The sequence below is a fragment of the Carassius auratus genome, chromosome 44, assembly GCF_003368295.1.
Source record: "Carassius auratus strain Wakin chromosome 44, ASM336829v1, whole genome shotgun sequence".
Classification (NCBI taxonomy): Eukaryota; Metazoa; Chordata; class Actinopteri; order Cypriniformes; family Cyprinidae; genus Carassius; species Carassius auratus.
The window spans coordinates 5,000,557-5,144,735 of NC_039286.1; the positions used below are offsets into that span (position 1 = coordinate 5,000,557).

The window sequence follows — 144,179 nt, forward strand, 5'->3', positions numbered from 1 at the left end:
ACATGACAATGATTTCACTGTATTAAAATGGCCCCCACAGTCACCAGATCTCAACCCAATAGAGCATCTTTGGGATGTGGTGGAACGGGAGCTTCATGCCCTGGATTTGCATCCCACAAATCTCCATCAACTGCAAGATGCGATCGTATCAATATGGGGCAACATTTCTAAAGAATGCTTTCAGCACCTTGTTGAATCAATGCCACGTAGAATTAAGGCAGTTCTGAAGGAGGAAGGGGGTTAAATACAGTATTAGTATGGTGCTCCTAATAATCCTTTAGGCGAGTGTATATTTGTTGAACAAGTGGTAATCGTTTTCATATCATCTGACTAAACAGTAATCAATTAAATCCATGATTTATCTTTCCGTCTGATTGATGGCCGTCAGCCGTTAGGTAGAAGTCAACAAATCCCATCATTCCACGCTCCTCCTTAGCGTCATCAAACCACGCAATTGTTATTGTTTTGGTAGTGTGCCCTCTAGTGGCAGGTCCTACAACCTGTACCTGTAAACTAAAATGAAAACGGAAAATTAATAAAAGCTCATTCAAAATATTAAAAAGAACTATTGTATAAATAATACTAAAATTACAATGATCTATATGTTCATTCAAATGGAGTTTATATGTTTGGGTTGATGTATATGATACAACTTCACTTATTTGCTTGATGAAATATTGGATCATTATATGTTGGAACATATTAGAAATATTTCAATATAATTATTTATGAGAACATATTAGAAATACTACTACAGTCTATCATGGCAGCTTAAGAGAGCATAAGTCATTCGTTTTCTTTGAGGAGAAGAGGATGTTGTGAAATTTGAAAGTCTGTGACTAAAAGAGATGCAACTTGCATGTCTTTTGCATGATGTAAAAGCATATGAATCAAAATAAAGCAATTATTTAAAAAAATAAAAAAACTGTCCAGCAAACGGTAACTCTTCTGGCTAGTGCTAAACATGAAAGTAGCTGGCATGGATTATCAGAGTTGCAAAGAAAACAAAAGAATAGCCAAAAGAAAATATTGTGCAATGCTGTACACTGGCACAAAACTGGCCTTGCGCTCTGTGTTATTGGATAGTTCACCCACAAAATGCCAAATGAAAGATGAAAGACAGTGCCAGGAGAACCTGTCTAGGCACTCACAGGTTCAGCCTAATGTGGGCGAAACCTGTCTATTTGTTTTTTATTTTCTCTGCAACTGTTCTGAAAAAAGGTCAAGCTTTAGCAGTCTCTTCCCATTTTTGTGGGGGAGAGAAAAATGTGCTTACTTTAATAACAAAAAAGAATGTATATTTTTTTGTCAGATTTTGTTTAAAGAAACTTTTAAACAGGCACTTCTATACAAGTAATTTGTTAGTCATCTTGGGAAAAGATACAGTACATTCTGACAACTAGAACTAAAAGTTTTCCATTCACAGATTAAACTTCGCCCAGGGCTAAAGGTCACTGCTGACATTCATTATGATCTGAATACCTTTTATATTCCAGGACTCTCTTTCTTTAAGTAAGGTTTATAACATTTCTCCCTTCCTTTCTATATATGTCAGAATATTACATTATTATATGTAAACATGTATGGAGTATTCATATCATCTTTATTGAATTATGTAAATATGCAATATAGATTATTATGTCATCCATGCTAAAATTTGGTGCCACTTATGCCAACGTCTAACTATATAATTTGTGGTAAACCCTTTGCCTGTCTGTGATAAACGTAAGTGGTGTTCAAAAAAAAAAAATTGAGGAAGAAGAAAAGAAATGGAAAATCAGTTCCCTGTAACATTTTCAGAAATGTTCAACTTTACGATGCCAAGACCAGGACAAGACCCAAGAAATAAACACGTTACAGCAAGCTTACAGTGGCTCCCTTCCAAAACCTAGTTAAATGCCTATTCAGCCAGCATCCTAACCTCATAAATGGCCGATTTGGAATGCCTTACAGGACAAAGAGCAGGACAAATGTCTCACGAAAAGCACTCCTTCAGCAGAGTACACAGAATCTATTGTTTTTGATAACTGCCTTTATCATGTTGATATGCTAACAGCCATTTTTGGGTAAAATATTAAATGTGTGTGTCTGTCTTTGTGTATTAATGCTACTGTTTTTCATTTATACTTTTTAGTATTTAATGAATTACATATTTTTCCCATTTTGTGCAATATATATAATTATTATTATTTTTTAACTCAGTTCATTCTGGGATTTGAATTTGACCAAATCAATATAGTTTTGAAGACTGCATAATGTTGGAACATCCTATGTGTCAAAATAGGACCTGTTCAGCTTTAAAATACATCCTACACATGCTGCTCTCTAGGCTTTGATATAGAGCAAATACATGCCCTGGTCGATTCCCATAAACACTGACTAATTATATGAGGTTGACATCAGGAACCTGATTCATTTGCTTTATGTTGTGCAATATCGAATGCTCATGAGGAAGTCGCTGTCTGTTTTTTTAAGATATATTGCTTGCTTACCTGTCCTGTCTGGCTTACCTGTTAGGACATACAGCTGTTGCAGACATCACATTCCTCACTGGATTGAACTGGAAGGCTAAAGGTGGTACGAAAATCCAACGAGATCCTGGTGGATATGCATCATGCAGCTGTTTCAGAGTGGTGAGGAAAGCTGGAGTGTGTTTATGCAAAACACAAATTAGAGAATAATAGTGGGAATTTTTCATTATATTCTGCCATTTTGATGGTAAAGTAAAACAAATCTCAAAGTAGAATGTAAGATTCCACTGAAAATGAAATATGACCGCTTATTTCTTGCTTGTTTGGTTTAACTTTTTTTTAAAAAAATAATAAATCATACAGACATACGACACTTTCAAATCAAGTCCAATTAGAGGCAAAGTTTTATAAAACTAAAGAGGAGGCTTGAAAAGGAGCTGACAGACCATAAAACATGATTTAAGGATAAACATCACTAAGGAAAGAAAGAAACGGCGCTGAAATAAATGACAACACGTGAATGAAGGGGTTTACGCAAGTGAATTGGTTAGGTTATGTACGGTAAGAGCAAGATGTAAATATAGCAAATGTTAACTATAGTTTTGACATATGCCTATTGACAAACTATAACAAATAGAATCTGAAAAAAGGTGGCCTAGGAAATGCTTACCAGTATCGAAATTAAAAACTTAAAAGATCTTTCCTAAGTTTACATATATTTCTATTTTTTTGGTGGGTTGAGTAGATGTTGGGTTTGTCTCATTATTGAAAGGAGAGATAGAGGAGACTTGAGGCCCGTGATTTGCTCCATGAGAGGTGCTTGAATTATACATTAGCATTCAGCAGAAGTAACTGCTGTTTTGACAAGAGTGCTAAAATGCCTGCTGGCTGTTCTTGAATCTGTTAGCAGACAGTGTGTATTGTGCAAGACACCTCAAAAAAGTGATAGTGATCAAGTGGGACTAGATTGAAAATGTGAGATGCACACATTTTCTAGAATAAAAATGATTTCCTAAATAAGCACGTTTTTTTTTTTTTGGGGGGGGGGGGGTACATTACATTATATCTTTGTCCAAAATCTGAATATGCATATGCATTATTATGCAAAAATCATCATTTTTTTTAGGTCGTTCAAATACACTTTTTTTCTCAAAACAACACCAAGATGTAGGCTACCCTTAACAAAAATATATTGCAGTATATTGGAAAATGTCATGTAATATATTAGGAATATATTCTTATATATATTTGGTTTCTCCAATATATTGCAATAAATTGAAAGCGGCAATCATTTGTATATTTTGCAATATATTATATAATATATGTATCATCAATATGTTATTAAATGTATTCAAATATATAAAATTTTAGAAAATAAAAAGGGAAAATAATATATTACAATATATCACAATATATTTTAAGAAATATATTGGTACATATATTTTCCTTTCGTAAGGGTATGTAAAAATGTGTTATGTTTAAGAAGAAATTCATCAAATTCATTTTTTGAAAACATGCTAACCACAATATATGCTTTTATATTAGGAGCAAGTTATTTTTTTTTTGACTCTTCTCTGTGGGAGGTTAATCAACTGTATTTCCCTTACAAAAATTAACTATGGTTTTACTACAAATAAAACCAAAAAACCATGGTTACTGTAGTTAAACCATGGTAACCACAAATTAACCATGGTTTTGCTATATTAACCATAGTTTAACCATGGTATTTGTAGTAAATCTGTGGTTTTACAAATGGCAGTCAATACGCCAAAAAACCATGGGTTACTACAGTTTTACTGTAATAAAACCATGGTTATTTTTCGTAAGGATTAGCTGATTAATCAAATATCAATTGTATGATCTAGAAAGAACAAATGAAGGCAGACCAAATTGGATTGACCAAAGACTAGTCTAATTTAAATTTCGAGTCTGTGTGAAAGTGTCAATGGCTTGTTATTTATAAAAACTTTTGTTGATTGGAGAAGATGAAAGCATTTATACCCTAAGTGTTAAAAGGGGGGCTTTAAGAAACCTTTAACACTTCAGTTCACTCGAATAATCCAATCAGACTGGCCTGTAGGAACTTTTATTTTTAATCTCATGGTGTTGCATAACCATGTCGGATTTCTAAGAATAATTCATAAAAGCAGTACATAGGAAAATATGTTAATCAATCAATTCCCCAACCTCAGTTTGAGCTACAATGCATCTGTAGAGGGCGATCGACTACTACTCCGTTGTGTGGAACGACGCATGTGTGCTGATTGGCTGCTTTAGCTTTGGGGGCGTGGTTTGAACGAAGGTCTTTCCACAAAACCAAAATGCGACGCGAAGAAAGTTTCATTCAGTACCTACTAGAAAGATAATAGATACGGATTTCTTGATTTATGGGCAATCTTTGCTGCGCTTAGTTCAAATACGCCAGTAACCAGCTCAAGAGCGGTTTATAGCTGTATGGAAACAGGGCTTTTGAAGAAACGTTACCTATAGCTGCTTAATTTCTTCATTTGGATTGAATCACAGACTCTGTAATGGATCAGATGTGGCTTTTATACATCGCAGCGAGTCTCTGCGCTTTGCTCGCCTCTGCTGAGAGACACACTGTTTTCTGGAATAGTACCAACTCTAAGTAAGTAAATAAATAATGTATTTATTTATTTTTTACCACTCTTTTCTTTTCCTTTAAATGTAATATTTTGATAATGATTATAACAATTTATGCTGAAACGCTGCTAGTTATAGTAGCTTTTTGCAAACTTCAGCATCATATAGCTTTTTTCAGAGTTGAAGTAAATTATATTACGGTGTGTGTGTGTGTGTGTTAATAGGCATTTTATGGTCAGTGCATTTGAAGGTCTAGCGGAGTTGGAGACTCGTGTTTGTTTACATTGTAGGTGTTGTTGTTTTTTGACATTATGATTTTGTTACATCTTTACCAGTAACAGATTGCATAATTCAGGTAGCCTACTCTTATTGCGTCATAATCTGCCTGCTACCCATCACCGAAATGTTTGTTTACCTGTATTTGTAGGCTACATGTGATGCGCAAATCTGCCTCTTTCTAGGAAGAAGTGATGCATGCTGAGTGTGTGCTGACTATGCTCTTCTCGTACATATCTTCACAGCAATAGTAGTAGCCTATTAAATGACCATATTCATGTAATATAAACTCAGCAGCGGTCTTGCCATGGTGATGTTAATTCATGGTGGGAAAACCCAAAAGATTAAACAGAAAAATAGGAAGAAATTGATCGTTTTTGCTCTTTTGACGTGTAGACTATGAGTCAGTGAAACGTTGAAATAGGTGTTGAATGTCGAGTGACTTTTCCGACTGATACGTGCAGAGCAGATGACTGGATTGCAAAACTGGTTCGAGGCAGACGAGCTTTTTGGATCGTTATATAGATTCAATTGAACCGATTCACCGAGCGTTTGGGGTTGACCGAAGGTAAGAACTTTGTTTCAGAGGTGATCTCATTTTTTTCGCGCATGTAGGAAATGTTATATGGCAAAACATAAACTGTAGTGTATTTCACTACATTCAGCAACTATAAAAAAAAAATTGTAATTTTTACCAAAAAAAAATTGAGTGGACTTCTGACAATCGTTTTGAGTGTTAATACTAAAAGTAACTGAATGAAATAATAACATAATAAAAATATATTGAATAAACAATAAAATAAAGTACTATTTTGAACCGGTTTACGGAAATTAACTAATTTGTGCAAATTAATCCTATTTCTCAAAACTTGACAGATAAGGGGTGGGATCATACATATGGAGTTACAGTAATGATTTTGTCATCTCTGAATATTTATGTTAATATACCACAAAAGACAACAAAGGCAGTGAGACTGAATAAGTGTAAACAGAGAAACATTGATAACATACTGAAAACTGATGAATTACACACACACACTTAACCCATCGACTTACACACACACTTTAACCCATCAAGTGTTTCCTCCAGCAGATGTAATGATTATTTCAATGTCCAAACAGTGGTCATTTTAGCACCTATGTAATCCACATTTCATTTCATATAATCTTACTGTCTCTCTCGCTCTCTCTTTCTTTCTCTCTCTATCTCTCTCTCTCTCTCACACACACACACACACTCTCTCTCTCTCTCTCCCTCGCTCTGTCATCTAATCCTGTTTTCATAGAAATACTAGAGGGGCTGAGGAGATGCTTTTTTTCTTGCATGTCTTTCTTTCTGCCTTAATTCCTGCACTTTCTTTCTTTCTTTCTTTCTTTCTTTCTTTCTTTCTTTCTTTCTTTCTTTCTTTTCTTCCACATTACTTTTTGCACTTCTTTCTTTCTGCCGTTCTGTCTGTATTTCTTTCTTTTAATTCCACAAATGAAATATAGTCTATGAAGTGTAATAATGTGGTTGCATTTAATGCATTGATGTCTCCAACACACAGTGTGTGTATGTGTGTGTATATAAATCTTGGGGGAAGGTTGATTTCAGGGTCGATAGATCATTGCAGCTGAGTTTTTTTCAGCATGAGAGGTGATTCTGAGTCAGGTCGTGTAAGTGTGCATGTTTGAATGTGTTGGTGCGTGTTCTTGGTGTGCTTGCTGAAACACGTGTTGTAGTGTCACTCACAGTCGATAGTTGATCAACCGGAAGGTGTGAGCTGATTAAGGAGTGTCCTGGTGAGCAGTTGTAATCAAGCCCTTGTTTATGATTCACTGACTCACACATATATTTATTAACTAAACTTTCTCTATTAAATTCTCTGAGTGCTCCTGAAGAGTGTTTTTCTCCAAGTTTAACCATTTGAAAGTACCACTAGTAATAGTTCACCAATAATTACAAATTTTATGTTATGTTTATTTTTCTTGTTGTTGAAACCAGAAAGTGAAAGAAAGCAGTGCACCATTAACATATTATTTATCTTAAAAGAGCTCCATACTATATTCCAAGATATCTTAACTCGCATGATAGTTTTATGTGAGGAACAGACCGCGTCATCATTCACTGAAAACGGTGACACCCATCCTAGCTTTCTTTGGCATTTTCACGAAAGTTCATGAGATGAAGACAAAGTCCCATTCATGAACGAATCATTCTTTTAAGTGGAATTTTTTCAATGTATTGTTTAGGACAGTAAAGAAAACTGGTCTGACTGATTCGGTCATAAATCTTATACTTACCATCTCAATGATCTTGTCCCAAATACATATTGTTTTTTTAATAACAACTTAAAATCCCTTTGTTTGCCACTCAAGCCACTGCAGGACTTCAGGAAAATTGGAATTGACACATATGAATCAGTTTTATTATCTTTTATTTATGCTTTTTGATGCTCGAAAGCCCTCATTAATTGTAATTGTACAGCAAAGAACAGGTAGTCCACTATTCACAGTTTCTCCTTTTATGTTCCACACAAAGAAAAAAAAAATTGGGTGGTTTTGGAACAACATGAGAGTGAGTAAATGATGACTAGGGTGAACTAATCTTTTGATATCACTTATGGATGCTAAATCTTTTCTGGAACGGTTGCTGTTAATATTTTTTTAGCACTCAAAGGCTTATAGAGATTTCTTCTCTTTCTGTATCTTTCTTGTCTTTTGTTGGCCTTTCTCTCCTACCTGTTCTTCCCAAACCTCCTCCCTTTCCTCTGGCTGTGTGCCCCGTACCGCATGGTTAACTGGCACAAAGTTCAACCTCTCCTCCGCTTCTTTTCCTTTAACTCTTTCCCTCGATCGTTTTGCCCTGCCCTATCCCATCAGTACCCCAAAACTCTCCGACCTCCGCACATTTAAGTTTCTTCTCTACTTGTCCGCGATCACCCCATTGAGTTACTGTTTCACCCTGTAAAAAGGCCTTTTACATGGTTTAATTTAGCCAGAAACGGGGCTTTCTTGTTTTTCTACCCAAAATGTCCCATTCACTTGTGGGGGTTTTTTCTTCCAGGGAACAGGGCTTTTTTTTTTTTTTTTTTTTGCTTGTGGGGTTTTGCCAACTAAGTGCTTTTTTGTTATAGTTCCAGCCAAATTAGCACACTCCCATCACCGAGCTGCAGTGGAACAAAACCAGGGGCTAGTGTGACCAATTGCAGGCCATGAGTTCACAGCGAAAAAGAAGTGGCATTCATGCAGTGTGTCTGTCACTGTGCGTGTCTGTAAATGTGTGCGGAGAGGAGAAGGGGAGATAGAAACCGGTGATAAAGTGCCATTTTGCTTTTGTCTGCATGTCACTTAGCATTAAACTCATCAGATCTGTGTGTGTGCGTGTTCGACTGACAGTGAGAGAGTGCGTGATGAAGTGTCATTCACTCTCTGTAGTCTGTCACTTTCTCTGGTGGTCTTCAAATAGGGAGGCCACCACTCGAGCCCACCTCTCTCCCGATCTCCCGTCTGGCTTCTCCTTCATTCCCTCTACCTTTTATCTCAGCCATACACGCCAACGCTTTTCATCCTTTTATTCAGTTCCTGTCCTTATTTCCTTTCCCTCTGTGAAAGAAGAAAGAACGAGAGGTGTTGAATTTTGTTTCCTTGGCTTTCTTTATCCGGTTTGGCAGCCATAACCACAAGAGCCTGTCTCGCTCCCCTTTTCTCCTCCCTATCACCTTCTCCATGCCCATACCATCCATTCCCTGAGACTGTATTCTGCCGATATCTTCAGAATTCAAATCATTCACAAAGCTCTACAGATTCCGGCCCATTGAGTGTTTGTTTTTCAGCTGGTTTAGTATACATTTCCATTTAAACGATAAGCTCTCCCAAAAATGAAAATTGCCATAATTTACTCACCCTCATGTCGTTCCAAATGCATAAGATTTCCGTTCATCTTTGAAACAGAAATGAAGATCAATGAGCTCTTTGATGTTCGTCACTCAATGTTTATATGAATAAAAGACTAAATGAAGTCTGTTCATCATATAAAGTGCTCAAAACAAACAGCTTGATCAATATGGAATGTTTACTTTTTATGAACTTTTTGAAGAGTCAAAGGGTTGTGTAAATCGACTTTAAATGGAGGGACATAAATCTCTCATATTTCATTAAAAAGATCTTCATTCGTGTTTTGAATATGAACCAAGTCTTATGGATTTGGAACGACTTTAACAACATTCTGGGTGGACTATCTCTTTTACACATTTTTAAGATGTATAAAGCCATTCTGCAGAATTGACTTCTTCATTGCAGCCATCCCTTCTCCAGATTGTAATCAGATCTTAATTTTTCATCTTGTGAATTTAATCTGGCTCTTTTTTTTTTTTTTTGCTGATTGCTGACCCATGATAATCTTCACCAGCAGACCTTATTCATTGAAGCTCCTACAGGCAGTCCCTGTCGGCAGAAGTGTTTTCTTTATATAATGTGCAAAATATGTGACATTTGTCAAGTCCTGAGAGATTTACTAAATTGTGATTTTCAAGTAAACTCTGGCCAAAGGTTGAGGAGACGGCCTTTTCCCTCGTCAGGAGTGAGTTTCCTGGCCAAGTGTTTTCCCGGGAAAACAGCACATCCTGCGTGTACAATTAACAATACCTTTCTCACACACTTGCGCACGCAAGCGGCCCACATGTTACACAAGTCTCAGATACACACTTCCTCATATGCAGCATACTCTGAAATATTATTCACACAAGTTAAAGGGCTTGTGAAAGCGATCGTTTTATCTACAGCCCGTCTCGCACTCATTGCTTTCTCACGCACTTTGATTCAAAGATGATTAGTTCATTACACCTTCAATAATACGGTTATCTTTCTGTTTAATCGTACAGCTGCTGTCACAGTCTTTAACTCCTTCAGAATTCCCAGAATTGTTCCTTCTTCATTTTTGAACATCTTTTATTTATCTTTAATGTTTAATCCGTTCCTCTCATATTTAAGACCACAGATACATTTAACAGCGCTTTACAATCACAAGCTAAGTATTTGTCAGGTTAAGTTTGTGTCAGTGTGTTTAATGTCTTAGGATCTTGTTGTCACAATCTCAACCCCATGTGGTCTTGTCTCCACACTCTTGTTGTTTGTACTGTTCTTGAATGGACTGGTGTTTCAGATGAAGGTCCGTTCCCACGGTGCATTGCACACATTTTATTATGGCACGGTGCGAGAGGCCAGTCCCCCTTCAGGACGGCTAATTCCTAAAGAATGCAAGGAACTACTGAGGTAATTTTTATAGCGATATGAGTCGCCTTGTGTACTTCTCATTTCCCTTCATACTGAGTGCTCACATTTTTCTAATTATTTATGTGATCCATTTATCTATGAGAGGACATCAGGGCTGAGCAGAGCCAGTTGGTACAGTTGACTGGTTAGGTCTGTAATTAGTGTGACAGATTGGACAAATAAGGAATTAGATTTTAAGACTCTTTATACACAAGATAGATTGAAAAAGCCCTAGTGTGGAATATTATCTCGAATGGGGGAACCGGTTGGATTTGGTTGCCATGGCGATCGCAAAGGGCCAGAGTTAGTGTCCACAAACGTAGGTCACTAACCAACATAACTCGAATTCCAGGGAGCCGCTCTCTGATTGGTTGAGAATGCCTGGGGGCGGAGTCACTAGGAGAATGAATGGGGGATCAAACAGGCTTATTGAGCGCTGAGAGACGAACCGAAAGAGTGGACAGAGATGGATGGATTGAAGAAAAGATGAAAGAGTGGGTCTGGACTGAGTCAGGGTGAGGACAAGCACAAGAGCGGCCCGTTCTGGTTAATCAAAGGATTCCTTCTTCACATTCTTTTTCTCTCTTACACCTGCACAGTACAAAGCAGTTTTTTACAAAATCTGCCTTTCTAAACCGAACCATCTCACCCATTCCTTTCCCTTTTTCATTCTATCGCTCTCTCTGTCTCCTACCAGCCTTTGTTGCATTTCCAACTGAACCACTCCACTGATACGCTCCAACTGTGTTTCAGAACAATAAAAGCGCTCGCTATGGGCCCCTCATCTCTCTCTCTCTCTTTCTGCTTGCATTAAAGTAAATGAGGCCCCTGGCCCCTCGGCAACCTATGTCGGGTAATCCCGGAGCACAGAGCACCCAATGATCCTGCCACACTGCATTCCGAACCAGTCACCCGGAACAACGCCGGCTGCATTAGCGCTGAATTAAAATGATAGAAGTTTCATGGGCTAATGGCAAACTTGATTTAGCCAGCGAACGCAGGTGTGCAGGTGAGAGTGAAGGATGGATATTTGAACAGACCCGGGGTCAGAATTTTGTCAATTACCATTTAGACTGTAGTATCAGGTGGTGAAAGCTACAAAAGATCACAGATTGAATGACAGGGATGTTGGCGGACCTATTGTTGGAGCAAGTGACTGTGTGAGTGTGTGTGTGTGTGTGTGTGTATGGGTGGGTGGGTGTTTAAATACCTCAGACCTTCCCTTTTAAACGGGTGAATGTGGAAAGAATGTTAAATCGTGTACTTTCTGGAGTATTACCAGCTTCCCTGCATCTGTGTGTGTAAGTGTGTGTTAAGGTCTGCGCTGCTGTCTTCCGAGTATTTCCCCTTATTTCACCCTATTCCCGAGTATTTGACCCTCCCACCCCCCACTGATCATCCCCCCTTTCTCTAACCTCTAACATTCCAGCGAGTGATAGAGTGTTGAAATGAGAAAGGGAGAGGGAGGTGAGACCAATTGATAGACAGGCTTAGAAGGACTAAAAAAGAACAACAAAACCAAAACTTTGAACTAAAGATTAGGAGACCAGAGATTAAGCCTACAGTCACCCATTTGGAATCATTTGGCATTCTTTCTACTGAGCATTGCACTGATATTTACAAGAAGATGAGTTCAGGATGAATAAACTTCAGCTATTCATGTTTTACGGTAAGCACGGACGTGACTCACAAGCAACCGTATTCACCCGTATTCTTCTGCCAGGTTTTAGGGTTTTTAAATCATGCACAGAATTCAGTCATTCTCATATTTTATTTAATTAAATTATATATATATATATATATATATATATATATATATATATATATATATATATATATATATATATATATATATATATATATATATATATATATTAGATTTGTCAAAATGTTTTTGCTTAGTTTTGATCATCTTATTTGTTTTCCCTAGTTTTGATTCTTACTTTATTGTATTGATTTGTATATTTTATTCAAATATATATATATATATACAGTATATAAAAATACAAATTTCATTTTTACTGTTTTTATTTTATATTGGGGGTTGATTTTATTCTGTTTGTTAATTCTACTACAGGTACTTGTTAATTACATTTTCAGTATTATCTTTTTTTTATCAGTTATCAGTCAATATAGAAATGCTCATAAAAATGTTTAATACTAATACAAAAAATAATGCTAAAATATAATATAATATAATATAAGAAAGCAGATAATGCTAATAAAGCATTTGCAAGATTAAAGCTGAGACAAAGAGAATGGTTTTAATATGTCAGCTGTCCCCTTGTTAAACTTAAACACCATTATTGAGCCTCTTTTGAAGCCTGGAAAAAAAAAAAAAATCTGAGGCAGAATACGAAGCATAAATGATTTAAGTTCATTGATGCTCAAGATGAAGTTTAGCCCAGTATGTAAGATGAATGGCATCACTGTACTATGAATAAAGGCATTGATAAAGTAACTGTAGCATTTGAAAGGACACTAGCACAGGGAGTACACGCTGACCCCTGTATTGAGATGGGGTCCATCCCCCAATGCTTTCTCCCACCCTCCCTTCTGACTCCCAGCCCCCGGGGGTTGAGGGGGGAGCAGCATAATTGCCCCCCTCTGGGACCACTTTAATTTAAGTCTTTGTGTTTTAATTGCCCCCCCTCCTGAACCTCTTTTGATGAACACATTGGTGCCATACCCCAAACAGATTTTAATCAGGGCTTTAACGGGGTGTGTGTGTTCTGGTGCACCAGATGACTGCTCCCAAGCATCTGGTGACAGCACTTAAAGAATGTGAGACATGTAAATTATTATTGGCTATGAGGTATATTTGCTTCATTCATCAAACAAAGATGCATCAGTGTGTGACTCCCGTACACGGCCACCAGAGAATTGAAGTGTGTGACTGGGAGTACTAGGTTTGGCTTTATGTGGAGCTCTATGTGTGTATGTGTGTGTGTTTGGATCAGCAGTGAGTGAAAGCAGCAGGCCAATTAGAAGGGTTGTGTGTGTGTGTGTAAGACTAGAAGAGGTCTGGAGCCAGATCGTCTGTCCTAAGACCAAGGGGTCCCCCCCATCAACAAACAAGAAAAAGAGAGAGCGAGAAAGACTTTGGAGACTTTGATCATCGAGCAGAAGTGTGGATGTTGTCACACACGACAGAAACACCCACTCTGGGAAATAACGTTGCTGCTGTTTCCGGCAGACAGGGAGGAAAGCTGAAATTTTCCAGAAAGTTAGGAGGATCCCAGTTAGTGTCTATGACGCTCACTCAGGCCCTTGAGAGGTTTGTGCTGCAATGTTTCAGTGTCAACTGATACTTTACTCAGTTTGCTAGAGTATTAAACATTCTAAAGAAATGATGAGTGGTGAATGCTTGTGCGAGATCCACCACCATAATGATAAGGTGTTTTAGGTGGTTGCTAGGGTGTTGCTATGAGGTTTCTAGGATCTTCTAGGCAGGGCATTTGTTGTTGTTTACTTAGTAGCCCAAGTGAAAAGAGTCCATTTCCAAATCTCCATTTCTCCAAGTCCCTAGATATGGCTCCTTGGGTCACTCCTTTATTAAAAGTAATTGCAACTTTTCCAGGTAGAAATTGTAAGTCTAGATGTTTTATATTTCGAAGCCACTCAATTTGAGGTATCAATCACATCCTTGGCATAAACAACGCTAGACAAATTACACACTATAGAATAATACTTTGCAGTCAGCATCAAATGAAATTTCACCCTACCTATTTTTGTAAATACATGTTATTGATCTCACGATTAAACAATGCATATTTCAATCTTGAATCGAAATGTCAAAAACCAATCTCCCAATGACTTTTCTCTGGTGACGTATGCTGGAATTCTCTAACCATTTAGTCCACTTAAACCCTTTAATCAATCGAATACAAGCTTGAGACAACAACCATTGAATTTAGCCAAATACCCTTTTGGATGTACTTCACGGTATGAAAGAAATGATTACTCTCTTCATCTGTTTCATTGCAACTTTAAGGGCTAGTAAGCATTAACAAGGTTTGCTAATACAGCTTGTCATTAAAAGTACAGTACAAAAACTTTGACTCCACAAAAGATAGACACATTTTCGGAGGACAAGAAGTAAACCTAATCACCATATAGCTGATTTTAGGCCTGGCTGATACTGAGCTCATAATGAAAAAGCCTGAACCTGAGCTGAGCTTAGAAATGAATGTATGGAAGCTAAAGTGGCATCCGATGATGGATGGATGAATAAATAAACAAAGGCATTCTTTCTACCTCTGGCATTCTTCTATCAGTGGGCAGCACATAAACAGAGATATCATACTGCCAGAAGAGCTACAGGAGCAGAACCAAGAATGAAGCAAATGCCGGAGAGAGGGAGGGAATGGAGAGGAGCAGACAGGCAGACTGTCTCTGTCACCTCCCTCCATGTGTCAAATGAAAGGGAGAAGTGTGGCGTAGACGGGGTGTGTATGACTCCGTCAACCAGTGTGTGTGTGTTTATCTGTAATGAGTAAGGGCGTGTTGATGAAACTCCAATTTATTTCTCCATTTGTGTTTGTGAGAATGAGTGTGTGTCTCTGCATACTGTGTAGTCAGTAATCATCAACTGGTGATGCAGCCTGACACATTGCTAATGCCTTTGCGTAAATAAGACTCTGCTCTCACAAGGCGAGCGAGATCAATATGATGCACAAATTCACGCCAAACACGTCCATGTTCCTGCCATTCTCATAGACTCTGACCTGTTCTCTGACTATGGCCAGCAGGCCGTTCGATCAGTGAACTGATGTTCAGAATAATCTATATACATGCTTCTGTCCCGGCTCTTCTTCTACTAAGAAATCAACATACTCATCTGTTTTCCATTGTTCACATTTTTTGTCTTTTCTTCCCCGGCGCCATCCCTTTGTGATTTGTCTTTGAGATGGTATTTTAGATCAATGCGAGGGCAATTGAAAATGTGATTGCGTCAGGCTTGGCATTCAAGTCAGACTCTCCGTTCTCTAAATGAAGAATTATTGTCGCCGATGGGACAGACATTGCTAGATCTCAAATCTTAGATGATCTTGTCTCAAAAAAAAATTTGTTTTATAGGCTTTTAATATTTGCATTAGCTATATTTTTATACAAAATGTTTACGGAATCACTCATTCTCTTTTAGGTTCCGATGGAACAACTATGCAGTTGAGGTACACCTGAACGACTACCTGGACATCGTTTGCCCTCACTACCCACTGGGCGAAGTGCCGTCACAGGACGCAGAGCGCTACGTTCTCTACATGGTGGAACTCGAAGACTATGACACCTGCCGTCCACAATCCTACGATCAGATGCGTTGGGAATGCGGCCACCCTTTCGCCCCACACGCACCCGAGAAGTTCTCAGAGAAGTTCCAGCGCTTCACGCCATTCACTCTGGGAAAAGAGTTCCGGCAGGGCGAGAGCTACTACTACATCTGTGAGTTCAGGCCTTACAAAAGTCAGCTTGCACTTAAACTATGAATGTAACATTCATGGTGGATCGTTTTAAAGAATGGTTAGTGGTGGAAATGCTATTGAACATCCAAAAACCCGTTATAGATTTATTGCCCCACAAAGCATGCGCTGAATGCTTAGTCTGTGAGTCATATTCAAGCCCTCCTTCAGCACCACAGTAATGAATACATTTCAATTCATGTTGTGAACTGCTAAACTGGCAGCAAAACTACTACGTGTCTTTCTGGCATCCCCATAGGCTATCCTTGGGGATTTTGGGCAGTCGGAAACACAAGGAGCACAATTCAGCCAGCATGTAGACTGGAATATGGAGGTCTAGAATTAAGAATGGCGAAATTCAACCAACCCAATTTAGACCGTTTTAGGAAAGCATACTGCTAAAAAAAGTTAATTGTGCAAACATTGTGCAGTCAAAGGTGGAGCGTTTCATGGATAAAAATGCAATAGGTCTGTTTTGATGGAGTGGAAAGATCAATGTCAGTTAGTCAAATACAAATACAGCTAAAGCACAGCTAAACCCAATTTTCCCTGTCGCAATTTAAATCAATGGATTAGCAGCTCTGATACAGTGTAAACAAGGCACTTTAGAGCACAGTTGCACCACTGTAATAAAAGAGATCAGACACAGGTCACAGGTCCAGATGGCTGCTAAAGAGAAATGGATCAGGCACTACACATCTAACACCAAATCTCCTTTCTGCTACTCATTTACTCTTATACCTCTCTTCGTTATCCTTTTATCTCCCTCAATCCTGACAATCTTCTTTTTTTTCGCCTTGCAGCCAAACGACTGCACCACCATGGACAGGAGTGTCTGAGACTCCGGGTGGATGTAGTTGCCAATGATGGTGAGTATCTGAATCTAAAAAAATCAGAAAACTCCACATATTTTGAATTTCAGTTGATCTGTGTATTCACTGGTGTTTGTTTCCATTCAGGTTCTCAAGAAGCCAGGGTTGGCACAGGAGGCGGAGCCAAGGTGGGCACAGCAGGAGGAGCTCACACACCGTCTAATCGGTTACCAGCAGGTAACAGTCACACTAACTGAGTAAAAAGAAAAAAAAAGGATTTTACTCATGTCATGAATACAGTTGCAGAGTATGCTGTCCAAATATAAGTACACAGATGTTTCTACACAACCTCATTTTAACACACTTTTGCCTTTCCACAAAATATTAAGCAGCCCAAATGTTTTAACATTGATAAAAATAAGAAATGTTTCTTGAGCACCAAATCGGCATATTATAATAATTTCTGAAGGATCATGTGATACTGAAGAGTGGTGTAATAATGCTGAAAATTAAGCTTTGTCATCACAGAAATTAATTACATTTTAAAATATTTAAAAACAGAAAACACTTGCTTTAAATTTGTAACAGAATTTCACAATTATACAGTTTTTTTAAAGCCTGGTCAGCATAATAGGCTTCATTAAAATCTTATATATCAGTAAAAAACTGCCACTATGCATGTTGAATAGTCAATATGGTTTCAGGCCTTATCTTTGTAAACCATCTACAACCACTAAAAAATTAAATATTTATTACTTCCTTGTTACAGATGATCCTGTTGTGGCTCTTCCTGATGTACAGAAAAGCAAGCGGACAAACTCTGCCATTTCAATAGCGTCCTGGACTGTCCTCACAACCTTACTCCCCATTTTATTATTACTGGTCTTACAGTGAGATGGACATTGGACTAAACTACACTTACAAAAGACTATAATGACAGCGGCCTGTGTTGATGGACGCACACAGGGGTAGCTCTTTACATCCCAGTGCTGGCCATTGGGAGACGCGAACCGAAAGTGGAGCTCTCTCACACCGCTGGTGCAGGTGGAGAAGCCGAACTGGAATAAAGAGATCTTTGAACATTCTGGCACTTCTAAAGAAACAAAACGAGACGTCAGTATACTCCTGGAAATATTGTTCATGCAAAGGGAATTTTTCTCATATAAATGCCAGACTTCACAATACCTGGATAAGAACAAAGTGAAACAGTAATGCAGATTTTGAAATAGCACATACTTTAAGTGTGGACAGTCCACATCCACAGAGTTGAGTTTCATAATGAGGGGACGCAAGCCAAGATTGAGCCAAAGACCACAGAGCTTCTCACGAAGGAGCAGAGCGATCAAACCTTTCATTGTTTTCTCATGTTTTGTTGATCCAGAGAAATTCATGTAGCATTAACTCAGTGGGTTTTATTCTCACCATTTTCTCATGGTTTTATAAGACTATGTGCTGTACCTTTATTTAAACCTGGAAATGCAGCACAGAACACACACAACCCCCTTTTCCCACTGAGATGGTGCTGGTACCTGTGACGGGACGTCTGTGGAAAGGATGTCAGATTGGGCGCCCTCACCCTGTCAGCGGAAAACGGGGGCATCAATACTGTTTACAAAACCCACTGACACACGTCCATTCACACATGCTGTGTTGTTTTTGTACGTTCGTCGTTTAAAGAGTTAGTAAATTATGAGGTTTGCTGCAGAACAAATGACTGTATATACTGAGCACAAATGTTTACTCCGTGATAGAGAAAGAGGAAATGAGACGCAAGAGAGGAGACACTTGTTGGATTCATGTGTATGTAGATGTGTAGATGGAAGACAGAAAGAAAAGCAGGAAATGTTGATGTGTCCAGAAACACACGATCCCTCTCATGTGTGTGTGTGTGTATGTTAGCAGAGGAGATGTGTTGATCTGTCCCAGAACAGTGGCATTTAGACGGCATACAATCACTTACACACCACAAATGGACAACTGGAAGCCAAAGGAAGAAAACAACCCAACTGATTTGTGTTGGTAGTTGGACTATATATTGGTTATAGAGTATTTGGGGTTGCCCATGTCAAATATAAATATAAAATAAAATTTCTATTAATGATAGAAAATGATATTTAAAATCATTAAGTTGCATTATATATATATATATATACACTAAATAAATACTGTTTAAATAATTAAAAATGATTTATTTATAACATATATTTTTACTTAGTATTTAATTAATATTCACCAAAAAAAAGCCACAGTTATTGACTGATGAATCTCAAAATGGCCAAATATCTGCTGATTAATTGACCTGCCTGATACATCAATCTGTTACTACAATATAAGCCTGCTATGTTTGATTTAATCTACATACACAGGCCACACATTTATGACACGAATCAGCTAAAGCACTATGAACAAAACACCACTGACTCTGACATGATGTAGCTGTTTAAGCTCTATTCCGGGCAGCTGTTCGTACGACTGACGCAGCTGTATACGACTAACGTTAGATCACTCTGATTCATTTTGTTTTCCTTTTTTCGTTCTCGTATTCTTATTTTGTATATGTATTGTGTAAAATGTATATTATGTATATAAAGAGGAATTATATGAAAAAGAAAGACATTTGAAAAGAAAAAAAACAGTTAATGTGAAGATTCTTACGTGAAAATAAATGATATTTTTGGAAAATGCGATTGTCGCCGTCCTTGTGTTTTTTGCACAGATGTGTGATGTCATTTCCTGTGACATTCACACAGTTGTCCTGATTGTATTTATTTAGTGCATGCAAAATAATATGACATTGATATCGGTTTCTTTTTCTAACTGTTTCTTCATTCAGTATCGTCAAATTTTTGCGAAAGCACATGTTGTCCTGTGCGTGTATCAATAGGATGAAGCATTTTGTCTCGACAGGGTTTATGTTTCACTGGTGACAGGAAACACATGACAATGATCGGAGGTCAGAGACATCAGTTTGACCGTGTGTGTGTGTGTGTGTGTGTGTTTCAGGAGGATAACACTAAAGTATGGCTCTTCCCTTTGTATTCTTGCTAAACTTGGGTCTTTGCCAGACGGCTTAGTAAACATATGCACATTTCTTCTGTTATTGTTTTCATTATATAAGGTCTCATTTGTTTCATTCCTGTTTTAAAAAAATAAAAATTGTATCAGCTCAAACCAGTATTATTTTAGTATTGCTGAGATTCTATTTACATTTAAATTTGAATCTGTTTTTATTTTTATATTTTCCATTTACAATGTTTAGTAGTTAATTTTTTTTTAGGTATGTCTATATAGTTTTTATCATTTTAGTACATTAAGTTAAACTTAATTAAAATGAGAAATGTTGCCTTCATAATATATATATATATTATTTGGTTTATTTTTTCACGTTTTATTTAGTTCAAGTTTTTTATTATTTTAATTTTAGTTTTAGATCTAGTTATGATAATGCTGTCTCTAAAGTAAACATTTAAATATTTCTTAAATTTGTGTAAAAAACAATTTTATTTGCTAGCTGCGCTCTACTAAATGACAGTATGAACGATTAATTTAATACTTTTTGCCACTTTGTTACCCATTTCTACATTATATTCATTTGATCCTAAATTGAAATGTAGTTTTTTTATTGAAAGAAAATGACAAATTCACAAAATTTGTCACAGAATAAGAGTAGGAAAAATGATATATAGTTTATCTGAACATATTCTGAAGGTTAAGCACTGTATTTTATACCCCACTCATGTATAGTACAGTATTGTTCAAAATAATAGCAGTACAATGTGACTAACCAGAATAATCAAGGTTTTTCGTATATTTTTTTATTGCTACGTGGCAAACAAGTTACCAGTAGGTTCAGTAGATTCTCAGAAAACAAATGAGACCCAGCATTCATGATATGCACGCTCTTAAGGCTGTGCAATTGGGCAATTAGTTGAATTAGTTGAAAGGGGTGTGTTCAAAAAAATAGCAGTGTGGCATTCAATCACTGAGGTCATCAATTTTGTGAAGAAACAGGTGTGAATCAGGTGGCCCCTATTTAAGGATGAAGCCAATACTTGTTGAACATGCATTTGAAAGCTGAGGAAAATGGGTCGTTCAAGACATTGTTCAGAAGAACAGCGTACTTTGATTAAAAAGTTGATGAGAGAGGAGAAAACCTATAAAGAGGTGCAAAAAATGATAGGCTGTTCAGCTAAAATGATCTCCAATGCCTTAAAATGGAGAGCAAAACCAGAGAGACGTGGAAGAAAACGGAAGACAACCATCAAAATGGATAGAAGAATAACCAGAATGGCAAAGGCTCAGCCAATGATCACCTCCAGGATGATCAAAGACAGTCTGGAGTTACCTGTAAGTACTGTGACAGTTAGAAGACGTCTGTGTGAAGCTAATCTATTTTCAAGAATCCCCCGCAAAGTCCCTCTGTTAAAAAAAAGGCATGTGCAGAAGAGGTTACAATTTGCCAAAGAACACATCAACTGGCCTAAAGAGAAATGGAGGAACATTTTGTGGACTGATGAGAGTAAAATTGTTCTTTTTGGGTCCAAGGGCCACAGGCAGTTTGTGAGACGACCCCCAAACTCTGAATTCAAGCCACAGTACACAGTGAAGACAGTGAAGCATGGAGGTGCAAGCATCATGATATGGGCATGTTTCTCCTACTATGGTGTTGGGCCTATTTATCGCATACCAGGGATCATGGATCAGTTTGCATATGTTAAAATACTTGAAGAGGTCATGTTGCCCTATGCTGAAGAGGACATGCCCTTGAAATGGTTGTTTCAACAAGACAATGACCCAAAACACACTAGTAAACGGGCAAAGTCTTGGTTCCAAACCAACAAAATTAATGTTATGGAGTGGCCAGCCCAATCTCCAGACCTTAATCCAATTGAGAACTTGTGGGGTGATATCAAAAATGCTGTTTCTGAAGCAAAACCAAGAAATGTGAATGGATTGTGGAATGTTGTTAAAGAATCATGGAGTGGAATAACAGCTGAGAGGTGCCACAAGTTGGTTGACTCCATGACACACAGATGTCAAGCAGTTTTAAAAAACTGTGGTCATACAACTAAATATTAGTTTAGTGATTCACAGGATTGCTAAATCCCAGAAAAAAAAAATGTTTGTACAAAATAGTTTTGAGTTTGTACAGTCAAAGGTAGACACTGCTATTTTTTTGAACACACCCCTTTCAACTAATTGCCCAATTGCACAGCCTTAAGAGCGTGCATATCATGAATGCTGGGTCTCATTTGTTTTCTGAGAATCTACTGAACCTACTGGTAACTTGTTTGCCACGTAGCAATAAAAAATATACTAAAAACCTTGATTATTCTGGTTAGTCACATTGTACTGCTATTATTTTGAACAATACTGTACATTCAGACGTAGCCTTTTCTTTCAGGCCTTCTTTCGTTTTATTTACCTTTCATTGTCTCCATCTCTTTCTGTACGGCAGCATCTCATTTTCTCACTTTCTCTTCCTTTCTTTCAGCCTCAATTCTTTGTTTACCTTCTCTAAAGCTCTCTTTCTCTATCTCTCTCTCTCTCTGTCTGTCTCTTTCTCCTACACACTATTGTTTCTCCCTTCCTCCTGCTCATCTCCAGAGGCCTCTCTTTTCTTTTTTCTTTTCTTTTTTTTATGGCTGTGACCGTAAAAGCAGCTGTCACACTGCAGACTGATTTCACAGCTCACACCCTGACCGTGTGTTTTCAGAGCTTTGACCGTCCGACTGTAAATCAGCCCCTCTCTTAACCGTTTGACCTCTTCTGAAGAGTTTAGGAGAGTTTAAAGGGAATAAGTGACACTTCACTAGAGGACTTCTGCTTTAAATAGTCATTATCACTAAAGAGAAACCACAAAGAGTAAAAAAAGATGACAAAAGGAGTCGTATAAAAAATTGTCTGGAGATAAAGAGCTCAGTGTGATGTGGAAAAAGGACATCTGTTTATGTACAGATAGCAAAAAGGTTTGTAAAAAATGAATAAAAAAGGTTAAGGAAATAATATTTTACATTTTGTATAGGAAAAATTTGAAATAATTAGTATTATAATTAAAAAGTACATTTTACTAATAATAAAATAATTTATAACTAATATCTACTAATTAAAAGTTATTGTCTTGCCATAGGCTTCCATTGTAAGTCTTTTATTATGAATGCATTTTTTTTTTTTTTTCATTTTAAATACTGAACCAATGAGTCAAAATAGTTTTCTGTGCTAATGGGTGGCATTTAATAAAAAATAAAAAATAAATTTGAACTGCACTTGAATCGGATGAACTTCAACTGCAGTGTCAAAGAGACTAGAAAAAACAAGAAGGCCAAGATCTCTCCCTCCTTCCTGCATATTATTCATCTCACATCTGGGAAAAATGTTGGCCCTCTCTTATCAGCTTTAAATGTCTCCTGAAGATTGAGAATGCTACTTCGGTATTTTCTATTTGCAAGATAATGCATTACGTTGGTCTTGCACATCTGTTTCTGTGCTTTATGATAAATATGTTAAGCTTATGTCCTTGAGCTAATCGTGAGATGCTCTGCATTTACACACACACACAACATCAATAAAGAAATATGCTTAGTATGTTTTATCCTTGCACAAGTTGGGGCAGACACTGTGGCTTTGCATCCCATTTCTGTTATTCTTCTGATAAAATGTGTTGTGAAAGACAAAGAGCGTTCATTAGATGATATCACACTTCATTTGTTCTTCTTTAAATGGCTATACAATCACAACAGGAAGCTTGGATGAAAGCCACAAAACGTAACAGGAAGTATATGTTGAAGTCAATCTAGGCTGTACTGTACATGTATGTGTTTTGGCTAATATCACTTTTGCTTCTTCTCATATTCAGTCATCGGTGGAGGAAGCAGGTTGGAGAACAGCAGCTACTTGTCTGGACGCAGCATGGGCATCACGGGGAGAGAAATATGACACAAGTCTTCCTCAGACAGCATATGTCTCATACTGTTATCCAACATGAACAAGGAGCTGGAGAAACTCTGTACTGAGAAGACAGTGAGCAAGCAGACAAAAGGAGCTGTTCATGCAAGTATGTATTAATATGTATTTTTAAGCATGAAAAGTTATTTATTTAAAAAATGAATAAAAACAAAGTCCAACTTTAAAAATTACTTTCTAAATTATTACTTTGGACTTATTTGTATTATTATTAACATTATTATTATTATTATTATTCTAAATAATAGCCCACTGTTTCTGAACCATTTTTGTTGCATGAATTGGCATTTGAATAATCAATTGTAATTGGATTAAAAGCTGATCAATACAGTGTGCAGCGAGGTTTCTGTTATTTTAGTTTCTCAGTGTTAAAGCCTGTAGCAACTAAAAGTCACCTAACCTCTAATTCACAATCTTCAGTTGAAGTCGAGATAACTGGAGAAATTGGGAAATCTGAAATTTTTTTTTTTTACCACATTTGGCTTTAAATTAGAACCCTGAATAAACATACACTTTCAGCCAGATATGGTTCCCAAAACAAAAAAAATAAAATTATGATGGCCTCATCTTCTTGAATTTGATATTCGCTTGATTGAGAACAAGCAAATATATGTAGCCCCACACATGACGTGCAAGAAAAAAATAATAAATTATGTGCACAATTTTCTAATTTATTCTTGATTTAGAAATCATGTGCATGATTTAGCAAGTCGAGGGAACACTATTTTATCGGGCGCACAATTTATAAATCGAGGGAACAAAATAGTCAATTGTGAACACGATTTAGCCTACAATTTTTTCCGCCATCCCATACCTCCAGGCTCCGTACAAATACATTACTATATATTAAAAAAAAAAACTGTTGAATGGTTTATCTTATTTCAAGGACATAAAGCCAAACCCAGAGAAATACTGTGTCAGTCCAACAATATCAGAAATATGAATACATAAACCCTGTAATTATGATCAATCGAGCCATTTCAACAACAAAGACTGTCATGCAACTTCTCAGAATGGGGTCGGGGGCCGCTGAATCTACATTTTATCTCAGCTTGATGGACTGGGCATACATTCTTGTTCAGACAATGAAAATGTGATTGAATTTCAAGCTACGCTTGCCATAAATTTCAAAAGAAATCAACCACAAGACTACTTTTGAAAGCCCAGACCAAACTGCTGAGTTAGATTTTCCTACAGAGCCGCCGATCTCAGACATCTGTTCAACCATTCATTCTACAATTTAGAAAAACATCAAAACAAAGCAAAGGCTTTGATTAAGAGGTGAAAATAGGTCTCACAGAATCAGTCGAGCCAAAACTATAAACTATACCAAGTTTTTGATCGGCCAATTAGGGCTGCACAATTAATTGAATTTCTAATCGGATGCCACAATAACATAATCGTTCAAAGCAATAATTAATTGTTCAAAGTCCATTAATTTTATTCTGCATGCTTAAGATTAGTTTTTTTCTTTCTACTTGATATCTCAAGGTTTTTTGTTCCATTGTTTTAATTGTATAACATTATAATACCATTAATTTTTTACTTTAATTTAAAGAAGAAACCAATCCGGTGAATATTGGACATTCGAGGCTTAATATACTAAAAGCACTAAAAGTTTTTCAGTTCGAGTGTTTTCAGCTTGTTTTCAGGACATATTTTCTTCTTCTGCATACTCTTAGATGGTCTCTACTGGTTTCTCTTCTAATAAAGGCATATTTGGATAGTGATTTAAGGGTCACGGAGAAAGGAAGCTGGATTCATTGATACACACACCTTAGAACATGTTACTGAAACTGATATTCTTAAACAATAAGGTTGACATTCACTGACATACATACCTTCAGAGGAGGTCAAGTTTTCAGGCATTACTCTACACTTCCACTCATTTTTCCGTCTTTTTCACATTTCTATTTATTTTAACAAGGCTAGAGAAAGTTTGGCAGCTGGCACACCAGATAGGATTTCTCTTTGTTCATATGTTGGCAGCACACTACTCACACATTTTAGGTCATTCACATGCTTGGTGTGCTTGAAGTTTTACTGAATATCATTTCAAGTCAACAACATGCGATTAATATTGATGCTATTTACATTATTGATACACAATCCTGGTTTTATTATGTATGATTCACCACTGCATGTTATTCCAAAGGAAAAAATAATGTTTGTCTTTGTAATCTTTGTAATCAAAATGTAATAACTCACAAGTTTCCATTTTGCCTGACATAACTTTGGCTGTACATGCTACTGGAAAGTGTTAACAGATAGCAAAATAGCTGTAAATACTTAAACACTGAAAATATTAAAGAAAATGTTTTGTTTTAGGCAAATAAAAATATACTAACTATATACTTTACTATATTAAAAATATATACTAAATGTATATATATATTTTTAAAAAGTATTAATTTATATTTCTAAGTTATGTGTATTATTATTATTATTATTTTAAATCTTTTGTTCAATTTAACACCATTTTAGGATCAAATACAGTAACATTCATACATTTTTCTTCACAAGTGTCCCGATCAGTTTTTTGGGTCACTGTTGGTTTGAATTAGAACCATGTATTCAATCAAAATGAGGCACATACAGTTCATTCTCCCAACAATAACAGACCAGAACAAGTATCACATTGCATAACAGACAAATGTGAAGTATGGGGCATAAAGGTCTCTTGACGTACAGCAGCAGCATGACCTGTCTTATATTTCGCAAACTGTGGCGTCTCTAACCCCTGAAGGCAGTTGAAACAGGTCAACGGAGATATATGTGCTTGTGTTTAAGTCACGTTGTACAAAATGTTGCATTCAGTGATAATCAGTCTTTGTAAACCAACAGTCAAAATAACTTTTCACTAAGTTTACTAGCATCTAATAGCTGTTGAACTTGAACAATTTTCTTAATTTAAAGAAACAGTTCACCCAAAAATTGTACTCCCCCCTCATGTCGTACTAAATCTGTACTTTTATTCCACAAAGGATCACAAAAGGGAATATGAGCTTGTTTTTCACTTGTTTGCTTTAAACATGCACAGGCTGACAATGCCTACATTTCAGAGACATTTATTGATCACGATCAGAAAATTACCTTGGAACAGAAAGCAAAACCTGTAATTTTCTCTTTTTCGTCTCAATAATAGGTCATTGAATCAGATCATTGAATCTTTTAGTTCAAGCACAGATTTTTATATTCAAAACTGCAACAGAAATCATTTATTTAGTTTCTCAGCTGTTTAAACCGCATCTCAAAGCATAAATGTGGTGTTAATCGTTCTGTGATTTCAGTAGAGAAAATGCTGATGCTGTTCTCTCATACATATGCTGCTATTGGTTTGTGAAAAACAGGCCTTAAGTAACAACAGCCTGTAAGAGGCTGCAGGGGGTGACATCAGAGATTTGAACAGGAGCCAATCAGCAGTCGCAGAGGAAAACTGCAAACTTATCAAAAACCTACTTTTTTTCTTGTTCTCCAGACAGGTAGAGGCCTGTTCACAGGTGAAGGGGGAACCAAAAATTAAAGTTAAAACGAATGAGCTTTGCTTGCCAAGAACACCAGATTAATTCAGCACTATATACAGCGCCCGTGTGCACTTAGTGGCTTGGGGATTAGTGTTTTAAGAGCCAACACATGGACGTGGATCACATTTCAGAATTTATGTGCACAGAAGTGTTTTTTTTTTAGATCAGAATCTAAGGCAGAGTACAGCAGAGCAAGAATTGAACAACCGAGAATGAATCACTATGTATTGTGTATCAAACATTAATTTTCAAAATAATAAGCAATAAAAAAAAAGTCTTTTTCAACACGTTTGCTGGTTTTTCACATGATAGTGTTTAACCCCGGGGGCAAGTTGTCTGAAAGTAATCTGATCAGATTTGAGCTATTGAAATGAATCAAATCTTGAAAATGGGTTGCTCAAAAGAAAAAAATTCTGGAATCAAATTAGATCACAAAATATAGTCTTGGTTTTGATCTGGACCAAATCACCAGTGTGTGTTGTTCAAAACTCTTTAGTAAGATTCGGATAGCTTTGGTCCAAAAAAAAAAATAAATTCAGGATTATACTGATCCCAGCAGAAGGTTGGATTTCAGGAAGAAAAATCAAATAAAACTTTAAAACTGGTCCAAAAATACAAAAATGTTAATGTTAATATACATACACATTATATACAGTATATATATATAGAGAGAGAGAGAGAGATTAGACAGGTAGACATTATGCTACCTCTTAAGTCTTTCAGTAGCCTCCAGTAAAGTAAAAAAGAGATTTTGGTGTCATAAAATAAACCCCATACAGCTGTCAATAACAAACAAATATATATTTTTTAATTAAAAAAGCCCTATGTAGGACACTTCTGTTAAGAAGTGCTTTAAACTACTTGGATAACAAAAATTGCGTAGAACCCTTATTTAAGGGTTTACCCCTTATTAAAGTTTGTGAGCGTTAGCACAGTCCCATGGTTCATATTTAAATCAAAATTCTATTCCACATATTTTGATTTACTGAAACGCTGTCCTTGTGCAAGCACAAATCTACATTGTGGGTTTGTTTCTAAGTCTGACACAGAATTCTGACTCCGCTAAAAACAACTGGTTCAAAAAAAACATATTCATTCCCCGGCCAGTGCAAATACACACACTCTGGAGGTTGTACAGAAATAGCACTGCTCTACATTGACAATACGTGCATGTGCCTGACTGTAATGTTTTAAATAAGATGGTCATAATGCTGGAAATAGATCATTCACACGTGTGCAGGTGTTTACATTTCAAACTATTATTAATATCGTGTTGAAGAAAAGACTTGAACCAAGCTGGGACAGCTTTGAGCTGCAGCTCTTAGTGCATACAGTACAGACATCACAAAGTAGACAGAAACAATTAGACTATGTTTGCATTTGTAATATGAAAACAAAATACAAAACAGTTGATGCATGTGAGAAACAGTAAGATGTTATTCTCACATCTTCAGTCCTTTCTTCTTCAAGTCCTCTTTGGCTTCTTTTATTTGTGATTGCAACTCTTTGGCTGCGTCCTCACAGTCATTAAACGTGGCCACACGGTAGCCAACAGTTGTCAGTGAATAACACCCAAACGCCACCAGCAGATACACAGGGATTGGCCACGCCAGCTCTCTATACTGAGGAGGCAACTGCAAATCAAGGAGGTCAAAGGTAACGAGTCCCCATGCCATGCTGATCAGCGACACACCAAGAAGCCACTCCAGGAGCTTGGTCATTGTGCTGAAGGAGAAAATTATAATTAAAGAATCCATCTGTGAGGATACATATGTTTCTATGTTAGGTATGTGTGTTTGTATTTATATATTTACATATTATATATGTATGTGTGTACGTGTATGTACATTATATATATATAGGCTACGTATGTATAAATAATCACATTATCAAGAAACAATTTAATGAAATTCATTCGATTAAAAGCGACAAATAAAATTTTTACAGCTGGTGCTTGAGACAGGTCACACCGGATGATAAAGAAATTATAAATACTACAGAAAAATAATGGTCAATACAGCTGTTGTTTAAAATTAGCAATGATCCTCACTCTTATTGAACAGCTAAGTTAGCACAAATGCTAATGATTACAGGTGTTCACAATGAAATCTGACAACCAGCGCTAAACGGAGCCAATATTTCATCTTAGCAACAATAATCAGCTCCTAAATATCACATACGCACAATAAAAATGCACTGATAATACAGAAATAAACTCTCTCACTTGCTACTCGAAAGCCAGCTCACCACTATCGGAATAACGACGCACTTTGATGACGTGAGATGCCGAGAAGCATTATGGAACATGCAGTGTATAAGTCTTCAGAGTCCTGTACTACAAAAAGTAATATAGGTCTAAATTCGATCTGTTTCAGTATATATATATATATATATATTTTTTGTTTGTTTGTTAATTATAATCTAACAAAAATATGTATTTTTAATTATTCATTTAATTATTTATGCTTTGCCTTTCCATTAAAATATCTTTAAACAAAGCCAAGTGGGATTCAGTCATTTATCTATAATGCTGGCAGGAAATGAAATGCATGCTCTGTATCAGTCTGAAGCTGTTTTTGTTTCTCCGTGTCTTGTGGATGCCACGGGTGACATCCGACCATTCAGCACAGAGAACAGAAGCGAGTCCAGGGGCCTGTATACCATGATGATAGCTGAACAAATTCAGAGTTACAGGATTAGTTTTGAGTTGACAAAACCAAACCTCTCCAATCAAGCTTTGTTGGTCCCATGATGCTGATCATTAACTTTCTTTGTCAGCTCAGGTTTTGATCCTGAGTTTGTGGAACGCATAAACATGAATGTGTGACATCACTGGCGAACAGCCAATCACGAGCCTTGCAACACAAAGCAAGTTTGATTTACTTCTCGCGAGAGACCCAGCAAGATTCAAAACTTAAGGTTAAAGGTTGTGCTAAAGGTTAAGAGATTGAAGAATATGACAAATTTAAATGTCATACGAAAAATGGAGGACAAATAAAATAAATATTCTTGCTCTGTCAGTGCAGTGATAAGTGGAGTGTAAGTTACTATTGCAATGAATTATTCTAAAAGCCAAGCCACATGGTACCTAAAACCCAGGATTGGTGCAAACTAACCTGGAACTTGCCTGGCTAGCCAGCTAAAGCGGCTTCATGGTACAGGCCCCATGACCCATCACACCTCCTCACCAGCCGAACAGATATAAACATGACTCACAGACAGCACCGAGGCTCCTGAAGCCATCACCCTCACAGCAAACGTGAGGTTATTCTTGGTGATGTTTACACTTGTCAGCGAGTGTCTCTTTCAAGACTGCAAGTGGTTGTAAAGAAATGTAGCTAAGTAGGGCATTTGTGTGGTGGTGGTTTGGCAGCTTTTTAGACGACTGTTTTGTTCAGCACTACCTTCTTTAATATTACCAGATATTTAAGAGCATAGATGTCCATACAAATGGAAATAATGAGGAAGAAAATCATGCAAAATACATCTATTTGTATCAAAGACATCTATTCGTAGCTCTGCCCAGATGTACGTAATCCACTCAGCTTATCTATCTATCTATCTATCTATCTATCTATCTATCTATCTATCTATCTATCTATCTATCTATCTATCTATCTATCTGTCTATCTATCTATCTGTCTATCTGTCTGTCTGTCTGTCTGTCTGTCTATATCAGCACAGAATGTCTGTGATTCTTCTCGTAATCTGTGTGATTCTTTGCTGCTCGGGCGTTTGCGTAGGAGTATGTGTTCAGTGAGCAGAACGTACACGAAGTGCAGTGGGAAAAAAGCAAGTTGGCCGTTCACAGTGTCTGATACTGCCAGTCCCCGGCTCTCCAGCTCAGGAAACCTGTGATCCAGCAGAGAGCAGTTGGCAGACATTACAGAACAGGCTGCATGAGACGGAGGGGGGATGGAGGGTGTGAGGAGAACAGCGCAGAGAGAATTTAAAGAATGAGATGAGAAGATGAAGGTCGGGCTTGGGGCAGGGACACATTCTGCTGTGGCATCAGGTTGTAAAACTTTTTTGTTGTTGTCTTTGCTTTTAGAATGTGGATGCTGCTTTGGTGAAATGACAGAGAGAAAGTGGAGAAATAGTGACCGCTGGCAGCTGAATGAGAGGAGGGGCTGCTGCGTTTGGTGAGGAGCACTACAGGTGCAGACTGGTCAGCCATTGACCTAAATGGTGCATTAAATCCAGATGCTTAAATAGCTTACATGCTTAAACCCTGGTCCCCTGCCACCACCCAGCGAGAAGAGATCTGCACTCTGAGTCTGACTGTGTGTGTTTGGGTAGGTTTACTTAACAACACTTTGGTTCAAAATTATCCCCATATGTGCACTAAATTGGACAAAGACATTTTAAGGGCATCCAAGGACATCCACAATTGGAAAAAAAACTGTTAAAAGATAAAGTACATAGCAAATACGTACATATATACAGGGTATTTTTTAAACGCTTGAAAGACAACTTTAATGCTCAAGGTTGCATATATTTAATACAGTGAAACTATAATATTGTAAAATATTATCACAATTTAAAATAACTATTTGACTATATTTTAATGTAATTTATTCCTGTGATGACAAAGCTGAATTTTCAGCATCATTCCTCCAGTCTTCAGTGTCACACGATCCTTCAGAAATCATTCTTGTATGCCGATTTGGAGCTCAAAATAACTTTCTAATTATTATCAATGTTGTAAACAGTTGTGGGGCTTAATATTTTGTGTTTCAAGATGAATAGAAAGTAAAAAATAAAAAATAAAAAAAATAACTTTATTCAGGGTGTAAGACTGCACTGTGGACAATCCATGGCTCCAGTGCGAGCCTCTAGCATGGGGCAGACAAAATATGATTTAAAGGGAACAATTGCAGATAAGTGTGTTTATGAGAGAGAGCGAGAGAGAGAGAGAAAGGGAGGGAGGGAGACAATAGCGCCTGACTCAAAAAACCAGGAACCCTCTGTTTCCTGTGCCTGAAATCTCAGTCTCAGTCTACTCTTTTTCACACACACACACACACTCAAACAGTTCATACAGTGACATTATGTTTTGTTGTACAAATTGCATGAAGGAATAACATTATCTATCAAAAGGCAATGTAAATGCATCATAGGAGCAGGTGTATTGTACTTAGGATTAGAGATTTGAACACACCTAAACCCTAAGAATTCAAGTCAATGTGATTTATTTTCCTTTGCAATAACATGCACTGATGAATCATTTACAAGAAGACTAGGAACTTGCATTAAGAAAGTAAACAAGGCCCATTTTGATTTAATGTTGACTTTAAACTTCTGTGTCTAGTTTGTTGCACACCATTTGAGCTGCATGGGTGATGCCACAGATTGTGCGGATAGAAAAGCACACCTCTGCAACTAAGCAATTATAACAATATTAATATTGTTACTCGGTGCATTATTAATTGTGTGAAGAAAAATCCCATAGACTAACAAAGACTCAAGAAATCATCCATAACACCCCAGCAACTGCATAGCAACATGCTCAGAACTCCATACATTTTCTTTCAAAATGTGAAAATCAAATTTGTGACACTTATTACATTTGGCCAGCGCTACATTTTTTTTTATCTTTTAACTGATCTAACATATGTACACCACACAGATGTGATTTTGATGGAATGTATCTACACTATTCAGAGTCGACCTGGCTGGATCTGCCCTCATTTTCCAGTATCTGTGTATGTTGGAGGAATAGTCCCATTATTCTTGTCTTTAGTATGAAAACCATTCCTCAGATAGGCTCAGTCCTGGCCAAATCCTGACACAGACGGTCGAGATGTCTTAGAAGTGTGTTTTCGGTCCGAGCTTTGATCTCCTATGCAGTGGGTTTTTAGACATTTTGTTGATAGTTTTTCATACAAGTCAAACGCTTCATTAATGAAGACAACTGAGCAAGGGACAGCTGGACTCATAAATATTCAGAGTATGGGGGAAATATAAACAGCATAAATTCTAACCTGACATCATGCGCCTAAACACAAAGTCAGAAGGTGTAAGCGAGTCTAAGCAAGGGATTTGTGCCCTTCCTGTCAAAGTCCACCTGTTTCTGCTTCTGCCGTGGAAAAAGACCAGAGAGACAAAAAGGTTGGAAAGAAAGACATATGGAAACAGGAATGTGCTCTCTCAATCCCCATAACAGCAGTCCAATGGACTATTTTAGAATCCCACCATGCATCTGTTTCTGGACAATTACAATATTTCTGCATCATAAGCAAAATATTTCCATATTATGAATTTTTTCCTCTTCGTCTTAAAAAAATACTTTTATTCAGTAAGGATGCATTCAGATGATCAAAAGTGACGGTGAAGAAAATGTTGCAAAAGATTTACTAAGAAATACTACCCTGTTCAACTTTACGACTGACTTACCATCAACATCTGTACATAAATAATTCATCGGTCTCAGCAATATTTCAATATTTTTTTTCCCTGCTCTTTGAACTATTTAAAAACATCCCTTTTATGAAGGCTTCATTTTACCGAGCTGTGTTCAGTTTCTAAGAGTATAACGGTTTTGAGAAAAACTGCATGTTTTGGTTTTTCCATTAAAAATAGTTGGAGCTCTTGTAATGCCTCAGTTTGTGTTTTGAACTGAGATGACATTGAATTGATGAACTATAAACATATATAAATGTTTGGTGCAAATGTTTGTGTATAAGAAGCCTCACGCAGTGCATTGTTTCATACTGGGATAAATACTGCATTCAGGGACTTTCGGAGACTTTTATTGTTCTTATTGTTTGTTTTCGGTGAAACTGAGGTCAATCACTGCGTTAGAGACAGTATAATGGCATATCCATCCAGGGATACGGCATCTATAGGTTTGGTATCAAAATACAGTTTAGTAGCTTACTAAAGATCAGTGACTTTGCATACTGTGTACTATATTGTAAACTATTGTCAGTGCATAAGTGCTACATGAGCTTAAATCATACTGCTATAGTTCAAAAACTGGTGTACTTGAACCAGTCAGATGACAGTATGAAACTCTTTTGTGTATTTCAAGCACTGAAGAGCCCTCGAAACTCTTTGAAGTCACAAATGTTTTAAATCTGCGTCATTCGGCACTTACCAACACGTCTATGAAAGCCTATGTTTGCATACTTGATCTCTCTAGGAGTCCCAGAGTGTCACTTGAGCATGTAAAATGCCCCAGAGAGCAGTATTTTATTGTTATTGAATATAATTCGATATGACAGCATGTCTATTGAGAGCTCTTTTCGTCTGGTTATTTCAGGCAGAACGAACAAAACTACAGCCTTCCTATATGACATACATTGGGACAGGAAACGCTCGGGGCTTGTATATTCCTTTTAAAAGGAACATCTCATTCTCAGATGATAGGCCAATCATCTGATTTCATTACTGTGTGAGTTTCATGCCAGGTCTCTGTTCCCTCTCAAAACTCATGCCATGTCTGTGTGGTCCAGGGTTATGAAGCCTGCTCTTATAAAACAATAAACTAGACACTGTCATGTTTATTTTAGCAAGGACAATTCTGGCCTGTCCCCTTGTTTTGATTGGCATGAGCTCTCGCCATCCCAGAAAGTGACATTAAAATGGAAAAGTTAGGAAAATACGTTCAACAGAAGTGAAAAGGAATGAAAAGAAAAATCTTTTGCCATAAACTATTCAGAAAAATATGCTAGTCTGGAATTTTTCAATGTGTGTTGGGTGGCATTTGTCCATTAAAAAAAAAACAATTATTATTTTACGTTTTCATACTTTATTTTTTAATTTGTTTAGTTTTCATTATTAATTTTATTATTACTTATATAATGCGTGTGTGTGTGTGTGTGTATATGAAAATATTATGAATATTAAATATGTAACATAAAAACACTTGAATGTGTACAGACGTATCCCTCATCAACTATATTTACAGTTAGCTTGCTCTCGTTACCAAACCCAAAGTGACAGCATGCATCAATATACAGTGTACCAAAAACCCATTTAGCCTGGCCTCCTTTTCATGCCCTTTTAAATACAGCTATTGACATCATAGTTAATTGGCACATGCTGGGTGGACCGTTATTTCTAGCGTCAGTTTGTGCACGGGACCGTAACAGACATCAGTTTTAATGAGCTAATGTAGGACGGACCATTGTGACCTCCAAAGGACTTCACCAATGCTTGACTTTGAGACCGGAAGAAAACTGGCACAAAGGAGACCTTTTTCAAATCTGTTGAGAAACAGACTTACTGTCGTGATGGGATCTGATTGGTTAGCAGTGTTTTGGTGCTGTGACCCAGTGTTGAACCGCATGGTCACTGAAATGCCCTCCGATAAACTGGTTAAAAACAAACGGTATAGCAAGCATTAATTATGGCAAAGTGATATAAAACATTTAATAAATGAAGCCGTGTTGCGTCTTTAGCAGTGAGGCCAGGCTCTGTAAACAGCACTGAGTGTGAATTTAAACTAGCTGTTCATCCCTTCAGGACAAAAGCGTCTGTGTGTGGTATGAAAGATGGAAAAGGTCAGTGGAGTTGAACTATACATTCTCTGTCATATTAAAATGGAGTAGTTTGCCAAAAAAATGAAACCTTCCTGTCATTCCAAATCTGTAAAAAAAAAAAAAAAAAAAGTATTTGCTTAGTTCACCCTGTAGATGTTTGACCCTAGAGTTGTATTGACTTTCTAGGCTTCTCTACTTCCCTCCTTCTTGCATCTGTCAACCTTTGGCCTTTAACCCTACAGGAGTGTCAAGGAGGAGAAACGAAGCATGTGTTGCCTGTGAAACAGATACCATCACTATTTTCTCTCTCTCTCTTTCATATATTCTCTCCTATATAAAGGTCAACTGTTCTGACCTCTTCAGCTTCATCTTATCCCTGTCTCCATCTCCTGATGTTTATCTGTCTCCCTCTCTGTCCTTTCGTTCTTCTCTCCTGGACCACATGCCCATTTGACACTCTGCCCTCACTGTTTACTTGTTTATCTCTTTTTGTCACATCTCTTTTGGTCTTTCTGTCCCTGATTCACTCTGTCTCTTCGTGACCATTCATTATAGTGATGTATGCACAGCTGTTCTTGAAGGCGCAGGCTAAAAAGAAAACATGCGTTTTCCCTGCAAACCCCCTGTTGACAATGTCTCGCCTCGCCTTTTCTCTTTTCGTGGGCTCTGGAACTTTTACAGCCACGGTGTGTTTGACAAGTGTTCAGAATAAGTAAGATAAGTAGAAAATGTTAAAAAATAATAACTCTCACTCCAGCATGTTTCACACTGACCCATTTGCCTAGAGAATATTTTAAAAGCATTCTTAATACTTATTTAGCACAAAAATAATTATAAATGCAATAATTATTTAGATATTATTTGTATTTATATTAAAAAATATGATATATTATAATGTATGTATTTTTTAATTTATTTTATTAATAAATGTTATATTATAATTAATTAATGCATTTAGCAGACACTTTTATCCAAAGCACCTTACAGTGCATTCACGCCAACAGTTTTTACCTAACATTTGTTCCCTGGGAATCGAACCCACAACCTTAATTTTTACCTAAAAATTACACAAACACACATATATTTCTTATCATAAAATCAGTTCCTATATGCAGTTTTGAACAGATGATCACCAGTGAATAATTCCTGTTATTTTACACCATGGGAACAGCATTAACCTGCTCACAGTGAATTATGGGCTCACATTAGACGTCTGTCTGCGGTTACACCTTTACTCCATCAGCAACTACAATCTGCCATGTTTAACACTCTACGAAACGACTGTCCAACAAAGCACATAAAATACAGGTAAATAGCAATAAAAATAAGGATATAAATGATATAATGTCTCTAGATTGATGTATCTGTCTCAACAGGTTTCTCTCAATGTATTGTTGTGAATAGGTTAACATTCAGTTGTTTAACTCCGTGCTGTATAACTCGTGAAGGTTTATTAGGGAACCAAGCTAAAAATAAAACAGATGCAGAGCTAAAACATAACTTCAAAACTTGATGCTTCCAGATGTGATCCAAGACGAAATGGAAATCTTGAGCAGATGCTGGTCATGCTCCATAGGGATGCATTATACTGTATATTTGAGATGATGTAAAAACTTGCTTTTGCCAGAGTCTACCTTAGACGGTCCATCAAAGGGGTGGCTGGCAGAACTGAAAGCAAGAATCACATATTCCCATTAAATCTGGTTTTGTTTGCTATTCTCACTAGTAAAGTTGATCAGCATTCCGATGCTGGACTGTGCTTCACTTGGAATAAATAATTTATAAACACTGATTCATTGTTGTGATATTCACATTCAACATCTTGTGAAATGAAAAGCTGTTTGAAATAAACAAATCCAAATTTCAAACCATTGCTTCCAACTAAATAAGTCCTCTAGCCATAATATTGCTTTGCATATAGTTAAAAAGTCATGTCATCTAAATCAGGAGAGAAATGTGCACAGTGAAAAGTGAAAAAAAAGTAACAGTTCTATACAAATTTGTTGGTGGATTTTGATATGAGTGGACAACAGGGGATGGACTTGATGGAACATGTGATTTGATGGACTGGAGTCATTACTTGTGTATTATTGTGATGTTTCTATCAGGCTGTTTGGACTTTCATTCTGATGGCATCCATTCACTGCAGACGATCCATTGGTGAGCAAGTGATGGAATGCTAAATTTATCCAAATCTGCTCTGATAAATCTCATCTTGGATGGCGGGTGAGTAAACTTTCAGCAAACTTAATTTTTTTTTTGGTGGACTTTAAGGAAACTTTCTTAATTGCAATGCAATTTATAGCCAAATTCTTTCAACTGATGAATATACAATTTTAAATGTGCTTACCCTTGTGAAACAAAAATATATTGCAATATATTGTAAAATATCATGTAATATATTAGGCATATATTCTTATATATATTTAAATTTTTCCAATATATTGCAATATATTAAAAGCGGCAATCATTTGTATATTTTGCAATATATTATATAATATATGTATAATCAATATATTTTTAAATGCATTCAAATATATTAAATATTAGAAAATAAAAAGGGAAAATAATATATTACAATATATCACAATATATTTTAAGAAATATATTGGTAAATATATTTTTCTTTCGTAAGGGTATTTATGGTAACTTATTTTTAGACAAAGAAAAACAATCTCACCCAGACCAGGAGACTTCAAATCAATGATTAATGCTTCATATTATGCTTCGGTTAAACCCTGCAGCTTTTTATTAACATTCATGCTGTATCCAGACTTGCATAACTCATTTTCAGATGTCTAAAATGACTAATTCAGAGGAGAGAACACCTGGAAAGTGCGACACTCCTGTACTGGACTCCATTCATATTATATGATCCAACATTGATGAATGGGTCACTTACGATGCAGAACCAAACAGGTGCTCTTTGAAAATGAGTTTCATATGATGTGCTGTCTGGCCAATTCACCAGCAATTAGTTGCTCAGCTGTTATTCTAATATTAGTGTAAAATGAAATGGTTTTGCACAGGATGGAGCGGGGTGGATTACATTAGCACATAGTCAGGCCGAACACAAAATGTGGTACAAGTTTCTATCGAGGTTGGACACAGTATTGCTCAGACTGCGGAAAACCTGCCTAGACAATGATCCTAAAAAGCTTCTATTTATCTGTGGGGATTTACTAATAGTAGGACAGATGGGACTGCTGTGAGGGGAGGGTGAAGAGTTGAAACAGTTAAACGTGGCCGATCCCTCCACACCAGTGCTGCTGTCCGGCACACGAGAGGGTCCATATGGACACAGGAGAGTATTAGTGTAACGTTCATCTATACAGAGGGGGAAGGGAGTCAGGCAACAGCTTTACCTCTCATCTTCTTAACATGTAATGAAACGGGGTGATTTGGATCATGTAGGATGAGGATCTTGCTGAAATTAATAGGAATGCACTTTGCTAATGCATTCCTTCCAGTAGTTATTGTGCCAAAAATGGCTTATGTTTGTTGCTAGAGGCTTAAAAATATGAAAACACCCAGATTTCCTGTTAAAGGGAATTTGGTGTCAAAAAGTGTGCTGCAGGAAAGGTTTTCAGTTGGGAAAATTTTACTTTAGTGAATATTTCTAAATATTCTGTTTCTGTATAGAGAACAAGTCTTGGCTACAAACAATAATTGGAAAATTCTCAGCATTATTTCACAGTAAAGAAAGATTTTGTGACAACATGCCCCTATAGTTTTAAAGCAAGACAGTTTAGGTTAAAAAAAAAAAGTTTATTTGAACTTTAGACCTTTATAGTCACTATAATTCAGAATCTCCTTACTTTTATTAAGAAGCAAACAAGTACCACAACTCTTTAACAAAGCTATTTTGTATATAGCATACATAGTTTTAATTACAGCCAGGGATAGTTTTCACAATTTTACAACTGTTTTTTGAAGTCAGTTTCTGTGTGGACAAAAACCTTAAAGTCTTGGCTATAAAAATACAAATTTTGCCCGAGGATAAAAGATGCATGTAATTTAACAGACACTGAGATTTTCTGACAACATGCCCCAATCATTTTAGTAGAGTTTTGAACTAAAGGTGTTTAAAAATAGCAATATACAAAACAATTTCAAGTTAAAAACACATTTGACTTTGACTGAGATTTATATTTTTCCAGTAAAACAATCCCCGGTTTCCCTGTTTGCTTATAGAATCAACCAAATATATCCAGCAGTTTAGATCCTTGCTATTACTTTTACCAAATAACTTTTGTGCTAAGTGAAAAGTTTGACAGCTCTCTGATATTACTTTTTTGTAAAAAGCATTTTTAGATACATCTGCAAGCTCCACGAAACTCAATCCTACCATTAGTCAATAGACATTGCGGCGAATAAAATCAAAATATGAGCGTGCAGTGGTCAGTTGAAAGTCTTTACCCTACAATAACGGAGTATTACCACCGTCTAGCCCTCCCTTCTAGTCTAGTCAGCGAGAGGCTTGACGCAGATGGCAACAACCAGGGTAGACCTACAACAGCTGGTATAGGTCTAAGCTCATAACAAAATGGATCAACAGGCACAGCTATACGACAAGCCACCGAGACTACGGATGGACGCTTTATGGATATTATTAGTCTGTGGGGCTTCTTATTAAACACAAATCAACGAAGGTTAAGCAGCTGCAAAGCTTCTGAGGTATTTAAAAATCCCCCCTGACTATTTCCCCCTGACTGTGCAGAAGACTTCCTGGTGTGGATTAGAGGCTGCAGCTTCATGTGGTGTTGTGGCTACATACCTTCAGTCAGTCAAAACCCAATCTGATGCGAAGTTTTCCTTCTCCCCGGGCTGAGAATCGCCAAAAGCCAAATGGATGACGGGAGAGGGAGGAAAAAGAAAGAAAGAGATCAATATGAAGATAAAGTGTGCAAAACTTTATTGGAGATGAATCGTGGATAATGGGAGAGAATGATGGAGGAGACTGGATTGATCTGTCGTTTAGATGAAAAGAGAGGTTGAAAGAGAGAAAATCAACCTATGACACACAATCTTTAAGAAATATCACCCTCGGCTCTTATTGGGCCATCACACTCCCAAGAGCAATGATTTCAGGGAGGGCGAGAAGGTGTGCGTGTGTGTGTGTGTGTGTGTGTGAGAGAGAGAGAGAGGCAACATAGTCTTGGATTTCTGTCACCAGAAACGTATGCCTGTGCTTTTAAAACTTTATATTTCTGAAACATTACATTCCATGAGAGGAAAAAAATTGCCTCTTTTTTTTTGGCTCATCGGCTCTCAAAGGGTCTGTCTAAGCTGAAACATACCTAACCACTCGACTTTCTGGTTTCTAACCAATATGGCAGCAATTAAAGGCATATGTGGATTGTCATATAAGAGGTTTTCTATAGAAGCATATACAGACATGCATATCTGCATAGTATCTAAACTTATTCGGCCTGTTTGGCTCATTTGAACTGTAACCAATATAAAACTGAAATGAAAGTAGGGTGCACATATCGTAAGTAAAAAAAATAAAATTGATTAAATAATATAATAAAAGCATTTTTCATTTTAAAAAGTTTACATGTTTAACCAATTAGAAATTAGGTGACATCACTAGATGTCTACAATCTTCCTGACATGACAGTAGAAAGTCTCTCACTCCTGAAATTACTCTGTATTTCTCTATAGAGCACTATTTCTCATTCACTAAATGTGAAATAGTAAATGAGAGTGACCAATTTCAGACTACTCTGTTCAAATATTTAAGTTTTGTCACCTCTAGTGCAGTTAGCTCTCAAAAAAAGGCAATTGAAAAAAAAAAAAAATTTTTTATAGTTGTGATATATAAATCTATAAAACATGATTGATAATGGTAGTACTCAAGTTGATGTAAACTCCAGCATACAGTGATCGTGCAGATTTCTGTTTACAAGCGTATCAATTTGGCACAAAGACTAATCTTGTGCTCATAAAAATGCATTGGGAAAAAATTCTTGAAATATGTATATTATCTTTTTGTATGTAAATAGAATTAATACTTTTGAAGTTTTCTTTGGGGGTTCAAGCCTTAAAGTGTGTGTGGGGGGGGGGGGGGGGGGGGTTCATACATTACCAGATCTCCCTAGTTTTAAGGGACATTGTTTTCTACAATTGTCATTATTTCTTTATATGCTTGATTAAAAATTTTAATAAAAGAGCCATACACCAATGCACATGCACAGACCACTCTATCTTGTTTTCATTTGTGATCTGAAATCCTTGTATAACCAAATATTTAGCTAAATGGAGTTATTTAAAGTACTAGTCTAATCCACTTTGCAAGAGGACCAGCACTCACATGTTTGAACAAACTGCTGCCCCCTACTGACAGAAAACAGTAATACAACATTGGTTCTGAGTATGATCTGTAAATGATATTCCGACTAGAATTTTCAGATAATTATTTATTAGAATTATTACCAGCAGGCAAAAGCTACCATTCTCTCCAGCAAGATCCAGACTACACTCTAAAGCCATTCCAGGGAAGCACAGCTTTACGCTGGACTGAAATCCAAAATATATTCTCTACAAGCTTCAGTAGGAATTTGCATAAGGTGACTTATAATGGTGGGGTTAGTGCATCACACACACATACACTTTTAATCGCATAAATACTGAGTAAAGCAGTGCACTTCAAATCTATTGCATTGAATATTTTAATTCTTAAGAGGCTTCTCTTAAATCATTTAGCTTTAAATATTTTCCAATTGTCCAATAGTATATGGGAATTCAAAGCAACAATTTGTGTATGCTATAAGGTCAATGTGCCCTAATAAAGTATTCAGAAAAAAATCATTTTATATACCGACTGCAGTCAAAAAAAAACCACATATCTCAACAAATCAAAATTCTTCTTAACCATTTAAGGCAGAAAAAGCAGCGAGAAGCATTTGGTCTGGCATAAGACGTATGTTGAGTAAATATCTTTGTAAATGCTCCAGTTGACAGCTGAAAGAGTTTGACAAATCTGTCCTGAAAGCACATGGCTAGAGGTTAAAAGAGCAGATGTTTACAACAGTTTCGTGGGTTATAAAATGAGGCTTTGTGTAACAGTCTTGAATTTCTGCTCTGTTTGGAGATTAATAAGCAAAAGATACTTTAATACAAGGTATATTATATCACTACAGTGTGGGTGGAATGTACTATAAAAAAAACTTTGAGGCACATTTCCTACACTGGAGCAGAGAGGTCACCGATTATAAGCTGGGAAATATATATTTTTGCATACATAATGTGTGTGTGTGTGTGTGTATATATATAAATGCATTTTAAATACTTTTCTTGGGTACATTATATAAGTGAGATCAGCAAATTAATAATTCATCAGTAATTCAGCAAGCAGTACAGCCACAAAAATAAAAATAAGCATTAGTTTTATCTTGTGTGCAATTAAAAATATCCATCTCTAAAATCGAATTATAAAATCAATCAGATAATCAATCAGAGTTCAGTTCAGTTTGGTTACACGTGATTGAATAGTGACTCGTCTCACAGGGGTTTGATTTGCATTACGATTGGCAACCAGCTCCTGTAGCTGTAGAGCTCCGCCTCCAATGAAACAGAAAGCAGGGCACACGGGGGCAGAGCAGTCCACAGGCCCCTCCCACAGTGGGCGGAGCGAGTGGGCATCGTAAAACGTGACACGCCCCTTCTCAAAATCCAGACACACTCCTAGTCTCGGAGGCAGTGGATAGGTGACGCCAGCTGGCGATGAAGGCCCGTTGCCATTAGTGAAACCAGACTCTCGGTGCTTGGCATTGGCATGATGGGAGTTGGCAGAAGAGGGCAGGTAGATCTTGCCCATCCCCATTGTGAGAAAAGAGAAAGGGGGAGGAGAATCTGACGAATCCTCTGCTCCGCTGTCATGGCCGCTATCCGGATCATATCTATCACACAAAGAAGATAGATTCAATACATGAAAAATGGAAATCAAGAACATTGAACATGCTGTTTGCCCTTCAAGTGGAGTCGGAAATATCACAAACATAACCAACCAAGCGAAGTCGTATTTTCATGTTACAAACTCAGCATTCTAGTTGAGACACATTATATTGCGCTTTATACAGTAAAGATTGTTTCAAGGCAGCTTCACAGTAACAAACTGGAAAACAATGATGCTAATAAATTCTTATTTGGCTGTAAAGCTGCTCTAAATAAAACAATAATGGCACTATTCAGCTCAAGTCAGTTCTGTGTTGATTAATTTTGGTTCAGTATTATAACTTTAAGTTCTTAAATTATGTGAAACAAGTTCAACTAAAAAGTGCCAGTTTTGGTGTTGCAAAATTCATCAGTTATGAAATGAGTTCGATTGAGCTGTAAAGCAGCTCATCCAGCTCAGTTCAGTTCGAGCTTTGTTCTCATCCGATAGTGTCAATGCAGTCAAATCAATTCTATTATCAAGAATCTTTTAAATCCCAACTAAGCAAGCCAAAGGCGAAACTCCATCAGGCTAATGATGATATCTTTCATAATTTTGAATTTGAATTTGGTTTATTGTTCAAAATATCATTTTTTGTTTAGACTAGTGCCACGCTATGGTTCTGACTTGAATACAATAAAGGTTCTTTATTGGAATTGACGTTTCAATAAAAACCTTTAACATCCATGGAACCGTTCAATTACGCAAAAGTTTCTCTACAGTGGAAAAATCTTTCGATTTTTTAAAATGTTTTTACACTAGGGGAAAAAATCTATTATCAATTTAACCAATTCTGGTCATAATAAAAGCAAAATTGGAAGTATTACATATTATATCTTAACAACAACATTAACATATCTACTTACTATTCTCACTTTTTGCGGTTCATTTCTGCCTTTCCATTTTGTGATTTTGTTCTTACCTTGGACTGGCCATATCTTGAGGCAGATGAAACCATTCCTGAAGTTTGGATTCCAGGCCCACACCAACCTGTAGAACAGAGCCAAAGACAAAAAAAAAAGATAAAAAGTGATATAGAAGGATTCACAGGAGATATAATATATTTGTCTTATTTACAGAACTTGCCTTGACCAGATATGACCCGGGCTCCACTGAGCATGCCCAATAATGTCGACCCTGTGTTATGGCCACATCACCCACAACCAGATCAGCTGTCAGGTGACAGGAAGTAAGGGCCCGATCGGCCGCCTGCAGCAGGGAGAGACCCGGCACACTGCGGGCACACCGCTGCTCCTTACTCAGCACCAGTCTGTCCGCGTGCAGACCCCAACGAGAGTCCAGGTAAAAATTCAACACTGTCGGGGAGGCGGGAGGAAGACAACAGCGAGGGAATACAGGAGGAATTGTGAGGAGGATAGAAGAAGAGGGGAAAGAGGGACACAGAATTAAGACACCAAACGGAGGGACGTAAGAGTGGGTGAAAAGGGAGAATAGAAGTATGCAAAAGGAGGACAAGGCATAAATACAGCATTCAGGAAAACTGTAAACAAGGAAAGAAGACAAAGAAATGCACTCTGGGAAAAGCAGGGTGAAATCAACACTGCAAAATGAGGAAGATTTGCATTTCAGCAGACAGGCAGAGAAGAAAAAGGTGTTTTTCCTCATCAGTATTTCAGAGTTAAGGTCTATTCACATTAAAAATGAGTTTACTTCATCTTAAAAATTAGATTCATGTCGTTTTCATTTACAGCAGAAGCTAATGTTAGGGTTTTGTCATGAACATCTGCCTTCTGGTTGGATTTTGCAAATCTTAGATTATTATTTGTAACACGGGCCTCCGTTTAATGTTATTAATAAACATTATGGAGCATTTGCTCATGGCCACATTTACAAAGCGAATGGAACAACATTCACATCAGATCCAAATACTTCACTACATTGAGAGTTTTGTGTGGAAAAGAAACATACTGGTGGTTTAAAGAATAAATGACTCAAATAATCAAAAGATGAGGGAAATGTAAACAAGAAAAAAGATAATAACAAAGAGTTTTAAGGGCTATAGAAAGGGAACAGGAAAGGTGGCTGTATAGCACTGTTGTCAGAAAAGCTGGAAAACATGGAAAACCAAGGGTTATAGAGAAGGAGATGGGAATGGATAAAAAAGAAAAAAGATAAAGAGAACAGATGAGCAGATGAGTATCATTTGGGAATGTATTATGTTGGAAAATCTTCAGAAGGTGTTTCATACCTGGAGCTGGTGGTGTGTGTAAATATACTTCCTCACTGTATTCGCCGAAGCCGGCCTTGTTGCAGCCTCTCACCCTCAGCACATACACACTGTCCATCTCCAGCCTGTCAATCACCGCACAGGTCCCGGTCACCTCCTCCAGTCTCTGCCAGCCCCATCGAGCAGCAGCCAATCCCCCGCGAATCCCCCCTCTTGCCCCGCCCCCTGGCACCACCCCCCGCCACCGGAATTCCACAGAGTAATGCCAGGCAGGATTGGATTCTTGAGGCAAGCGCCAACACAAGAAGAGCTGGTCGTAGGCGAGGGTTCGCTGGGTGTCAATCACAGGAGCGAGAGGGGCTGATGGGATAGGTCATTTTGGTTTTGCAAGTAAAGTAAGATCCAGTTTGCACCATAATATCTTATTTTCAGATACATTACTTTTCAATGTGTTTATTTACTCTCATAACTTTCTGTGAGCTTTCCATGAAATCCAGAGCATTAGTGTATCTCTCACAACACAATACTGAATCAAACTGACTCCAGAATGAAAAAGTTTTGCAATCATGTTTTTTTAGTGAATCAAACACATACATACACCTTACGTCTTAAATCAGTGTAGTGCTGATATGATAACCATAATACATATTATGGATAAACATTAAAGACAAACATTATGAGTTTGTTGGCAGTATTTTATAAAATGTTAGTGTTCCTTTGTTCATTTTCCTACCCTGAATGAAGTTCAGGTCTGTGAGGAGTTTGAGCTCTCTGGAAACATCAAGCTGGAAGTGACGGAACGAAGGATCAGCAGAAAGAGAAAACCGCTGCACAGATTCAATAGATTGGGCCAATCTACCAGAAAGAGAGGTCATTTTTTCTGATTTATTTTCTGCTTTCAGATTTTCATCAGTATTATCAGCAGATATTAAGGTGTGTTTCGCGTCCCACCTGTTGTGTGTTATTCTGGCTGCGTGCACAAAGCTCGATGGGTCATTTTCTTTGAGCAGCTCTTGAGTGAAAGCTATCAAGCCGGCATGTTCCAGCAAGCTGCGTTTTTCAGCCACCTGATTGGCCAAAGCCTCTGCCCTTCTCTGCCGTGAGCTTTCCAAAGCCTGGGCCAGCATTGTCTGCCGGTCGGTTAGAAACGCCATTATCTCCTTCATGCAGTGAGAGAGCTGCTCTTTGGCTGATACACTGTTCACCTGCATTCATGCACACAGACAACCGCTCAGCATATCAAACACCTGCTTTCCTTTTGTGACAAAGAGGGGAAAAAGAGGCCTTACCTCAGTTTGAGTGATTGCATTCTCCAGTTGTGTGATCTGAGTCATCACCATTTCCTGATTGGACAGGATAAAGTTCATCTCCTTGGTGATCTTGTCCTAGGGTTTAAAAACAACACACAGTGTAAAAGATTTTTTACTTTATTGAGAAGATTAATAATAGTAATGTAGTTATTCATTATAGTTTGGCATAAATAGTAGAGTAGAAATGTCAGAAAAGTGAGTTTGATTCATGCATTGAAAATTGTTGTGATATGATGCATTCGTATGTTCATAACATTTATTTTTAGCATGCTATAGCCCATTTGTGATCAGATTTTGAAAAGCTTTCAAACATCATTGTGAATGAGAAGTGTAATTTTTGCTCATTGGATCATTTAGTGACCTCATATCCCTTGAATCATGGGAATACTGTCATCCTTAAGAAAATCCTGTCCTGTCAGAGTAAAAATGATTCACTACAGAAGGATCACCGATAATGGAGTGTGTGTTTACTGTGATTTCCTGGCTTTCAAGAGTTCATGAATCATGGATATAAGACATGCAATTAATAGACTTACACATCACCGCTAAACAAACTGAACACAAGCGTAATGTTTTTGAGGGATAAACTCATCTGATCACATGACATTTCCCCATTGTTTGTTTTTCAATTACATTAACTGCATCTGAACTGCCATTAGGTGGCACTGTTGTTGCATTTTAAAGTTCTCCTATTATGCCATTTTTAAGGTTCCTAATTTCATTTTGGGAGTCTCCTACAATAGGTTTACCTGCATGCCAGTTCAAAATATGCTTTTGTATTCTCAAAATATGCATTTAATATCACCTAATTTTCCAACGATTCATTCAAAGTTGTTCTAAGATTCAGCCTACTCTGCTCTGATTGGTCAGATGGCCCAGTCTGTTGTGATTGGTTTACCGTGTACAGCGCGTGTCATCACTGATACGCCCATTGCCATAATTCCATATTTTGAACCCTTGATAGAAAATATAAACATCTATTATTTATCATAATTACAGGTTGTGATTCAGTGGAGTCAAATGGGCCAAATAAACTGAGCCATTTTTCAAGAGCAAGTGTTCTGTGAAACTCCCCGAAATTAGAGAAGCACTCGTCAGTAAAATGACGGGAACACAAAAATAGATTGGTGTTGTACTACTGTGTTACAGTGGGAAATTTTTTTACTACTGATTCTTGGCACCCTCATCTTTCAGAAGTGGAAATAAAACAAATTAAGTGTAGCATAAGACAGCAACTTCTCAACTACAGTGTTTGAGGGCAGGTCAAATTAATCACGGCCAGACAGCGTAGAAGATAGGCAGGCATTATATAAAATTCTGTTCTTTCTTTTGGGAGACAATAAGATTTATTTATTGTGCACTTTCAGCTTTACAACTTTGCAGATACTTTACATTCACATTCAGCTACATTAAACACTGTATGAAAGGCAATATTCGAAAAGGCATAATAGGAGCACTTAAATGAACTTTTTTTGTTCATTGGCTTCTAAAAATGTATTAAATCAATTTCTTTAAAAGAGAAAACCATGGCAACATAAAATGACAGTCATTTATGCTAGGTACATCATTAAAATAGAGGTGAATTGAATTGATACCTTAAGAGTCTGGTAGGCTTGGGTGACAGGTGCAATCTTGTGACCCGTATGGATCCTCCGCAACTTACAGAGTGAACAAAGAAGCATCTGACATGACTTACAGTAAAACTGCAGCCTCTCCTGATCATGTTCTGGGCATGTCAACACCTAGAGAGACGGAAAGAAACTTTACGATACTCTGTTGATAAATGGAGTCGCATCTGCATATTCATTTTGTGAATATTCAATTTCGTTCAGAAATACAGCATATTATGGAAGGAAAATGGATTATGAATTCAGTTTATGTTAAATAATTCATCAGACCCTGGACCTTAAGGTGTGAGAGGTAATCAGGTAGTAATCCTAGGTGCTCCAGGAGAAGCGGCTTACCTTTGGCCTGAAGTTGAGGGTGGGCTGAACATGTTCGTGCTGGGCGCGTGGAGTGCCCCAGGGGTGGTAGAGTTTAAAGCACTCATTACAGAAGCTGGCTCTGCAGTCAGTACAGCCTTTGGTGGCCTCCAGGGCCTGTGGGGGTTTACAGAACTGACACATCACAGCCACACTGCCCAAACTCACTGTGTGCCTGTACCTACAGAAAGCAAGAGAGAAAGTGCAAGATCCTTCAGTAAAGCATTTGTTTATTTGTCTGTATGTGGTTTTATTCATATAGATTTAGTAACATGCTTGGTAAATTCTGTATTCAAGATTTTAAGATTATTAAGTCACTAATTAAACAAATAAATAAGTATAAATCCCCAAAAATATATAATATATTGTATATTTAATATTCTACTTAATATTACCAGATCACTTATCAATTAAGTAAATAAGTATAAATGCTCAGATTATATTATATTTCATTACAAAAATATAATATCATGAATTTAAGTTTCAAATAACTAAAGTATAAATACTTAAAATATATTATTTCATTTTAAATATATAATTTTAATGTATTTGAATGTGTGTATTTATTACCTTTCTACAATTCTCTCCAGTGTAAGATTCCTCATGCACTCAGCCAATCCTCTCTCACCTAGTTCCACATCTCGTCCGCAGGGGACGCAAGGAAAAAGCATGACAAGTGGAGGGCCTTCCTTTCGCCTGCGGCCTGGGTATGTCCCAGAACCTAAACATACGCACCCAGTGAGATATACTAAATATATTAACCTGTTTACATGACATTGAAGATGGTGCATGCTCTTTCTTGTCTGTACACACCTGAGCGCAGCAGGCGGTCCACTCGGTCAGACTTGGGCATGGGTCTGCGCATCTGCCGTGGGGACCGTGTGTTGGGGGTAGAAGCCGGCGAGTTGGGCTCCGGGGGGAGCTCGGGCTGGGGATACCCGCTCTGAACCAGCACCTCGGAGGCACACATGAGACACACGCTGTGCAGGCAGGGAAGTACAATGGGCTGCTTCACAATGTCCTTGCACACAGGACACAGCAATTCCTGCTCCATACTCCTCATATTGGACTGGAAAAAATGAATGGAGGGTGAAAAGAAAGAGGATGAGTGAGAAAAAGGTAACAGAGGAAGAAAGATCTTACAAATATTGACTACAGTAAAACACCATTATAAAAACACAGCATAGGCTACAGTTATATTATGAGAGTTAAAATTATTGTCAATTCTAGCTGATTTAATGCATCCTTGCAAAAAAAAAAAAAATGTTTTAATTACTTTCATAAAAAATAAATAAAAGATCTTACTGACCCCACACTTTTGTATGTCTATAAAAATGCTTCATTGTAATGGTGCAATCAGACATCTAATCAGACTTTTTTTAAATGTTTCCTGAATACACAAATAATTTGTGCAGAACAAAACAAATTTAAAAAATCACAACATAAATTATCCACATGTTCCCAGATCAACAACCATAACCCTGAATGTACCTCTAAGATGCTATTCCAGGCCCTGGTCCTAAACTCAAGGCAACCTCTAATATAAAATCAATATGTTTGATAAGGGCGGACTTGGGTTAATCACATAAACCCTTATAAGAACTTTTTTATTATTATAATTTACACATTTTGCTACATGCTTGCAGCAAATAAGCTATGCATTGTATCAGTATGGCATTCCCTGGGAGCAAACCCATGGTTTTAGTGTTACTAGCGTCCAGTTGAACTACAAACTGAACATTTTAGAGAATGCCACCGCCAAATAATCCCTAAATTTAGCTCCTTATGTCATATTTGGAACAGAACATTTGGACTCTGTGAAGAATTATGATGTCGCTGTTGCACACCGATTTAAAGAAAGAGGAAAGAGGTGGATAAATGCGTAAAGAGACTAGATTTATATGCTGCCTGGTCTCTGAGAAAGACATGCACACCTTTATAAATAGCTGTTTCTGGTGTACTGCTACAGGCCTGCACTGCTCTTTAAAAATGGATAGTGAACTGATGTTCATGATTTAAGCAGACAGCTGGGTGACACTGGAAGCTCTGGAAAGCCCACAGTGACCTTGTCCATCAAACTAGCACCATAGAGACATATTTGTGGTGACTGTTTGAAGACTGACTGAGCCGTTTTTTAAAGGTTTTTTTTTTTTTAAATGCATAAACAGTTTTCATCTCCACAAAAACATACAGTATGCACAAATAAATCATAAAAAAATGAGTTTGGTAACTTTGACTTAATTATAGAAATTCTGTAATAAATTGAATCTGAAAACCATTTCCCATGCAAATAAAATAGGCTTGTTATTATTGGTTAACCACTGGCCTGTCGCATTCAATGGAAATATCATTGTAAAATCTAACCAATATCTTTTCGTTACGCAAGAATTTTCATTTTAAATCTTACTTTAAAAATCAAAACGCATGCTTTAGGAAGGCCTATAGCAGCTTATTTATTAGCACTCTTGGGCTTCTGTATCGTCGCGCGGTCATTCAAAGCAATGTCAACCCGCACCATACGTCACCCCATCCCGCAGAACCAACGTTTAACCTGATTTTACTTCAAAATAAACGCGACTGAGGTTTGACCTACAGACATGAGCGTATAACCGGTTAGCACGGCTCGTGCTGTATTCGGCAGCGCCCTTACCTTCACCTGAAATCTGGGCGCCATTACAGGAAGCTGACTGCTGTCTTATGACAGCACTGCTGTCGCATACCACTGCGACTTACCGAGATACACACACACTTTTGATTGCAATGAATGTAAAGACTGATTGCAGGTTCCAGGCAGCTTATTAAATTAAATCAATAAAACAGCGCATGCAGAAGAAGCTTCACACTGCCACATGCACGATGCGGATTAAATGCATTCTCTAATTTTCTAGCAAAACGTACCGTTTATGTTCCGTTTCGCCTTGGTAGATCTTTATATGTCAATGGGGAAATATTCCGTTGGCCTCCATAGCCTCTTTCAGGTTAAAATGTAGGTTAGTAGGATGTCGCTACATCCGCGCGCAGCTGGAGATGCTTTCAAACAGACGCTCTCGGTCTCGTGCCCGCATACCGTTTCCGTGGTAACCAGCTCGTCCGCTTCATCAGCAGCACGCTGCAGGTTCATGCACATCTGTTGAACCAACGAGTGTCCAGTGTTTCGGTCAGTTTTATGATGTAGGTTCATTTTTAAATATGAATTAATTTGAATACGTAGGTCTATGCGCGTAGCCTATAATAATGGATAATGATATTTACTTCTAACTGGCCTAGTTTATCAATCCTTGTCTAAAAGGACACAAAACATGCCTTGTGCATTAATAAAAGAACATGATTTTTACAACGCCTTAATATTTAATAGTTTATAATGATTTTTAGGTTGCATTTAATAGATTACACTTTCATGAAAACGTTTGCAATTGCTTTGTAAAAGGTGTCATTATACCTGTTTCGGCTGAGTTTTAATTGCACTTAAAGCTTTTGACCAGCAGATGCCGCGAATATGCGCTGTCTCGAGCGCTTCGAAGTAGTGAATCATTTTGCAAAGCAATTGGTTCAATTGATTCAGAGTTTCGAAAAGCTTCGTTTCTCCATCACTCTCGGGAGATGACCAGACAGGGATTAAGAAACACAAAAATCTATTAAAAAAATTGTTTGATTTAATTGCATAATCTTTAAATGATTCATCAGCATTATGTACGAAACTGTCATACAGAACAGCATTTATTTGAAATAGAAATCTTTTGTAACATGAATGTCTTTACTTTTATTTTAATGCGTCCTTGATGAATAAAGGTTCAAAATAAATCTTAATTATAACAAAATGTTGGACTGTAGTGTTTCACAGTTTTCCTAAAAAAAAAAATTTTTAAAACAGTTTTCAACATTGATAATCACAAGAAATGTTTCGTGAACACCAGATCAACATATTGATTTCTGAAGGATCACGTGACACTGAAGAATGGCGTAATGATGCTGAAAATTCAGCTTTACCACCACATGAATAAATTCCATTTAAAATGTATTTTAATTTAAATGAAGCCTTGCTGAATATAAGAGACTTCTTTCAAAATCATTTTTTTTTAAAAATCGTAATTATTTCAAACTTTTGACAGCTTGTGTGTATATATTGTACAATTTCTGGTGTTTCATATACTAACATTACTGTTCCCTATTGAGGAATGCAATCTATATAGTACACACAAAGTCCGTTTAACTTGTAGACTTTAGGTATGCTGTGCTCTAATCAACGTATTGCTCAACTTCCCCTGATAAGACCTTCTCCTGCCCATGGGCTCGGTCATATAAACTCTTGAGAGAGATGACCAGCATTTCTCAAAATCTTCACTCAGACGCACAAACGGTAAGCTCTTCATTCTGCCATTTCATAGAAATGCATGGTCAAGATCAATGTAAATATTAGATTGATATCAGCTTTCTAAGGTGGCCAGACCCAGACAGTGAGCAGCGATGCCATCCGAGCTAGAGACCGCCATGGAGTCCCTCATCATGGTATTCCACCGCTACGCTGGAAAAGAGGGCAAGAGTGGCTCCCTGACCCGCCGTGAACTCCGAACCCTGATGGAGAACGAGCTCTCTGGGTTTCTCAAGGTGAAAAACTGTCATTCTCTCATAAATACTATCATTCTGTCAAGAGTCAAAAGTCAAGAGGATGGCAGATCTACATGAAAGATAATTAAAGTGGCAGTGAAGATGCAATAAATAAACTTAAGAGTAGAAGACATTCTGTATTCTGCTCTCCTCTCTTTCATTTTCCAAGAAAAGGAAATCCAGACCAGATATAAGTTTTTCTCTCGTTTATCAAAAACATTTTACTCTCTTTCCCCACAGTCTCAAAAGGATCCGACTACTATCGACAGAATTATGAAGGACTTGGATGCCAATGGAGATGGGGAGGTGAACTTTGAGGAGTTTGTGTCTTTGGTTGTGGGTTTGTCCATCGCCTGTGAAGCGTGCTACAGGATGCAGTTAAAGAAGACACAAAGCTGGAAATGAAGAGGAAAATGATCCGTGCATACAAACTGTAAAATGTATCATGTTGGTCTATTAAAATGTCAGATTTTTTTTTTTACTTATCCTTTGAGTATGTTCATGTGGAGATCAGTATCGAATGAAAACCATAAAAACTACTTTTGGTTAAAGTACAGTGGGTGTGTATGACAGGTCTTTGGCCTACAGACAGTTTTCTTTTAGCTTCAACCCCATCTGTGTTAAAAGCAAACTATGTTAATATTTATAATAAAGCTTTAATATTAAAAAGTCTTCATGTGCAGAAATTTATATTTAAAATACATGTCTATTCAGGTATGACAAGTATGAGTTTTTTTGTACTCTCTCTCTCTCTTTACGTCTAGGGTGTGTCCCATCCATGTTGGTAATGGTTACAACTTACAATGCAAACCCAAAACTGCTCGGCAAGAAAGGGAGTTAGAACTCAATAAGCCTTAGACGGCACCATATTTCATTTTTTAACAGGAATGATAACAAAGACGTAAGGGACTGAAAGCACAATGCATGTAATGGACCGTACTATTGTTTAAAAACATACAAAATGTTCAGTTAATGAAATGTCTTCCTCAAAGAAACTTTTTGGTAAAAAAAAAACTAAAAAAACTAAAACACCATAAAAAGTTGTGAGTTGTGCAAATTACAACATGTCACACAATGAAAAAGATGGTGCTACATGCATGCATATATTATACATTAATCATATGTATATCCAGTCAATTTTTCTGTAAAATAATATATATATATATATATATATATATATATATATATATATATACACTATTTACAGTACATGTTATCCTTTTTCACAGCTAGTAAGGCTCTAGAAACTATTTCTTGCTTATGTTTAAAGAAACCTGTAATTTTGTGGCTTCCTCGTGGTCATATAATTTTCTGTTTTATAATGCAGTGCAACATTTTAGTATCCATAATATATAATATTACATAATATATACTATTAAAACTAATTAGTACTAATGCTACTACTATAATAGCAATAAAGACAAAAAATAATCCACTGGCACAAGACAAATATGCATGAAATGCAGGATCAGATCTTTTGACCATAGCACATCGCCCAGTAACCAAGTCATTACAGTCTTGCTGATTTACACAGTGCTTTGCCAATGCTTCTGAATTTCAGACTGTTAGCCAGCTTGTTTGCACTGCTAAAAATACAAAAAGCAAACCACCCCTTCAGCAAACCAAATAATTCCTCCTCCAAAACTGTATCGTACGTTTCTTCGTATGCCACAAGAGGGCAGAAAAGACCCGTAAAACATCCGTACATACATTGACATACACAGACATATACAGACATTCATATAAAAATTAAATTAAATTAAATTAAATTAAATTAATCAGCTAATCACATCCACCCTAGAACTGTAGTATTATGCCATTTGAACTAAATTCAGTAAGATCAACACAGTTGATGAAGCACTTATTTTGGACAATGTTGCTTTATCCAAAAGTATGTTGTTTTTGTTGTCTATATATATGTAATTTATTTTTCCTTATTATTTCGGATCACACATAGCCATCTAAATGATCAAAATACAACATTTAATTACTAATGTGTGACTGACCATAACATTTAGGGGAAACTAGGACTAGTTGTTTCAATTTACTGCTGTGAATATTTCTGATTTGACCTTATACCCCAGGTCAATATATAGTTATACTACATAGAGTTAAGACATATGTAATGAAAATTTTAACGACAAATTGAAATGAAAAAATAAATATATAAACAAATAATAAAGAATATATTAAAGTTTTGGTAAAAAATATGACAACTTGCACCAACATATGAAAAATATTCTTCGTTAAGAACATAGTTCAACCTTTCAGCTAAAATCTGAGTAATAGTAGGCCTAATAATAATAGTAATATTAATAGTAAATAATAGTAATATTAATAAATCTGAAAATTAAGTCAAATCTGAATCTGAGAGTTGACAATTGTCAGAATGTATGTAGGTGTAGTTTTATTTACCTTGGTTCAATTGTTTACACAACAGCTAAAAAGATGATGTTATAGATTATGTATAGATTTTTTGTATAGATAAATTCACACACACACACACACAAACACACACATACAGTATATATATATATATATATATATATATATATACAGAGCTGGGTATTAACGGATTACATGTAAACTGGATTACGTAATCAGATTCCAAAACTCAAGGCCACTTGTAATTAGGGTAAACTACTTTTTTAAAATACTCGTAATCAGTTACTTTTGTATGGATTACATGATTACATTTTATTTACACAATGGTAATAAATTGTTCACAATTCATTGATTCTCCTAAATTTCCTTTTTTCTTCCTTTTTTAGTCTTTTTCAAAATTCATGTCTAGATATATATATTTTTTCATTGATACATTCATGCACTTCTAGTGTTTTATTCGATTAAATATTTAACCTGGCAGTGATATTGCTGTGAATTTCATGTTTTTCAATATTTTTAGTATCTGATTTCAAATTTTACTTAATTATAAGTAATTAATTATAAATTTTATTCAGTGTTACTAGCAAACACTAACAGCAAGGCACATCAGTGTTAGTATTTAACTGTCCACACTTTGCACTTGAAAAAGTAGCAATTGTGGCTCTTGTTGGTGAATTATATTTTGTGGGATATATTTTTTCGTGGTACGTCAAAATAGTACAAGATTAGGCTAATTTAATATTTGTGCTATCAAATAAGGGTTAGCACAAATGTAATCTAAATGTAATCCAAAAGTAATCAGGTTACGGTACCAAAAATGTGTAATCTAAGAGATTATAGGCATTCTGATGTCTTTAATAATTTGCTATGGTGAAATTGTATCGCTGTAGCTCTTTAAATTGTCTTCAAACTTCCACAATTGTGCTTGCAAACGTATAGCTACAGGATATCCTCATACTTGAATCTTTCACCAAAACAGACTGCCAGTCTCCACAGGGGCCTTCTGGTTCCCTCTAAAGACACCGGACACAGTCTGAGAGAGAAAGTGAAAGAAATCTTGTGATGGTTGGGCGGGTCAACGTATTTCTGGCTTGTTGTTTTGAAGGCCTACGGGAAGAGGAGAGGGGTTAAAACAAAACGAGTTAAAGATGGCGGAAATCGAAGGAGATGAGACTGCTCGGCCCGCTTCTCCGTCACTGCTACCCGCAGCAGCGTCCCGCGTTGACGGATCGGGGATGGTCGGTTCTGGAAGCCAGACCCCGACCCTGGTGACTTCGGGTCCGCGCGTGGTTCGGATAGTAAAGTCGGAATCGGGATACGGATTCAACGTCCGCGGTCAAGTGAGCGAAGGCGGCCAGCTGCGGAGCATTAACGGGGAGCTGTACGCTCCTCTCCAGCATGTTAGCGCCGTGCTCCCCGGGGGTGCGGCGGACCGGGCCGGTATAGTGAAAGGAGACCGAATACTAGAAGTGTAAGTCATTTCATCCTAAAATACAACATTGCACTGCTGTTAGTCTGTTTGACACAGTTAACGTTACCCAGGCGCACTGTTGGCTTGACGTTAGCATAAGGATCTGTGTAGGCTAACGTTAATTGTTTAAGCTTTCGTGCTCGTGCACATCCCTGCTAATACAATACACAGATCATTATTATGTAATACGTGAGCAGATAACGCGTAATGGGAAGTTCTCGAACGGTATACGGTTGTTGTGAAATCATTGGTTTGGGGTGTTCAATAGTTCGTGCGTGGTTCCAGTGACGCTCATGAGTCTCGCGCTCGGTGACTTGTTGATGCATGACAGCTGCATAATAACATGCTGTCATGTTGATATCTTATCGCTGATACTGCTGATCAATAGAGGTCCTGACACGTTAGCATCTTAAATTGTACTAGCTGTGAGCAACCGGCCTTGCAAATGCATATGATCGATCATTTAAAAAGACGGCAGACTATAAAAGTGATGGTCAGCTCGAATGTGTTTTAAATAGCTAATACTTGTATATGGAGCACTGGCTGGCCGATAGAATGCACACATAAAAGCAAATAAGATTACATAAAATTTATATCTAAAACAAACACACATTTAAATTATATTTAGAGATGAATATCCCAATATGTAGCAGCTTTGAGATTTCCATTTTGCTGCTTAATAGAGCATCCCTTGTGTAAGATTGAACAAGCTTAAAAATGAAAACACAATTGCTGTTTTCTGATATTTTTAGTGAATGTTTTTTTCATTATACACACCATAAAGGTTTTGGACCAGTAGGACTTTTTAACGTTTTTGAAATGTCTCATGCTTGCAAGGCTGCTTTTATTAGATACAATACAATCTGAGATATTATTAACATTTATTAGGAAATATTTGACATTATAATTTATTTTCAGTAGCCATTACATCAGTCTTCAATGCCACATCTTCAGGATTTCATTCAAATAATATTTTTAAAGAAATATTTCTTTTTTTCTTCTTTTGGAAACGGTTTAATTTTGTTCCAGCATTCTTTGACGAGTAGTTGTTGAAAGTTCAAAAGAACAGATTTTATTGTAAAAAAAATCTTATGTAACGTTATAAATGTCTTTACTGTCACCTTTGATGAATGTAATGTGTCCTTGCTCAAATAAAACTATTGCTTTAAAATATATATATAAAATCTTACTGACCCTAAACTTTTGAACAGTAATGTATTATGCATAACCCATATCACATATATAGCACTAGCAGTATTATATTGGCTGCCAAGCATTCTAGTTTTTAGCATGTCATGTGAACTACGAATAATATTTGCTCAGACGTCACAGGAGAATATTTGAAAATATATCCTTTGATAAGGCTGTCAGTAAATTTTGACATAAGGCAGAATGACTGATCTTTTTAATCAGCAAGGCTGCTAATTTCATTTCACAATATCAGCTGATTAAATGGTCATTGAGCAATAGAGAGACTGTGTGAACATTGAGAACAGTGATAAGAAAGTGTCTTCCTGCTGTGAATATTTTGCAGACGCTCTGCGGTGAATATTAACTCATAAGCTGCATTATGCATGTATAGAGCCATGTTGCTGGCCATAATTAGGCATTTGGAGGTGTGACTGGCATTTTGTATTGCATGGATGTATTGGGGTCACTGTTTTATCTTATGGATAAATCAGAAGAAATAAGGCTTCCAAGGGCCACAGAAAGTGGTGTAGTTCTTCATCATGCCACTCTGGTGGTGTGTTGTTTCCAGTTCACTCAAAACTCTTTGCCCTGACAGTCTTTATCACCTGAACTTATTTGAATCTAATTTGTATGTATTAGGCCTAGATGAGCTCATGGCATTTAAACAAAGAAATCATTCTTGCACTGCACACTAGTGTCAGAAGATTTTTTATTTGTGTATAAGAACTGATGTTAAAATACTTCAATACATCACAGTGACCAAGATCTGAATCAGTGTTGCTAATTTTATACCACGTTGACACATTGCATTCATTGAAAATGTCATGAAAACATTTACCCCTCCTTGAAAGGAAGGAAATGCAAAGGGTTATTAGGGACATGAAGGTTCTTATTTAGCCTCGATCAAGTTAAGTTCATTTAAACAACATTTCACTTTTACACCTAATATGAACATGTTCTTTACAGTTTACCTCCAATAATTCACCGGAAATTCTTGAGGAATTTTTTTTATGTTTCAAGTTTTAAGGGAAAAAATAGTCTTTTCAAACAAATCAGCTTTGAAAATACAGCTTTTTCTGGATTGTGTTTGTTTTTGTGTTAATCAGTGTGAATGTTATGTTAAGGGGATGCCCACCCAAAAATGAACATGTTGTCATCATTTACTGTCATTGCAAAACTGTACGACTTTCAAACTGTTTCAGGTTCCCATTGACTTCAACACTGTTTTTTATTAAAGAAATTCATACCATGAAAGTCAACAGGAACCTGAAACTCTTTGGTTACCAACATCCTTCAAAATATCTTCTTTTCTGTTCCACAGAAGAAAAAAAGTTATGAGGCTGAGTAAATTATGACAGTTTCATTGTTGATGGACAATCCCTTTAAATGTTGCTTCTAGACTATTGTAAAATATCTACTGCTCATTTGGGATAATGTTCGGGAACTGGTGCTTTCAAGATCTATTTATTTATTTATTTATGCAATGTTTCAAAGTGCCCCTATTATGGGTTATGAAAGGTATATATTTTGGTTATGGAAGTCCCCAATAACAGGATGACATGCATGCAATGTCAAAAAACACCTTCTAAGACCAACAAGCGGGCGAACAGTATGCTAATGTTTTATGTTGACGTCAACATGGTGCACTTTCAGTTTTCAAACTTTGCAGGATGTTTTCATTCACTTACTGTGTTACACACATCATGAAAGGTCATTTAAATAAATCCATAATAGGGTCACTTTAAAATGATCTTTTATTCTTTTTGGAAATCTAGTAAATCTAGTATAAAAGGTTTCACTGAGTCTACTGAGGAACTTCTTTAAGGAAGAAGAAGTGGCTTCACAAACCTTGGCTGAGTTTATTCATGAGTGTGAAGCGGTTTGTCCCTTTTCAGTCTTTGGTGAGCACCTGTCCTCGGTTCAGTGATATAAACGTGTATATGTTGAAGGAAAATAAAAACAATATGGTGTGTTTATAATATATCAAGTTTTCATCTTCAACAATTTTTTTTTTTTTTAACAGTTAGCGGTACTTCCAGTCTTAAAATGAGGAAGTTTTGACCGAATCAGGGAATCGCTGCAGTCACGTGAATGTCATGACACACGGTTTGTTCCTGTTGCGAACTCATTATTCAGCATGTTCAAGTCTTCCAGCCTGTGTTTTTAGAATGAACTGGATTAAAGGATGAAACGTTTGCGTATTGGGTGTGAATGCTTGGATCTCTTCAATTCAGAGAGCCATTGTTTTGACCGAATACATAGGATCATATTTTTGGTTTTATGTTTCTGTTTGTAAGAAGAAGATATGTTTCTATTTACATAATGAATTAACCATTGTTAGAAGTGCTGTCTTCATACTGTGGATTTATTTAGATTAAATCAATTATTGCAGCAGAGCTTTGCATTTTTAATCTCCCTCCCCCTTTTATTATAATCAATCAAATCACTAATGAATTTGATTCAGGGTAGTGTAGAAAAGGCTGGTCTGTCAGCTCTGTCTACTCCTATTGTTTCCCGTCATGAAATATACGTTCTCCCTCCATCTGTCACCCAGTTTATGAATAAGTGATGGTGGTAATAATTGATGGGCAGGTGGCATGTGCTGTCTCTGTCATTGTTGCTGGGCTCTTGCAATAATAATTCATAACTGAATGGAGATCCCAATGACCCTCAACCTTTATTAACTGAAAACCTTTATAAAATAGAGGCTTTTAAAAAAGGCATCGTCAGTTCTCTACATGAAATGTAAACTTTTGCTTAGTAAACTACTCTGTGTTTCATTTCCTCAAATTGTTTAGTGGCTTTTTATACCAGTTTAAAAACAGGAACCTTTGTTTCGATGATGAAGAGACACATTTTTGGATTGTTTTATTACTAAAGATCTCATTGCTTGATGCAGATGGCCAATATTTGAATATTTGATATTGTAATATTTTACTGTTTTGACTGATTAAATAAATGCAGCCTTGGTGAGACTTCTTTCAAAAGCATACTGACCCCAAACTCATCTTAATATTTGACCCCTGTAACAAGACCCTTGTCTCCTGCAGTAACCGGGTGAGCGTGGAGGGGGCGACTCATAAGCAGGTGGTGGATCTGATCAGGGCTGGCGAGAGGGAGCTGGTGTTGACCGTGCTCTCTGTGCCGGCACAGGAAGCGGACGGACTTGATGGCGGCGAGGAAAGCACTTTGCAGCCCACTTACGACTACAGCGACAAGCAGGCTGTCCCCATTTCAATCCCCACATACAAACATGTGGAACAGCACTCAGAGAAGTTTGTGGTGAGTTGTGCAGAAAGTAAGAAAGCATTTGACTTTTTTGGCTGTTGTTCAGCGCTCCTAATCTTTGTCATCTTGCTCCTCCTGTCTTAGGTGTATAACGTGTACATGTCGGGCAGACAGCTGTGCTCGAAGCGTTACCGGGAGTTCGCAATACTTCATCAGAACCTGAAGAGAGAGTTCTCCAACTACAATTTCCCAAAGCTGCCAGGGAAATGGCCCTTTTCTCTGTCTGAACCACAGCTGGATGCTCGCAGGAGAGGCTTGGAGGAATACCTGGAGAGAGGTGAGACCGAGGACAGAGAGAGGAGGAAATAAAATAAAATGCAGGTCTTGTTTTTAATGTAATATAAATATATATCCTTCCTTTCTCTCTGTCTATCGACATGTTTCAGTGTGCTCAGTGCGGGTCATCGGTGAGAGTGACATCATGCAAGAATTCCTGTCTGAATCAAATGAGGTAAAGTATGTGTGCGCGAACACTGTAGATCTGTGTAAAAATAGTTTTGCTCAGCAGCACTGTTTCAACACGTGTCTTGTGTTAAAGAACCACAACGGGATAACTGATGTGGAGCTCCGGATAGCGCTGCCTGATAAAACCACAGCCTCAGTGAGAGTCCGAAAGAATAGCACCACTGACCAGGTTTACCAGGTAAAATATCATCCACCAAAGTCTGGCACTCAGATAACACAGTCTGTCTATTCAAAAATCAACTCAAGCACCTCAGCTAAAGCTCATCCTAGTCGTAAACGAGTATCAATTCCCCTCTTTTTCAGGCTCTTGTCGTGAAGGTTGGAATGGACAGCATCATGGCCAGTTACTTTGCTCTCTTTGAAGTTATTAACCAATCGTTTGGTGAGCATTTACTAGATTTTCCTTTTAGTGTTCTGAATCAGTTTCTGGCTCGACAAGAAGAAAACTTTTAGGTATTCACTGTGGAAAGCGGATGACCTTATGAAATCAAAAGCAATTGCATTCATGATCCTTAGTATGGGCGATTTAACAGCCCCTTGTGTGCACAAACTTCAGTGTGAATCATTCACAAAACCCTTCTTATAGATCACTCTTAGAGAAAACATTGCAGAAATGTCACTTTCAAAAGGTACTAATATGAACACTTCAGATACTTATGTACTTTTAAATTTGTAATATGTACCTTTGAGCCACTAATATTTACCATTTAGGGGTAAATAAGGTACAACGATTTTTGACCTTGGCTTGGGCACCACCCCGTAACAGCTTTGTTCCTTTTTTCTGAGAGTGAAGATTGTTTGTTTGTCTGTAAATAATGCACATGTGGGTATGCCACATATGATGGCTAAATAATTTACAATAAATCCAATTTATTGTAGAAACATAATTATGTGGGGCTTTCGAGTTTCAGAAATAAAGAAAACATCCCAGAAAAGTCTGATTAAAGGGGTCCTTTGCACTATTCCTAATCATACAATAGCTATGTGTGCTGAAATAGACTAGATCTTTGAGTCAGTGAATTATTTAATGAATCAGTTTGTGAACTCGATTAGCTGATTCACTGAAAAGATCCAACTCCAAAAGGCTGTTTATTTGATACAAAAATATTATTATTATATATTTAAAAAATCTGAAATATTTATTATTTCTATTAATGTTTAAAACAATTGTAGTAATAGTAATACTTTTTTATTTTGAGCAAAGAAAATAAAAATAACAATAATACATATTAAGACACATACATAGAAAATTAGAACAGTTCATCTCGCACATATATGTATCCATACATATACCTTACACATAATAACTACAGACAAATATGCACACATATATACACATGCACATACATATACACATACACATGACTGACCCCAAGGTTTCAAGATTCAGCTTTGTTCATCATGCAAAGCTGTTTTCTAATGTATCAGGTTCACCATAAATCACTAAACTGTTTGCATGTGTAGTTTACTGAAAACCTCTCTCTTTTTCTGTGTTGTCAGTGCGCAAATTGGCTCCTAATGAGTTCCCGCACAAGCTGTATGTTCAGAACTACACATCAGCTGTCCCCGGGACGTGTCTCACGATGCGGAAGTGGCTCTTCAGCACACAGGAAGAGGAACTGCTGCAGGACAACCCTCTCGCTCTGCACTACTGCTTCCATCAGGTCAGTCCCACCGGCCGTAACCGATGAACTCGGTTTACTGTCAATTCTCTCCTTCATTACAAATAAAATATATATAGATAGTGTTACAGGCATTTAGCACTGTCTTTATGATGGACTCTTATGGACTAAAGCAATAAGTACAAACACTTTGCAGATTACAGTAAATGCAGACCATAAACAGCACAAATGGACTTTGTACAGTTAGCAAGGTGTCAAGTTAATGCCTCATCTAATCCCACACATGCCTGTTTATGTTAACTTGAAATTGTATTCGGCGTATTTGTATAGCTGAAGTCCAGTAAGATGCCTCTAACGCAAATCTGTGGTTTTAATTTAAACGGCACTTCATTTTAACTTATGTAATCAGATCAGTCATATCATCTTTTACATTGTTTTTTTTCTCTCTCTCTCTTTTTTTTTCTCTTCAGGCACAGGATGATGTGAAGAAGGGATTCATTAAAGCGGAGGATAAGGCATACCAGCTGCAAAAACTAGCAGAACAGAGGAAAATGACAACGGTCTCATACTTTATCCATCATAGAATGCATCTTTTTATCTTTTCATTGAAACCTGTGAATAACACATCCAGGTCTCACCTCAAAATCAAATAACACTAAAATCGAGCCAATTTATTTTCTTTCAACTTTTACTAACATTTGCCTCAAAGATTCAAATTACTCTAAAGCAAAAGCAGAAATAAAAAAAACCTTTCTCAGTAGTGTTCTTTCTCATGCACTGCCTTTTTGTCACAAAGCAAAATCAATTACATATCACATACATAACATCTAAGCGCATATTGTTTTGACATAAAATAAACATCTGTGTGGTTGTTCTTTTTTTCAGTATCTGAGTCTTTTGCGCTCATGTGAGGGATATAACGAGATGATGTTCCCTCACTGTGCATGTGACTCACGAAGGAAAGGTCATGTGATCACAGCCATCAGCATGAAGCATTTCAAACTGCACGCGTGCACAGAGGACGGCACTCTTGAGGTGCGCCAATGATACCTACATCATTTTAATGCCTAGAATGCTTCGTTTGCCTCTATATATGCTGAAGCATATCACCGAATTCTGAGGTGTTTTGCCCATAGTAATGCTTTATCTGTGACTCACAGAATCAGGTGATCATGTTCGAATGGTCAGAGATGCAAAGATGGGACACAGATGAAGAGGGTATGGCCTTCTGCTTTGAATATGTGCGCGGAGAAAAGAAACCTCGCTGGGTCAAAATATTCACTCCTTATGTAAGTCACCCCAAAAATTTGAATTTGAGTTGAATTATTTAAGTGTGGAATTATGTTTTGTAGAAACAGAAATAGTCCCTGAATCTTGTGCCCTTGTGTTCGCTTCTCCAGTTTAACTACATGCACGAATGCTTTGAGAGGATTTTCTGTGAGCTTAAATGGAAGAAAGAGGTATGAATAACTTACTTTTCTGTTTTAGTTTCTTTACCTTTCTTGTGGTTTGTTATTAATGAGTTTCTTTTTGATGTGTTAAAGGTTGAAGACGAGGCTTCAGACAAAGGCAATAAGAACTGTAGTAATAATGGTAAGAAGAAAACCACTTTGCCCTCTTTTTATCACACACACACACACACACACACGTTAATGTGATTTTGCTGAGTGTACTCATGTGATGACCATATTCTCAATGAAACCTGAAATGCTGGTTGATTCTTACCACACTTACTGAAGTATCAAGTACAGAGTCACATGTCATGCGTGTGATGCTCCTCTGAACCATCAGTGCATAAAATGAACCCTGCACCTTCTCGAAAGATTAAATAATGGTAATGAATTCCTTTATTATGTAAAACAAAATGCAGGAAATGATTCAGCTGCACTTTAGGCTAGACTGGAAACACTCTAGCAGATGTGCTTTTATTACTGAACACAGTTTTATTCATTGAGCAAATAATACAAATAATATATTTGCATTTTTCAGTTGTGCTTGTGCAATATAGTACAATTAAATGAGGTTTTCTATTTAATATTTCTTAATATAAAATATTTAAAAATATATATATTATTTAATTTAATTTTCTATACAAAATTAATCATTTCATACATTAAAATTAGATATGTACATTTCAATATTTCAAAATATTTTACATTTATTAAAAAAAAATTGTGTGTGTGTGTATATATATATATATATATATATATATGTATATATGTTTGTGTGTGTGTGTGTGTTCATGAATATCTGTGAATATTAAGATTCTTTCATAATTGTCATGTTAATAAATGTAATTAAATTTTTAAAAAATTTACTTTTTTATTTGATTTAAGAAATGAAATCAATGTATAATACAAACACGCATATAAGAAATACATGCAAGAAATATTTTAAATAAAGATTATTTAATACATGGAACATAATTTGTAATAAAATATTCTAATATAAACATAAAATAATCTGTAAATGTAATTTTTTGTTATAAATAATGTGTGTGTGTGTGTGTGTGTGTGTGTGTGTGAGTTTATAATATTTATAAATATTTGTAAATATAAAGATTATTTAATACATTTTAATACACCCTGCCCCAGTCTAGGCCACTGAAAAGGACTGATGTCTTCTGTAGTTGGAATGTAAATGTGATTTTAAACTTAATGGACCTGTAAAACAGAAGGCAGAATTCATAAAACATTATTTGAACTGCTCAGTGAAACGATTGTGGATTGCAGATTACCTCTCGCCGCTGGAGCAACAGAAGGGATGGCGCCACCTAGGGGACGAGATTGCCACTTCCTAAAACTCTTGTCTAGAGCCTGTGGATCATCACACTAGAGCAGACCACCAGAACGACCACGTGACCACAGCAACACCCCAGCGACGCCACACCAACCATGTTTCCACGGAGACAAAAGTGTGCCTTTCAGATGCAGAGCATTCCATATGGCAACCACGGCAACGCAAAATGCCATCATCGTGGCAGAGCAGACACATAACAATCGCTGCGGGGATGTTTTGCACCAATGGGTTCTGCTGTCATTTCATCAGTAGATACTTTGAACTCGCATAAGTACATGTAAAATACCACATAGGACCAGACCTTAAGATCTTCCATGCCGTCAGTTTAGGAGACACGCTCTTCTGAAAGTCTACTGGCTGGATTTTGGAGAGCATTAGCTAAAGTCGAGCACTGTTATCAGGGCAGCGTAGTAACAAAAGACCACTTTGTGATTTGAACAGCAGGGATTTCTCTAAAATCATATTGTGATGGCATGATTGCTTGGTTTTCCCAGTATAGCTGACTAAAATGTAATCTTCCTTCCCATTAAATGAGGAGTTAAGTGTGTGTGTGTGTGTGAGAGAGAGAGAGAGAGAGAGATTGTGTGATTAAGAAGTGAAAGACAGGTGTGGTTTGCATAAGTGACCTGTAGGGGGCATCAAACACACAAGCAGCTGCGCTCAGGATAATGTTGGACTTGAGTTGAGTTTATTTGTTGGTCTCAGAGGGAACATCATCAAGTCTTCGTCTGAGTTGGTTTTCGTGTTATTTATTGTTGGAGACTGCAGAGGCTTGCCTTGCTCAGTCAGAGAGAGACAACACAATAAGGGAGCCATTGAGAATATCAGAGCAGTTTGAACAGTGCTTCTTTTCTTATGGGGTTTCAGGAAGAAGAACTGATCGGCAGAAGGCAATTGCTTTTTTAAATTCCCCACCGAGTGCTAAAATAACAGTCTTTTCGAAAGTGGTCTGTTTGCCATTTTTTATTTTGTAAATCATCTTTTTTTTTTTTTTTACACCGTAAGCAGAGAACCATAGCTTAACATGTTGGTGGATCCCTGCTTTTCACAGGAACAGGCACAATTTTTCCATTTCCTTAAAAGAATAGTTCACTCAAAATGAAAACTAGCTGAAGATGTACTCGCCCTCATTTTCTTCAGAGGAAGATATCTGGGAAAATTTTGAATGACATCACTTGCTTTTCACTTCACAAGACATTAACTGATGGACGTTAACTGATGCATCCATTCATTGCTGAGAATCCACTGGTGAGGAAGTGATGCAATCCTGAATTTCTCCAGTTCTGTTCTGATGAAGAAACAAACTCCTCTACATCTCAGATGACCTGAAAGTAAACAAATACTCAGCAAATTTTCATTTTAGGGTGGACTTTTCCTTTAACAGACATGCATGTTTAATGCAAGTCAAAAGCTTTCCATTCCAGCACAATACTGCGATTAAATCAGCTTATCGTCATCCAAATGCTTAAGCCGCCTTGGCTACGATACCCTGATCAATAAGTGAGTTTGTAATGTGTGTGTGTGTGTGTGTGTGTTCTACATCAGATTGCTCTCTGGGGAGAGTAAAGGCTCCTATTATAGCAGCACAGTAGCATCTGTGGTCTAAGCATATTTACAAAAACTTAATTGGTGTCTTCAGTCCTGATTATTTCCGTGTTTGATGAGTTCAGCCAGTTTATCAATGTGAATGAAGAAAAGGAGAAAAAAAAGTAAGACCTGTGTGTATTTTGGTTGTGTAATTTGTCTTTTCGTCAGGAGTGCAGGTGCGACACTTTTTGTATTGTTCGGAAAATGTCAAAAGTGTTCCACCTCATAATGTTCACCAGCGCTATAAAATAATAACTGTTTGGTCAGTGTTTCTTATTTTGTGTCAGTGTGCCAGGGGAAATAAACTATATGAATGTACCAGAATGTATTTATAACATGGATGATTATTAAAGATTTCTTTTATTATTAACTTGAACTGCAACCATTTAAGATCATCATAACGCTTCAGTTTAAAACTTAAGACACTAACCTATTCTTAACCTCCCATCGAGTGCTTTCTTTACTTTTAGGCCCACATTGAAAGTATTATTAATGTTTTTCCCCAAAAACGGTGTGTTGGGACTATTACTGATCAAGTTTAACTGCAATTTGTCTGTGTTCTGCGCTTCATCTGTAAATTTGACTGCTTAAGTCTAGTGCTGACAGAGTCTTTGTAGCTCTTCTGACTGAAAACATTAAGTTATTTTTCTGCTAAATCAAGGGGTCTGAAACAAGGCCTTTGCTGGGGTGGGTTTCGGCAAGGGCTTTGTATGGAAAAATATATAATGCATATGTGAAAGAGATAAACAGGCGTGCATTATTTCATGTAGCCTAGATAATGGCGTAAGTTAACAATAATATTGGGATACAATAGTTTTATATTTGAAATGTGTGAAGGTAAAATTGACCAGAGTTATAAAACACAAAAAAGCTTTGAGAATGTCATGTAGGTTGAAACATTGTAACATACTATTTTAAATAAAGTGACCTATTGAAAAAAATAAAATAAAATCTGTGTTGTTACTCTCAGGTGACCTTTCTAATGCATCCCAGCCCATAAGTAACCAATTACATTAATGCACTTTAATATATAGACATTTATGAGTGTGAGTCGGGCAGCATGCACTTTGGTGAAGTACATTTATGAAATGGTAAAGTACAACCTCTATAAACTTAAACCTTGCTAAATTCTAGCAGATAGCGTTACAACAGAACCACGCAGTGTGTGCCACTGACAACTTTGATAAAATGGCTTCATAATTTTTGACCAGTGCATTTGATTTTTAATGATCATTACACAAATTAGTCTGTTCCTAAGGTGAGTATATAATTAAAGGCAATTATAAATGTGATCATGCTACAAACGAGCTACTGTAGCTCAGATTGCTTTGGAAGTTAACGTTGGTTCTGATGGAAAGGTGTCAGAATACACAGAATACCCTATCAAGCGCAAGGTTGGGGGTTCGATTCCCAGGGAACACATGATATGTAGAAATCGATAGCCTGAATGCACTGTAAGTTGTCTGCTAAATGCATAAACTTACTTTAAATTTAAATTTAATATATATATAATCTTCACTAGAATTTAAATTAAAATAAAACTAAATTAAACTTGTTAAACTAAAACAAAATTACTAATACTGAAAAAATGTAACAGACATAAAATGAATAAATAAATACATTGAAAAAGTATAAATAAAATGGAAAAAAGAAAAGCTCATTCATAATATATAAAATTTAATAGTATGTCAGCGATAATAATAATAGAAAAAATACTGCCTAAGAATTAAAAAACTTTTACTCTCAATTCTGACAATTGCAATTTAACATATCTTACAATTATTTTTTTTCTTCTCAGAAATACAATTGCATGCAGTTTGTCTAATGAGCTAATGAGCCAGATCTCTTTATTGAATCAAACACACAGCATGAGCAGTGTAGCTAAAACTCAGTTTTGTGTCAGTTATTTGAATGAATGAATTACTGGTTTTAATCAGTCTGACTCCCACTGTGAATTTAATCAACAGAGCTGTTACTGAATCAACATCTGATTCACTGCAAGTCTTTTCAGTAATGTCCATATCAAAATGAAGATTTGTGTCAATATCATTTCTAACTGATTGTCTATATGGCAATAATATAAATAGCTGTTCTTCAGATTTATTTGACCGTTTACACTGTAACCCATGGTGTGCACATAAACATAGGCACTTACAGACTTTAGCACGCTCCGCCCACTATTTACATACATAATTACAAAGTCATAAAAGCACTGTAAAGTTTAGAGGAATCGAGAATGTAATAAATTGCTGTTGCGGGATCGAAGGATGAAGCTGTCCATGGAGTTCGAGGGAATCGATACAGCTCTAAACTGCAAAGATCTGCAGAGGTCAAACTGGATGAAGTGTCGGTCTGCTTTACCTCAGACCTCAGCTGTCTGAAGAGTGCATGTGTGTCTCTGCCTGTAAGTGGCTGATGCTTGAAAGATTAGAGTCTGAAGGATGGGAAGTGTGTTTGAAAGAGCGCAGTGGTCTCATAGGACCGCTTGTGTTCACTCCACTGGACGTTTTAGGTGTTTTAGCCAGCCAAATCAGTGCTAACAAAGGCTCCCATGAAAAACCCACTCATCAAACCAGGAAGGATTCTCACTGCATCTTTATTCTATTGCTTTTACATGTTACAGTGGTATTTGCTTATCCACAGGGTTTTAATCATAATTTTAAAACCATGTTATTATATTAATTATTATAATGTGTGCGTTTATATTTTAATTATTATTATTATTGTTATAACAACATGTAAAGGCTCACGTTGTAAAGTATTAATAATTATATTATTTTATAACATGTAAAGTGTTTACATTTAAAATGATTGTTATTAACTATTATTATTATTATGATAATAACAACATTCATAAAATGTTTTCATTATTATTATTACATGTTAAAAATACAAACAAGTAAAAGTAAAATCTATTACAATTAAATTAAATATTTACTTAAATTTATATAATTCATGTTTTTTTTCTAAAAGTGGAACTCAAGGGATCATCGTGGGATTTTATTTTAAAAATACAATAGGATATACAAAAACAGTACAGTGATACAGTCATCTTATGAAAATAATATTTTCACATATTTATATGTAAATCATATCTGGGTTTTAAAGCAAGTTTGGAGACCCCTGACCTGCAGTACACTTACAAAGTTCTCTCACTTTCGTTTACAGACCTTCATCTTTATATCTTGCTTTATTTCCCCTAAACAGCCCCATCCCTTTCTCTCAATCACTCTCTCTCACTCTCCCTTGTCATTAGTATCGACCGTGCCCATCTTACCCCGTTAATTAAAAGCTATTGATCGTCGGCTGCATGACAGCAATATTATGGACGGCGTCACAGGAGGAACAATTCAGAGATCAGCCAATACGTGTTTGTGTCAGTGTCTTTAAGGGGGACAAAGAATGACACTGAAAAAAAAAGACAATTAACAATTTGAGAGAGTAAATGTTCATGCATCTTCAAATATATGCTGCCTTTTCAAGGTTGTCGGTAATCGATATGGTTCCACCCTGTCACCCTCTTACCTGATAAAGACCTATTTATCTGATTTTAAACTGACTTCATGCATTTAATGCTCCTTAAGTATTTAATTTCACCATTTTGAGCCCATTTCAGTACACATGTAGTTTTAAAACATATAGATCTTTACAGTTACATTCAACTCTTTACATTTCTGACACACTGAGATGCCATTCCAACAATTATCTACCATAGTGTCATCGTTCATGCTCAAATGCACACTAGTTTTAGCTTCACACAAGACTGGCTCTGTTCTTCTCCGGCTCATACGCACAATCATCATCTCTGGCATATCTCTGTGCCATCACCTTTATTTGCCACACACACTCACTCTTATTCCCCTATATCCTCTTTTTCTCCATCTGAGTGAGCACGGTAAATCTGGACAAGTCAATGTGCCAGCACAGCACATTCACGGAGAGAGGCGAGTGAATTACTCTAGCAGACGAGCCATGGCTCCCGCAGTAATGGCAGACACATGCAATTTTTATTCACTGATGCTGATTGAGAGCCACACTGCATGTTGGAATAGGAAATTGAGCTATATATGATTTCTTATAAGCCACAACATCCCCACAGCGTTCAGCGTTTATCATCATAATGTTGTCAAAATAGCAATGGACATTTGCTTTTCTAAAATAGCATTTTTGGTCCAACGTCCAGAAAACAGTGTCGAAGCATCAGCATTTTCGGTTACTGTACTGTACTATAACAAAATAAAATTAGCAAATTAACATTGATATAGTTTAACATCAAATCATAATAATAAACCTTAATTAACTCCTGTCAATCACAACTTTTACTGTCACATATTACCATTGTGACAACAATCTTTAAGTCAATTAAGGTAGAAATTGTTTAATACTGATGCATTTTTTATTAATTCATAAATACATATTATTAAAGAAGGATGTGCTAAAGCTTTTATACAATATCCTAGTCGGTATAAAAATCTAAACTGAGCCCATTTACATCCTTCAATTTAACGTCTAGCCAGTTTTCTCTGTAAAATATCCTGTTATAGTCTGAAATGCATCACAAGACAAAAGTAAAAGGCATTGTTAGTGTATCTGTGATCTTAATTGCCATTGATTTATAGAATTTTAATATAATTACATTATAATCTAATAATCTCTTATTGGATTATAGGTCATTGTAGTTTATAACATTTTGTTTGTAATGTTTTGGCAGTTTTGGGGGGCGGTACACGATGCACGATCGAGTGCTTTCCCTCGTAAATTCCTGCTCTCTCTCCAAACCATTAACTTTTCACCATCCCCCGCTCCATCCCTCCTTCATGAACGAGTGATCAATTAAAACCCTGTCAGGCCGGGACCACAGGTCAGCATTTCCTCATCTCTGTCTGTTTATAGAGATCTAGATTTTCACGTAACTCACAATGCATCATGTCAAGTGTGAAATAAACTATGAATTGCTTTACTTAATTAGTGAAAGATATAGTCTCTAATATGTTTTGTTGCTTATTTTGACAACCTATTTCTATATTAATTTAATCGTAGGAAATAATGTGAACACATGAATGAAAGTTTTATTTAAAAATAAAAACATAAAAAAAATTATATTGAAACCGACACAGTCACACAACTGTCATTTCCTGCACTTATTTTCAGCTCTGTCATTTTCCTTAATTGTGCATGTAAGAGAATCATTTGCTTGCTACAGCCAGCCATGAAATGACAAAGCAAGCACATACTGTATATTAGAAAAGAATACTTTATTCAAAGATGGGAAATGGTTTGTGTCTGCATCGGAGAGAGAGAAATTTGAAAGTAATTTGCTTGGTCCCCCATTTAGATTAGATGGCTGGCATTTTATAAGAGCACAGCGAGCAGCAACATTCTTTTGGCAGCGTGCACTTATTTGGATGAACTTTAATTAATACCATAACAACCACTAATTGCTATAATGACCCTAGCAATAAAGTAGTAATTGCAATAAGACCCGGAAACCAGTTTGTAAGAACCACATTTATGTGGTGTCAACAGAAATGTTTCACATAAAAAAATTCTTTAAAATTCACCTGAAATATGACTGGCCTCAGAGGCAGATTTTTTTAACAGTACACAGTCCATTCAGTGCAAAACCATAAATGCTTCAGTCATTTCTCTGAAGACCTTCACTGTGAATTGTTCATTTTGTACAACTCTATTTCTATTTTTCTGTAAATGGCAGGGCCCATTAAGTCACGCATTCAACAACACAATAATCTTGTTTTCTATCAAACTTGTCTATATCCTCTCTACCTTCAAAGAAAGAGTCCAGGTTATTTACAACTCATTTCTACACCACTAGCATCAACAAACCCAACTGTAAAAACAGGTACTGTAAACACGTACCTCAGCTTCCAGTGCTTTCCAATGAACAGGAGTGATCTAATCATAATGGTCAATATGTGACTCCTGGCTCACAGTTAAAACAGCCAGTCATGTTTTAGAGGCATCTCTTGTTTGATTACTCATCAGTATGGATCCTGTGCATCTGAACAACACATATTTTGCATGACTTTAGCTGAAATACAATTTATGATACAAGACAAAACATAGCATTGACCAACAATTAAGGAGATTTTGGAATGGTCAGGAAACTTTTTTTCAATTCCTTTTGAAATTACACCTAACAGCTTTAAAGTTGTAAATAAACCAACTGAAATGGTATCACTCTCCTTCGTTCATTGGTTGTACAGCACCCTCCAAAGTTTTGAATGCATTCTATCTAAGGGGCCATTCTGACAGAATGCGTTTTCGAAAAAAATGAGAAAATGCCTAGAAACATGTTTTTTTTTAAGTTGAACTTATCACTCGAGGGCTGCATTTTTAGAATGCAATGCAATGCGTGAGATGCTGCAAAAGAGACACAATCACAATGGTAAAACATCCTTTTAGCGCATGTTTACATGGAAAACTACAGAAAAGCGGTACAGTGGAATATAAAAACACAGCCTCTAAAGTTTAATGCTGGGTTTTGGACAAAGTCAGCACAAATCCTTGTCAAATTATTTCTTGGCATGAAAGCATTGAAGTAACTTTCTATTATGTTTGAAGACCAACAATAATTATTTTCCTTTTGATTACATACCGTAATAAATATCTTTCACAGATTGTAATGCCTTATTGCTGAATTAAACAGATTGTAATGCCTTATTGCTGAATTAAAAGTTTCTTTTTTGAAGATTATATAGGATCAGCGCACCTTTATAGCATTTATGGATTTTATTGACAGACCAAACAGGGAACAGGTTAAGAACAGCTTAAGGTGCGTGTTCTAAATTTATTAATATTTGATTTACTAAATTGTTTAAGTCTCTTATAAATGCAAAGCCATAACAAGATGATCAGTATTTATGCTGATATTATGCAAAACCCCACTTTCCCCAAGTTTTTTTCAAACATTTGTAGGACCGTATGAGTAAGTGGGAAAACAGAGCAAGAAAGAGAGATTTACCTCAAATAACTCTGTAACAGTAGAGAATCAGGGCACAGTTACTGTGGTTGTGGCTCTGCTCGTACTAAGATATTCATAAGATCATCTCTGTCTGAACACCTCAAACTGTCTGTCATTTCACAGAGATGATGGGAGAGAGGAAGGGAGAGATGTCTCCACTGTCTTTGTGCCATTTCTCAGGGGATTAATACTCTTTCTTCCCACACTCTCTCCCACTTCCCTTCTGCACTATGTTTTTCTCTCCTCATCTGTTTTGTGACGGATGCACTAACTGTTTGGCTTTTTGGGGGCATAATGCGCTATTTCTCTCAAGCTGCGAAGCCATTCTTCCTCTTGCCAGTAAATGCTGCTGAGTCTCACTTACCCCTCAACCGCCTTCCCCGTCTGTTTCTGTCCATCACTCTTTCATTTTCTTCTCCAGCTGTCTGAACCACTTCTTCAGCCCATCCTTCTCTCCTTTTGCGCTGACTGTGTCTCTTTTTCTAATACACTCTCGTCTCATTTTGTCTTTCATTATCCTTGTTCTGCTCATGCCTCGTTTTCTTGTGAGGCCTTAATCTCTCCATCGGTCTACATCTCTGTCCACTTCTGGGGGGTATTCCATCTTTCACTTCTGCTTTATCTTTCCATTATCTGAAACTCACACTTCCTAGAAGTTCTCCAACGCTCCTATCTGTCCTTGAAACAAGTACCTTTTCCATTATTTTAAGACAATAGTTTTTTTATCTGGGTTTACATGAGCCATTCACCTCACATCTGTCACTATTATCAATATTTCTCGGTCTTTTCTGCTCTTCCCTCCCTCTCTCCTCGCCTACCCATAGATGGAGACTACCAAAATAGATTTTGACAACTTAGAGAAGTTTTGCACTGTGCTGGATGTACAATGTCACACAGTTTTGAGTAACACGACAGGTCATTCTTCAGTGGTTCTGGTGGGGTTTAGAGGCGCTTGACACAGTTGAAAAATCAGTAATCAGGTTTTGACTTTTTTTATGTTTAGTTTTTCATTCATTTTATTCCGAACTAACCCCTTTGTCATTTACAAACACCTTGCAGTGAAGGTCTTTAGCATTCTCCCAACATCATAGTTTGGTTTGAGATGCCTGAGCATCCCTTAAATATCCAGGACATAAGCCATTCAGAAGCCTTCTCGATCCAGACCTCAAGGTTCTGCGTTATTCCAAACACAGTCTTGGAAAAAAAAAAGTTAGGGAAATGAATAGTTTCCATTTACGGTCAAACCCAAGTTTCCTGAATGCACGCTCGCTTCCAACGAAGCAATCAGACGAAGTCCTTGGAAACTGCCTCCACAAAGTTCGGTGCTGACATGAGAATGGAGATGGTGCAGATGATGTTGAAAACGCTGAATGCCACCAGACAAAGTCGGTCGATAACGGCTGCAGCGAACTTCCACTGTTCGGACAAGCTGTCATTTTCATCTTGTCCGCGGAACCTATCAGCAACGAATCGCACCTCGTCTAAAATAGCCTGAAGCTGTGGGTCTCCTCCGCTGCTGGTCCCCGAGCAAGAACAACCTCCGCCACCACCGGACACCGTGCTGGGACAACCTGTCGCCTCCAGATTGGGAGCGGGAGGTGGCGGAGGGCTGCAGAACTGTGAGGGCAGGTGAGGCGGCGGACTGGAGCCTACCGCTGGAGGAGAAACCACCGCAGGACGAGGGCCGCCCGACATGCTGTTTCTTTGAACAGACTCCGCGAGCAAAGATGGCGGAGAAGCGTCGTCGAGACTGGAGAATCCGATATAAAGCAGGTTGCCGTTGTTGTTAGCACTGTTGGTCTGGTTGTGAAGATGGTGGGGGTGGCTAGCGGCCGCTTGAAGGAGGCTCTGGGGATGAAGGGGGTGTAGCGTAGAGGACGTGTGGTGGTGGTGGTGGTGGAGGTCTGCAGAGGCAGAACCGGGTGCGTTTGGGAGGCTGCCGATCTGGGAACCTGAAGAGCAACGTCTTAAGTGAGGGGCACAAGGAGGGCGCTCAGGGTCTTCACTCTCACCAGGACGCTTCATACGCAAAAACCAGGCCACCCACTGGAGCAAGACTAGCTGAACCTAAGAGAAGGCAGACATGTGTATAAGAGAATAGGTCATTAAAGTGTTCAAACATTTTATACATTTTTTTTATTTGTTAATTTATTGTCTTAAATTTTAAACATTGAGTGATAAAATATACCATCCACCTTTTTCCTGAACGCGGAAGTTAGCTTATGGGTGAGACTTCAGTTTCATTAGCCGCTATATGTAAATAACGAGGAGAATAACAACGTGCAGTAAACAGTAAAACTGTTTGCACTACAAACCAGTGTGCTCTTAATTAAGATAACAGATTCAAATAATAAAAATAAAAATATAAAAATAGCTGGACGCAAATGAGACCGGAAGCTAGACCCATGAAAGTCATCTGGGTTTCTTAGTGCTACTCATTCCAGTGTTGCTGGTTGTGGATACTGTAAGGAAACTGAATTAATACAAATGTGTAATTAATTTGAGATATTTGGAGATACCATTCTTTTCCTTCAGGTTAAGAATAGCCTATTATCCATTATGTAACCATTTTGGCATGATTTTATGTATTTATGTAAGAGGAAGCATGCATTTCACAGCAGCGTGTCAAGCCTGTTTGAACCATGCACTGAACATGCTCTACACATACAGTCTAAACTAAAGGTTATACAGCACTGTCTGAACAAATAAAGCACAATAACCCATGCAGTTCTAGCTAGTGTCTGCTAAGTCAAGAGGGGGAAAGTTTTGGAAGGAAAGGAGTTGTTAAACAGCAACATGTGACAGCAATGACTATGACGCAGAGCGAGATAAAGTGTTGACAAACTAGAATTATTCAGTTGCACCGCCAAGTCCTGGCCGAGGAGAGGCATAAAATGTACGACTAGTGGGGTTTTCACTGCTTTCATCTGCAGAAAAACTGCAGTTTGAGCAGCTAGGACCTTCTTTGGCATATTTGCACACTTTTTGGTTTATTAAAAGAAAATTTAACGCAAGCGATATACATGTTAAACAAAACATCATAAACAAAAGCAGTGCCACTAGTGAAATATCACAAATCTTTCAGAATATATAATGAATCAGACAATATATAATAATAAAATGAAAGAACAGGCATTACCAAGACACTCTAGATGGACTTGAATATGTTTCTCTCATCTTCTTCTATAAATACAGGTCCAGAAGCTCTCAAGGGATTGTCAAGCATGATCAGTATCCATCCACCTTTCCGTCTTCTTCTGAACTCTTTTTAGCTCTTTAGATCGTAAGATAACTACCATTGCTATTATGGAAACCTTTTTCCAGGTTGTTCAGAGAAAGAGTTTTCCTTTTCAATTCTTTTGAGCCCTGACTTTAGAGGACATTTTCAGTAACTACACATGTCGAGTATTGGGTGTGAATGTTGCTAAAAGCTGATCCCAGGATACAATCCTAGGACGCTGTGCTCAGGCAAGCATGTCACTATTATTATTGCTCATACTTTGAGTTAGAGATTATATAAACCTATAACCTTCAGTATTAATCCTCAAATTGTGCAACTGAGATGTGTTATTACTTTTCTAAGCACTGAGGCAAACAATTAAAAAAAAAAAATTGTTAGTGTTCCTGTAGCTCAATTGGTAGAGCACTGTGCTATCAAGTGCAAGGTTGGGGGTTCAATTCCCCAGGAACACATGATAGGTAAAAATTGATAGCCTGAATGCACTGTAAGACGCTTTGGATAAAAGTGTCTGCTAAATGCATAAATTTAATTTTAATTTTAATTTAATTTAAGTCATGTCTAAGGGCTAGAATATCATTGAAATTTGAGCTTTTTTGACATGTTGACACCTAGTTACCATTCACATACAATAGCATTGAAAATATTATTTAATTAATGGTAGTCTAATTGAGTAAATACACCTGTCAGCTTTCTATTGCTGTTGCATTTGGCTTTGAAAGTGAATGGCATTCGATCAGCAGGACCGGGGCACATCAGCTGAGCTGCTAATTGGCTTGCAGAACGCTCAAATACGGTCGTTCATCAACGCAGACAGATCACAGATCTATATCCATCTGCATCCTATTTACTCATTTAATCCCCTCTACTGTTGGCTTTATCTCTATTATCATTGCATAGATAAATTACTGCTTTCAATGCAGCCGACATGAGAGACATTGTTGATTGCTTAAAAAAGTGTTTGTGTGTGAATAGACGTACCCATTTGGGCATGTTCCCTCCGTTGGGGTCATGGTGGTGATATTGGAGCACAACCACTGTGGCGATAACTGACATTCCAACAATGATCATTATACTGGCAAAATACTGTCCTGAGAGAGAAACAGAGAAAGGAAGAGGATATGGAATGCATAAACCTTTAATTTATTACTCTCTTAGTAGGATAGCCTTTTATCAATCCAGTCATGCTAGTAAAAACCAGGGAAAATGTAACAAAAAAAAAGGGCATTGATTATAAAAGACCTGCACAGGGAAGAAAGGCAGAATGAGGAACAGATGAGTGAACCATAAAAACTCAGTCATAAAGGAGAGGAGCAACAGACAGGAGAGACAAAGCGCTGTGGGTGAACACTCTTCCAGCAAGTGCATTTCTGCAGATTACATCTGCAGCTTCAGAGGGCCTTCACACTAGAGGGTGGGAAAAGTGAACATGGGGTGGAATTTTTTATTTATTTATTTTTCCTGGAGGATCATCTCTATGTCTAGGTCAGTTTCATTTTTTGTTTCTCCTGCCTCTTCTCTCTCCTGACCTGCTCATCATTTCCAGTTAGCGGTCTTTTACGAGCCATGTTGCAAATTACCATGAGAAGCCAAGCGTCTGGCTGCCAAGATCAGGGATTTTGGCCGTGATACAGAATGGAGAGCGATTTGTTCTTCAGTGGTGCAATGTGTGCATCTGAGCACACGTAAAACGCTCTCAGGCAATCCGAGATGCAAATTGTCAGTTTTGGATGAACATTTCCTTTAAAATATGTTAAAATATGCACAAACACAGACATGCATGCTTTACCTATTAGCGGGATGGAGTCTGAGGTTGCTGGCATGATTTCTGCCACCAATAACATGAAGACTGTTAATGAGAGTAGCACTGTAATACCTGTGAATAGGTAAGAAAAAAAAAAAATAGGCTGCGTAAAACATACATATAATTGCATAAATAATTAAACACATATAACCAGATATTAGATGTTTACTGGTCCAGGTCAAAGAATTGGTCAGAATTTGGCCATTTTATATATATATAAGTTTAATTTTTCAAATATTTTGACAAACTTTTAGAAATTAAGGTTTATTTAATTCGAGCAAATTTTTGTATGTCTTATATATATATATATATATATATATATATATATATATATATACACACATATATATATATATATATATATATATATATATATATATATATATACACACATATATATATATATATATATATATATATATATATATATATATATAATACAAATAATAATTCAAATATATATTCATACATGTATTTATATTTGTATTCCTAGGCATTAAATCTTTTCCATTGAAAAACCAATAGCAGTTGACCACTAAAATAGATGCCAAATTATACAGCATCTCTAGTTATTTGTGACATTAGCAATACATAAGATGCCCAAGCACAGCTTCTTGTTGGATGTAACTCATCTTGACAGAATTTGATTGGGTCTGATTGGACAGCACTGCAGGGCTTGATGGAGTGATACATAAAGTGAATTGCATCAGGCCATTTCTCTTCCTCAATCGCTCTTTAGTTCAGTTCAAGTCATCTCCCTCCCTCTCCGGTTGCTATCCATCTCTTCCCCCCACACACACACAATCCATCCATCTCTATCTGCTGTTTAAATCTGCTTCCGCTGTCTCACTCAGACTCCTTCTCTAACATATGTTTTTTTGCTTAGATTTATAACTGCTATCTTGGCATAATGAACACTCAAAGAAATTATTGTCACAATTAAGACTAACTGAATTCAGTGACTGTGATTTCACCAAGTACAACATGTTCCTGGACCAACATCCTTGTTGATCCTGGAACAACATTTCAATTAACCAATCAGAATTTAGGGATACATTTTCAGGAAATATCTGTTTTAGGTTTACAATCAGAAATAAGTGCTACTACACCCTTATTAATCAACTATCATTTCCCACTGATTTTAGGCATAAATGATGGGTAGGGTAAGGTTTAGGGGTAGAGATTGGTTTTAGTCTACATTTCTGGACAGTAATGTTGATCCTGATCCAGGAACATGTCTTACATTGTCAAAATACAGGTAAAACACTTCCTTCAAATTAAATTGATGACAATTAAAAAAAAAAATCATTATCCCTTTAATATATGCTTTTTATAAAAAACATTTATTTTATAAAATGTATGTTTGAATTTTTTTGTGGTCTCTCCTTAAACTAGTGTCTGCTACTACATCTATCAAAGATGTTTCAATATTGCAGACCATGTTCCTGGAAAGTGCGATGCATTCTCTCTCTTTCTCCTAACACATTGACTCAACACTGCTTTAATTACATTAATAGATTAATTGCCCATATGAGTGTACAGCAAAGCAGTTCCCTTCATTGCCTCTTTTCCATTCTCTTTGGCTGCGCTAAGCTAAGTCTTCTCACGTCTCCTTTACATATATACTGTGAAAACCCTTCAGTTCATGCCTCGTTACATTTCCTGAAAGACATATCTAAAATTCTTTCCACTCCATCTCTGATGATTGTTTTTACTCTTCTTTGAACTGTCTAAGTTCTTGTTTGATGGCAAACATCTCTTGACAGAGAGTTAAAAAGAAAACTATGATGAAAGCCCTTGATATAAACCAAGAGTTCATTCGACATGAAACAATCAGACGCTATCGATGAAATGAGCACCCACACATTTTCTTTTGCATGTCCCTGCTCTCTGTCTTGTGTCTACAACTTGACAAGGCTGCGGAATAATTTTTTCTACTGCATCAAAAATATACAACATCTTTCTTCCAAATCAATCGTGTTTAGTTTTAAAACATTTATGTAATCTAACTCCAAAAAATTGAAGGTCTTTAAATCCGATGCCATCTCCCCTTTTTTTTTCTTATCTTCTATAAGCTGTCAATATATTTCTCTTTCTCTGTCTTTCTTTCATAATACCTAGTGAAATCTTCTCTCCGGAGTCAGCAGGCAGAAGGAAGATAAGCAAGGTCATGGATGAAAGGAGGACGCAGGGAACGAGAAGGTTCAAGGCGTAGTAGAGCGTCCGTCGGCGAATGGTCACCACAAATGTCACATCTGGATAGGGTTCTTTACAGCAGTCATAGAACAGCTCGTTTCTTGTGCCCGGCACACCTGGGTAGACACAGCATGTGAGGAGAAAAACGAGTATGTAATGAAGGAGGGATAAAGGGAAAAGAATTCTGTGGATTGGTCTCATGGTCAAAGAGATGCTGTTGTCCTCAAGAGTAGCCGATGCCGATCTACTAGAAAAAACAACATCCTAATCAGCCGATGCAGCCAGAAGCAAGTTATTCTTCTCCACGACTGAGCATCAGCCTTTTGTCTTGAACATCATTAGAGATCTTCAACGTTTTTTCATACTGTCCTCTGTAGCCCTTCAAAAGCGTAAAAGGCAAGCAGGAAACCAAAACTAGTGGAAGTGAGGAACAGACCGAAATATTTTGCATTTTGTGTCATTCTTGTAGTCAGTGTCATTACCGTATTTTCCGGACTATAAGTCGCACTTTTTTTTCATAGTTTTGGCTGGTCCTGCGATTTATTGTCAGGTGCGACTTACTTATCAAAATTAATTTAACATGAACCTAGAGAAATGAACTAAGAGTAATGAACCAATAGACAAAACATTACCATTTCCAGCCGCAATACCACTGAAAACAGAGCGCCCTCTTGCGGCTGTAGATGGTAATGATTTCTCTTGGTTCTTGGTTCTAAATAAATGTGACTTATAGTCCAGTGCGACTTATATATGTTTTTTTCCTCGTCATGACGTATTTTTGGACTGATGCGGACCTATAGTCCGAAAAATACGGCTATATGAAAATAAATGGCACATAATACAAAAAAAAAAAAACTTTTATGTTCTATGGAAGAGAACAACATGTTTAGGACAACATGAAACAAAAATACACAATTTTCATTTTTGGGTGAAATATTCCTAGCATGGTTACACAAATAGGGGCTTGTGAGGGAACTGCAAGAGTTTTGTGAGTTGATGAAAAGCTAATAATTAATTATACCAAATGAAAAATGAAAATAAACATTTGTGGGTGCATGTGATCTACTGTATTCACCGTCTTAGAGCATTTACTGTAAATGCCGCAAACTGCATCTCTGTTTGTGCAGCAAGTTTAACTTATTTACACATTTGCAAATGGCACATTTTTATATATAAAAAAACAAACCTCAAGGATTTAATATGTTTAAAGTTTGAGGGTTTGAACATTTGAAAGTGAAAAACTGAAGATGTAAATATTAGTAGTGTAACTTGTAGTGTAAATTCAGTTATTAATATATTAAATATTCAGTAATATCATTCCGTTTGATTGGGTTCCTAAAACACCTGTGTGAATATAATGTGAAAACATTAAAAATAGGTTGAAAAAAGGTTAAAGGTTTGTTTTCGCTTTAAAGTCCAGCTACACAGTCAAAATAAACCACTTTTTTATTACAGATTTTATCCATTTACCATTTATCCAACATCTGAAAACTGTCAAGATGTGAATGTGTTGTTAAATTATTGAAATTTCTGCTCCTCGGGTGTACTTCAAGTAAATATTTCAGGTTGACAGACCTCTTCTTCTTCTTGATCAGCTTATCATCTTTAATCTGAGACCAGTTAAAATTACAATTAATAACAACAATTAATCAAGGGTTATTTTTGTTTTCAGCTGAAACCAAGTACTGTTTTTATGTAACTGACAATTTAGGCCTTTTTAATATCAAGTGAGTACACTGAACAATTAAAAAAGTTCAAGAAAAGTTCAAGAGAGTGACAGCATGATATTACAGATGCGCACAGCAAGACAGAAGCAAATGAGAGTCAGTGAGAGAGAGAATTGTGCAGTGCAAGATGTTTTTCCAGTCCGCTTCCTCTTATCCACTCAATTGAATTGAATTCATTTCAATACTAACAGGCTCATCAGATGAATATGAATGGACATGAATTTAACAAGATGGGCTGGATATTTTCTTTTCCAATTCTGAAGCAATTTCTGTTTTATACAGCAGGCAAGAATCCTCAAACCTGTAAGCTTTAAACGTGTACTTACGACATACTTATGAAAATATTTAAAAAAATATGCAGTATGCTTTTTAACCATTTAAGCATGAGAGGTCAGTTTGGTAGATGCATGCTTAAATGGTTAAAATGCATACTGCATGCATTGCCTGAGCCGTTGTCGTTTACTACAGGAACGGAAAGCACACGTCATAAACTGCCTGTGGGTGTTACGTTTGCTTGATTGTGAGAAGCTTACAAGGGATGTTGTCTCTGTTCACTCACCCACAAGATCCCACTCTCCGTTGGGCATATAGCCTGAGATATCAGCCTCATTCATCTGGAGATCCAGCAGCCAGCCGTCAAACGTCCACGAGCCGAATTTAAGCTCGCACTTCTGGATGTCAAACGGAAACCAGCGTACATCCACGTTACATGTGCTCATGAAGATACCTGGGATGAAGAGAACAAATTTGAGGAAAAATGTCTGTGCTTTTCATTGTGAGCAAAAGTCAGTATTTAAACTATCTGACGAATGTACTGCCTCGAAATGCCACAGCAATTCTTCATCAGCGCTGAATTGCAGCAGCCAACTCGAAATTGAATTCAATTGACCTTTTCACTGAAGTACAACCAGACAGTTAAAAGATACACATTCAGAAATGCGAGAGCCCTGGGAAACACCATTACATAAAGACCTTTATGCACTGTACAGATAACCAGGCTGACACTCTCAGTATTATCACACACACACACACACACAGAAACCAGCAACTAAATAGACTCACTCAAGTTTAAATACCACAAATTAGGCAGATAAACTCGTTTATTGTTTCAAACAGCTTGCAAATAAGCCATTTTGAATATTGAAAAGAAGTATTATGACAGATACGGATTAGAACGTTAATAAGAGTAATTCGTTATTTTACCACACAGCAGTTGAAACCACTGCCTCAAAGAGCTTCCTAATCGTACACTTACAGATTTATTGAAGAAATCCCACTTGAGATGGAACACAGGGAAGCTCGATGGGGCTTATGTTGCCTCTGAACACTAACTGAACAATCCAGCAAATTTGCCCGAAAAAATTACACCCTGAACCTTTGACAGTCTCTTCTGAACGAGTGCTTCTCATGCAGCAGACATATTTAAAAGCATAAGGACTAAATCACCACAGATGTAAGTGAGCAGTGCTTGTGCTTGACTAACTGACAAACTCCAAGCTGTAGCACAATTATTTTTCTAAATTAGGGTTGCTCTGTTAATGGCCCTAAAAAAAAGCTAAAAAGTTATCAAATTAAAAAACGCACATGCATCCTTCATGTATCATCATTCATGTCCGCAGCACAAGTAATAAGGGTGAAGCTAGGCTTAGGAGTTTGTTGAAATGAGCAATAGTAATAGTCATGCCTTCTGTAGCAAACAGCAGTTACAGCACAGCATAAGAACTTAACTTAAAGCATTTCAGTGCTTTTCAAAACAACAGAACATGCTGTTCATTTCCTTGCATTTAAGCCTTTGAAAAGAGTTTCCAGAGCTGAAAAAAAGATGATAAAACAGATTTCATACAAAAAGAGAAACATTGATTTCGCGAGATGAAGTGTTTTTCAGGTCATTCATAGTGTTTTGCTGTACTGACCCCATCCACATCCTCTTCAAACTGATCTACACTGCTTCAGAAGATTCCTGAATAATTCACCTCTGTGCTGGGCCTCTGATTTGAGACAGAAGTTTCTCTTTAATCTATGGTCCAGATGAAGACCAGAAAGTCTTCTGAAAATGGTCCCAGGATCTCAATTCCCAGTTTGGGGGGTGGAGAGAAGAAAAAATGTAACCACTTTGAAAATGCTTGGCCTGATCATATTACAATCATAAGCCAGAACCTTCTTCTTCTCCTTTATACTTATATACTTTAAATAATCAGGTTGAATATATATCTATTAGTTTCAAACCAGTTTATATGTGTGTGTGTGTGTGTGTGTGTGTGTGTGTGTGTGTGTGTGTGTGTGTGTGTGTGTGTGTGTGTGTGTGTGTGTGTGTGTGTGACAAATAAATACATATATATATGTTTTGTTTTTTTACACATATGCAATTTATATATATGTAGGGTGATAGGTAGGTACTCAGTGTAGAGTTAATAAATGCTGCATGCATAATAATAATGACAAAAATTAAAAGCTGTTCTCATGACAGGACATGTCAGTATTTCATATATATATTTCATGTATAAAAATTCACTTAGAAAGAGCACAGCTCTAATCAACAAGCAACATCCAGTGCCTTTTTATATACCCAAGAGTTTTTGTTTAAATCCCTAACCCTAAGTATGAGCAATTATTTATTTCTTTATAAAACAGCACTAATTAGATTTTAGCCTAATTATGGATCTTCTACGCAGCTGTGATCCAATGCCAGTTGAGAGTTAAAGTGGAGGGAGTCAGTGTCTGACTCACTTATAAAAATGAGCCAGTACTGCATTTCCAAAGGTTTCCCAATCACAAATGTCCTTCCACTGAAAATCAATCAAACTGACACCCTTTTTAGTCTTTGGTAACCAGACCCCTGGAGTGTATAAAAACCTCCTCTGGTATCTTGGCATTTAGAGAAGTCTTATCCAGAGCACAAAGGTGATTTTTTTAAAATCAGTCCAAATCTAAATCGATACTGTACTTAAACACAGCTCAGTCTAAGCGCCTAAGATCTCTGCTGGATTTTTGCTTCCTTTCTTCTGCATGTCGACAGCTTCTACTCTAGGGAACCAGGTGACTAATCCTAAAAGCTAATCAATTAGAACAGCTAGCGAGCTAGCAAACCCACTCCTGCTAAATGGATTCTTCAGAGGAGAGGCATGGGGCAAGCAGTGCAGACGCTGAAAATATTGAATAAGATAATGCAGGGAAGACCTGAAAGCAGCTGGTGCATGCTAAAAACCTGTTATGAGCTCGAAGACACCTGCTAATCACGTTTTCATATGTCTGGGCATTTATGTAATATTGATGTAGTTTCCACTGGTCACTGCCACTATGGTTCCATCTTTGCGCTGCTAAACTAAACAAAATGGATAAAATACACACCATGATTCTGCGTAGGCACTGTAGTTTGCCTTAAATCTGTCAGGAAAATGAGTCACCAGCACTACAGGGCAACTCCTGTCAGTAGAATGCCACCAAAATACGGATGAGTCAATATTAGAAAAGGGTAATCTACTCTGAAATTAAATTTGTCTGCACAGGCTGTTGACTGCAGATTACTTCTAAACGAGTCTCTGATTCACAACACACTTATAGCAACCATGTTCATATCATTCAAAATCAGAGTTTTGAGAAATCAAGCTTTCAAAAATTTCTGCAGGTCACATTTCAGTTAAATAGAAAGAAAACCAAGCCTTTCTTGCATTATTGTTTTTTTATTTTATTTTATTATTATTGTTATTTTATTGTTTTATTTATTTATTTACCTAATTTGTGTTTTATGACAATTAAACCAAGACCTTCTACAATTTATAGCATATAAACTATAACATATATATGAACAGAAATTTCATATATATATATATATATATATTTGTGATCAATTGTACAGTTATTATAAAATGTCTTAGTTGTTTATAGCTTATAATTTATATTAATTTAAATAACAGTGTCCATAACTTTCAAGAAAATAATTTTTATAAAAAAAATATATATATAATATTTTTTTATTATTATATATTTTATATATATATATATATACAAATTATTTTCTTGACAGTTACGAACACCCCACATTTATTTATTTTTTTGCTTATTTAAATCGATTTAAAATTAAATGCGAAAAGTTTCTTTAAATGCAATACATCTCTAAAGAGTAAATCATATAAAACATGTCCAAAGTGAATTTTGTATTACGAATATTCGTAATACAAAATTCACTTTGGACATGTTTTATATGATTTACTCATTAGAGATAATCAATCAAATTCATGAAATATGGCAAATGTGGAAAAGCTTGTTATCATCATCCATGTGCATAGTGTCACTGACACAGCCACCAGGACAAACAGTTGCAGCAAATAAACCAAACATCTTTTTTTGTCTGTGTATGTGTCCCTGGATTACCAACATCTGTTCACGCCCACAAGCCACTAAAGAATAAACATATTTTTGAAAACGAGATGTGAGATTTTCTCTAGAATTATTTCTCGCTTTCTTCCCTGCTTCTTTTCTCTCCTCGTCTCTCTGCCTGACTTGACTTCAAAAGGGCAATTGATTTCTGTTTGCTACTGAGGGACTGGATGACTTTAATGTGAAGAAGAGAAAAGCAGCAATAAATTGCAATGAAATCAGTGTGAGGTGCAAATACAAGCCACTGGGGCACGATCTGCTCGTTATAGCAAATGTGTGTTTGTTTGCATCTGCAGCGAATCTGAGGGTTATTTAAAGACTCCTGCTTTAGTGCATTGCATGAATCTGCATATGCATGTAAGAGAGCTAAAAATATGTGTTTTTCTTCACAGACATAAACTGAAGAATCTGTGATACTGGAAAAACCATGCCATTGCTTCAGCTTGTATTTATGTACAATGCATATATTTTAATCAAAGAGAAATTTCTGTTCTCATTCAGTTTTCCAAAAATAAATGCAATATGCATTTGCAATGCATATTCTTAAGCACTACTGCTCTCAGAGGAAATAAAGTAGCTGCAACATAATTCATGAACTTTCCATTTCCTTTTGCACCATAAACGTCCCTGTTTCTGATGTGCACATCTATAAACTGATAACCCATGAACCATCATTTACTATGGCACATGAAAGAGGCTTCTTTGATTTTCATACTCTGTATGCAGAAAACTCTTTAATACTTAAACGGCATTAAAAATTATATCCTTTTGTCTGCATGACTGCATTTCTACTGACAATATTCAGGTGTGCTTCAACTGTTGCACTTCCCATAAAACAGGTGACCTTTTCCTGCTGCCTTCCTATGTTTATTTCCATCCAAAATAATTTTATAGCTTAACACTTTACTTTGAACACCACTGCTGTTTTTGTGTTATGAACCGCAGCTTACTATTGCTTTTATCATTATATGTACCATAAACCTTAAGCATAAGCGTTCACACTGACCTGGAGGCAGGTAGTTGCAGTAGCCACTGGAGTTCACTACAATATTCGATTTGAATGTGGAGTCAAACTCGTCATCTGCACTGCAAATGGAGAAAGGATGCATATATTAGGTATTTTTTGCTGGCTATCAGGGAAATATTGCAAGCCAGAATCAAACCATGAACACCAAAAATCAATCTTCACATTCAATAATTACTAAGCCACAGCTCCAAGATCTTTTTTTTTTTCTTTTAAGACAAAGACATGATTAACATTCAGAGACAGTGATAATGACAACATCTTGATGCAAATTTAGGCAGTCATCAGATTTAGGGCTTTGATTAAATGTGGGAAAAGACTCCTCTGATTCATAAGGTTATAACAAGGTATGAATGAATAATGTCCTTTCCAAAAAATTAGCTTGGGGCCATGATTAAATTGAATGTAGTAGCAAGCTCCCATGTGAATCAGCTCTGAATTAAAAAAAGGGATGTCGACAGCGAAGGATGTTAATAGGCTGTTTGGACACCAGCTCTTCGACTAAACGATCTGCTTTTGCCCAAGGACCAAATTTTCAGTTCATTGATCTGTAGCTGCTCTTCTGTTTAGCCGTACACTTTGAATGATGGCCCCAATACTGCAGTCCTCAAACACATGCACACAAACTAACGTCTGCTGATTACAGTGCCCAAGTACACACAGATTTTTTCGATGTTGTAGATAAAAAGAGTATATCACTTCACTGAAGGATTTTCCTCTTATTCTGAAGTGTCTCTCTGCATGATCACCGCAATTATCTACTCAAATCTCGTTGAGGGATGTAACATATACTTGTTTTCACTTTTGCAAACCGTTTTTTTCCAAAGCAACATACAATTAAGAAAATGAGTATACATATACAACACACAAGATGGAAATAAATCCAAGGAAAAAAAGCAAAACAAAACCACCTTACAAAGTCATTGTGGTGAGTGGGGGGGGGCCGAGAGGCGTGGGAACGAGGAGTGAGGCCAGGTGTAGCTCATCTCCAATCACTACACTTGGCCTCACTCCACGTTCCCACGCCTCTCGGCCCCGCCCCACTCGCCACAGTCATATTAATACTATTCAGTGTAATAGTAATGAAATGTGTAGTTTCAATAATACAAATGCTTATACCTATTGTAGAGCAGGATGTCTGGTGTCCACACTTGGTCAGTGGTGAAGCGAAGGTTTTTGACACCTGGGTACTCCGACTGGTTCCACTGCAGGTAATGATCATACCAGTGCTGAGGAGTATATACAGAGAAAGAACTGTGTCAGCCATCATCAGTATGCTTTGAAAGTCCAGATTTAATACAGTAGATTTCATATTTTGACTCGTGAAGCAAAAATCAAGGTTACGATGGAAGTGAACGGGTAGATTTTTGGAGAAGTGTATCATTTTAGAAAAGTAAAAACATTCAATCTGTTGACATTCATATATTATTTGAGCTATAAAGCTGTTTAAATTATTAATTTTAAAGTATCTTTAAGAGTTACATTGTCAAATTTTATTGCTTTACTATTAATAGAGTGAGTATTTATTTATGGATTTGCCCCATTCACTGCCATTGTAAAAGTGCCTCTCTGTAACCCAGATTGTCCTTCATTTTGTCATCAAGTGGAATCACCATTATGCTACAAATTTGTACTGTACCCAGAAGAACTGATGTATTAGATATACTGGAATATAATTAGGTCACTTAGTTAAGCAAAAGGCTACTAACTACTAAGTTGTGGCTTACCATGTTGAGCCAGATATTGGAGGTCAGTACTTGATTTTTCTCATCCTGTATGACCAAGAAAAATTAGAGTAGAGTTCAAAATCAACTGTGTGCTTAAAGATAAATGCCACAAAATGAAAAATGTAAATGCCACTTAGGGAGTGAAATTAAAATTCAGCCAGCGAAAACTGATAACAGATTACTATTTTCAGCTCTAGAAAAATAACAATATATATTTTGAACAAAGAGCATCACTTGGGGTGGTGGCAGGAAAATAAGGTGAGCCGAAAAGATAAAGAAGATCATGAAACAGAAACAGGTCAAAATATCAGCCAGGCTCAGAAAGCAGTATGTAGTGCGTTCGAGAGGTATACTGTACATAATTTGATATGTCATTAAAAATATGCCACTTAAAGACAAGAGAACCCAGACAAAAATACACCTTGGGGTACCAGATAAACTCCATACTCCATAACACACAAGAAGGTAAAAAAAGAGTGACTTACCACATCCATGATCTGTATCAAGCTCATAGACAGAAAGACAGTGAGAGGTTGAGAGTCGTTTGCAACAGGCCTTTCCATGCGGTTATAATCCTTCAGGAGGTTCTTCAGCAGGGTCCGCTGGTATGGACCCTGCACCGACACTGACAGAAAGACATGAGTGTACTGTACAGCCCAGAGACATACCAGACACTTCAAATCAAGACATTTCTTCACTGAGCAGAGACAGAACGATACGCAGATAGATTGATAACATAACAGATTGACAGACAGAACGATGGAACACAACCATAGAACGACAGAACGATGGATGGATGGATTAATGGATGGATATATAAATAGATAAATAGACTTAAATTAATAGATAAAATATGCAATAGAGAAAATAATGGACTGAAATAAAGGTGAAGTGTAAAAGGGCTAAAGCAACCTTTGCCAATTGCTAATTTATGTCATTAGCTTTTACTTAAAATTTTGCTGTTGGAAATTCTTAAGAAGTACATCTGTGAAGGCCCAGAGTTTAAAAATTCAATTATTTCTGCCTAATAACCCCAGAAAAGAGGATTAAAAACTGTGTGAAGTGTGTGTGTGTGTGCATGGCATGTGTGGAAAGGTATGACTGAATGCAAGAGAATACATTTAATGGTTAAAGGCAAGAAAGGACCAGCTCTTGAATTTATTACTCTCATTTACACTAGAAAAACAGTGCTAGCCTTCAGCCACAACAACAGGTTTAATATCGGATTCCCACTGGCATTCTCAACTGACTATGACCACTAGCAGCAATGGAAAGAGAATATAGAGCTTGAGGCATTACTGACATGAAAAATCCTTCAGGGCCATTCTGTGTTGTTTAGCAAAAAAAAAAAAAAAAAAAAGCATTAAGCAATGTTTCTCAGAAGACATTCCCTAAAGGGCATACAAGCTGAAAACCCCCAGACTAGATGATCACTAAGGTTAAGAAAATCTGAATAGAAACAAAGGTGGAGGGATGCCATTGTTTACATCAGTGAAGTAAGCAGCATTTACCCTTGTGGTGATTGACAGAATTAGATGAACATGCTCCACTCACATACACATCTGTACCAAATGTGTGAATTTAGTCTGGGTGTCATGTAGGGTAACAGTTACCAAGAAGGGTAACTGGACCCAAGAAATAATTTATATTCAAGGATAATTACATTTCATAGTTCAAAAGGTCCTTCACTGATGTTTACTGCATGTCTATGACTCTGCTATATCCATAACCTTCTATCTGGGAATTATTTTACATTTACATTTCCATTAAAAAACAGAAATATCAACCCTGGAAACATTAAGGTGTAGGCATTTATTGCTTTCGACATTCTGATAAAAAATTTCTTGAACTTACTGTAGAGGCAAGTAAATAATAAGAACCATTAACAGAAATATCTGAAGAATGATAGTTTTAATTTAAACTAAGTATGTGCTGATTATTAAGCATCTACCTGCTTTTTATAATTAACGTTCTGTTTGGAGTCCGATAGACCTCAAGGCCAATCTTAACAATAAAAAACACAGAGATATTAGTTTGATACTGCATGACTTTCCTATTCTGATGAGAAATAATTGTAATCAAACTTTCACACACAGACACATTTAAAATGTTTGGTGTTTAAATGCAATACATTTTCGCATGCAAAAGCTTCCTGTCTTCTGTATAAAATTCAAAGATGTCTCTAGTTTGTTTTCTTTTATTTGTCTAAAAAAAACAAACCTCACAAGACACCTTTCAGAAAAGTGCATGAATACTTTGTGGTAAAAGAAAGGGTTAATGCTTCAATAATATCGGTATATTCTCTACTTAGGTCAGAGGAATGTATTAAAGGGGTCATATGATGTTGTGTATTTGGTGTAATCCAATGTGTTTATGCGGTTTAAGGTAAAACATTTTCTTAATTTATTTTCCACATAATCTACGTTACTGTTAATCCTCTATTTCCCACCTTTCTGAAGCGTGTTGATTTTTACAAATCTCATCGTTCTGAAAAGCGAGGTGTGTTCTGATTGGCCAACTATCCAGTGCATTGTGATTGGCTGAATACCTCAAGCGTGTGACTGAAATGTTACGGCCCTCACCATACTGTGATACTGGAAGTCCTGACGCGACGCACAGCATCTCCACAACATACCGGCAGCGCCAATAACAATACTACAGTAAGAAAGAAAGTTACGCGTGAACATTTGGGTGGCGTTAAACAAGTTGCCCCACAACATGACGTAGAGATGGGGGTGTGTTTAAAAGACGCGTTTTAGGAGGGCGTGGATGAGTCTTAACTTTTATAAAGAATATCTCTTTGGTTTTGAGACTTTAGTCTTCGCAACTTTACAGAACTTTACTTCTTTATGCACCAAGTTGAAATCGCATCATATGACCACTTTAAAAAAAAAATCTAAGTCAGAATAAGAAGTAGATCTTACGATTATTTTGAACATTTACAGTACACTAGTGGGATCCCTGGTGAAACATACAGAAACCTATACGTTTCCATCAAAACACTACATTTTCTGCAACTGTGAAAACATGAAGACATGGAATATTCTGTGGTGTGACACAAATTCTAAAATTATAAAGAGAATTAAACATTAAGAGAATGTACGTGAGACGAATCCAGATGGCCTGGTGTGAGACTGACAACCCAAATAAAAGTTCTGCTTTTTGACAGACAGATGAAATAAAATAGAGACAAGCAACACACACTCACACACACTCCTTCTTTCTATCCCACTGCAGCAACATGTCAACAACAAAACTGGTGTTCTGAATCTAAAAATGCATTCTGTGCCTCCATCACCTCCATGCAGTCTATATGTACTCATGGATTTAGAGGAATGAATGAGGGAAAGAGAGAGAGGAGACAGGAGGGGGAGAGAAGGTACAATTTATGAGTGCAGCTTCTAATTCTCCATGGCAAAGCAATTTTGTTTCATTCTGCCTCTCATTCCCTCTGATTCCATCTGATTTTACCTCTTTCTCTCTCTCGACTGCAACAGTGGTTGAAAAAAACGAACATCTGGTGGCACAAGGTTGCCCACAGGCAAACAGGTTTGGAGAGCGCACATATGCAAGAACAAAAACAAATTATAATACCGTGATCTTTTGTGTAAACCCAAGATCTTTTGCTGCTTTCTTATAAATGTTTGCCTTCATTCTCTTTCCTAAATAATTCTTTCATACACACACAGATATATATATAACTAACATGCATTTACGTGCACATAGTGAAGAACCTACCCTGGATCAAAGCGGAGATCCCACATAGAGTGAAAGCCAAAGAGTGCCACATTCCAGGAGATATGAAGGAAAAGCAGAGCAGAAAACAGGAATATGTTCAGATATGGAAAGAAGAGGAAATATCCTCGTGGAGTGGAGTGGAGGAGAGGAGAGGAAAGCAAGAGCTGGCTTGATGCAAGCAGTGGACAGAATAAATGTGGAAGAGAGAGAGAGAGGGAGAGAAAGCGAAAGAGAGAGGGGGAGAGAGAGAGAGAGAGAGAGAGAGAGAGAGAGAGACTACCCAGTGATGTCGGCAAATCGTGGGGACTGAGAAAAATAAGAAAAAGAAACAAACCTGATTGATTTGAGACTCACAAGTCAGCTCTCTCTCTCCAACCAAATCTCTGAGATTCCCTAAGAAGAACAGATGAATGAGAAGGAGGGTTGGGAATACAAAGGGAGGGAGATCAAGGACAAAAGAGGGGGAAAGTGGAAACTGATCTTCCTGTCTACCTAAAATAATCACATTCAGTTAAGTCCTATCCTCTTTCTCCTCTCTCTCTCTTTGTCCTACTTTCGTACAAATTCTCAAAGTGAGACAGACTATCATCTTCAGAAAAAGTCAGATGTGTCACAATGGAAAAAAACTTTTGCTATACAGAGGATATTCCTTTAAAAATGTATACACAAATGTTGCTGGATTTTGAGATATTATCGTTTTACTGGTTTGAGGTTAGCATGATTTTTTTTTAAAGAAATTAAACTTGATTCAGCGAGCATAATGGATCAAAAATGACAGTAAAGCTTGTTTATTAAAAGTATCATGGTTTCCACAAAAATATTAAGCAGCACTACTGTTTGAAACATCGTTAATAATGAGAAATGTTTCTTGAGCAGCAAATCATCATATTAGAAAGATTTGTTTGCTATCAGGTACACACAGGGGCGGCGCCAGGGGGGGTCTTGGGGGGTCTCAAGACCCTGCCAAAAAATGCCTTGACCCCCCATTTGACCCCCCAGCCTCTTCCTGATTAAAAAAATATATATATTCGGGATAAAGATCCAAAAATGTTTCTCTTCAAACTACGCAGAACAATAATAAATAATTATTTCGATATTTATTCATACACTGAAACGAGAACCGTTTCTGTCAGACGCGTCCGATTCGAGAACCGATGAGCTGATGATAACTGCGCATGCGTGATTCAGCGCGAAGCAGACTGACACAGAGCGCATCTGAACCGACCTGATTCTTTTGGTGGTTGATTCTGAACTGATTCTGTGCTAATGTTATAAGCGCGGGTAAACCAAAGGCTTGAATGAAGGGCAATCATCGCCAATGACGGCATTACATCGAGCGCAAAAGAACCGGTGAACCATTTTTTTTTCAACTGGTTTATTTGATCGAATTGTCCGAAAGAACCGGTTCACTTGAGCACCTGCTCCTTTGCCCCTTAAGTGCCCTTTTGTCAAAGCAAAATTTCAATTTTTTTTTGTAATAACATAAACATTTGTGAATGCCTGCCCACGGCCAATTATAATATTAGTACAATTTATTAATAATAATCTAGCCGTAAATAAAATGACCAGCATGATGACAGTTCACCTGACTACGACCTCATCCAACCGGGAAGATTCCTCATGCTGCACGCGCATTTTTTAATTGCTACAGGATATTTTCAACATCGTGGCAGCTGGTAAGTGGTGTTTCATTCTCAGCGAAGTGATTTTGATGTTTATTTACTTATTATTATTTTACAAGAACGATGTGATGTGAGAACATGCAGATACGTTGTTTATATTGCTGTGTGTAGCCTGTAGTGTAGAAGTAACACAAGCGTGCTGTTTGAGGGAGAAAAGTTTCACAGGCATCGAGGGGTTTGGTCTTTTTTATGTTATTTGAATAAACTTTTATTATATTACAGTAGGCTACTTATTTATTTTTAACACGTAAAAATAATTATCACAACACTGGTAAGGCTTATTCAGATTTTCTCATTCTCTGAATTATCATTATAGAAATAAAAACAATTCAGAAATGAATTAAAATATAATTATATTTTAAATGTGATGCAAATATTTTTTCTACAATAGCAACAGTGTTTACAACAGCAAGACCACTTTAGCCTGTAAACTCAATAATATCTATCTGGAAATAAATGTAAAAATATCAATGTCAATAAAAATGCATAATATACCTGACATGAAAGTGCAGTGTGCAGGATATGAATAACAAATGTAGCCTGTCATTTGTTTACATTGCAAAGGTGTTTTTGTTGTTTAGTAGCAGTAATATGCAGTTATTAGCCATGTCCACTGTATTTTTTTGTTGGTTTTCATGAGACCCCCCTTGAAAAGACCAGGACCCCCCATTGCCCCCCCAATCAAAATTGTCTGGAGCCGCCACTGGGTACACAAAGTATTTTACCTCAGAACAGGAAACAAATTGAAGTAATTACAGTAGGCAATAAGTAAATTAATTATATTAAAGTAAATTAATTATATTCAATATCTCTAATAAGACACTAAAGTTAGCTAAAATAGTGGCGTATAGCAGGGATTAGCATAAATGGCTAATTTACGGCCATTTCCCTTTCAACTATGGCAGAGTATCACTTTAAAGAGAATTTAGCCTAGCAAATCAGTTAAAGTTTTACTAAAACATCTTTTCTACTAGAAAAATATTCATGTTGTATGATTATAAGGACAGAAATTAGCATTTTAAGAGCTTTTAAATGTATTGAATTGCCCTGTATGTCTGTATGTTTGTGTTTGCAGAGTAGCCTTGTAATAATATTATAATATAAAAAATGTAAACCAGATAGTAAAATGTATAGCAACTTACCTGAATAATAAACATCCGGTTTAATGTCATAGGTGTTTGAATGTCTAATAACTATCGCCCTGAGCACAGTCCGGTCCTGAGATTTGTTACCTTCAGGCCAACGCAAGAATGAATGCGTTTTTTCCAGCCTGAAAATGCCTGCAGTGCGTTGCGTTAAAAGTGCAGTCGGATATATTTATGAAAGCATCACCAAACAACTATAATGTAAAAGTAACAACAAAATCTGCATGAAAAAAATCTGAAAACTGTAAAACAAATAAGAGTAACTTGGTCATTTATTCATACGAGGTGCATCACAACTACCATTCAGTATGAAATTATTTATTCGGATGGATATTTTAAGCTAGCAGGTGGAAAAGCTGTAGGAATATTGTTTTTCTAACATGCATGTCGACAGAAAGTAATTTACACTTCAGTAGACCAATCTGTGACTCAGAAAAGCTATATAAAATGTGGGATATTGGCTTTTTTACAGTGTGAAATTGCCAAATTTACCAAGTAGGCCTATACAAAAATTGCTGAGGTATACCAGCAAAGTCAAGCCTGTTCAGGCATCCATGAGATTGTGTGTGTGTGTGTGTGTGTGTGTGTGTTTGTGTTAATGGAATAATGGAGATTATGGTGGAGGGGATTTAATTGAGGAAGTGCTGGGATATGCAAGTGGCACACAGTAATGTGCTTAGTTAAACTCCTCCTTTCATTCGTCCTGACGAAGTGCTGAGACAGGGGCCGGGGAATGGAAACCAGAAAGCGAATGAGAGCCCTATAATAGATTACCCTATTACTACAGATGCCCTTCGGTAGCCTCTTCACAAGAGGGGGAGCTGAGGTGAGCCGAGCTCACAGTCAGGCTTTCACACCCCACTGCTCTCTGAGAGAAAGCCTAACAGCGGTGTAACATATAGATATGTCATGGAAAACAAGCGTTTAATAAATCAGCTAAAGATGAATGATCATGGCAAGATGTTTTGACTGCACTGAGCAGGAGGGTTTCTTACCTGCCCAATTTTAAGTGTGTAATCAATTTACTTTAAAAGCGAATGGTTAAATAGTCTAAAGAGTATGTGGAAACTAAAAAGCGCATCACAAATTTATTCGATGGTGAAAAGTTTGGGGATTGTGGAGGCTGAAGGTCAAGTTCACTTTTACAAGCATCTCGTTGTATCACAATGGCAACACTAAATAAATATGAGTCTATTGTTTAAAGTGATAGTTCACCCAAAAATCATGATTTACTCACCCTCTACTTGTTGCAAATCTGTAAGTATTTCTTTCCTCTGTTGAGCAAAGAAGATATTTAGAAAAATGTTGGTAATTATGGAAGTCAATGGCTATCAACTGTTCGATATTCTTGTCAAACAAACCTGAGCCCTATTTTAAAGGGCATCTATTTTATATAAAGGTTCAATTTAAATTAAACTGTAAGAAAATAATATTGTTAATGCTTAAAATATTATTTTGAAAATATTTGGTTTCTATTAAACTACATAATTATGTTTTTTATAGCACTGTATTTTTAGATTAAGTATTTATTAATTTCAAGTTTCGATATTTATCTGTTATTTATCATTTTGATAAATTTAAATTTAAAATGTAAATTAATTAAATTATAATAAACATCATAATATTTGCTCAACTTTTCCATTGACACCTTTTACTCATCCTGTGCAATATATTGATTAACATAGCTTTTCTTTCCCCAACAGAGCATGTTTTGATGAAGAGTAATAAGGTATTCAAAATGTATATGATGTAGTCAAAACAGAAAACCACATGTGCTAAAGAAAAATAGGTGAACGCAGACTTCCGGGTTAAAGATTTTCTGACACTATGTGGTCATTTTGGGAACTGCATTTCTACAGGACAGCAGAAGCTTGGGCTCTTTAGTATGACATAGAGAGAGAAAGTGTGTGGTATTTAGACTAATGTTCTTCATAATGGGAAAATTATTATCCATAGCGTAACTGCATTTACCAAAACATTGTCTAAAGAGAACACCATTTGGTAAAAATGCATCCTGATGAACTCAAAAGAAAAAATGGGTAAAGACAATATCTAAGTATCTAACTATAATAAGAGAAGGTGCTGGAGTATACACTAAAGTTTTGACTCTTGAAAGTAATCATGGGATATCCCATGAGGCTGCAGTTTCATTCCCACAAGCCAAGGCATCATTAGGCAGCCACAATCTGCAGTTGATTTGGTTAAGAAAGGACACAGATCATTTCGCCCACTGGTCTCGTTCCTGGAGGGCAGAGAATACAACTGAATTGATCTCATCATATTATCATTCAGGAGCCACTGAAGACAACAGTTCAGCAGAGAGAAGCAATCAACTAATGATCTTGGAAGCTAAATGACAGCCCACCTCTCCTTCCTGACAAAGGCTGTTATCTGTTAATGTGCTGCGTTGTGGAAGTGTAAACCCTGCAGGCTTGACGATTCAAGCACTTTCCTTCACTTAATACAGGATCATTTACAGTTCATCTCACATACAGTATTGTAAGCTATCAGTTTGTCTTGCAGTTTTTCCCACAGTGGGGTGCAATGTTCAATAACAACCACCTGTTTGGGTCTTTGGTCCCTCGGCCTTGATAATGAATACCATCTGTATGAGTATTTTATGAATGCTGGAGGAAACGCTTTTTGAAAAGCCATTCAGAAATCTTAATGCATTTTTACTCTACGGTTTTTAAAAAGATATAAAAAAGTAATTTGTTTTATATAAAGATCTTCCGAGGGGCAATTTCATATAAAGCATGCAGGCTATTATCTAGTTCTAGGATTTCTCAAATCTTAAGTGTTTGCTTCCATTCAGTGTTGGTCAAATTGAATACATGAAATTGAAACATTTTAATGTTTTTTAGTTTTTGATCATTTCAGGTTTTTTCTTCTTCCTTTTAGCAATATTACAATTCCCAATGAAACATATTAATCAGAAATGACACTACATTGATTTCAAGTATTTTACAAAAGAATCTGTTTCAAATAAATGCACTTTCTAAATTTTCTATTCATTAAAGAATCTTGAAAACCAATTCCCACTGAAACATTATGCAGAATAATAAAAGACTTGGTTTAAATTTCAAAATTCATAGTAATGGTTTCTTGTGCAACATTCCTGCAAATTTGAATATTGATTTGATTATTTTCCTCAAAAAAGCTTTGAATAGTTGCACTACACACCGAGCAGTCAATAACTACACCATCCATGTGGATGAATCATGACAGTTTGAACAAAAAACTCATCACTGCATAATTGTAGCCCAAACATTTTATTGAGAGAGACAGAGAGAGAGACACTAGGTTGGAGGGTGTTTCCCGTCAGTTCTTCAGACCTCTATGAGTGTTTGGTTGCATTTCTTCATCTCTTGCTTGAAATAATCAGGCTGCTGTCACTGAGGCCGGTCCGTCTCCTTCCTCTCTCTCTCTCTCATTCCCTCTCTCCAAGGAAGCATCCAGAAAACATCTTAATGCTGCTTCCTTCTGAAGGAGCACCCTGGAAAAATGATTTAAAAAAAAGAGAGGTCATTATGAGAAACAACAGCTGAGCTCATTGACCACAGAAGCATGAATAACTCCACACAGTGCCCTCAAACAACTGGAAAGATTGTTTTTGTACTTTACACACAAAGGTGAAGAGTTTCTGTGCCTCCAGTAGCAATACAAATTATTTCAAACAGATTTCTAAAACACTACTGCCATTAATTGGACAAAAAAAAATCCCAAATTAACTCCATTCATTGGTTGAGCCAAATCTCAAATAAATAAGTCTAATAAACCTCTGATCAACAAAATAATAGACCTAAAAGTGTCTTATAGTTGTCAATGCATATTGAGCTGGGATAAAAGACATTTGAACATAGATGACTACACACTTCACCTTTAAATAGGCCAAAGCAATTATTTGCTTTCAGCAACTGAACATTGCTTCTCGCACAAAACCACACAAATTTCATCAGAAAACAGCGCATCTGTGCAGCGCAGCCGACATAGAAGAGCATACCATTCTTGCGTTCAGCAGATGTTCTCCAAAATGGTGCTAAGCTGATGTGGAGAGACATTGAGGAGATGACTTGTTGAATAAAGTGGTGATTTTGTATTTTCTTCGCATACAATACGTTTTTTTCATTCTTTTTTTTATTCTTGTTGCTTCATAACGTTACGGATGAACCATTGATGGCAGATGGACTATCCTGACGATGTCTTTCATACTTTTCTAGACCTTGACATTGTTATTTACTTGGCAGTCAATGGGACAGTCACAAGCCTCCCGGTTTTCATCCAAAATAATCTTCATTTGTGTTCTGAAGATGAATGAAGCTTTTACTGGTTTGATACAGTTTGAGGACTGAATGTGTCATTTTGGGGTGGAGTAACCCTTTAAAGGTTTGGAAGAAATAAGATACTACAATAAACTGCAGACCTATGGCAACAATGAATATAATATGAATATTCAGAAACAATATCCCGCACAACTGAATTACTGCAGTAATCACGGACAAAATCAACTTTATAAAGAATGACTAAAATCAGCATCTAAACTCACAATAATGACTGCAAACGGTGTCAAGCTCAATGAGAAATTATTTAAAACTGTCATTAATTGAAATCAGAGCAAAATAATGTTTGCACCAGTCAGGCTCTGCTAACTTAAAGGACTGTGTATATAGTTTATTTCAACAGCATTCACAATATAGTGCCAGTGTTAACCTACGTGGCATCATCACAGACCTTCCAGCATCAAAAGTACGACTCTGTGTATGCCAAGTCACTCATTTCCTTTCAAATGACTTCACTAAATGACAGTAATTCACAGTATCCAGTAGTAAAACTACACCTCAAATCAGTCAACAAATAACACTGAGAACACAAAGTCTGCATTTACAATGGTCAACTTGGATTATGCATAATTCCTTACATCCACAGCACATTTTTCAGGCATATGATCCGCTAAATCAAGCCTCTTGATATAATTATACAACATCTACAGTAAATAATAAAAAAACATTTATTCAAAGTGTATGTTGAATAATATTCTTACTACCTTATTACTAATAAAAACTATTATACTATAATAATAATAAATTTGTATTCAAATTATTTACAGAACAATAGAAAAATTTAAGTGTTATACTTGAAGCTACAGTATAAAAAATTTAAGATTTAGGGCATAGTATGAAAAAAGTTTATTTTAAATGCATTTCACACGGCTCACAGGTGTAAGTGCAGAAAATATGGAAATTCATATAAATACTGAAAAAAAACAAAAATAACATTCCTGGTTCTTATAAAGCAATGCTGAACCCATTTTGGTTTAAATGCAGATCTAGTACAGTTAATGTCACTGTTGCTCCTGAACATGTCTGAGTTTGAGCAGAAGCACTAACAAACCTTCGGTGAGCCGAGCTTTGCCTCCGGTGGGCTGACACAGCACAGTCGAGCAACCGACACAAAGCACGACTGTCTGCGCGTGACTGAACACCGTCGTGATCTTATAACATCCTGAAAGACAAGAGACACACACGATTACAAACATTCACACGGACCTGTCCAATAACCCAGAATCTTGCGACGGACACTCACCGGGACACTTGACATCCATGAAATAAGAATTGGGACACTGCACGAGCCGCTTCTTCTTGTGCGTCCTCTTCTCCTCCTCAGGCGTCGGATGCAGCAAGTCTTTTGCGAGCTATTCACACAAATGATTTTACATTAGAAAACTGCTATTAAACACCATCTGACCAGCAACTTCTCACAAACCCCGCATTCAAATATGGTGTGCTGCCTGGATTTTGTGCATTACAGTAGCATATGATGTTCAAAAATATCATTTGGTAGACAGTTAACTGGGTTTTGAGAGAGCCTTGTTTCAGCCAGTTTCAGTTCATTCTGGCAACTCCAGAGAGCTGCATGCAATCATTTACAGCAATAAAGCAATTAGTAACTTACCTCAAATGTATGTTTTTAAATATTTAAGCGGGTTTAAAATTAAAAATTGATTGATATCAGACTATTTACACATAACGACGTTTAAACGTGCGTCACATTACAGTTAAACGTGCGTGTTTTGTTCTATGTGCGCCGCCATCTTCATACAGCGCGCTATAAAACCATTCGAGACTTCACGCTGGTATTTAAGTTCATCTTCTAGTTCATGTGACAACTCTTATGTTATGGTCAGCTGTATGGATATGTTTGTTAAAGCGATATGATATCTAGGTCTTAATGTCATGTAATTGCGTTATGTCGGCATGTTTTTGCTCTCTGGTACTCACTGGCATGTTGGCGAAGATTTAGCCGCTGCCAGAAAGGAAGTTTCAGGCGGAAACAGACGCATATCATCATCACACGAGCGCGGACGTGAGCGGAAGTGCAACATCAGAGGTAGATCGGCGGACATGTTAGGAGAGGCAGGTGAGGTCAGTAACAGTCATCCAAAACTGGGGGGAAATAGTTTCATCTTAGAAAAAAATACTTATTTTGGACTATTTTCACATACATAAATACATCTGTCTGAAAATAAAAAAGCGAGGAGAACAATATTTTGTTGTGTTCACTAAAAAAATTCCCCGTTAGCAATCCCCAGTCATGCATTAATTTACTTACTTTATTACTCATTATTTTTTTCTGATTTTGACTTTTGATCATCGTTGTTATAATGGGTTTTATTTTATTATTATTATGTAATTTATTTATTTATTTTTGGAAAACTTCTTTTCTTGTTGCTGTTGTTTTTTATCTCTCCCCTTATGTTATTCTGATAGTTATAGGTTACTGTTAAAAATAGATAAAAAAAAAAAAAACATTAAAAGGTACAGAAACATGCTGGTTTAAAATGCTTCCTAACAGCATCTATTTTAAAATGATCTTTATTTTGATATCAATTCCTACTAAAATTGACTGTAAATTTAACCGCTAGAGTGTCAAAAGTTCCCTACAGCAGCTTTAACTGTTTAATGAGAGGAACAGTAATGAATTCTGAGATTGTAATACGCAGCAGCTGAAGTCTGTCTCAAGTATATTAATATCCATGGAGTGAGCAGAACCCAGGAGGTGGAATCAAGACGGCTCACTTCCTGCTAATCATGAGAGACAAGTGTCTGCAGATGTGCCCACCCAGAGACTTCAGGCAGCTCCTGATCAGCATTCCACAACAGACAGTTTATCAATACTGGATGACGTGCAAATTGCCTAGAATAAGTTTGCTGAGAGGATCCTGTTTGCTACAAGCCCAGGGTTTAAAAAATGTAAAAGAGGATGCTCAGCACGACACATTGGGCGGGTTAAAAATGGCCCATTATTCTGGTCTGATTATTTCTAACACATATTATTGAATTTATTCAAAACAACCTGGGTTAAATGGGCCAGATGTGTTTCATCAAATAAGTGCATTGTGGTCAAGTTATTAATTGACCTGCTTTAGCAGTACAGCCAAGTTATTATCTGATAGAGCCTAATGAAATCTCATCTCATGTGACAATGTTTTCCTGTAGCTATACTTCTAATAAATTAGGTCTTAGGTCTAGTAACTCACTAGTTCAGTTGAGTATATCCCCAATGTATGAATGAATGAATAAATGATCAGACTTTTGATAAAATGAACAAATGGAATTATCAACATTACCAAATCTTTATTATTTTTAGTTCAAAATAAAAGCCAGAAATGCAGAAACTGTAAATCGTGATGTGTCAAGTAAAACCACACAAGGCACATGTCAGACGTCGCAAAGCGTGGTTAGTTGAGTGTTGTGCAAAAACAAGCTACTGATTTGTTCTCTGTATATTTTTAGCCCCTTTGACAAGAACATGTCTCCTGTGAGTTTAAATGCATTGCAAGAAGTGTAAATGGGATGCAAAAAGAAGACATTACAGTGTGGTATACACTTCAAATGGTTTAGGGTTTAATTTGAAACGACTTTCTTTCAAAAAATGCTTGTGCATTTAAAAAAGAAACAGCAAGTAACACATTGAATTAAATTCTGAAGCACAAAGATTGAAGAGTATTTTCTTGTAAAATGTATTCCAATAAACTTAGTTTTATTTACAACTTCAAAACCTTTTCTATTTTCTTTGTCAAACATTTGGCCGTAACTGCATATGACTGCATTTTGGTGATTTCTGGCATGACGCTGACCTCATTTCATGTTTGAAATGATGTAATGATATCATGTGACAAATGTACTAAGGTCATCTGACAAGTGTTCATCATTGCATATTACAAAATACACGTTTGTTATGGCCAGGCAAGATCAGATATCAGTTATTTATCTGCTCCTCCTGATAGGTGGAGGTGGAAATGGCTCCGTACGGATCCACAACTGTTTGAGCGCAACGCACTACAGTAACAAACAAGAAGAGGCAGAGAAGAAAGAGAAAAAAGAGGGCAAAACCCAAATCCACATCGATCTCCAGCCATGATGATACTGGAGGCGCTGGCTGGTCCATCTGAGATGTGCGTTGCTCCAGAGATTGCTTGTGTTGAGAGTCAATGAAAAACCCACCAGATCTTTTAGTTATAGTCTGTGCCAATGACAGATCGTTCTCTTACCAGGAACTCGAGAGGTTATCCATCCGACCTGTGTTAGTGTTTCCTTGAAATGCAGTTGGTGGAACTGGGACAGAGTACAACGGCAACCCCTCTGGCAAACGTGTTTGTTTCTTTGACATGAGATCTTCAGTGTGGCCTTGTGAATTGGATCCCAGAATCGAGAATGGTTGCTTACGGTGTATGAAGCCACATCACCCTGATTGAAAATTAACATCATTATTAAACTGAAAAAGTGACATCATACAGGCATTGTGACTAAATGTTTGCTGCCTACATTCGATGTCAAATTTTGACTTAGGCATGACGAATTATGAAATGTAAGTAAACTTGACTGGCTGTTTTCGTTAATGTAACCGCACCGATTAATAAGGTGACATAACTAATATGGAACCTCAAAACAAATTTGGGGTTAACTCAAGCAACACTTCATAAAATAGCTACAAATAGCTCATGAAACATCTTGCTAAGCCAACAATGTGGATCAAGTGACATAATGTGGCTAATAAATCACTTTTATATCAGACAAACCAATGTTTATTGGTCAATTTAAGTTAATTGAATGAAATATGTGAAAATTTCTCACACTTACTGAAGAGAATCATCTTGGATTATTTTACTGTGTTCATCACAGTACATAATGGAAAACCCTATGGCGCCTAACTGTTCAATTAAAGCTGAATTAAATGTAGATGTTTCCTAAGGAGGCAATAGAATTTGGAGCAATCGTTGATTTATTTGTTGTCTAAACATCTTTAATTTTCTACTCTCTTTTACCTCTCATAGACCTCTAATTACATCTTGTTCTCATGCTAACCTCAGCGTGATATGCATTTCTGCTCTTTCTCTGGCAATCTTTCAGCCAAACATCTGTGTTCCTCGAGTTCACTTGGTCCACCTCCATCAAACAGAGCGTTTGCATATTTGCGGCCTCTTGCTGGCACCCAAGCCGTTATGAATAGTTTAAGAGGAGTTGAATGACGTTTTGTGGAGACCGGTTGTACCCTTTACCGACGGCTGTGGTCCAGTCACTAATGCTCTGTAACTCAAGTAGGCCTCCGACCAAAAAGGTAAAGACTCCCACACGTCACACCAAGGGAAAGATGAAGGAAGAACAAAGAGGAACGTGACGGAGGACAGGAAGGAGAGAGGAAAAGAACAAAAACACAATCTGCAACTGCAATTAAGTTCGCCACCAGGAGCAGATTAAGGGGAAATTGAGTCAATGCAGGGAGGCGATAGCTTTAATTTGATTGGCTGGCAGGCCAGACAACAGATAGAAGAAGAAAAAGAGCAAGGTGATGTAGTAAAGATCTCATCCTCTCCAGTTAGTTTCTACACTCGCATTCAGGAGAATGAAAACGCTAAAGCAAGGAAGCAGGACGAAATAATAGTGGACTAGAGAGATGAGTGATTTCCAAAAGCTCTTATAAATAATGAACAATCCTAGAGAGATTTCATTAGGGTAACTGAATAAAGCTTGATCAATGCACAACTATTCTGGACCCCCTGGAGGTAGATCTCATTTCAGGTAGACTTTATAATTTGTTTGTTTTTTTATTAAATAAATAAATAGCATGCACTTTTACTGTTCAGGAATAACATATTAAGTGACATATTAAAACATGTAATTATCATTATTTGTTCATAATATTAATATTAAATTAAACAGAATATACATGTATGTGTGTTTATATAACTTTAAAATTAAAGACTAAAGGCGGGATATCAGGTGGTTATTGTAATATTTTTAGTTACACAAATGTATTATCGACAAGAGGATTTTTCTTATGATGGAGAAATTGAAATACTACTTCTATTGCTTAAAGTGCAGTTATAAAAATAACAAAACATACATACACACACACACACAGATATATATATATATATATATATAAAAATGTATTATGTATTAGCTCACTTAGTTAAGTTCTCATCAACTCATCTTAAAGATAACCAAAAATATGATTGAAAATTATTATAGTCTCTAGTTTCTTATGCTCACCCAGGCCATGATTATTTGATCCTTCAGAATCATGCCGATTTGATGCTCAAGAAACACATTATCATAAATGTTGAAAGTTATTATTGCTTATATATAAATATTATTCTCTAATATACTTACATAACAAATGTATACAATAAAATATAAAGGAAGTTATATCAAGATCACTTACATGGAGGCTGTCGCAAAGATAAGGCATGTTTATAACAATATGCGTTTTAATTAATTTGGCATCGATCACTCACCTGCTTCACATGCACATCCCCTTGTCCTCAATGAGAATTATTTGGACCTTACAGACCTTATTTAGATAGATTAGAAACTAGAACATGATTAATCAGAGATATGGAGGAAGAAAGCTGGATCTCTGCTGCCAGACATGGACAAGTGAACTCCAAGCATGTGACCTTCATGTGTGGAGGTAGAAAAGTGACACGGCCACATTACCATGGAGGACCAATTACAGTCAGTGTGTGATCACACTAATTGCTGATCTGGGATCAGATTTCAGCCCATAACCCTACATTTAGGCTAAGAGTCATAGCGTGGTCGGTAACTGAGCTCAAATATTAAAGTGGCAGCTAGCTGTAATGTGCTCCAAGGTTCATTACACAGGCGAGAGTCAGGTAGCCACAACAGTGGAGAGTTTGGGCCATCACAAATCCCCCCCAAAATATCTTTAAATAGCAGAGAGGAACAAATCTCAAGGTCTCATTAGACTCCAGGTCAAATTAGAACATGGTGCTCAATAGTAAATAATTGTAAGAAACTCTTTTTACTTTGTAAATTCTTTTGATTTCGAAATATATATAACAACATAAAAATATCTCTAAATATTAAGCATTTCAGTAAATTGTTTTTAATACACACCAAGTCTTTCTTTCTCACTTAAAACTGTGATTCTGAACAGACAGAAAGATTGAACAAGATCGAAAATAATTTTTGGAATATAAATGTTTCAAATATCTATAAAAAAAAACAAGCAGACAAAGAACATGGTCATCCACAAAAATCTTTATCTTTCATCACTGAATAATGATGATACAAGATACAACATAAAACAGGCAATTTGGACATGGATCAAATTGTTTGTTTGTGCGGTGGACCCACGGTCGACGGGACACGGTGAGGGGGAAGAACTGGTCTTGGCACCAGGCCGCGAGGAGAGAAGATGGTGAATGGATGTAAACAGAGAAGGTGAGAGAGACAGGAAGATAGTTCAGCTTAAAATCTAAAGGCCATGAGGTGAGGAGCACAAGGACAACAAGCACACATAGAAACGACACAAATACACATTTACAAATAAGGCACTTGTGACAACATTTGGAAACTTAAAATAACTCCGTAAAGTCAATCCAGATGTCCCGTTCCACTTGCAAAATGCATTACACGCTGAGCACCTGTATCGACACTGACTCATATATGAACAAAACAAATACTGGACCAAAATCTGTAAACCTGTCGCTGAAATTATAATAAGAGATCATGATGTAAGATGATATAGCTGACCTTACTGTTGAATATGACACTTAAAGGGTCAGCTGACTCAAAAATGAACATGCTGTCATCATTTATTCACCCTCATGTCATTGCAAACCTGTAATGACTTTCTTCTGCAAACATGAGAACGGTTTCGTCCATGCAATTAAAGTCAGTGGGGTCCAATGTGGTTTGCAAAATATCTTCTTTTGTTGTCCACAGAAGAAAAGGCGGACAGGTTTTGGAGCAACATGAGAGTGAGTGAATGAGACCATGTTTATTTTTGGGTCAACTGTCCCTTTAAGGTTTAAAATGATCTCATGTAAAGCAGCAGCTCCTGGGCAAACAGTACATACTGGATCAAATCCAGAAGGTGTTTTTTTTCTTCTTTTTTTTTTTTTTAAAGTATGCAATCCATTTCTCATAAATAGCACAAATGCAAGCCAGAGTTTCAATTATGTCAAACAGTGTGCGAACAACACAATCATTATAATGCATTTTACATTAGACGGAGAGTTACAAAGTGCATCCAGCACTCAATACTGATAATTACTGTAATTATTTATCATTTCAATGGAAGAGGAAAACATCAACTACAGATTCTCCTGCCAAGTACTTTTTTTGTTTTGTTTTGTTTTTTGCTTTTTACGAAGTCATTTTTCACATACTGCATAAATGATCAGCTTATCAGGTTTGCTGAAAGTATCTGGACCTTAAATAAAAATAATCTTAAATTAAAAAAAAAGGAAAAAAAATATATATATATAAAAATTTAAAATAAATGTGTAACGAATATATTTTTAGAATGCATTTTTTACAGAAATGCCAACCAAAACAAAAATATGGTATGAGATTGTCACACACATTTGTTGCTTCGTTACAAACTCAACAGACAAATGTTAAATGTAAAAATCAGCACAGTGATTCAGTGCCTATGGAACGGGATATCGTGGCAATACAAATTTGAGTCTTTGCGTCTCTAGATGGTGGTAGTGTTGCAAGACTGGGTCAGTAACATCTGTTAGTGCAACTGGATTGAGGAAAGATCAGCGAGGAAGACCCTCGGCAGTGTAAACACACCTCTGATGAAGGTCATGTGTGTTTTCTCAGTAAAGCAGGTGTGTGAAGGTCACTTGGTGAGACTTATTATATATAGTGAACACAAAAACTAAACAATTCCAGTCAGTCACCAGCAACTTTCTGGGAAATCTGACAGTTGACCAGACAAAACATGCAAAATCTTATTACTGACAAGTAAAGGGAGGATAATAGTGTGTGTGTGATGTCCCAAAATATAAAAAGAAAAAGAAATGTATGACCGGCAGTATAACTTTGTACTACTAAGGCACTAAACAAGTAATAAATTGGAGGAAATATTTCCAGTAAAGCAAGTGAACGCTGGATTCACTAACTTTAGACAGACCCTGAACAAAATAAAGGGTTTCTTTTAATGATATGGTACTGCTAATAGTGTTTTAAATCATTTTCAAGAGGAAAGACGTTATATCATTCCTCCTTATCAAAGTATGTCCGTTTCCAAAAAATTATTAACATATGTATCTAAATGTATTGTGTGTGTGTTTGCTCTGGGCCTTTTCAATCCATCAAACGCCCCTGGCATGAGTTTGTTGGTCTGGTCCGTGTGTACAGGAAGTGGAGTGTTGTACCTCCCTCTCGTCTCTGCTCGTATCACTCATTCTTGCGGTGATGGTTGTTGTTTAGAGGAGAGTGGCCGTTCTGCACTGGTCCATTTTTCATAGGCGCTTTCCTGCCCTCCTGCTCTCTCTCGTCTTCCTCAGAGTCCGTTTCTTCTCGGTCACTCCTCTCGTCCTCCACGATATTCTGTGACGTGACAAATGAAGGGTGATGAAGCTTTTAAAATCCCTGCAATTCAGATTTTTTATGCAATAATTTCTGCCTGAACCACTGAAAAGGGCAGGTCACACAAAAATAAAGGTCCTCTCATCGTTTACTCGTTCTCATGTAGTTCCAAACCAACAGGACTTTATTTCTTGCGGAACCCAAAAGGAGAAATTTTTAACAATGTCCACGTTTTCGTAGAGGCCCATTTTTATCTTCTGGGTTTGAAACCAGCAATCACTGTTACAGAGCTATAGTGCGTGTAATGCCAAAACATAATATCAAATGTAGTGCAGTCTGTGTTGGTTGACTTACATTGCCTGGCAAGAATTTGACAGCCATACGCAGGATGAGTATGGCCCAGAAGATGTGCAGACACTGCAGCACAAACAGCAGCCCGTTAAAGAAGTAATACCCAAAGAACGGAGGATAAACGGTCACTGGATACACCCAGGTACAGTGCAAAATCCTGAGAGACACAGAAAAGAGAGAAAGCACGAGTTTTACATCTGACATTTAAGAAACAGGCACATGGAGGTCATTTTCACAATGATTTAAAGAATTATTAAAGAGTAACATTTCAACCGAACTCTGAGACCGGCACGAATTACTATTTACAGAGCCTTCATTTGATATTACAGAAGCAACTCATTTGATATCTCTTGACAAATATAGAAAGCGGGTCAAGAGAAATGCACGATTTATAGGTTTAATAATAAACCTTGGGAGCAAAATCGAAAAGTTCCCAACTCACCAAAATGGAAAGATGACAAGTCTGGTGATCATGAAGACGACAGCAAATACGATGAATATGTAGTTGCATGCTTTTCTCCAGCCGGCATAGTTAAACATTTTGGCAGACTGTTGGGACAGACAGAGATGGGACACCTGTCTGAGTATTGCACAAAAGCACCACTAGAAGGCAGCGTTACACACCTACATTAATAACCCTGACTACTATACAAGCTAAAGATGTATTGAATTAATTGTGCCATTAATAAGAGCGATATTATATGAAGCTCACTAAGAGCAACAAAAAATATTTTTTTTTTTTATAATAAACAACATTTGGCTCATTTGTGAAATCATGCAATGGACAGGACTGCCAGTTCTTGTAATATCTGGATATCACAAAAGCCAAATATGTATATAAGACCTATGTGATTGAATTATTCGTTCACCACAAAGTTCAGAGATTTTGAAGAAAAACACATTAAAACGCTAATTATGTCTGTGGAATACAAATTTACACAAGCTCCTGAGAAAAAAACTATTTACTGTAGCATTCTATTCAACAAAGTGTGGCTTGCGATTGAAAAACATTTTCTACTTGTACTGCAGTGTAACAAAGTCAAAGCTCCAGGGACACAGTCTGAACGCTAATGTTCCTCAGATGTGTCATTACCTCCAGCAGATAGTCGGAGGCGTCGTGCACCAGCATAATGAGGGTTCCTGCTCTGATGTAGTTCACGCACCAGGAGAAACTAATCAGCAGGATGGTGGCTACGTGGTGCACTATTTGTTCTTTAAAGTCCTGAAGGAAAGAGAACAATTATTATCTTACCAACAAAATAATGCTATGGTTTTTGACTTTTGTCATTGTACTGCCATGGTCTATTAGAAGTACCATGTATGTATACACCATAAATACATTGCTTCTTCAGTAATACGGTACACTATTATTAAAGAAGTCTCTTGTGCTCACAAAGACAGCATTTATTGGATTAGAAATACAGTAAAAAGTCAATGGGAAACAATATTACAATAGCAATTTTCTAATATGTTAAAATGTAATATAATCCTGCACCATTACTCCAGTTTTCTGAGTCACGTGATCCTTCAGAAATCATTTTAATATGCTGATCTGCTGCTCGAGAAACATTTCTTATCATCAATGTTGAAAACAATAGTACTGGTGCTTATAATGCAGAAACTTGATAAAACCAGTAGTGTATTGTACTGTACAGTACTTAAGTATGTTGTGGAAGTATCTGTACTTTACTTGAGTTTTTAGATTTCTTATATTTTACAAATATAAGATACCTTTCCCAAAGCATATTCATTACTTACTACAAAATAGTCAGAAGAACACGGACTGCAGGAAAGCAGGTTTGACAAATCAGGTGTTTGCATGTTTGACTCCTAAAAACACATTTGCTCATAAACAAACAAGTGTGTGCACAACTGCTGTCACTCAAGACAAGGCTGCTTGTGTGATACAGCATTGTCTGTGATAATCTGGTAAGTGTTGTTGATTTGACCCGATCTGACATCAAGTTAGTTATAATCACCAAATCACACACAGAGTGCATGCACATTGATTTATTAGTCTGTTAAAATGTGTATATTGTTCTTCATGTATACTGTAAATTTGTCATATCTTGTTCCTTTGTACTGCCATGGCACAGACTCTTGTACTCAAGAATTTCACCATCATTACACTTGCGTACACAATGTGTGACAAAGAGATTTAGATTTAGATAAAGAGATTTATTAATAGGCTACTCAAAATTCCAGGCACTCTAAATTGTAGAAAACAAAAAAAATGCTTGTGTATGTCTTTATATTTATATAAAAGTTAACAATCTATATCACAAAAATAATATTTTTGTTGTTGTTGTTGTTGCAGATATCAGCAGGAACATTTAATAATCATTTTATACAAGTTCAGTAAAGCAATAAGTGTCTTACGTTTTAGACATATTGCTTGTTTTTGCTCAATTTAGCTATTTTTCAGCATTCTTGGATGAATAGAAAGTTCAAAAGAATGGCATTTCTTTGAATTAGAAATAAAGTGGGTCTAAAAAAAGAATAACTCCCTTAAAATAAAATTGTACATTTTAAAATAAAATAATTTTGTTGCTTTGCAGCATGAAATCTGTGGAATGACCTGAACACTTCAGTCCACAAACCAAGGAGGTGAACGTTTTTCACATTCAGTGATTTTTATTTTTATTTTATTTAATTTGTTGGTTTTATATTTTCCACTTGGATGTTAATACAGCCCGTCATTATTTCAGGCTGCAAAAAAACGTGATTATTTTGGGGGTACTGTACTTACTAACACTATAAATGTCTTTATAGCTTTTAATCAGTTTAAGGATTCCTTCCTGAATAAGTGAAAATAAATCAATCTGACTGATGCCAAACATTTGGACGGTAGAGTGTACAACAAAGTAACATATGATACATCTCCAAACCATTGCATTTCTTCACAATAGAATAGCTTTTGCACATACTCTGGTCTTTTCCAGAAATTTGTATTGCACATGCTCAGGTGGGGAATATTAGTATGATATTGCCAAAACTTCAGAGTCAAAGTTCAGGAGTCGCACCATAGACTAGGTGACTGATTAATCGACACATCACTTAAAATATGTGATCTATTGAAATGCAGTGTGGGACAATATCGCCAGGTGACTTTTGATCGGCTGCATTTTATTATGTCAGGCGGGTGATTTTATTTATTCATGTTGAATAAAGCTCTATTCAAATGCACAAATCATATTTAAATAGGTTTTGTTTAATTCTCTTCATCTGTTCCCTCAGACTTTAGAAAGAATGAAGATTGATGCATCATCCTCATTCAGCTCAGTTATGAAGTATTATTTGCCTGGATGGCTAGAAGTTCGATGAACAGCAGTAAACATGAGACGCACTTCATGAACAGATTTGAAAGTCAACCTGACCCTGACATGAGAGATCATATTGTCCTGAACCATTGCCAAGCTGGCCTGAAAAGTGTCTAAAACTTTCCAACAAGAGTAGCAAGGCTGTTTTTTTTTTCCAGCAAGGCTTATAATAAACCATTGGGCAAGTGATGTAAAACTGCTGATATGCCTAATCCTGCTCTACTTTAACGGTCCACTAATGCTTTGTGTGCTGGATACAGACTATAAAAAAACTCCAAATTAATGTTATTAACAAAGGGTTCTGTGAGATAAGAGATTTTCCGCAGATGTGCAAGTAAAATATTAACTATCCTCAACACAGCAGATAACATTCCACATCTAAACTGGATTTCTTGGAAGTCCTCGTACACCTCTGTGACACTGATACTAAAAAACGAAATGAATAGTGGGTATTTCTGTGAAAAAGATTGATCTTTTAGGTTTAGGTAGGGTTGTACGTTTATTGCGTTTGGCTCACTCACTTTTCGCTTGATGTCTGATGCAACGCTGAAGAGGAGCGACATGTAAAAGCCTAGTTCAATCATGTAGTACCAGTACTGAGAAGGCAGCAGCTCCTGTGAAATACAGAAATTCATCAAATAGGTCAATAGATGACGTTTCAGTGTCACTAACAACAGAACAGAGACGTGGTTAAGCTACCGTAGCTTTTACAACTCACAAACATTTCTACAGACGATATATTCTGCTGTACATGACCTTAAGCTCTAAGATGAGGTAATCTGGCATCAGTTTGCATACAGTATTTCTCTGGCGAAATTCAAATTTTTACACTCCTCCTTGTTAAAACATATTAACATAAGCTTATCAATATAAACGTTCAGTGAAAGATCATTGTAAATTTTTTACAAGGTTGTTCAGACACATTTTTATAGCCACAGTCAATAGAAGAATGAAGGAAGTGAACGTACCAGCATTGGAAACCCCGTCCACATCTCCTTCATTTCATAGAACCAAGGTTTCTGAAGAGCACAAACAATATGAAGAGCATATGAGCCAAGACAAAAGCGCTCTCGCATTTCATCTCAACAAAAGCACTGCATAAGTATGAAATTACACGGTTATTAACATGAGGAGTAGTGCTCCACTAATATGGGTATTTGAACAATTTGGATAGCTGATATAAATGGCAGATAAAGGTGGAGGGTGGATTAATGCCATACCAGCTTCATTGGATATTTTCATGGTGAATAAGCTGAAATTGTATTAAAGAGGAATTTAAAAAAAAGGTTTTTAAAATTTCCTTCAGATAAAAACTGGATTAGTCCTATTTAGAGACTTTTTTTCTCTCATGACCTTGACAACATATTGATCTAATGCCTTTTCTTAAATACTTGAGATTAGTTTTAAAGATAGACTAAGGTCATTTGTCCATATGCGTGGTTTTGGAATTTCTTTTCAAAAATTTATTTTTGTGTGATTTTTGTTTACACATAGCTCCCACATGTCATATTTCATAGTTTTGAAGACTTTACAGTTACTGTAAAAATGTAGAAAATGCTAATAAAATAAGTAGGTTTGTCCAATTTTGCATCTATAGTGAATGTACATATGTGATAAATAAACATTTAATTTTAGCAAACAAGGTGTACACAATATTGATCAAATTAAATTATTGAATTCTGAATTAATTTACATTTATTCAAAGTGCAATCAAATAAATAAATAAATAAATATTTGATTGCACTATGAATAAATGTAATTTAATTCAGAATTCGACCAAGAGGAAGCGGTTTCATTATGACCAGCTGATTAATGTGGCCGATATTATCGGAAATAAATATATATTATAAAACAAAGTGGGTTTTAGTTCATGCTAATAAACTCAATATATATTGTCGATATACATGTATGCGACTGAAGAGAAAAAGGGAAGCATTTGAAATACTCACGTCAATAAGTGCAGCAAGGCCAGCAATGAAAGCAAGAAGGTAAAAGGTAAATCTCCAACTGTAAGAAAATGCATATACATTTCAGCAAATAATATCCAGAAGCAAAAACATTAATCCGCAACATAATATATAAAGCCAAGCATCTCATCTCACATTACTAGACTTATTTTTAATTAAGTTACTACACACAGTGACAAACTGTACAACACTGATACAAACACTATCATTACAAGCCCACATCATGACCAACAGCCCTACAAATGTATTAAAAGCATCTACAACCTACAGTTGTGACTGACAGCTGGAGATGGCATGATAAACTCATTTAAAGGATGTTTCAGGCTCAATACAAGTTAAGTTCTATTGACAAGCATTTGTGGCATAATGTGCATTACCCACAGACAATTAAAGATGCGGTTACAGTTGTGCACTTAAAAGTAAACTGGGTCATGCACTTTTGAAATATGAAGCTTGTATTTATGTTAAAGCAACTACATGAATACCATTTGAACTTTACATGTCTAAATTGTAATTTGTGTAGGTGAATGATTTTTAGTATGAATAAAAAGCTTTACATGATCATGATAAGATAAAGATATGCACAATAAAACTTTGCACAGACAAGGTTAGTAATCAATATCACTTTAATCTTACGTTGACAAGAATAATATCAAGAACTTTACTTCAAAAACTCTTTCTAAAATTCTACATTTTATGAAAATGTCCTCTGCCTCAGGCCATCCGAGATGTAGAGGAGTTTGTTTCTTCATCAGAACAGATTTGGAGAGATCAACATTCCGTCACTCGTTCACCAATGGATCCTCGGCAGTGAATGGGTGCCGTCAGAATGGGAGGCCAAACAGCTGATTAAACATTACAATAATGCATGGCTCCAGTCTATCAGTCAACATCTTGCGTTTGTAATAAACAACCCATCAAGACTTACTGAACTTCTTGCTAGAAATAAAAGGCCTTTATTTAAACTAGTGCTTTCTCCACATCAAGCACTTAAACTAAAACAGTCCAAAAGAAGTGGATTTTGATACGAGAGGACAACAAAGGATGGACTCTTCCACTGGAGAAAGCGTTTTTATGGATTTTGGACTGTATTTTGGCATGAAAGCGACATTTTAAGAGTTAAAACGTCTTAATGGATTTGTTTCATACAAACAGCTCTTCAGCTCTTTTAATCACAAGACATTAATTGGTGGTCTGGAGCCATGTGGAATACTTGTGGATCATTGTGATGTTTTTATCAGCTGTTTGGCACCCATTCACTGCACAGGATCCACTGGTAAGCAGTCATGTAAATTTCTGCAAATCTGTTGATGAAGAAACAAACTCAAAAAAAACAAATCTCAGATGGCCTAAGGGTGAGTACATGTTTCATCATCACTTCAATTTTCCTTATTGGGTGATTTTTTTATCTAAAAAGTTAATCAACATTACCCAAAATGCTTTGAAATGAACCTTAACTTTGTATTGAACCCTGTCCATTCCTTTAATTACATGTATTGAACGTGGTTCTGAAGCACTAGACAAATAAATGTTGAAATGTCAAGGACGAGATATTAAAAGACCAACCCACAGTTAGTAAACTAAACACAGTCAATTTATTTGACACATGGGTACATTATTCTAATTCTGTGTTTATTAATACCACATACCATTTCTTCTGTGTGCAGTAGACTTCCTACCTAATAAAAAATTGATGTTTTTTTTCTGTTTTACAGTGAATTGTGTGTATCCTTGCATGTTGTACCACTCAAGACTCAAGCTCTCTTGTGATGCATTGTTACTTAATCATTTTATAATGTTTATGACACTGAGAAAGCTTATTAAAATATGCAGCATGGTGGAACTTATGGCTATTTACGAAAGGTTGGAAATGGGGATCAAACAGCCTGAGCGTATTGTTCTGTACCTGGCCTCTTTAAACTTCTTCAGCTTGTTTGGTCGCTCTTGATTCCTTCGCCGCCTAAACCATCTGTGGATCTGGGTCTCTGAGTACCCGGTCTTTTTACCTAAACTCTCGATTTCACTCTGTAGAGTAACACAGAATATGAAGGGATTTATAGTGTTTGAGTTACATATGTCACTCACAATAGCACTGAAACAATTCAGCATTAAAAATATGTGTTTATAAACACAAGATAGCAAAAACCGACTTGCTGCATACATCATGAATCGTTAATCAAGCCAGCTTATAAATGAGGAAACAGAAAGTAGAAATAAATAAGGTTTTACTGTACTGGTGAGTCTGGCGGTGTAGAATATGCAGAATTGTACCTGTTGGGGATTTTTATTTGAGATTCTGAAGAACGACTCCAGCGTGGGGTTGTGCTCCACTCTCACTCGGACTTTCTCCTTTACACCCAAAGCTGAGGCCATTCGAATGGCCACGGTCCTAAATTTGAAAAACACCATTAAACTTTCAACACTTCAGTTGGAAAAACTGACAACACTGCATCAATGTTCAACATTTTTGAAACACTGATCATTCGAAGCTCGTGCTCCTAAGTTTTTGAAATGCTAGAGCGCTCACAAATGTAAAAACACAATTCAGATTAATTACTGGATAGTACTTTCTACGCTTTTAACAAATTCAAATACAAATGGCCACTAAACAGGACACTGACACATTTTAAACCGCTTTCTCACTAGATGAACAGCACGTGTTCACATGTGCACTTTTGATAAAAATACGACCTCATAATCCACTAATGAGCTAATATGCTCAGTAGGTTTGACACTGACCTTTCAAAGATCTGTCGTATAATGAGGAAGGCGAGGGCGATGGGCAGGGTCACCCAGAGGTCAGATGTCTTGCTGTAAGTGACACCGTCACGATCCTCCAGGTCGGCCCAACCCAGGCCTCCTGGAAACCACAGCCTCTCGTTCCAGAACCACTCGCTCAGCCTGGACAACATCCTGATGCAGAGGACGACACATAGGACATAATCAGACATTTCAAAGACTACTAAAGATTTCATGAGACTGTTGCAAGTGTGAGATGCTTTTTTTTATTGTTTTCTATGATTTTTAACAACTAAGTGTTTTTTTTATTATTATATATGAATCTTTGAAAAATATAAAGCAATAGAGGAATTCACATGTATATGCATGTATGTCTGCTTTATTTTAACATTTTAACTTAAAAAAAAAAAAAAAATCTGTTCTCATCTGAAACTTTTAAATGGTAGAGTACATTAAATGGGGCAATGGTGTTAAGATTTGAGAAAAAAAAATTACAGGTAAAATATGCTAAAAACGTATATAATGTCCATTTATTATATGGAAATGATATGCAAAATACTATATTTTTAGCTAAGGCTGAACAGATTATCCCTTTCTATGTTTTCAACAAATTCAAATTCTTGTAATAGGTTCGGTTCATGGGAATAAATGAGACATTAAAGGGATTAATTCTTTTTATATCAATACTTTAGTACTATACTGCATACAGGGAAGGGTTTCTGTAGGATTTTTAAGCTTCTTTAAAACCTGCACAAATAAAAATGAAAACCATATGAGCAGGGTAGGGCAATGTCTATAGTAACACATTCAACTGTGACTGTAAAAAGCAAGATTTACAGTTCAGATACATGATTTCACAAAAACAGTTTCATAAAATGATACACAACATTTTAGACTTTAAATCTTTTTTTATCAAATGGATGTCAAAAGTATCAATTACATTAATGTAAACAATTATCAATAAATTATTAATTAAAATCACATATAGATACAGTTTACGGTTTATATTTTTATAGTGCATTATCTTCTTATCGATCCACCAGTTTTCATATTTACAGCTCTGTGTGTTCACAGGGTAAAACATGGGTCAAAAACATTTTCACATTGGTCTGAACAAAAACAACCCCAATACTATACTACTTCCAGAAATACCAGAGGCTTCAGCTTCAGGACTGCATTTTCACTAGGACCCTATATTTTGTGACCGCGCCATCTAGACAATTCTATTCCAACAGAGGAGACTTGATTCAAACATTAAACAAATAGATGCAAAGACTAGATCCATGGAAACCATTCATTTTTTCTCTTTCCATCTTATTTTCAATGCAAGAGCTGGCCTGAACTTTGCAAAACATTTCACTGTGCTGCTGTGTGTGTGCGCTTGTATTCAATTCATTTTACATTTATTAAATGTACTAATAAACACACCAATTTGTACTGCATACATAAAAATTTTTAATATAAAAATTAAACTAAAAGATTCTAGAAATGCGGTATTAAAATAGGCTGCACTACTCAAATCAGGCTTATTGAAAAAGCACATTATTCTCTTCCAGCAGGAGGCGCTTTCAGAACGGCAGAAATACAGCAGTTTCCTCGATAAGGGCAGTAAACAAAGCAAAAAAACACTTTGAAACGCACAGTGCTCATAATCAATTAAATCATAGCCTTTAATTGTGTACTTGTCAATATTAATCCATATTGCAATTCTGGTCTTTCCGTCCCAAAATTTAAGACCTCATGAAATCATAAGACTTCCTTTGTACAATTTAAGATGTTTTATGGCCTTAAATTTTACAACTTAATTTAAGACATTTTGTGGGAACCCTGCATGAATGCTTGGAGGGCGTTATAATTAAGTTTGAAACACTCCCAATGACGCCTTAAAATGCTGTCTATGCAAGCATCTTATGAATGCTTATATGACAGTATTTACACTACAGTGTCAATAAACCCTTACAAAACGGTCAAGTGACACATTAAGAGATTCAAAGCCGCCATTCCTTTAGTAAACACTCATGTCACCTGCCCTCGATATTGAAAGTCTGCATTACTCAGAAACTAAACGAGCTCAAGATCACTAATAAGCTACCATTTTAAAGCAAACTTGAAAAGCTCTCCTGCAGAGGTACAGAAACACATCCCTGGTACAGACTGGTGAGCCATTCACACGGGTCCAAGAAAACTTTTGAATGAAAGCCCCTCCTTATCGGCGTCCTGTCAGTGACACGGTTTGAGCGGATGGGCCACCAGCTGTACTAAAGCCTGCTCTGTCTCAATGGAGTCATTCTGAGAGGTCAGCATGACTTCACGGCTGCTGTCATTGGCTGGCAGAGGCTGAACGGCTGTACTGTCACCTGTGGTAATGAGTACTGCTTGGAGCCGACCGGGCCAGAGAATGAGACGGATTCCCTTCCTGTCCGTGCCATTCTGTGTGAATGAAGAGCTAAAAGCACAATGATAATACCAACTGTCAGAATGTTACCCGAGCACGGCCTGGATATATCAGCAATGTCAAACAGCGAATAAAGTTTGATAAAAGACTAGACTCATGTGATGATATAAAAGAGGTGCCAAGTCAAGTAATATAGGAAGTTGACTAAGTACAGAATCATAGATGACTAAATAAAGCTAGTTTTAAAAAGTGCCCGTTGAATCATTACTATCCTTTGAAGTAATCAGTCAAATGATGATCCAAGACACCGTTTATTTTAATCTCCATGACTACTAACAAACATTTTCACAAATTTTGTTGAGTCTGAAAGGGCAAAACGTCTCTCAAAGGACTTAGTTGCAAAGCATTAAATAAGACAAATGGACTTTGAACACGGAAACTAAAGACAGTCTGGCAACGTCAGCTTTTGTTTGCAGTCAGACACGGCTTTGAAGAATTGTTTGGTTAGCAAATACACAAACTATAAATGCAGCTGGGAAGCTGTAGTTGTGTTTTTGGTCATGAATGGATCAGTGATTCATATTTGATATAAATTGGAGGAAGAAAGAAATCAACGTTGCTGTCATTTTTGGGAAAACACAATGTGATGCTTACAGTTGCAATGAAGACAAACTAGCAACAAATCGTTTCTCGAAATCGTTGCACCTTTGAGTGTAATGGATTATCAGAAAAACAATGTAGGACGGGGAACTGGTTCTATGAATTATTTGATGTTCATATGTAGGCGTTGCACTAAAAAAGGTCCAAAATGATTGGTAAAGACCTGCTTATGGCAACAGAGACAAGCCTGTCATTTTCACCAGAACATCCAGTTATGACATGTTGATTTGTCAATTTCCATACTAAACAGTATTCAAAAAGCAGCATATCAAATTTAAGTTTAATTTATGCAGTAAAGTTGTGATGAAATGGAAGTAGCAACGGACTTCCATCATCTTTTTTTCCATATTGTGACGGACATCCAGGTGTAACAAATTACAAAAATTGGTTCAATGCATGGGCTGTTGATTGGATTTTGAGATGAAGCAGAGGAATTTGAGCTTGCAGGAGCGGAGTTTAAATAGACCAAACGAACTGTACACTAAAACTTTCATTACATGCATTTAGAAAACAGTTAGTGTGAATTTTCATTTCATGCTGACGTTAAGACAACATATTTCAATGAATGATTCAATGACTCTTTCATAAAAAGTGCATGCACATTTGACGTCCAAGTGTCCAAATGTGCCTACTTCCATACTATAACTACAGTATACAAAAAGTAGTATAAAAATGAGCATTATGGGGATTTACGCTTTATTACAAAATATTCAGATGACCTAAGCGAATTCATGAATAAATATTTTAGTGAACACAACCAAAGATTGTAAATAAAAATAAGAGATGTGCTGCTTATCATAACGTCGTGACGTCATACCGTCGCAGACTCCACTTCAAAGCCCACGAGTTTAACATGAGACGACAATCACAAGTTAATACATTGTGTGTTTCGTATGTAAATCAAACATACATCCGCAGATTACGTGGTTTTACAAACAAGTACGAGCATGATCGGTTAGACTTTCCCAATAACGGTTAATATTAAAACCTGTTTGTGAACAGCCGACGTCCTTCAGCCTAAAAAAAAAAAACATTACAAAATATTCGTGCCAAACAAGATTCGCTACAGACGCGCTATTAAAAAACCAATCCTCAATTTTGCATTGACTCACTAAGCATTATCCAAGCAGCTTTCAAACACGGAACCTGCCTCTGAAAACAAAGTAAAAAAAGGAAAGGAAAACACTGAAGGTTTCAGGCAACGTGAGCAACACAGGATACAAGTTACGACGCACATTTGTTCGAAGGCGTGTTGTAATCACAAGTATGCATACTCAACATCACGCGCTACAAAATTCAGTGTGTACTTCCATTTCGCCGTGCTCGGATGTAGGCCGTACACATCAAACAACTGACTTCAAGAGGCTACCGTGCTAAAACCAAACCGTAACATTAAAATCCGTTATAATAAATATATATATATATATATATATATATATATATAGAGATGAGAATACATTTACGGAAATAGTAGCACATCGACAAAGAGTGACGCAGGTATGCGCACAGCTGCGCATAACGGTAACGTTACTTACTTTTAGCAGTAGTGCGAAACACAAGGGTGTGAGCCGATGAGATGGATTTAGCAAAGGTGCATGGAAGTGGGTGTAATCTCGCAGTTATTCAGGGCAATCAGTACAGTTTTGTTCGTTCTTCATAATCCAGTTTGTTTGCATAGTTCTCAAATCCTCGTAATATCTAACTGTTATATAAAAACGCCAGGGGAAGTTTGGCGTTAAAGCCGACGTTCGAACTCTTCCACTTTTTGGTGTTTCCCCCGCTTCGTTCACTGTTGTATTTAGTCGTATACTTGTCAGTCAACCGACAAATAATGTTTACAGCTCAAATTATCGATTTTTTAACACTTAACGCCTCTCATGTCCGAGTTGAAAGGGTCCAGCCGTACTTCTGCCGGGTGCCGTGGAGAGACGAATCCAGTCAAGCGAATGAAAGACTAAAGAAAAGGAGGGCCGAAAAAACGAGGAGTGCCATACTAAATCCAAAGGGCGGGGCAGATGCTCTTTAATGTGACCAATAACTGCACGTGAGTTATGACGTGTTGAGGATGACGAAATATTTGAGAATGTAAAGGACCCCTGTAAAACGATAGGAGTGATCACTCATCCCTCCCCACTGAACAATTGAAGGTACATACACGAAGCATGGAATATAGAGTAGTAGTTTAGTCTTATTTAAAACGATATATTTGTTAACCACCAACCAAAACAGAACCCACTGGCTGCAGTTAATTTTTGTTGTGAATTTTTTAATCCAGAAGTGTACACAGACTATATATATATATATAGTTTTTTACATTTTTAAAATGTAATACGTTTATTAACAGTTTTAACTGTTAATAAACGTATTACATTTTAATCATACTTAAGGGGATAGTTCACCCAAAAATGAAAATTTGATGTTTATCTGCTTACCCCCAGGGCATCCAAGATGTAGGTGACATAGTTTCTTCAGTAGAACACACATGGAGATTTTTAACTCAAACCGTTGTAGTCTATCGCTCTTATATATACAGGTGCATCTCAATAAATGAGAAAGTTGTGGAAAAGTTCATTTATTTCAGTAATTCAGCTCCAACTGTGAAACTTGTGTATTAAATAAATTCAATGCACACAGAATGAAGTAGTTTAAGTCCTTGGTTCTTTTAATTGTGATGATTTTGGCTTAAATTGAACAAAAACCCACAAATTCACTCGACAAATTAGAATACTTCATAAGATCAATAAAACATTGTTAGTGATTTGTTGGCCTTCTGGAAAGTATGTTCATTTACTGTACATGTACTCAATACTTGGTTGGGGCTCATTTTGCTTTAATTACTGCGTCAATTCAGCGTGGCATGGAGGTGATCAGTTTGTGGCACTGCTGAGGTGGTATGGAAACCCAGGTTTCTTTGACAGTGGCCTTCAGCTCATCTGCATTTTTTGGTCTCTTGTTTCTCATTTTCCTCTTGACAATAGCCCATAGATTATCTCTGGGGTTCAGGTCTGGTGAGTTTGCTGACCAGTCAAGTACACCAACACCATGGTCATTTAACCAACATTAGGTGCTTTTGGCAGTGTGAGCAGGTGCCAAATCCTGCTGGAAAATCAAATCAGCATCTTTAAAAAGCTTGTCAGCAGAAGGAAGCATGAAGTGCTCCAAAATTTCTTGGTAAAATGGAAGCAATGGAACAACACCAACAGATGACATCATCACAGACTGTGGAAACTTAACACTGGACTTCAAGCAACTTGAGCTATCAGATTCTCCACCCTTCCTCCAGACTCTAGGACCTTGGTTTCCAAATGAAATACAAAACTTGCTCTCATCTGAAAAGAGGACTTTGGACCACTGGGCAACAGTCCATTTCTTCTTCTCCTTAGCCCAGGTAAGACGCCTCTGACATTGTCTGTGGTTCAGGAGTGGCTTATGCCTTAACCCCAGCCTCAGTCCATTCCTTAAAGTTCACTCAAATTCTTGAATCGATTTTGCTTGAAAATCCTCATAAGGCTGCGGTTCTCTTGGTTGGTTGTGCATCTTTTTCTTCCACACTTTTTCCTTCCACTCAACTTTGTTAAAATGCTTGGATACAGCACTCTGTGAACAGCCAGCTTCTTTGGCAATGTGGCTTCCCCTCCTTGTGAAGGGTGTCAATGATTGTCTTCTGGACAACAAAATCAGATCAGCAGTCTTCCCCACGAATGTGTAGTCTAGTGAACCAAACTGAGAGACCATTTTGAAGACTCAGGAAACCTCTGCAGGTGTTTTGAGTTGATTAGCTGATTGGCATGTCACCATTTTCTAATTTTTTGAGATTGTGAATTGGTGGGTTTTTGTTAAATGTGAGCCAAAATCATCACAATTAAAAGAACCAAAGACTTAAACTATTTCAGTCTGTGTGCATTAAATTTATTTAATACATGAGTTTCACAATTTGAGTTGAATTACTGAAATAAATGAACTTTTCCATGACAATCTAATTTACTGAGATGCACCTGTATATAAATCTATAAAGTGGACCATTGACAGTCCTAATGGAGATTGTAGATAGTGTCAGTGGTCCATTTGAGGGATAGGTGGTGGTAATGCACTTATAAGTCTGCGATCCGGCATAAAGCAAGAAGACGACGCCAATTAGAACATTGTGTGAATCAGAGGTAAAAAAAAAAGATATACATACCATTGAGTTTCTTGCACAGACTGATCATTTTGTGTCTGTACACATCAATGTATCTTCCCGAACATCGTGTATCGTTTGGGTGAACTATCCCTTTAATCAGAATTTTTATGCATCTGAAAATATCACATATACATACAAATTTATTCCTGTAATCACACACAGATATACCAAAAAATATTGTTTAAAATTTTATTCAAATTCTTTTTTTTTTGTAATTGACAAGTTGTGAAACAACAGTTGAAGAAAATAAATAGAATAATAATGAATGTTCATTAATGGTAAATCTGTAAATAAAATATCTAAAAATACACGGATTCATCGGAACATGTGCCAGTGATCCCCTATCTTCATAAATAATTTAAAAAATGCCCTCCATGAAGAAACTGATAAATTAATTGCAAAAAAGATAGAAATCACTTTCCCTAAATAATAATAATAATAGTATCCCAAATGTTTCCATCTTGACCTTCATTTTAAAAGCATGATATATACAATGAAATACATTTTCATGAATCTTCATGAATCATCCACAATTTAAAAAAAAGAAAGAAAAATGAAAAAATCTAAAAAATAAAAAAATTACTCTAACTACTGCCTCTCTGTGATAAACTATATTCAGTCGTTTTAGGGAGGTTTGCAAAATAGGACCAGCATCCCATACCACAGATCATTTGATTCCTTAAGTACTGAAGATGAAGACCAAGAGCAAATCCTTCAAAACTCCCAAAAGGACATTCTTTCTCTATCTACCATATACCACCCATCATTCTTTGCTCTGATCACATTGACCCAGTCCCACCCTCCCAACCGTTTCAATATGTCTACACATGGTCCCCTCGAATTTCTATATACATATTTTACATTGCTGCAGAAAGACTTTAATAGTTCATAGTTCCTTTGAACCCAGAAGCGAAAATCATGTGGTACTGACATATTTGCATTGGTCCCATTTGTGTGTGTGTGTGTGTGTGTGTGTGTGTGCAGGGCGTAGATGTGTGGGCCGAGGGCAGAAAGGTCACGACCCACAAGCAGAAGAGCAAGTAGCATTGCGTTGCTGATTGGTCCTATATTGTATACAGTTAAGGTAGCAAATCATTCTATTTAACCTGCACTTCTTGCGATAAGTCTGTCTTTGTGATTAAATGTACATTTTTGTTTAAATAATCTCGGTAGGTTTTATACTGTAGTTTTGTGAAAGTTGTTGGTCCCGTTATTTGCAGAGGAGGAAAAGAGACTTGTACTCTGATAGTCCTCTCCTTTCTTCCCTGTGAGAGAAAGAAAATGAAAACAGCAGTGAAGATCAAGTCACAAAAAACACTCCTACTTGTTTCAACACTATTGTGCATTTGGGAAGGTTATCTAAGGCTACGTCCACATTAATCTGGATAAGTCTGTAAACGCATTGCTTTTCTCTCCGTTTTGGCCTTTCGTCCAAATTAAAAATCGGATTTTCTTGCATCTGAAAATATCACAAGTTCCCATTTTTCTCCAGCAAAAAAAAAAAAAAAAAAAGAAGCTGTTTGAATGCTCTCAGAAGTTTATAAATTTGAAAACACAGTTTTTTTTCGTTGTAATGTTGACTGTGAAAACGGAGCTACGTTTAGTCATGTGACACATATTGTACCCATATAGATCTTTGGTTGTACCAATATTGATGTGCCTTCTATTCAATTGAATACTGTTATTAAATATAAATCTTACTATGTACAATCTTCATATGTTGAACAATCTGAGTGAGAGGTGGGATATTTGCAAAAAAAAAAAATAGTGCAAGAATATAGCGTTTATGATGTTTTAATGTTAGCACAGCAAGGCAATTTAAGCATTTTCAGGTTTGCAACTTTTGGAAAACACTTAAAAATGCTAGTGTGGATAGAGAAAATTGCTAATATGGACGTAGCCTAATGCTTACCATTCTATACTTCCATGCAACCTACATTGAGAATCAGTGAATGGGGTTTTCAATGCAAGAGTGTGTTTCTCTGTTAGTGTTCATTTCAAATGGGGAAACATTTCTGGCAGGCAAACAAATTTCCAACATGCACCATAGGAATTCTGGGCTGTATTGTGTTCAGACGTTGTCTTAACTGCATCTTTTTTGATTGCTCAGACGAATGACTGAATATAAACGAACTATAGGCTTCCCTAAAATAACCCAGAATTCCTACAGGGGAATGCTGTTCTTTGGTCGGCACAATGCATCACTTGTTTCACCATAACAACCACAAAGTGTCACCTCAAACCTCAGCGTGAGAGGGTTTGAGAGATATAATGAATGAAGTTCCCTACCTCTCGTCCGCTCTCACGCTCAAAAGCACGAATCGTTCGTAATCATTCACGCAAGCACGTACACAAGCTCACTCGTTTGCACGAAACAGCATATCCACTAGCACAAATGCTCTTGGAATCAAATACAACCACACTGAGACCCCCCCGCCCCACCATTCACAGTAACTATAACACCACCAGACTACATATGGGAGTATTTCATATAAGAAATAGAGTCATGACCAAACAAAACACAGAGGAGACTGATCAAAAACAAAATCCACCCAAAAGCAGCACATTGAGCTGGTTGATTAGAGTTCAATGGGATCAATTTAGTTTGAGTAACTCCATTAGCTACCGGAGCTACTTAAGGAGTAAATCACAGATTAGTGTCAGTTATTGATCAGTATTAATAAAACAAAAAGAGAGAGAGTCACAACGCACCAAACACAGTCCATAGTCAACACGGTAACCCGCCATGCACTCTCAGCATGGAGGATACATGACAAAGGGCCAAAAAACAAAACTGCTAATGGCAACCATCACAGGCAGGAATATATCTCCACAGTAATCAACACAGGCCAATCAACTTACAAACCAACGCTGTGGGAGGAAGGGGGAGCTTTATTGGATGCTAGGCCACCGTAGCCGTAGCGGCGTGGTCTCCGCACGAGTTATGATTGGACAGGGCAGCCTTGGTGTGGATGAGGATGTGTTTGTTTGTTTGATTGTTGTTGTTGTTTTTTTTGTTGTTGTTGTTTTTTGTGAACAATGACACAGCACAAAAACAATAAATGAAAGTAGAAATTAATGAGGGTTTTTTTTTGTTTGTTTTTTAAGCTCTAATGCTGACGAGTTATGCTTTAGGTTACAGAATTTAATACTAAATCATTAGGTCAGTGGTAACAATTTTAATCAGTCAAAACAGGCTAGACGTGTTAGTTTAGAACTGCTCACACAGCATAAAACTGAGAGATTTAATGGAGCGGCACTTGTTTTCTTCACCTGCTCGGCTCAGTATGGGCGGTTGGCGTCTTTAGGCCTCTTCAGCTGAACTTTAAGCCTCTTCATGCCGATCTGAAAGCCGTTCATGGACTGGATGGCAGCCTGAGCGCTCGCTGGGTTGTCAAAGCTTACGAAACCTGAGACATGAAGGGTGTGACCAGAAACAAGAAAGGAACAGAAGATGTAAATGCGGTGGAGGAAGTGCTTCGTTGAATGACTCACTGTTGATTCCCTTGTCATTTTAACAGCGTTTTACCTACCTTATACCTACAAAGAGATTTAACAGACTAAATAAATAATTGATTAAATAAATAAACAAGGCGGCATACATATTTTTTCCTGCCGTCAATATATTGATGCATTTAATTTCAAAGCACATTTCATGTCATTTTTCATTTCAAGGCATGTCGTATTTTGTATTTTTATAGTTTTCATGTTAATTTTCCTTTAATTTCATGCCCGGTTTATTCATTTAATATGATTATTTTAATATTAGGGTGTATTTCATTACATATTTCATTATGTTTTTCATATTAAGGCATTTTTCACATCCTTTTTCATGTTACATGAAAAAAATATATATATTTTATGTCTTATTTATGCTTACATTTAAATAGTATTTCACATAATTTTCATGTTATATTTCAACACACCTTATTTATGCCTACATTTCACCATACCTCATTTAAAGCAATATTCCATTATGTACTGAACATTTTCAATTTTTATATATCCAATATATATATATATATATATATATATATATATATATATATATATATATATATATATATATAGAGCATCTAAATCACATTTTGGAAATCACTTACCAAAGCATTTGCTCTGGTTAGTGGCACGGTCAACGAACACCTTGGCTGAAATGACATTACCGAAGGGCAGAAACATCTGCAGCATCTCAGAGTCGGTGAACTCCTGAGGCAGATGATAAATAAAGATATTGCAGCCTTCTGGGCCTGGAGGGAATAAGAGGAGAGAAGATATGAGACACTGGCAAGAAGAACGAAATACATTAAATACATCAGACCACACTGTTACCTACCACCATCTTCCTGTTTCAGTCTAATTCTTCTATCACAAAAGGAAGGAACCATGTTGATCCCTGGATGAAAGATGGTGCTTTGAATGTTTTCGTGGCACAGCATGAGATTCAGAGAACAATGATTGAGAAATACGTTCAGTAATAGTCTAGGTAATAATCAAAACAGGATGTCAGTGGTTATAAAGTAGCCAGTTGGACAGGAAATTACATCATTACCTTCTCGTTGTTGCAGCTGCTGTGGCTGCTGTGGCTGCTGGGCAACCAAAGTGGGCTGATGTGGAAATGGTTGACCAATCAATCCATAAGCAGCAGGATATGTAGCTGTGGGCGGAGTAATGAAGTTAAACATGAAATCGGGTAAAGGAATCTATTCAAGTGCATCAGTCAGCCTTGCCGTAAAAGTTGCCAAAACTTCTTTCGAGCAATCCACACCAATGAAATAATTTACGCCGAAGCCACATGTAGCAGTTAACAGTGTTTAAAATATTAGATTGGTGTATACAAGTGAAAACATCCATATGAATAAATATCTATTGTTTGTGTTCATTTAGTAAAAACATGAAAAATATGGAAAAACAATGTTTTGTTATTTTAACCGCATTAGAAATTTTAACCGCCATGTTTGAAAAAAGCTGTTTTTATTTAATTTTTTGAAAAAGGGAGTACTAGATTCCACATTCCTCACAGACAACAAAATTCAAGCTGCATTTCAGGAGTTCAGAAGCCTCACCCGTGTAGTGTTGCATGCCTGTATACGCCTGCTGGAGAGGATCCAATGCAGGACTCTGAGCTGAAGGAGAGAGAGAAATGAAAACAGCAGGGATGAGACACTTAGTAATGAAATTGTGAATCATGATCATAACACAATTTCTGGTTCAGCCCTACAAGTATTAAGATGAATAAAGACTGGAGGAACTACCCTCACCCTGATATGGATGGACTCCATTAGTGTAGAGGGCTTCAGAGGCAGACTGGCCATTGGGTGCAGAGAGTTGAGAGTAACTGTTGACTGTCATTGGTGGAGGCAAAGCAGGCACAGGTGTGGCAGCAATGGCTGGAGGAGTGCTCGTACCTACATCAGAATGACCCATGACAAATACTTGATTTAATCCAATAAGTCTTAGAATTGGAATGTTTCTACAGACCCAATTGCTTTTGTAGCAGACTGTAATTCACCTGAGGAGGGCGTGATTGAGGCGATGGGTGTGGCTATGATGCTGTTGGGATTGAGAGCCGCCAACTGTTGCATCTGCACCGCTGCAACTGTCGCCACAGGAGACAGATATGCGGACTGAGCCACCAAGGCCTGCTGTTGGACGAGCTGAATGGGACAAAACAAAAAAAGGGGGGAGTGAATCCAAAGCTTTGTACAAAAGGACTACGACACATAAAATTCTGAGCAAAGTTGGACTAGTTTTAAGTCCTTTGCAGGGCTTATTAGTTAAATGCCATTTCAATTACAATTTCCTGTGTGCAGAACGGAAAGTAATTATGGAAGTATTTCTGGTACCAAACCCAGTGCAACTTCCAGTTATTGCTATAATCCCAATTCAGTTTAATCCCAATGTATTTTCTGTCAACTAAATCCTGGTACAAACATTGGCCCATCAAATATTTGGAAACATAAGCCACTCCAAAGTATGAAAGTCCAAAATATGAAACCAATAAGAAATTAGTCAGGCAAGACAGACAATGTTCAAAAATGTTTGTTAGATTTAAATGATTAAATATACTGTTCAAGTCCAAATTTAGTTCCTCAGTGGACATATTATGTAACACACGCTACTGATTAAAAGTTTGGGCGGTTTCAGTAAGGATTTTTAAAAAAGCTCACCAAAGCTGCATCTGTTCGATATAAAATACAGTAAACTGTAAATACTGTGAAATATTATTACAATTTCAAATCTTTTAAACCTGCCCCCAAACATTTGAACAGTAGACCAAATATATTCTTGCTCTGGATGTTGTGTGTGGTGCTCACTGCCTGTGTGTAGGCGTTGTAGGCGCCCAGGTGTAGACTCATGGGACTAATGACACCCAGCTGGGAGGCCACCTGCTGCATACGCCTGATTCCTCTCTCCTTCTCTGTGTCTGCAAACTTCACCACCAGACTAGAAGATGCACCCTGAGGGGATAAAGAAATCCTCATTCTCAAACAACATCAAATAAAAGAAACTGAGAAGTCTTGAGGTAAAATATGCAGTGGGTGATGTTAATACAAAGCTAAAGACTCTGTAGTGAGTGAGTATGAATATATAAACAATGTGCTACTGTGTTGTATTATGCCTGTAGGTGTATTAATCCTGAATGTGACCGTGAACGAGACACTAACCGGGAGAGTGCGGCTGCCGTGTAGAGCACTAATAGCCGCCTGCGCTTCTGCATTACTCTGATATTTTACAAAAGCACAACCTGCAACACACAACACATTATTAGACGGGGCTGGAGCGATGTGGCAAATGCATTAGGCAGACATTTTATTGTCTACACCAATGCATCATCAAGTGGGAGTATTTAAACAAATTAAATCAAATACAACAAGCTGAGGTTGGTACAAATGCCCACATTATTTCCCAAGGCCTACATCTGTACATATGGGAGAGTAGAAGTAAAACAGTTAATGATTTACTACAGCAGGTGCATCTGTTTCATTCACCTCACACATAATTACACGGAGCCCAAACATCCATCACTTTATAAATCACAGGCTGTCCCGAACGGCTATCATTCATTAGCCAACATACGTGTGCATGAGCAAACACACTGCTGCAACCCTACTAGTGTTGTATTACTACAGTGCTGGTACAGATGTGCAATCTTATCGAAAGAGCCTTCAGTCAAAGACAACTGGCAAGCCTTGCTAAAACAATTTATTTGTTATAATTTATATTTAAAAAAAAGTGGTTAATTGGCCACCTGTATTAAAAATGTGTGACAAATGGAGTTCACTAAAAGAGTATTTTAAGGGAACGTTATCGAACACTGACAAGAAGTTCCACTTAAACCACATCTCCCAAAGAAATGCTAATAAAAGAGCAATAATAATTCAATTTTAATTATTTTATAAATGAAAAAAAAAAGAAATATATATATATATCTGTGAAAAATAGGATCAATAAAATAAAATAAAATTGTTTAAGGGAATGTACTTGAACACACAGAGAGAAGATCCATTTAAACCACAGCTTCCAAACAAGAAATGCTAATAAATAAATGAATTAATACAAATATGTATTATTAAGATGAAGAAGAAATATGGAAATGATAGTCTATCAGTTATAATTGAATGCTTATTAAATTATTAAATAAAAACCTTGATTAACAATACAATAATTACTATTATTAGTAATACTATTTATAATATTGTATAATGATAAACAATTTATTATTATTTTAATAATATTAATAACATTATTTAAACAAAAGTATTATATATTAGTATCATAAATTATTCATTACAATTGTTGACCAAAAATACAATAGTGATAATAATTATTGTTATTAGTAGTAGTGGTATTATATTCGAATTGAAGCTCATGATAAAGCTGGTTAACCCTCTTCTCTGCAGGGCAGCATGCAGTGCATGTATTGAATGTGGTCTGCACACCTTTGCTGGCTCCGTCAGGCCCTCTGAGTACCGTGCACTCCTCTATACTTCCAAAAGGCTCAAACATTTTTTTTACATCGGTGTCTGACAGCTGTTTCCCCAACATCCCCACAAACAGCTTCCTGTCTACAAACAGAAAGACAGATCATGATAAATATACATTTATCAGAGCGATGGCTGTGTGAGATCATGTATCATCCTTAAGTGGTAATAACCATCAAATCATCGCACATAATATTTGTCACGTCTCACGTCTTCATGTTAGTGTAAGCTTCACAGTGTGATGACATTAATGGACACTAGAGGGCCCTAGAGGACCGTCACTTGCAGCGCAAATGTCACAGCTCATGTTTTGTTTTTGTATTAATGCAGAAATACGATAAAAACTATTGCATTGTATTTCGGATTGTGTTGCTGTTTTCATCCAATAAGAGATTATTAAATCAGTCTGTACTTATTCCATGCACATTTAATGGGTTTAAAATGTTGAACTCTTGAATTATTAATACATTTTGGTCATATTTGTAACACAAAATATGAAGTATGTGTTTACTTTGAAGACACAACTATCTGGTAAGTGAGCAAAATGTGGCAAAACTGTCCTTTGAAGACATTCTCAAAGGTAAATATTATTTATAAATCAAGTGTGTATAGATAGACAGACAGCCAAGTGTGTGTGTGTGTGTGTGTGTGTGTTATACCTCCTCTGCCCTCACTGTCTGCTGGCTTCACTTGAATGGGGCGGTTCATCTGAAACACAGAGCACATGATCACATGATCAACTGCACTTCAGAATCCAGATCTTTCACTTCCTCTTGTGCTTGAATGTACAGTATGTGCATGATGAAGATCTCACGACCTCCCCATCTGCCTCAATATTCCCGAGTCAAAAGCAAGATCTCCACACTGGCCCTGCTTCTGTTGGGTGTCCATCATTTTATCTCTGGTCTCTGATCTCTCCATGTAGCCTTTGTACTTTGCCTTTTCGCCATCTCTCTCTCCCCCACTTTTATCCCTCATCATGAATTGGTTTTATGCTCTTTCTCTCTCCATCCAGCATAATCTTGCCCCCCTACCCCCTCTCTCTCATGCACCGGGAAAAGCACACACCCCCGCAGGATTGGGGAAGTGATGAGATTAAGCACGCTCGCTGGCTAATCTGGATTACAGATGCACAGCAGATTAAAATGGTGAGAGATTCTAGGTTTGTGAAACAGAAGAGAGAAAGAGGCACCAGGGGAAAGAGGGCAGAGAGATTTTTCACTTATTTTAAGCATACACGAACAAAAAAAAGGGAGTAAAGTTATTAAATGCAGTTATTAAATGCTCTTCTTATTAGTTAATCTTTTCTACATTGGAAAGACTACAAAATCAACTGATGTAAAATGCTAAATATAGTCTCTATAATATGTCTTTAAGACATTTGAGCTACTCATAACATGCTGTGTAATTTTGTTTCTCAGATACATTTATGTAGTAATATTAAAGCAGAAATATTTGTACAAAAATGAAATATTAATACTAATCAAAAATAGATCACATTAAATTAATCATTTTATAATTGATAATGTTACAAAAAATTGCTATTTCAAATGAATGCCATTCTTTTGAACATTCTATTCATAGATTAAAAGAAAACGTTCAAGATACCTGAAAACATTTTATATAAAACATCATATATAGTATAGTATAGTAATGCAATAATATTTCACAATATTAAAGTTATGACTGTATTTTTGATCAAATAAATGTAGTCTTGGTGAGCATAAGATACTTTCAAAAACATAAAAAAATCTTACTAACCCCAAACTTATGAACCTTATAGTATATGTATATACAAATATAAAATGACAATTAAATCACAATTCTGACCACAAATGCTACTGTAAAAGAAATGCGACAACACATTACTAGTAGGTTATAAAACCATTTCCTTATTGTTCTCTAAAAACAAACATAAATTATTTAAGGACTAAAAATTTTTTTACTAAATGAAAAGAAAATAGTAGAAACTTAGTATTGTAATTTAAATTATTTCACAATTCTAAATGGAATTATTTAATCACTACAGCCCTAATTTAAATAAATACAATTAATAAAAGGACTAGATGAGAGGCAAGAAGAGAAGCTGTGAGCTAAATTGCCCAAATCAACATAAAGGCATTAATTATGCGGCAGGTGACATTTCGACCCAATTCAGATGGCTTGGTTTTATCCGACCAGCCGCGATCGCTCTTCTGGGGTCCGTATTGATCAGGCACTCGCTCGCACACATACAGCACTGTATAAACCTTACATGATGCCAAAAACATATTACACGACACAAACAGAAGGACGTTTATCAGGATGACTAATAAAGCAGATCTCACTGACTGCTGCAGTAATGTAAAGCACTGTAAAGATCCCACTATATGTCTATTCTGGATCAGTTCTTCGGCTTTCCTAGTGTAACTCCCTCTGGTGATTACTAATCTGATCTCAAATGTAAGAGCTTGTTTTGCAGCGCTTAAATCTGATTTGCCCAAATCGCTTTGTTTATTTTAAGGAAACACCAGCATACAGGGGGAAAAATTACTTTTGAGGGTGTTTTATCATTGTATTGAGGCCAGCTGCTCCCAATTTAGTTCATACACAAGTTTGTCTAACGGGTCTTCCATCACTTTCAACCAAGAACTCTTTTCTTGGACCCACAAAATTCAAAACATTATTTGCTGAAAAACTTCTTAAACATCACTGGAGTTTCAAACACAGGGCGTTCAGTGTTGGTCAATGGAAACAATGGCATTTGATTTCATTAATGTGCCATATTTGAATATACACCAGTGTTCAAAAGTTTGGGATGCATTACACTGATTAAAAGTCACAGTAAAGACATTTATAATGTTAGCAAAAAATCTATTTCATAAAAGTGCTGTTTTTCTATTTATTAAAATGAACCTTTTTATTCATCAAAGAATCCTGAAAAAATTGGCCCATTATTTCCACAAAAATAAAGCATCACTGTTTTCAACATTTCTAAAAAGAAATGTCTGAAAATTAAACTTCACCATCAAAGGAATAAATTACATTTTAAAATGAATTAAAATAGAAAACATGCATTTTAAAATCTAAAAATATTTCACAGAATTACTGTTTTTAGCTGTATTTTTCAGCAAACAAATGCAGCTTACGTGAGAGACTTTCAAAAACTTTCACGATTTTACCAACCCCACAGTTTTGAATGCTAGTGTAAAAGGCTGCAGTTGATTTAAAAATATAACAATACAGCAAACAGCTTATTGAAATAAGAGTCTTCAGAAATAACATTCACTTCCACTGCATGGTAAAGATTCACCAGGACATTTTTACAGTGACAGTGAGTAAAGCATTTCATAGTTTGTGAACTGTTCCTTTAAAAAGTTCTGATCATGACAGTGTAAATGTATTTATCTGTCAAAAGGGGAAAAGTAAAGCCGTCTGAGTTTTCAAAAAAAAAAAAAAAAAATACATGCTAGGGTGACATTTGGGTGTTAACCTCTTTATTTTCAAGACCGTACGATACACAGCAGATTGCTGGCCGAGTGTTGACCGCATGAACACTCAAAAAAGATTAGGTTAACGATGACTGTGCCATTTTAGTTTCATTTTCAGAAAGCAGCCCACTCACATCAAGGTTGAGACAAAGGGACAGCTCGCACACTCATTTAACATGCACGCATCAACAGGAAGATGGCACATCAGTTGATGAAAAAATACAGAAAGGCATCATTTCTGTTCTGATACACCGGGCGGTACAAGCTACAGACGCATTACGAGGTACAAGAAAACCCTTGAGGAGATTTATTCATATCTTTCCTTGCATTGTGATGATTCACAGAGCTTCAAGGATTAAAGAAAGGAGAAATAGAGACAGCGGCAGAGAACAAAAAGGAAAGGGTGAGGAGGAAGCGTACAAAGGGACGAAAGAGACGAGAAAGAGAGGGAGAGAGAGACAGAGAGAGAGAGAGAGTCGTGGCACTGCCACTTCAGGTCGGCACGGCAACCAATCCTCTGTCACCATGACAACGGCGAGACGAGCTACACAGCAGGTAAACAAGGTTGCCCCGGACGACGAGAGGAGGGGACAGTAGTGATGGGGAAAATAGAACAAGTGAGACAGAGGTGGAGAAAAGTGATGGAAGGATCGAAATGGATGAAATGTGAGTCTTTGAGAATATATTTATGAGAACGGAAAGAGAGAGAGAGAGAGAGAGAGAGACGGAGACGGACAGATAAATGTAGCGGGTGTAACTGCTGTGGTTGCCAAAGCAACAGAGGCAGTGAAGACTCCTCTTCGTCTAGGCGAAAGAAACCTGTTGGCTTCTAGAAAGACCGCTTGAAAATCAATGAAAATGTACAGAAAACCCATAACCGTACTACTACTATTACATTTACATTCATAAATCCACTCTATATACATAAACGATCAGAAGATTGGGGTTCTAGATTTAGTTTTTAAAAAACGCTGTTATTTGATTCAAATATTATTACAATTTTCTATAAATTTTCTATTCTATTTCTACTGAATATATGAATATTTAGAAATATAACTTATTTCTGTGATGGCAAAGCTGAATTTTCAGCAGCCATTACTCCAGTCTTCAGAAATCAGTCTAGAAACATTTATTATTATTATCAACGTTCAAAAGGACAGCATTTGTTTGAAAGGTGTAAAAGTATTGTTATACTGTCACTTTTGATCAATTTAATGTAAAATAATTCATTTCTTTTTTAATAAAAAATGAATTTGGATATCGCTAATCATTCAAAATAACCTTTCAAAAAGTCTGGTGTTTTTCATAGATTTTCAAGAAAATATATATAGCACCACTGACATTAAAACTAAGTGACAATTTAATAAAGTAAATCATTAAATAAACTGTAGAAGATGATGTTTAAAAACACCAGGACTCAAAGAATGTGTGCTGTTTTTTGTGTAAAACACATCAATCCATAAATAAATGTAATCCTACAATCTGTGTTGCAGCAGCAAAATGCAATCGTCTGCTTACAAAAATAGAAAATAATTATGAAAATAATGTAATATCTCTCTATACATGCCATCAGAAGCGCAGGTCATAACCGTGGCTTCATTTGCCTGCCAGCAAAAACACTCCATTGAAATGATGAGCACAAACGTTTAATCTCCGCCTTGATCTGAGGCCAGGGATTTCAGTGGGATTATGGGATATTAAATCCATAGATTATTCAATCAACTGACATTTACTCTGCCGCCAGTCTCCATGTATTACTTCAAACATATATACAAATAAATCACCATGTTTTACCTGTAAAATACCTATATTTGAAACGAATTGTGAAGACGCACCCAAATTTGACTTTTCCATTCACACAAACTCTGAACAATATGAACCAAAGGCGGTGACTCATAAGAGCTTAAAAATCAGATCACAATTCCCGTTCACTCATTCACTATATGCCTGCAGGGCTTGCTGTTTGTTCATACTCCCTAAGTTTCTATGTGCATGGAAAGAATGATTTGCACTCAAGAGGCTCAAGAGGATGTCTCTTGTGACTTGTAATAGTGTGTGTGTGTGTGTGTAGTGGCAGATGTTAAACTAGGTGTGTATCTACACAAAGACTATTCTCAATCTTCCCTCTGTACCCATCATGCAATGCTGGTCATTGCATTGAGCTGGTTCCCTAGCAACCCAGCATCCCTTGTCCCAGCCGTCTCCTGGCAACAAGACCTGCGACCGTAATCAACCTGCACGCCGCCCCACCCCCAATATATTCCACTCGCTTTCTTTCCAATCGCCTTTTTTCCTCGCTTTCTTTCAGCCGTTCTATCCATCTCCCATTTTATAACAAACAGAGAACGGTCTTCAGAAATATGTCGTTTCATTGACATTTAACATGACAAAGAGAACATACTTTTATTGGTACTTACAATTCTTTTACTCAAACACAAAACTGTACATTTAACAGAAACATTCAGTGAACACTGAATACAAATATTCCATTAGTAGTAATTATTATACGGTCATTGAAACTTCATGTATGATACTAAATTAGGAAAAAAGCCTTTAAATAGCATGTCATACTGCTGTCATTGTCAAATAAACTACCCTAGAAACACATTCTTGGCTGGAAGATTAAAGCTCATGAAATCTTCATTCTTGAAATAATCAATATACTCTAATCAATTACCCTGTTTCAAATGTGTCAATCACTAGACCTCAAGCAATTACAAGGGTAACACAGACCTTAAACTGTCAGTGTTAACCCCTGCCTAAATGGGGAAAGATGGACAGAGGGGGGAGTATGTGTGAAAATTACTCCGGTTGGGAAATATGCATTGGTTGGGCTCGCTAACTCAATATGCATATCAAATTCTGTATGTAACAACGCTATTACACTGTAAACTGTCTAAAGTTGTTACTTTACAAATCACAGTAAACAATTTCTATAAAAACATTATTGCACTACTGATATTTTGCATAGAATACATTGTTTAATAATGCTATTGTACACTCAACCAACTGTATTTATTACCACTGTTCATAATGTATATATAATCCAACATTGCATTCCTATTTATATTCTGTATATACTCTGCTCAATACTGTATATAGCAGCTCCACTGTAAATTCTGTATCATAGCTTCACTCTGCACTGATATGTATATAAAACACTATATTCTTACACTTCTAGTTAGATGCTAACTGCATTTCATTAGCTCTGTACTTGTACTCTGCATAATGACAATAAAGTTGAAACTAATCTAATCTAATTCAAACGTAATCACTTTTTCCAAGCAAACAGACCTCATATGAGCGATGCTTGCAACAACGCTAATATCTAACACCCCGAACACGCTGTCAACACTGGTGATGCTGTCCTATTGTTTGAGATGGGGGTGCTACTTTATTTATGTCTATGGGAACCAAGTGTGGATGAGGAAAGCAATGGATTTCACGCCCTTTTTTAAATATAAATAATTTCTTTTCTTTTTTTTGCTAGTCTTTATAGATTAGATTAACTTCTCAGTCTGTTAATATGAACAAATAAAAAATTCAATTGGAGATAGTTGTGTATTTTTTTTACTGAATTCTAAGGGACAACCATTAGTTTCTGTGGTAACTCTCAATATGTATTTAACACACAATATTCTTAAAAAAGTGAATATTCTTCACTTGAAACAACTTGTTGGTAAAATCAGGTATCGAATATTATTTATTATTCATATTATTTAAAAAATCATCATGGCACTTCAAATTGAAAATTCAATACGGCCTTATTACTCATCAGGAAATCTGCAAATGCTATATTCATCATTTAGTGCCTGTATGGGTTTTCATGAGCAACAATATCGATCTGGGACACATTCAGAAAGAAGACAGATTACCGCCAGCAAACAAGCTCTTAAGATTACATGATTTGTTGCAGATGACAAAACCAATCAAATCAAGAGAGGAAGTAGGACGGACCCAAGAGGATCTGTGTTTGTGACTTTATTATAATAAATGTCTGAGCATCTGAACACTTCCACAAACATAAAAATGGCTGCTAATATTTGCAGCTAACTTCCTTTTGAAAAGTAGAAAATGGCCATTAACTAGTTTATTTTATGTCAATGGTGTGAAAAATCTGCTTTGCACAGTGGATAGATGTCCGTCAGATAAAGTTCTGCTATCACAGAGTGTGTAATCATGAAAGGCCACACACACACACACACACACACACACTCTCTCTTGCTAGCAGATGTCTGTCTTTAAGCTTGTGGACATCCGCTGCCCCCCCTTTCAAAAGTGGCCCCTCCCCCCATCACCACCCGCGGCTCATTATGTCAAATTTTCTTTCATTTCCCCCCTTCCCCCATTTCACCCCCGATCTTTCCCCCTTTCACATATCTGTCCAATATCTCTTTAATTAGACCTACTTTCACCTCTCTGCCTCTTTCACACTCTCGAACCCTGGAACCCTTCAATTCATCCGAACAATGGACTCATCCTTTCTGGATGTGAGTATACACACTGACACTAAATCAAATATACATAATCTTGCATTTCTTGAAAGGAAACATGCGATCGCATGCAATTTGAACCGTCGGTTCGTGTTAGTCTAATATGATCGCTTGTCTTTTATTGGTGTAAAACGTACTGATACGCATACACTTTCTCACACATAATCATAGAAGTACATTTTGTATGTGTACAATTTCACACAAACACATACGTTAAATGTGAAATGTGGTGGACTATATTTGTAAAAAGCACTCACTGAGCAAAACATGACATATTTTAAGGTATACAACCACCAGTCTTGTCTTATTTGACTTTCCGACCACACTAAACACACTACGACGCAAATCAGAATGAGCACATTGCACTAAACTACAAATAAACATCCAGACATTTGCTCTCACACACTCCATCCCCCTCCTGATAACACCTGCCCCCCTCCCCCACAACA

The 144,179-nt window shown here is 36.7% G+C and overlaps 9 protein-coding genes across 14 annotated transcripts in view; 3 read left to right on the plus strand and 6 right to left on the minus strand.

Moving 5' to 3' along the window:
* The first annotated feature begins 4,805 nt into the window (after positions 1 to 4,805).
* LOC113062222 (ephrin-A1-like) lies at positions 4,806 to 18,868 on the plus strand. The gene is made up of 5 exons (XM_026231923.1): positions 4,806 to 5,100; positions 15,751 to 16,046; positions 16,867 to 16,932; positions 17,023 to 17,112; positions 17,645 to 18,868. Exons 1-5 carry the CDS (start codon positions 5,003 to 5,005, stop codon positions 17,767 to 17,769), a joined length of 675 nt encoding a protein of 224 aa, XP_026087708.1. The 5' UTR covers positions 4,806 to 5,002; the 3' UTR covers positions 17,770 to 18,868.
* Positions 18,869 to 26,890: 8,022 nt separating this feature from the next.
* LOC113062223 (dolichol-phosphate mannosyltransferase subunit 3) lies at positions 26,891 to 29,666 on the minus strand. 3 transcript variants are annotated; one of them, XM_026231924.1, is made up of 2 exons: positions 29,587 to 29,666; positions 26,891 to 29,087 (listed from the first exon to the last, which is right to left on the minus strand). In XM_026231924.1, exon 2 carries the CDS (start codon positions 29,081 to 29,083, stop codon positions 28,805 to 28,807), a length of 279 nt encoding a protein of 92 aa, XP_026087709.1. In that variant the 5' UTR covers positions 29,084 to 29,087; positions 29,587 to 29,666; the 3' UTR covers positions 26,891 to 28,804. The 3 variants fall into 3 exon arrangements, with proteins under 3 accessions (XP_026087709.1, XP_026087710.1, XP_026087711.1); XM_026231925.1 differs by having other exon boundaries at positions 26,891 to 29,094; positions 29,587 to 29,652; XM_026231926.1 differs by having other exon boundaries at positions 26,891 to 29,095; positions 29,548 to 29,630.
* Positions 29,667 to 42,058: 12,392 nt separating this feature from the next.
* On the minus strand, positions 42,059 to 52,393 carry LOC113062224 (tripartite motif-containing protein 46). Of its 2 annotated transcripts, none has more exons than XM_026231929.1 (12): positions 52,166 to 52,393; positions 50,081 to 50,336; positions 49,838 to 49,988; positions 49,250 to 49,448; positions 48,881 to 49,027; positions 47,265 to 47,360; positions 46,927 to 47,180; positions 46,709 to 46,830; positions 45,997 to 46,335; positions 44,874 to 45,103; positions 44,710 to 44,777; positions 42,059 to 43,752 (listed from the first exon to the last, which is right to left on the minus strand). In XM_026231929.1, the coding sequence occupies exons 2-12, from the start codon at positions 50,328 to 50,330 to the stop codon at positions 43,314 to 43,316; spliced, it is 2,295 nt and encodes a 764-aa protein (XP_026087714.1). In that variant the 5' UTR covers positions 50,331 to 50,336; positions 52,166 to 52,393; the 3' UTR covers positions 42,059 to 43,313. The 2 variants fall into 2 exon arrangements, with proteins under 2 accessions (XP_026087714.1, XP_026087712.1); XM_026231927.1 differs by lacking the exon at positions 52,166 to 52,393 and adding an exon at positions 51,918 to 52,121 and having other exon boundaries at positions 42,060 to 43,752.
* A 1,112-nt stretch (positions 52,394 to 53,505) lies between these two features.
* LOC113062225 (protein S100-A1-like) lies at positions 53,506 to 54,544 on the plus strand. 2 transcript variants are annotated; one of them, XM_026231930.1, is made up of 3 exons: positions 53,506 to 53,624; positions 53,696 to 53,872; positions 54,113 to 54,544. In XM_026231930.1, exons 2-3 carry the CDS (start codon positions 53,732 to 53,734, stop codon positions 54,275 to 54,277), a joined length of 306 nt encoding a protein of 101 aa, XP_026087715.1. In that variant the 5' UTR covers positions 53,506 to 53,624; positions 53,696 to 53,731; the 3' UTR covers positions 54,278 to 54,544. The 2 variants fall into 2 exon arrangements, with proteins under 2 accessions (XP_026087715.1, XP_026087716.1); XM_026231931.1 differs by having other exon boundaries at positions 53,554 to 53,624; positions 53,705 to 53,872.
* A 2,782-nt stretch (positions 54,545 to 57,326) lies between these two features.
* LOC113062226 (sorting nexin-27-like) lies at positions 57,327 to 69,056 on the plus strand. Its single transcript, XM_026231932.1, has 13 exons — positions 57,327 to 57,728; positions 61,970 to 62,201; positions 62,292 to 62,484; positions 62,594 to 62,658; positions 62,746 to 62,850; positions 62,976 to 63,054; positions 64,173 to 64,336; positions 64,765 to 64,854; positions 65,180 to 65,329; positions 65,455 to 65,583; positions 65,695 to 65,754; positions 65,839 to 65,887; positions 67,027 to 69,056. The coding sequence occupies exons 1-13, from the start codon at positions 57,406 to 57,408 to the stop codon at positions 67,092 to 67,094; spliced, it is 1,707 nt and encodes a 568-aa protein (XP_026087717.1). The 5' UTR covers positions 57,327 to 57,405; the 3' UTR covers positions 67,095 to 69,056.
* Positions 69,057 to 73,881: 4,825 nt separating this feature from the next.
* On the minus strand, positions 73,882 to 95,545 carry LOC113062227 (neuronal acetylcholine receptor subunit alpha-7-like). Its single transcript, XM_026231933.1, has 10 exons — positions 95,494 to 95,545; positions 92,241 to 92,380; positions 91,756 to 91,800; positions 91,148 to 91,257; positions 90,011 to 90,090; positions 85,187 to 85,354; positions 82,822 to 83,016; positions 80,690 to 80,776; positions 79,882 to 79,991; positions 73,882 to 77,729 (listed from the first exon to the last, which is right to left on the minus strand). The coding sequence occupies exons 1-10, from the start codon at positions 95,543 to 95,545 to the stop codon at positions 76,947 to 76,949; spliced, it is 1,770 nt and encodes a 589-aa protein (XP_026087718.1). The 3' UTR covers positions 73,882 to 76,946.
* A 6,031-nt stretch (positions 95,546 to 101,576) lies between these two features.
* Positions 101,577 to 104,741, minus strand: LOC113062228 (40S ribosomal protein S27-like). Its single transcript, XM_026231934.1, has 4 exons — positions 104,599 to 104,741; positions 103,904 to 104,012; positions 103,712 to 103,822; positions 101,577 to 101,816 (listed from the first exon to the last, which is right to left on the minus strand). Exons 1-4 carry the CDS (start codon positions 104,602 to 104,604, stop codon positions 101,788 to 101,790), a joined length of 255 nt encoding a protein of 84 aa, XP_026087719.1. The 5' UTR covers positions 104,605 to 104,741; the 3' UTR covers positions 101,577 to 101,787.
* A 5,128-nt stretch (positions 104,742 to 109,869) lies between these two features.
* LOC113062229 (ceramide synthase 2-like) lies at positions 109,870 to 125,595 on the minus strand. Its single transcript, XM_026231935.1, has 11 exons — positions 125,141 to 125,595; positions 120,551 to 120,724; positions 120,083 to 120,200; positions 119,718 to 119,836; positions 117,794 to 117,851; positions 116,813 to 116,863; positions 116,366 to 116,458; positions 113,618 to 113,746; positions 112,967 to 113,073; positions 112,528 to 112,681; positions 109,870 to 112,194 (listed from the first exon to the last, which is right to left on the minus strand). The coding sequence occupies exons 2-11, from the start codon at positions 120,721 to 120,723 to the stop codon at positions 112,042 to 112,044; spliced, it is 1,155 nt and encodes a 384-aa protein (XP_026087720.1). The 5' UTR covers position 120,724; positions 125,141 to 125,595; the 3' UTR covers positions 109,870 to 112,041.
* Positions 125,596 to 127,960: 2,365 nt separating this feature from the next.
* LOC113062231 (CUGBP Elav-like family member 3) overlaps positions 127,961 to 144,179 on the minus strand; it is a 50,941-nt gene continuing 34,722 nt past the window's right edge. The window contains exons 6-16 of one of the 2 annotated variants that reach the window (XM_026231940.1): positions 136,427 to 136,475; positions 135,726 to 135,851; positions 134,451 to 134,530; positions 134,100 to 134,243; positions 133,295 to 133,439; positions 133,044 to 133,190; positions 132,849 to 132,908; positions 132,335 to 132,439; positions 131,889 to 132,032; positions 131,059 to 131,195; positions 127,961 to 129,050 (exon numbers count right to left, since the gene is read on the minus strand). In XM_026231940.1, coding sequence (XP_026087725.1) covers positions 131,068 to 131,195; positions 131,889 to 132,032; positions 132,335 to 132,439; positions 132,849 to 132,908; positions 133,044 to 133,190; positions 133,295 to 133,439; positions 134,100 to 134,243; positions 134,451 to 134,530; positions 135,726 to 135,851; positions 136,427 to 136,475 — 1,128 coding nt within the window. In that variant the 3' untranslated portion in view covers positions 127,961 to 129,050; positions 131,059 to 131,067. Of the gene's footprint in view, positions 129,051 to 131,058; positions 131,196 to 131,888; positions 132,033 to 132,334; positions 132,440 to 132,848; positions 132,909 to 133,043; positions 133,218 to 133,294; positions 133,440 to 134,099; positions 134,244 to 134,450; positions 134,531 to 135,725; positions 135,852 to 136,426; positions 136,476 to 144,179 lie in introns of both variants that reach the window. The other variant, XM_026231939.1, reaches the window with a different exon arrangement.

Bases quoted from the DNA above. Each gene is read 5' to 3' on its own strand.
- LOC113062222 (XM_026231923.1), top strand. From the start codon at position 5,003: ATGGATCAGATGTGGCTTTTATACATCGCAGCGAGTCTCTGCGCTTTG. The intron at 16,047-16,866 runs GTGAGTTCAGGC...TTCGCCTTGCAG, and splicing joins CGAGAGCTACTACTACATCT to CCAAACGACTGCACCACCAT. The intron at 17,113-17,644 runs GTAACAGTCACA...TCCTTGTTACAG, and splicing joins GTCTAATCGGTTACCAGCAG to ATGATCCTGTTGTGGCTCTT.
- LOC113062227 (XM_026231933.1), bottom strand. From the start codon at position 95,545: ATGTGGCACTCTTTGGCTTTCACTCTATGTGGGATCTCCGCTTTGATC. The intron at 91,258-91,755 runs GTAAGCCACAAC...TATACTCCTCAG, and splicing joins CCAATATCTGGCTCAACATG to CACTGGTATGATCATTACCT. The intron at 80,777-82,821 runs GTATTATGAAAG...ACCTATTCACAG, and splicing joins CGGAGAGAAGATTTCACTAG to GTATTACAGTGCTACTCTCA.
- LOC113062224 (XM_026231927.1), bottom strand. From the start codon at position 51,941: ATGGCGCCCAGATTTCAGGTGAAG. The intron at 49,989-50,080 runs GTGTGTACAGAC...GCGTATGTTTAG, and splicing joins GGACCGCCTGCTGCGCTCAG to GTTCTGGGACATACCCAGGC. The intron at 44,778-44,873 runs GCAAGTTCTGTA...TCTGTTCTACAG, and splicing joins CCGGGTCATATCTGGTCAAG to GTTGGTGTGGGCCTGGAATC.
- LOC113062229 (XM_026231935.1), bottom strand. From the start codon at position 120,723: ATGTTGTCCAGGCTGAGCGAGTGGTTCTGGAACGAGAGGCTGTGGTTT. The intron at 113,074-113,617 runs GTAATGACACAT...CTGTCCCAACAG, and splicing joins CCTCCGACTATCTGCTGGAG to TCTGCCAAAATGTTTAACTA. The intron at 112,195-112,527 runs GTAAGTCAACCA...GTCACGTCACAG, and splicing joins TCAAATTCTTGCCAGGCAAT to AATATCGTGGAGGACGAGAG.
- LOC113062226 (XM_026231932.1), top strand. From the start codon at position 57,406: ATGGCGGAAATCGAAGGAGATGAGACTGCTCGGCCCGCTTCTCCGTCA. The intron at 57,729-61,969 runs GTAAGTCATTTC...TGTCTCCTGCAG, and splicing joins GGAGACCGAATACTAGAAGT to TAACCGGGTGAGCGTGGAGG. The intron at 63,055-64,172 runs GTGAGCATTTAC...CTGTGTTGTCAG, and splicing joins AGTTATTAACCAATCGTTTG to TGCGCAAATTGGCTCCTAAT.
- LOC113062225 (XM_026231930.1), top strand. From the start codon at position 53,732: ATGCCATCCGAGCTAGAGACCGCCATGGAGTCCCTCATCATGGTATTC. The intron at 53,873-54,112 runs GTGAAAAACTGT...CTTTCCCCACAG, and splicing joins AGCTCTCTGGGTTTCTCAAG to TCTCAAAAGGATCCGACTAC.
- LOC113062223 (XM_026231924.1), bottom strand. From the start codon at position 29,083: ATGACCAAGCTCCTGGAGTGGCTTCTTGGTGTGTCGCTGATCAGCATG.
- LOC113062228 (XM_026231934.1), bottom strand. The intron at 103,823-103,903 runs GTGAGTGTCCGT...CTTGTCTTTCAG, and splicing joins CATGGATGTCAAGTGTCCCG to GATGTTATAAGATCACGACG. The intron at 101,817-103,711 runs GTTTGTTAGTGC...TCATTTTTCCAG, and splicing joins CAAAGCTCGGCTCACCGAAG to GGTGCTCCTTCAGAAGGAAG.